General features: G+C 42.9%; 23 protein-coding genes and 4 pseudogenes across 26 annotated transcripts; 18 read left to right on the forward strand and 9 right to left on the reverse strand.

Annotated features, from left to right (window-relative positions):
* Window positions 1-7,744: 7,744 nt before the first annotated feature.
* Window positions 7,745-9,877, reverse strand: 42sp43 (P43 5S RNA-binding protein). The gene is made up of 9 exons (XM_028412153.1): window positions 9,733-9,877; window positions 9,549-9,649; window positions 9,386-9,482; window positions 9,188-9,276; window positions 8,912-8,985; window positions 8,646-8,726; window positions 8,345-8,574; window positions 8,216-8,269; window positions 7,745-8,011 (listed from the first exon to the last, which is right to left on the reverse strand). Exons 1-9 carry the CDS (start codon window positions 9,850-9,852, stop codon window positions 7,745-7,747), a joined length of 1,113 nt encoding a protein of 370 aa, XP_028267954.1. The 5' UTR covers window positions 9,853-9,877.
* Window positions 9,878-12,826: 2,949 nt separating this feature from the next.
* On the forward strand, window positions 12,827-25,826 carry LOC114439578 (disintegrin and metalloproteinase domain-containing protein 11-like). 2 transcript variants are annotated; one of them, XM_028411614.1, is made up of 26 exons: window positions 12,827-13,234; window positions 13,786-13,976; window positions 16,070-16,146; window positions 16,428-16,494; window positions 18,092-18,174; window positions 18,265-18,328; window positions 18,416-18,476; window positions 18,747-18,928; window positions 19,165-19,236; window positions 19,386-19,552; window positions 19,632-19,716; window positions 20,150-20,240; window positions 21,215-21,266; window positions 21,746-21,845; window positions 21,974-22,045; window positions 22,171-22,263; window positions 22,356-22,436; window positions 22,518-22,568; window positions 22,654-22,717; window positions 22,803-22,908; window positions 23,072-23,191; window positions 23,268-23,436; window positions 23,514-23,625; window positions 24,331-24,421; window positions 25,411-25,428; window positions 25,649-25,826. In XM_028411614.1, the coding sequence occupies exons 1-26, from the start codon at window positions 13,036-13,038 to the stop codon at window positions 25,662-25,664; spliced, it is 2,484 nt and encodes an 827-aa protein (XP_028267415.1). In that variant the 5' UTR covers window positions 12,827-13,035; the 3' UTR covers window positions 25,665-25,826. The 2 variants fall into 2 exon arrangements, with proteins under 2 accessions (XP_028267415.1, XP_028267416.1); XM_028411615.1 differs by lacking the exons at window positions 24,331-24,421; window positions 25,411-25,428; window positions 25,649-25,826 and adding an exon at window positions 23,903-24,087.
* A 1,937-nt stretch (window positions 25,827-27,763) lies between these two features.
* Window positions 27,764-31,967, reverse strand: p3h4 (prolyl 3-hydroxylase family member 4 (inactive)). Its single transcript, XM_028412807.1, has 7 exons — window positions 31,420-31,967; window positions 30,663-30,812; window positions 30,410-30,581; window positions 30,204-30,332; window positions 29,976-30,121; window positions 29,452-29,535; window positions 27,764-28,295 (listed from the first exon to the last, which is right to left on the reverse strand). The coding sequence occupies exons 1-7, from the start codon at window positions 31,867-31,869 to the stop codon at window positions 28,146-28,148; spliced, it is 1,281 nt and encodes a 426-aa protein (XP_028268608.1). The 5' UTR covers window positions 31,870-31,967; the 3' UTR covers window positions 27,764-28,145.
* Window positions 31,968-33,151: 1,184 nt separating this feature from the next.
* On the forward strand, window positions 33,152-36,803 carry LOC114440378 (peptidyl-prolyl cis-trans isomerase FKBP10-like). The gene is made up of 10 exons (XM_028412806.1): window positions 33,152-33,428; window positions 33,946-34,091; window positions 34,184-34,373; window positions 34,455-34,600; window positions 34,683-34,872; window positions 34,945-35,090; window positions 35,179-35,368; window positions 35,592-35,734; window positions 35,828-35,991; window positions 36,087-36,803. Exons 1-10 carry the CDS (start codon window positions 33,229-33,231, stop codon window positions 36,261-36,263), a joined length of 1,692 nt encoding a protein of 563 aa, XP_028268607.1. The 5' UTR covers window positions 33,152-33,228; the 3' UTR covers window positions 36,264-36,803.
* Window positions 36,804-36,885: 82 nt separating this feature from the next.
* Window positions 36,886-39,773, reverse strand: LOC114439652 (cytosolic 5'-nucleotidase 3-like). Its single transcript, XM_028411739.1, has 9 exons — window positions 39,617-39,773; window positions 39,125-39,223; window positions 38,985-39,054; window positions 38,844-38,890; window positions 38,360-38,445; window positions 38,191-38,280; window positions 37,953-38,115; window positions 37,673-37,873; window positions 36,886-37,578 (listed from the first exon to the last, which is right to left on the reverse strand). The coding sequence occupies exons 1-9, from the start codon at window positions 39,617-39,619 to the stop codon at window positions 37,468-37,470; spliced, it is 870 nt and encodes a 289-aa protein (XP_028267540.1). The 5' UTR covers window positions 39,620-39,773; the 3' UTR covers window positions 36,886-37,467.
* A 586-nt stretch (window positions 39,774-40,359) lies between these two features.
* Window positions 40,360-43,948, reverse strand: LOC114439611 (cytosolic 5'-nucleotidase 3-like). The gene is made up of 9 exons (XM_028411665.1): window positions 43,815-43,948; window positions 43,323-43,421; window positions 43,178-43,247; window positions 43,037-43,083; window positions 42,560-42,645; window positions 42,391-42,480; window positions 42,153-42,315; window positions 41,873-42,073; window positions 40,360-41,778 (listed from the first exon to the last, which is right to left on the reverse strand). The coding sequence occupies exons 1-9, from the start codon at window positions 43,815-43,817 to the stop codon at window positions 41,632-41,634; spliced, it is 906 nt and encodes a 301-aa protein (XP_028267466.1). The 5' UTR covers window positions 43,818-43,948; the 3' UTR covers window positions 40,360-41,631.
* Window positions 43,949-44,554: 606 nt separating this feature from the next.
* LOC114439638 (cytosolic 5'-nucleotidase 3-like) lies at window positions 44,555-48,169 on the reverse strand. The gene is made up of 9 exons (XM_028411713.1): window positions 48,013-48,169; window positions 47,521-47,619; window positions 47,376-47,445; window positions 47,235-47,281; window positions 46,758-46,843; window positions 46,589-46,678; window positions 46,351-46,513; window positions 46,071-46,271; window positions 44,555-45,976 (listed from the first exon to the last, which is right to left on the reverse strand). The coding sequence occupies exons 1-9, from the start codon at window positions 48,013-48,015 to the stop codon at window positions 45,830-45,832; spliced, it is 906 nt and encodes a 301-aa protein (XP_028267514.1). The 5' UTR covers window positions 48,016-48,169; the 3' UTR covers window positions 44,555-45,829.
* A 583-nt stretch (window positions 48,170-48,752) lies between these two features.
* LOC114440606 (kelch-like protein 11) lies at window positions 48,753-52,640 on the reverse strand. Its single transcript, XM_028413108.1, has 2 exons — window positions 52,077-52,640; window positions 48,753-51,945 (listed from the first exon to the last, which is right to left on the reverse strand). The coding sequence occupies exons 1-2, from the start codon at window positions 52,622-52,624 to the stop codon at window positions 50,361-50,363; spliced, it is 2,133 nt and encodes a 710-aa protein (XP_028268909.1). The 5' UTR covers window positions 52,625-52,640; the 3' UTR covers window positions 48,753-50,360.
* Window positions 52,641-53,015: 375 nt separating this feature from the next.
* Window positions 53,016-57,609, forward strand: cnp (2'',3''-cyclic nucleotide 3'' phosphodiesterase). Of its 2 annotated transcripts, XM_028412827.1 has the most exons (5): window positions 53,016-53,167; window positions 54,423-55,049; window positions 55,089-55,956; window positions 56,044-56,171; window positions 56,276-57,609. In XM_028412827.1, the coding sequence occupies exons 2-5, from the start codon at window positions 54,462-54,464 to the stop codon at window positions 56,726-56,728; spliced, it is 2,037 nt and encodes a 678-aa protein (XP_028268628.1). In that variant the 5' UTR covers window positions 53,016-53,167; window positions 54,423-54,461; the 3' UTR covers window positions 56,729-57,609. The 2 variants fall into 2 exon arrangements, with proteins under 2 accessions (XP_028268628.1, XP_028268627.1); XM_028412826.1 differs by having other exon boundaries at window positions 54,423-55,956.
* Window positions 57,610-58,691: 1,082 nt separating this feature from the next.
* On the forward strand, window positions 58,692-72,467 carry aclya (ATP citrate lyase a). 2 transcript variants are annotated; one of them, XM_028412976.1, is made up of 27 exons: window positions 58,692-58,843; window positions 60,501-60,675; window positions 61,911-62,033; window positions 63,259-63,321; window positions 63,400-63,590; window positions 64,496-64,575; window positions 64,990-65,120; window positions 66,099-66,217; window positions 66,615-66,751; window positions 66,826-66,887; window positions 66,958-67,075; window positions 67,154-67,308; window positions 67,887-67,980; window positions 68,495-68,636; window positions 68,721-68,889; window positions 68,958-69,062; window positions 69,152-69,430; window positions 69,511-69,621; window positions 69,699-69,826; window positions 69,913-70,006; window positions 70,079-70,233; window positions 70,318-70,468; window positions 70,553-70,696; window positions 70,806-70,919; window positions 71,002-71,084; window positions 71,177-71,253; window positions 71,337-71,431. In XM_028412976.1, the coding sequence occupies exons 2-27, from the start codon at window positions 60,517-60,519 to the stop codon at window positions 71,429-71,431; spliced, it is 3,279 nt and encodes a 1,092-aa protein (XP_028268777.1). In that variant the 5' UTR covers window positions 58,692-58,843; window positions 60,501-60,516. The 2 variants fall into 2 exon arrangements, with proteins under 2 accessions (XP_028268777.1, XP_028268776.1); XM_028412975.1 differs by lacking the exon at window positions 58,692-58,843 and having other exon boundaries at window positions 60,517-60,675; window positions 71,337-72,467.
* A 751-nt stretch (window positions 72,468-73,218) lies between these two features.
* On the forward strand, window positions 73,219-75,690 carry LOC114440505 (piggyBac transposable element-derived protein 4-like). Its single transcript, XM_028412977.1, has 2 exons — window positions 73,219-73,609; window positions 73,852-75,690. Exons 1-2 carry the CDS (start codon window positions 73,461-73,463, stop codon window positions 75,500-75,502), a joined length of 1,800 nt encoding a protein of 599 aa, XP_028268778.1. The 5' UTR covers window positions 73,219-73,460; the 3' UTR covers window positions 75,503-75,690.
* Window positions 75,691-79,990: 4,300 nt separating this feature from the next.
* LOC114440515 (histone H4) lies at window positions 79,991-80,385 on the forward strand. Its single transcript, XM_028412987.1, has one exon. It carries the CDS (start codon window positions 80,005-80,007, stop codon window positions 80,314-80,316), a length of 312 nt encoding a protein of 103 aa, XP_028268788.1. The 5' UTR covers window positions 79,991-80,004; the 3' UTR covers window positions 80,317-80,385.
* Window positions 80,386-81,433: 1,048 nt separating this feature from the next.
* On the forward strand, window positions 81,434-81,877 carry LOC114440513 (histone H2B 1/2). The gene has a single exon (XM_028412985.1). It carries the CDS (start codon window positions 81,442-81,444, stop codon window positions 81,814-81,816), a length of 375 nt encoding a protein of 124 aa, XP_028268786.1. The 5' UTR covers window positions 81,434-81,441; the 3' UTR covers window positions 81,817-81,877.
* Window positions 81,878-85,781: 3,904 nt separating this feature from the next.
* On the forward strand, window positions 85,782-86,094 carry LOC114440516 (histone H4-like; annotated as a pseudogene).
* A 1,196-nt stretch (window positions 86,095-87,290) lies between these two features.
* LOC114440511 (histone H2B 1/2) lies at window positions 87,291-87,882 on the forward strand. Its single transcript, XM_028412982.1, has one exon. It carries the CDS (start codon window positions 87,299-87,301, stop codon window positions 87,671-87,673), a length of 375 nt encoding a protein of 124 aa, XP_028268783.1. The 5' UTR covers window positions 87,291-87,298; the 3' UTR covers window positions 87,674-87,882.
* Window positions 87,883-90,997: 3,115 nt separating this feature from the next.
* Window positions 90,998-92,183, forward strand: LOC114440507 (histone H1-like). Its single transcript, XM_028412978.1, has one exon. The coding sequence runs from the start codon at window positions 91,027-91,029 to the stop codon at window positions 91,669-91,671; it is 645 nt and encodes a 214-aa protein (XP_028268779.1). The 5' UTR covers window positions 90,998-91,026; the 3' UTR covers window positions 91,672-92,183.
* Window positions 92,184-93,048: 865 nt separating this feature from the next.
* On the reverse strand, window positions 93,049-93,636 carry LOC114440510 (histone H2A). Its single transcript, XM_028412981.1, has one exon. It carries the CDS (start codon window positions 93,620-93,622, stop codon window positions 93,236-93,238), a length of 387 nt encoding a protein of 128 aa, XP_028268782.1. The 5' UTR covers window positions 93,623-93,636; the 3' UTR covers window positions 93,049-93,235.
* Window positions 93,637-93,981: 345 nt separating this feature from the next.
* Window positions 93,982-94,395, forward strand: LOC114440517 (histone H3). Its single transcript, XM_028412988.1, has one exon. It carries the CDS (start codon window positions 93,985-93,987, stop codon window positions 94,393-94,395), a length of 411 nt encoding a protein of 136 aa, XP_028268789.1. The 5' UTR covers window positions 93,982-93,984.
* Window positions 94,396-99,238: 4,843 nt separating this feature from the next.
* LOC114440514 (histone H4) lies at window positions 99,239-99,809 on the forward strand. Its single transcript, XM_028412986.1, has one exon. It carries the CDS (start codon window positions 99,253-99,255, stop codon window positions 99,562-99,564), a length of 312 nt encoding a protein of 103 aa, XP_028268787.1. The 5' UTR covers window positions 99,239-99,252; the 3' UTR covers window positions 99,565-99,809.
* A 952-nt stretch (window positions 99,810-100,761) lies between these two features.
* On the forward strand, window positions 100,762-101,191 carry LOC114440512 (histone H2B 1/2). Its single transcript, XM_028412983.1, has one exon. It carries the CDS (start codon window positions 100,770-100,772, stop codon window positions 101,142-101,144), a length of 375 nt encoding a protein of 124 aa, XP_028268784.1. The 5' UTR covers window positions 100,762-100,769; the 3' UTR covers window positions 101,145-101,191.
* Window positions 101,192-104,486: 3,295 nt separating this feature from the next.
* On the forward strand, window positions 104,487-105,577 carry LOC114440508 (histone H1-like). The gene has a single exon (XM_028412979.1). It carries the CDS (start codon window positions 104,516-104,518, stop codon window positions 105,158-105,160), a length of 645 nt encoding a protein of 214 aa, XP_028268780.1. The 5' UTR covers window positions 104,487-104,515; the 3' UTR covers window positions 105,161-105,577.
* A 959-nt stretch (window positions 105,578-106,536) lies between these two features.
* On the reverse strand, window positions 106,537-107,124 carry LOC114440509 (histone H2A). Its single transcript, XM_028412980.1, has one exon. It carries the CDS (start codon window positions 107,108-107,110, stop codon window positions 106,724-106,726), a length of 387 nt encoding a protein of 128 aa, XP_028268781.1. The 5' UTR covers window positions 107,111-107,124; the 3' UTR covers window positions 106,537-106,723.
* Window positions 107,125-107,472: 348 nt separating this feature from the next.
* On the forward strand, window positions 107,473-113,296 carry LOC114439943 (histone H3-like). Its single transcript, XM_028412154.1, has 3 exons — window positions 107,473-107,877; window positions 112,229-112,286; window positions 112,723-113,296. The coding sequence occupies exons 1-3, from the start codon at window positions 107,473-107,475 to the stop codon at window positions 113,049-113,051; spliced, it is 792 nt and encodes a 263-aa protein (XP_028267955.1). The 3' UTR covers window positions 113,052-113,296.
* A 960-nt stretch (window positions 113,297-114,256) lies between these two features.
* Window positions 114,257-114,840, forward strand: LOC114439817 (histone H2B 1/2). The gene has a single exon (XM_028411993.1). It carries the CDS (start codon window positions 114,257-114,259, stop codon window positions 114,629-114,631), a length of 375 nt encoding a protein of 124 aa, XP_028267794.1. The 3' UTR covers window positions 114,632-114,840.
* A 3,126-nt stretch (window positions 114,841-117,966) lies between these two features.
* Window positions 117,967-118,866, forward strand: LOC114440596 (histone H1-like; annotated as a pseudogene).
* A 745-nt stretch (window positions 118,867-119,611) lies between these two features.
* Window positions 119,612-120,011, reverse strand: LOC114440599 (histone H2A-like; annotated as a pseudogene).
* Window positions 120,012-120,354: 343 nt separating this feature from the next.
* The window catches only part of LOC114439944 (translation initiation factor IF-2-like), a 7,483-nt pseudogene continuing 4,659 nt past the window's right edge, over window positions 120,355-123,178 (forward strand).

The raw sequence follows: 123,178 nt of genomic DNA on the forward strand, positions 1-123,178 counted from the left end.
GAGACAGGAGGGTAGTGAGGGGAAAAACATAAGCTGTTCAAAAGGGTACAACCAGTGGGGTCCATCCAGAAACTGAGCTGCTGAGAGCAAATATTGACTGGAGGCAAGAGAAACAGAATCACTCTCCTGACATGAGTTTCAGTATGGGAGGTTGATGGCAACTTCTCACCTCCTAAAGCAGAGTGTGATGAAGACCATCTCCAAGATCCCACAAACAAATTTGCAAAACCAAGACCAGCCTGACAGAGTGAAAGACAGGCCCTCACGGAGAGAGTAACTTTGTTGCCATTTAGCAATGTAGAAATGTGTGCTCTATAGTCTAACAGTGAAGTGATGTTATTTGAGATGCTATTGTTCACATTGTTGGAAGGATTTCAGTATTGAGTGTTGGATGCCAGTACATTGAATTTTCTCTGAACTCTGAGGAGGTGTGCATGTTGACAGACAGACAGACAGACAGACTGGCTGACAGGTGGTTGGGTAGAGGTTACTGTGGATATGATGATTGGATGTGACTTAAGAAGGAAGAGGAGGAGGAGGAGGAAGAGAAGGGGGGTAGGCAGGCTGGAATCCATCTCTCTGTGGAAAACAATACCAGGAGAAGCTGGTCTGACTGTGATTCAGTTCTCAGTCAGTAACGATGACTAATGCTTCAAATGGGCTCCTGACTCATCAGTCTTCTTCAGTGTCTCCTGCCATTAGCCCAGTGCGCCCTTGCCCCTGATCAGTGCTGATGAAAGGTAGACCAACATGAACGCCACGCTCCTGTGAATCAGTGATTGCCCTACATTTGTTTAACACATTCTCCCTCTAATTAAAGCCAACTGTGACCCTGCCTCCCTCCACCCCAACACACACACACTGCATGATATGGTAGGTGGTTTTTACTAACTGCATGATATGCTACATTAAAGAAACATGAGCCTCGCCCGCCCCACTGTGCCCTATCTCACTGTCTTGTTGCTCTTTTTTCTCTCTCTCTCTCTCTCTCTCTCAGAGAGTTTTCAGCCAGAGGCATTGCTTGTGGTGAAGCACTGGTCTATGAGCTGGAAATGCTGCAGCACACACACACACACTCTCTCTCTCTCACACACACACACACACACACACAGACAAGGCTGTTAAAGTGAACAACTCACGTCATCCTTCTCTCTACACAGATGACCTTTACTTGAGTCAACAGATAGAAATGAAACTGTGTGAGCCTGGCAAAGAAGAAGCACTACACAATTTCAAAGAGCTTCTATCTCAGTTTCAACACTTTAAATTGCCTTTCTCAGTCTGCATAATATTTACATTGAAGCCAAAAGGACTCCCACTAACATTATATGTCAGTAAGGCAGTGTTCTTACTTTAACTATGAGGTTAGGACAGCATATCAATACACTGTGGACCATCCAGCTCTCTGGACATACTCTGACTATTGAGGACATAGCAGCTGAAATGTGACCAATCAAGGCACAGTTGTGTAGAAGCTCACAAAGCTGAATACTGTTGTGATTATGTTTTTCAGGGATGATGAATAGCCAGGTTTCTCATGTTCCATGTAAAAGCTGTGTCCTGAATACAGCTCTCTACAACAGGGGTGAGATTTTGTAGAAATGGCCCATGTGAACAGGGATATATAATATGTGAATATAATGCATTGCAACATTTTCTGGTGAGGGCAGGACTCATAGTAGCAAAAAATAGGCTCAAATTGTCTTGTTATGTTGCAGATGGGAGCGGCTTGCCTCGTGTTTAATGTCCTGAAAGAGTTTTACACCAATAGAAAATCTTGTTGGAAATAAATAATATTCAGAGTGGATTGTGTCACTGCTGGTGTGCAACCTGTTTAGAAGGTTGTTGTGAGCACAAAAAAAGACTGAAAATGGAGAAATGCACACACGCTGTCACACCTACTACCAGTCTCATCCCATACTATGAAACACACAAAATGTTGTGTTTCATGCATGCTGACACAACCTTTTATTAAAGTATTAGAATTGTGTGTCACGTCTGTAATTTAACATACTGCCACCAATACAACCTACATACGCTGTTTTTTAACACGTAACCTGAACTAGTTGTGTTATAACACATGACCCAAAACAAGAGGGTTGACAGAAAAGATGTTAGCGGGAGTAATGGGGCTCTGGATGATTCAAGCATGTGTGCAAAAATGAATGATTTGTGTCAGTCTGCACATAATTATTTTTCACATAATGGGTTGAGACTGTATTACAGTAAAACCTTTAGACATAGCTTGCTTCACCATGTTTCCAGTCCAATCTTAGACCCCTTCCTTTATTTTACTCCTGTTTTATTTACTTAGCTTGAAATATGGCACCGTCTCTGTTTAATATTCCCGTCTGAGCCTCTGTACATCTCAAAGAGGGAATTAAACATTGCCATATTTATCTCAAGCTTTCTGTGTTCGTGCTCTAGTCTGTGCTGAACTTCCATTCCATTTGATCCCTGCTGAATTACTTTTGCCACTTCGAAGACTCAATTTCCCCAGTGGGATCAATACAGTTTCGTTCATGCAGTGTAACATAATAAAACAGGGCTGATCAGACTGCTGGTTCATGTTAATCTAACCTTTTCCTTCTCGGATGCTTTTGAGCTGGTGTAAACTAATTCCTCAGAATTACATGGCTGTTAATTGAGCGCAGGCCCACCCGCTGTTCCCTGTCGCATTTTACTTCATAATGATTAAACAGCAGGTTAAAATCAATCACTCAGTCGTTGCATGTCTGACACACATCAGTGCGAACGCACATAAGCCAGTGAACAAATGATTAAAACCAGAATAGAGATCTGGAGCATGCCATGGTCGGTTTAATCTGGTTCTCACTATTTGGCAGCTTGGATAAATGATTCAAATGAAGGTTTTGTAAAACAAGGTAGCTGTCACATTCCCCCACTCAATCGCTTGCTTTTAATTACCACTTTTAATTACTGATGGGTGCTTGACTGGAGCACGGTGTACTTGTCGGAAGCCAGGCTTTGACTGATGGAGCAGCAAAACACAGTGAATATGAGGAAATAGGGACAGCTCTGGATGTTGTGATGTGGATGTCAACAAAAGGAAGTGTAATCAGGCCTAAATTGGTGTCTGTGGTAATCAGATCCCATCTCAGGCAGCACAGATCAGTGGCTAAGAAAATCACAGCTAATCTGATCAAAATGGCTCTAATAGTCTGCCAAGGTAAAATCATGTCAGTGTGTCATTTTGAGAAACTTATTATGCAAATCCATGTCACAGTGGAGGAATGATGTGAGTGTTCGAAACCATCGGCCCATTGTTGGGATGCTGAATCACACTGCTACTTCTAGCAAAAGCAATTTGTTATGCAAAAAAAAGATAAATAACCACTGTCACCGCCTCTGCATGAGTCTGAGAAATATGCTCACCTTATTATGGATTTGTGTCCGTGCACAATTTTTCATGAGGACAGGAAGCAAAACTGCGAGTGTATATTTTGCCACAAATATGACCTCAAACAGAGACAAATAGAAGCCATGAGGAAAGCTTTGATATATGATGATGCGGAAAAGATGAAAAGCAGCCCACTGCTGATGGTATAATTCTCTAAAGAGCATTTACAATAAGAGGAAGAGTAGAAAAAACAAGAGCTCTGCCATGACAGTGTGGGGCAAAATAGTGAAGTATGCAGTGATCCAGCTGAGAGAAAAGCTCATGTCGCAGCAGCACAGAGTCTGAGAACAAACACCATCAATCTGCACCTTTTTTTTTGTTTTGTTGATGGCTTTCAGCGTCCTGGTCACTGCTGTGCCTGCTCCAGTTTCCTAGAAACAGAGACTTCCTGCTTGGATGGACAAATTGTGGACGAGCAAATTTTTCCAGCAAAAAAAAAATCAAGACGTGTCCCATCTTTAGCTTTAACTTTTGTTGAAAGCAAGCAAGAAACCAGGTGGATGATAAGCTCAATCTAAGTGAGGCTAAAAACAAACTTTACATTTTCCCAAAGGTCGGTGCTGAGGGCTGTGGAGAGGACAGCATTAATCCTAAGGACAATAAGGTCATGTTGATCTCTTGGCAGGTTAGTATGGACTCATTTCATTGTTCAAATAAACCTGGACCTCAGGTGTCTCATTTATATGTGAAGAATGCTTTAGAGATTAAAATTCTATCACTGAAATCAATCTATTTTTTCTTAAGCCATGGCTCCAGGAGGTAATATTTGTGCATCTGGATGGATTGGCTATACATTTTGTGGTTTACTTTTTGGGACTTTTGGTCACCCATCACTTCACACAGACTTTCCACCTGAAATAGACTGAACAAATCATGCTGATCACTTAACTTGCCCATCTTTACCAAGAAAAATGACATTTTAATTTGTTGGGGTCTTCTTATTTTTGCCTCCCGTGGAGAGGTTTATCTTGTAATGAGACATTTGCGATAGGTCATAGAGAAGAAATCAAAGGGGACACTATCCACCAAACATTCCTTTGTAACCACGAACATCAGCCCTCACAGCATTCTGGAAGTGCAGATCATATATTTTAGGAGTTCATGAAAGCTGACTTTAGGTCAAAGGTCATTTATTTTAGTGCTGTTCTGAGCAAGGCCAGCGAATTTTAGGAAACTGTTTACTTGAGAATTTCCATTTTGAGCTACACGACATTCCCACTTCACTGCATTTCAAATGAAATGTCACTAAGTTGACAGCTTTAGTTTGCACAAATAATAACACTGCAAAGTAATGAGCTAATTCAGGGTTAAATAGTTCTTGTAAAGCAGTATTTTAACCTCCTTCCATGGCATAAGGAAAAGCAGAGGAGCTGCAGTGCTGAGCTCCCTCAGGCAGGCCGAGGAGACGAGCACCTGCAGAGGAAGCCTCCCTATCTTATGGTTATTTTATCAATCCTGTCGGTTTAGCAGGCTTGTAGTTGTGTTACAGCTAAGAAAAGCTCTCTTCAAACAGGGCCATGGGAAAGGAGAGAAAATCAGCGAGGAGAGGGAAGGTTTTGGGTCATCTATTCTGGAGGAGACAGCCTAAATCAGGGCATGACGACTGTATGGTTAACCTACTCCAATTTATCTCCTTGTTTCGTGATTTATTTTTTTTCTTTGAGTGCTCATATTTTCAGATGTATGTTCAATGAATTAAACTGGGAAAGAGAATTGTGGGTTACAACTGAAATTAAAAAAATATGATGACGTAGTGAAGAAGAGAGCTAAAACAGGAAACATCTCAAACAACCTCAAAAATAATCCTTTTATAATTGTTACCTGTTGTTATAGAATGCAGCTATTTTCACTCATGTATTGCTTCTAGACCAGTGCAACTGTCTCCTGCCAGATCATTAAAGGTATTGTAGAAACAGAGCCCCTGAATTATCCCACTATTTGTTGAGGTAGCGGTGAAAACAACAACAACAAAAAAACGGTGTTATTCACTGACATCAGCTGAATCATTCCACTGCCCGTCGAGCCACTCAGTCAGTTCCAGCTAAGGTCGAGGCAATTTCATGTAGAAGCCATCATCGTCATCGGGTGAAAATGATTCACAATAGGACAAAGGTGATTCGGATGACTTATTAATGCATTTTTGTCCTCTAAGTGGGCAAATAAATAATAAATAAATAATATGCACACCACCTGAAATTAAAGCTGCAGAGGAAGGACTTATGTAAATGAACGTTCCATGTTGTTGTTCAGGCTGAGTCACAAAGTGAGGATGAGTTCCATCTCTGCAGATTTACCCTAAAAATAGCTTTTTACCTCTAGTTTATTTTTGGAGCTGCTGGGCTTTCTGTAAAAAAATAAAATAAAATAAAATAAAAACATGTAAGAAAAAAATAAAAAAAACATGTTGATCAAAGTAACCATTAATGTTGATTGTGATTTGAAATAATACAATGATTACAAAGGAAATTGTTTCAGACTGAATTGTTTTAATGGCTAAATAAATAAATAATAGAGCCAATCAGACGAGCATGATTTAGTATTTTGAGTCTTTCAGACTTGTTGTAATTTTCCCTTCATGATGCACAAGTTGCACTGAAAAAATCAACCTCAGCAAGTTGCACCAAAGGTCACGCTCCCTCTGTGGATAATTGGCGTGGCCTTTACAGAGAGCCAGAGGTGGGGGGGGGGCAGTGAGGGTGTGGCACAGTGCATGTGTCATTCTGTTCGATCGTGTTGCTGGCATCCAGTCCAGTCACACTGGGCCAACTTCCCACACCTGCTCCTGAACACCTGCATACAAAACTTTATTGCATTGCATTGCTATAGTAACAAGACCAGCCTAACAAATTCCTGCCATCCCACTCTGAAAGCTGCACGTCCAAAGCAATATCACAGTCTTAAAAGGCACTCAGTGACTGATGATGCTTTTATCTGCTTTTGATTGCAAATGGCATTTTACAGAGAAATACCATCACTACAGGCAACATAATAACAGGCAGTGCAGGCAGATTGTGGCTCAAAACTGCAAACACTCCTTTAATCTTAACCTGGCATGCAGGTCACTGTGTAGAACTTGAAGAGGCAGAGCAGCAGATAGTTAAGGAGGAAAAGCGACCTGAGGCTGAGAGAGACTGACCTTCAGCGGAACAAGAGAAGCAGAGCGGTGAAGACACCACTCAAACTCTCTGCGACAGGCTGTTACCAAGCTTAGCTGCAGCTTTGAAATGGACTCTGTCCTGCTTCACTGGACCAAGAAAAAGAGGGACTGTTTATCACACCAAAAGGGGAACTCTTTAAAGAACAAGAAACCTCAGGCTTTCTTTTCTGATTGGTACTAAGCATTAGAATTTGATATCAGAGAGCATGCACTACTCACTCCCTAAACATGTGTGTTTAATGGCTGCCAACTTCTAGTTCATATATTAGTAAACTAAAATTTGTCATTTCTGCAGTGTGATGTCATTACCCCTGTGCAAATTCAATGCTAATCCACAAATTAGTAGTCACTGATGTGTACTAGGTTGTGAAAACATTTAATTTAAAAAGTACAGTAATGTTGGCCTAATTATTTTCACATAATTCATTTCCTGCAGATGGACAGTGGCTCAGGTTTAAAACCCTGCCTGTTTTTCTTCTTTCCTCATGAAAAGAAAATTCTAATGAGAGCATATTTAGATAAGTTAACAAATTCACATTACAGACATGAACCAGCTTTTTCTTTTAAAAGACCAGAATCTAATTGGTTACATTATCCTAAGTAGTGCAAAATCTGACAGCTGAGACTTTGTCCAGTCTCAGCCGCCTCCAAAGTGACATGGTCTGTGACTCAGCTCTTACTCATGTGCAGCGCTTTGTTCATATTTAATGAGCTCCAACATGTTCAGCAAATGTCAACCAATATGTGCAGCACAAAAGATAGATGCAGGAGGACAGCAGCTGTTTCGGTGTAACAACAATCAGATGCTCTTTCCATTGCAATTAACTCAGACTGAACAAACAAATCTTAGACCAGGAGATGATGCTTCTCCAAACAGCAGCTGCTCCTGATGGCTCGACCTCCAGCAGGGTATCTAAACCACTCAGCACTCGAGCACCACTTTCAGCAAAATTCAACTCATTTTATTGGGTCAACAATGTCATGTTACAAAACAAGCATTTCAGTGAAGACCTGTTGTCTTCACAAGGAACTCTCAAAAAACTTGACAAGTCACTTTACTTTTAAATGTTAATGTAGGTTAGCTACATTTAAATAAAATAGACCCAATTTCCCCCACATCTTTAACATAAGTTCAAACTAAAGTCATAGTCTGCATGTGTTTTCCATTAACCTTCCACTGGTGCCACCTCCTTAGGTGTTTCTGAGGACGTCTGAGGCCGTTTCAACACAAACAGGCTGCGCAGGTTGACCTCCGGGTCCACGTAGTGAGGGATCTTGCGTTCGTTGAAGAGGCCTGAGAGGTTGGCTTCTACTTTGGTACGCCTGGAGATCCTCATGCGCAGGGCGAAGAGGCGGCGCAGGCTCTCCTCCACATGGGGCAGCTTGTGTCCATTCAGACGTCTCTGCCAGGTCTTCTTGGGCCGCTGATGTTTCTGATGGGTTAAAAGATCAACGGTTTTAAGGAAAAAATAAATTGATGCTTAGACATAAAATGATTCACTTTTTTCTGGCGGATGGCTTTCAACATGTTTACAGAAAAATCAATCATCCCTGGTTAGATTGCCTGGGCTCACTGCTATGTGTGGTGGCTTTAGTCTACATTTGCACTGTGGCATACTGATGTATGTGGGACTTACATTTAGACCAGTGGCGCTTGGATCATGGCGAAGCAAGTGTCTGGCCATACTCTCCTGTAGAATAAAACACATTTTAACACTAAAAGAACTCATTACAGCCAGTCATAAAGATCCTTTTTTTATACCTACCCGCATAGCAAACTGCCGTGGGCAGTCAGGGAAGGAGCATTTGTATTTGAGGAGCTGGAGGTGCACTTTGCGAATGTGGTGCTGCAGGTTAAAGGTTGTAGAGAAGTAGGCCTGACACTTCTCCCAAGGACAGGCCAGCACAGGCTTGTGTGAAGCGTGGATTCGTTTGTGCCTCCTCAGTGCGTCTGCCTTCTTGAACACCTTCTTGCATGCTTGGCACGTAAACGTGGCTGCAAGAGAATTTGAAAAACAATGCGGATCCTGTGTCGTCTAAGACGTGGGATCTATTATTAGCATTTACCTGGATGTGTGGCCATATGCTTCTGAAGTTTCCCCCAGGTGCGTTCAAGTACCTGGCAGTTGGCATGAGGGCAGCGGTAACCTGTAGAAAGCAAGCAGCAGTGTCAGGAAATACAGATCACTTCATTTGAGTAACCAATCATTTGTCCTGAAATGGCATATATGCATTCTTTGCAGGAAAACAGTTAAGCAAATGCAGCCTGGACTTCCTCTTAATGAGGACCTGCAAGATGAAAGGACCCCTGCTATGACAGGAAATAGACCAACCTGCGTGCGTCTTCTCGTGGGCTTTGCGGGCAACGTGGGAGTCGAACGTGGCAGTGCATCCATCCTTCAAACACCTAAGTGCCCCACCAGGGACAGGCAGAGGTAAAAATACATCTATGACACAAAGTGTGGGCACGGAGCTTACACCAGACACCTGATTAATTAGAGTCTAAGACACACACATTCAAATCTGATCACGGCTGTTGTATTAAGAGTTATTTGGTGCTGAAGTGGCATCTATGCTATGCTGTAGTGCAGCTGAAGTAGAGCACCTACTTGAACTTGGCTTTCACATCATGCTTCTGCAAGTGCAACTTAAACAATCTGCGCTTTTTGAAGGTCATGGAGCACTTTGGCTGGTTGCACTATGGGGATAAAACATAAAAAAATAAAATGACAAAATGGTGAAGAACATTTGATGGTTACATTGCGTTACTTTGGCGCCATCTGGTGAGCAAAGGGATCCACACACACCTTGTAATACTTGCATTTATCTCCGTGTGCGTAGCGCACATGTCTCTTCAGTCTCCATGCGTGGTAGAAAGCCTTTGCGCAGGACAAAAACTTGCATCTGCGGGAAATCCCAAGTTAAGGAAAGAAGCCAGCAGCGACCAAGCAAATGTGAGTGGGTGCTTACTTGAACTGCTTCACCCCTTTGTGCTGGAGCATGTGGCGGCTCAGGTGGGACTTTCTCGAGAAACGACGACCGCAGCCAGCAACTGCGCACACGCAGGGTCGCTGTGGGTAATAAGTCAAATATTCACAGCTGCACATTTATGCATTATATCTGCACATACTCGTAGTTTAAATAGTAATCCTACCTCCCCGGTGTGCACTGTCTCATGCTCCTTCAGCCTCCATTGGCGGGTAAAAGTTGCGCCACACTGGGCACAGTTTAACACCGGGCGCTTAACAGCTTTCTCGCTGCGCACTCCGTTCATTCTCTCCAGAGTATCTGAACGCGTCTCTAACTATGGACACGCCGCCGCCTTTCTCAGCCTGCCTTATAGCCTCTTGGAGGCACCTAATTGTTAATTGGCTGCGTGGGGTCACTAGAGTCCAAAGTACAGCTGGATGCAGTTAACATAATTGCACCTGTGAGCCAACATGATCCAAGACTGTTCAAAGAAGACATATATAATACGCTATATGCAGTAACATGTAAATTACTACGTCATCATTCATAGACCACATGGTCATTAATAATAATGGGGACATGTGTGGTTGATGCCTTGATCAGCACATATATAAACAAACATTGCTTATCGTTAGATCTGATGCAGGTCGAAAATAACTGTGATACAGCTCTGTGCACAGCAGAGGGTAGTGTGTCTCCACCACACAAGGCCCCACCGTTCAGTTATGCACCAATCTAACCACTGACAACTAAGGTGAACACAATTGATTTTCTCTTTTAAACATGTCATCTTAGGCAACAAGTGAACAGTGATATATCTGAAGCAGGATGGAAGGATTGTGGTCTTGGGCCAGAAACAGGGTCATGGGTGGCTCAAGCTCAATGATGGAGAGCAAAGGCTTAGCCACGGGGGAGCTACTGCAGCACAGTGCTGAAAACCTCAATGTTGGCTTTGATATAATGTAGTTCAGCTTGCTTTGTACAGAGTTGTGCCCATGCTCACCCCAATCCACTGCTGAAAATGTCTGCATGGGAGTGTCAGAGCAATGAAAAATGGCCTGGTATGTTGAATCTTATTTGATTTTTTTTTTTTTACATGTTGATAGCCAGATGTTTGAGCTCGCATTACAAGGTGCATGTTGAGGCAGTGTATGCGTGTCTGAGCAGAGCAACATCATACACTGCTTAAAAACAAAAACAAAGGGAACACTTAAAGAACACAATGTAACTCTAAGTCAGTCACACTTCTGTGAAATCAGCCTGTCCAGTTGGGATCAACACTGATTGTGAATCAGTTTCAGCTGCTGTTGTGCAAATGGAACAGACAACAGGTGGAAATGAGAGGCAGTTATCAAGACAGCCCTATAAAGCAGAGGTTCTGCAGGTGCTGACCACAGACCACTTCTCTGCTCTCATCCTTTCGGCCTGATGTTTTGCTCACTTTTGCATTTTGTCGGCGCTCTCAGCCCTAGAGGTAGCATGAGGCGGTGTCTTGCATGAGGCAAGAAGGTTTGCTGTGTTTGTCAGCACAGTGTCCAGAGCATGGAGAAGACACCAGGAGACAGGCCGACACCGTGCAGGGTGATTGGCATTTGCTGGTGATTGGCATATTCACCATTGGCGCCCTGTGCTCTTCACGGATGAGAGCAGATTCACACTGAGCACATGTGACAGACGTGACAGAGTCTGTAGACATCGTGGAGAACGTTCTGCTGCCTGCAACATCCTCCAGCATGACCGGTTTGGCGGTGGGTCAGTAATGGTGTGGGGAGGCATTTCTTTGGAGGGCCGCACAGCCCTCCATGTGCTAGCCAGAGGTATCCTGACTGCCATCAGGTACCAGGATGAGATCCTCAGACCCATTGTGAGACCATATGCTGGTGCAGTGGGCCCTGGGTTCCTTATGATGCATGAGGCCTTATGTGGCTGAAGTGTGTCAGCAAATCCTGCATGATAAAGGTGATGCTATGGACTGGCCTGCCCTTTCCTTAGACCTGAATCCAATCCAGCACATCTGGGACATCATGTCTTGTTCCATCCACCAATGATTGTGTGTTTTCCACTTTTATTTTGAGTATGATTCCAAATCCAGACCTTCATGGGTTAATGATTTTGATTTACATTGATCATTTTTATGTCTTATTTTTGTTCTCAATGTCTTCCACTATAATGAATGAAGATTTTCAACTGGAATATTTCATTCATTGACTTTTAGGATGTGTTATTTTAGTGTTCCCTTTATTTTTTTGAGCAGTGTACTTTGTTAGAAATGTTATGTGGGATTCTTCACTGACCCTAAAAAGTTTCAAGTGAAGCACAACCAGCATCATCTCTGCAGCCCTGACAGCTCACACAGCACTGTCTGACTGACTGTCTGATGGCTGAATACTTAAATATCTGCATCAGCACTGATCAGTGGCCAAACCACACATAAGCACAGTGATGTCCGAATCCGGTGTGTGTGAAGTGCAGCATCTTTTGGGAGGAGGGGTGTATCTGATGCTGCACTCACCGTCCCGTCTCTTCCTATATCTCCTTCCCTGTTAGTCTCAAAGGAGGGGGCAATGAAATATTCAGAGGGGGCTGTCAGTGCACAATGTGCTTCCATTAGTGGGATGTGTGGTTGGAAGACATAACTGCATCCTTGCAGGTCAGCAGCACAAAGAGCACTGCAGGTCTACAGCTTAAATGCCACAGATTCATCTTCGCTTATGCTTTACAATTACTTACAACTACAAGTTGTTGTTTACAGACCCTGATCAGCCACAGGTTTCCTGTCAATACAGAATTGTTTTTATTTGATTTATTTTTATGGAATGCCACAAATGGCCGCAGGCTGCAGTGTTAGATATATCATGAAGTCCTTGACTTGGTTACCACAGAAACGAAACATTATGACATGAAGGTTCTGCTGTCAGCTGTGCGTTCTTCCTCTGGCTGGGCACACCTTCTTCCTCTGCAGTCTTCATGTCACCGCATTCCACCATTCATAGCCTCACTTTCAGCAAATGAATGAACTGTTCATCCCTAATCCTCTGTATGGCTTTTCTTCGGTCGTGCACTCCAGCCGCCGGCTCTGTCGCATCCTCTCCCTTGCGCGCAGCGCTGCATGGCAACGGGAGGAGGAGGCAGGCTCGAGAAGAGGGAGGGTACCACGGTCCCACGTGTCCTCCTCACCGCAGACCCAACGCATTTTTCTCTTCGCTTTCCCATCCCTGCGTTTCCGCATACCGCAGATTCGCATACACGCGCTTACAGCCTCATCCATACACCCATACGCACCCGCGCAGCCTTGCGGAGCAATGCATCCGCGGTGCGCGCTCTCCCGTTTCTCACTATTTCCTCACTGATTATTCTCTAGGCCTGTATCGATCATCTCCGCCACGGGCCTGTGATTCATTTTTTTTCATCATTCTAATATGCAAATCCAAATTCTTCGTAGCAGAGCTGGCCGTAGCTAGAGAGATGACAGGACGCACATCGTCAGATGTTTAGCAGATTTACTTTGGATCTTCGCCATCATTTGCGTTTTTTGTGCTCTTCTTCTTCTTCTTCTCCACCATCCGTCGGGTTCGTGAGATTTTGCGGCTCTCGATGCTGTAATCCGGGGGAATATGTGAAGATCATGCTGGCGGTGTGGTGCTTCATGGTCTTTGCTGCAGTGGGCGAGAGGCTTGCAGTCTCAGGTAAGCGAAAGAGAGAGAGAGAGAGAGATAGAAGCAAGAGAGGGAGAGCGGGGGTTTGGATCGAGAGCGGGAGCACCCTTTTTTCTTTCCATTGCATCCACATTTTTTCCCTTGACCAGCACTTTTCTATCGCCGGTGTGATATTTATTGTAGCTGGATGTCGGTGCCAACCAGCCTACTGGCCTGAAAACACTACCGGTAGATTTGCTGCATCAACACATTTCCACCGCAGCCCCACTGCCTATATATCCAGCGTACTCTTAACCATATTAGATGGTGCCTTATACCATAAGCACCATGTTGTTGACTCCTCAGTATCATGGCAGTTTATTTACATCCTCACTCGTGATTATTAAGGTATGACATATAGGCCCTCTATGAACATGAGGATGTTCCATCTAACCCACTAGATTAAACTCCATCAACTGGTCAGTGTGTTAAAAAACAGGTCACCAATCACAGTGTATACATACAAAGCAGTGATCTGTTTTAAATATATGCCATTTAATTTAGGAATCCTCTCTCACTTGCCAATGATGTGCCACATGCAGGTGTGGACAGGAGCCCTGTGCAGGATGGAGGAATGTGGGGTTGGTTTATCCCGACGGGCCTGCCGGATAGCGAGGACCCTGTGACCGAGGTCACTTATCCGAAGAGGCTGGTGCAGCAAAGCAAGTCAGAGGAGGAAATGGCACACGGCTACCTGGATACCAGGGTAAAGAACAGCACCAGGGACACCTTGGTAAGTTGTGACCTAAGAGTTCTGCTTATTTTCACCCTGCTTATGTTCTACATGGTTTAGGAATCCTCCCACAAAATCCTTATAATTGTATTAAAAGTATTTTAGATGGACTGGTACAGGCAGAACTGTGTGTATGGGTGTGACAGTGGCTGACAGACTGTTATTCAGTTCTCATGTTTCTCCCTGTGTCTGTAAAGCAGTGCAGCTTTCCACTGCTGCTCATGCGGCTCCTGCTACACACAGGGATGACAGTGCAGGGTGGTGTCTTGCAGCAGTGTCTCCACTCCTTGTGATTTTGACCCAGTTAGTCAGTGACAATCCCTCTGAATGTCCTCAGTGAATCAGAAACTGCTTTGCACGTTAGAACAGTTTACATGCTAAAGTTTAAAAAGAAAAAAAACAACAAGCTGTTTAAATGTTTCACATTTGTGGCGGCCATTATCTCCACGTGACAAAGCTTAAGACCCTCCTGAAATATTCAGTCATCACGTCCGATCATCCGGTTGCCTTGCTGAGCCTCCGACTTCTTCATAATTCAGTGGTGTGTTGAAGTATGTCCCCGTTAATTATGAAACAGGCCTGTGTGAGAAGTGCTGCATGGTCCAGGAGGCATGAGCACTCCCCATCCCCTCTCTTCATCTCTCTGTCTCATTCTCTCTCTGTTTCTCTTTGACGTGATGTATATTACTATTATGAGGGAGCACATTAGGTTCCACACACACACAGCACAGTTACAGTTCAGATGTTGTTGTCACTGGAAGCTGTCTTAAAGTGGAATATCATATCAATAATACATGTGACACTATTTTCATACATTGTAGGAGCGCCTGATGTGCTGTTTTGTCTTTTTAAATTTATATTTAAGATGCTTGGATTGAGAGAGCAGATAAATTTAGACGCAGCAGCAGACGAGGTGAACTTGTTCTTTCTTTTCTGTCACATCATGCTGTGGTGAAAATAGATGAAGCAGCACTTCGTTTAATCTAACAGACTTGCTCATTTATATTAACATCTTCAATTCAGACTCCTTTTAACTGAGCACTGATACTGATGTTGATGTTCTTGATCATCAATCAATAGATAATATCGGTTAAATAATGTCTGTCTGGGAAATCATAGAGACATCCTACAGATGTACTGGGATGAATAAGTAGACTTGTGACCCAGCCAGGGAGGCTCAGACCTTAGCTTGTGGATCAGACTTTCTTTCTGCAGACTCTAATGCTGCCCTTTTTGCCTCCTCAGTAGTGTAAACGTCCAGCAGGCCACCTCCAAACGCCATTCCCACAGAACTTTGAGGTCCCTATTGATCAGCTGCCCAGTGGATTCTGACACAATAAAAAAAAATACTGGGATCGACCCATGAAGAAATGTCCCACATTAATCTGTGTGTGTTTCGTTCACTATATGATTTCTGCCTGCTATGCTTACGTGATGTGTTTGTATCTAGAGACTTAAAGAGACTTAACTCCCTCGTAACTTTATATATAAAACTGTACGTCGATAAAGACAGAGATGGTCACCGTGCTTTAGCCTCTCCAAGACAGTAGTAAGAAATCTGTTGTCTGCTCTCGCTGGAGGGAATGATTTCTGGATAGTGATGCATTTTATTGTAAAAGCCCAATGATTCACTGCAGCCTTGTTCCTCCAGACTGAGATCAAAGCCACGCTGGCACAGTCAAAGCTGCTGAAGAGACACACTGTTTAGTCTGCAGTAAATGTCCTCTCTCTCTCTCTCCTGGCCCTGCTGTCTCCTCACCTCCCCAGCTCTGGCATCTGTCCATAAGGGACATTGGCACAGTGTGGTTGAATGTACAAGTAAAGTTTTCTCCTCCTCCTCCTCCTCCTCCCCTCCTTCTGTCAAGCCCCCCGTTGCTCTCTGCCTGCCTGGCAGCCAATGTTGATCAATGAAGACTTTATCAATCATCATATCCCAGCCCCTGAGATGCTTTTAGTGCGTCCGCACATATTGATTCCACTGAATTATTTATGATTATTTATGTGTGTTTTTCAAGGAGTGACACAGTTAAACGTGATTGTTTTGTTACACGTCCACACATGTATCATCTGTCAATGTGATTTGTGTTTTTCAGCCCGTCCACTTGGCCCAGAGCTGTTTTCAAGTGGAAGCTTTCGGACGCACCTTCACTCTAGATCTGGAACTAAATCAGTCAGTATCACCCTCCATCATCAGATATGTTTTTTCTCTCTCCTCACATGTTTGTATCAGTAGGTGCTCTTAATTTACTGCAGCTGTTCTCATTAGCATTCAGGCAAATGCACTTAGCGTCTCTATTATGTTACATGACAAGATGGGGAATACCACTGTGGCACACTCAGATTTCATTATCACCACATGTTAATATTTTCAGTAATTCATTGTAAAAAAATGAATGCATCCCTAATTTTTTAATTTTTTTTGTATTCATGTTATCCTTCCTCTCTTTTCAGTCACCTGCTGTCTTCAGAATATGTGGAACGGCACTTTAATCAGGACGGCAGACCCTCAGAGTCTGTGGTAAGATTGTGTCTGATATGATTTTTGAACGTGAACCACAAATTAGCATATTAATAAGGTGACCAGCGCTCAGTTCTTTGGCTGTAGAAACTGTGACATATTTTTACATTGGTGCTGTTGCCAGCGATTTCATTTAAAGTTTGCTTGTCAAATGGAGTCATCAAGTGGTGCAGAACGCATGATGTACTAACAACACAATATAGAGTCGTCTTTTTTTAGAAGCAAATGACACGTTTTGTGTCTAATTTTTCATCTGATTGTGATGTTTTATGACGTTTGATCCTCTATTGTCTTTTTAAATCTATTTATAGCAAGTACATTCAAAAATAGGCTGTAATGTAACACTTGTGTGTCTGACTGGTCTTCACATACGTAGGTTTGCCTGTCAGTGCTGTGTGTGCGTGCATGGCAAGAGAAAAAAAAAGGGACGAGAATGCCTGTGGTGGCCTAAAACCACAGAGAGAACAGGGAAACATATAAGAACTGTGACCCTGATCTGCTGTTGTTGGGACAAACCAGAGAAATGTCACTGCATCCTGATGTCACTGCACAACCCCTCCTGCCAGGAGGGGTTGTTTTTTTTTCTGTACAATTGTGCCACTCAATGCTCATCCAGCACCCACCCACCCAACCAGCTAGCACTACATGTCCCCACCCACAATCCTTTCCAAACTCTCCTATGGTACTCGGGATCCAATCGCAAGCCTGTTACCATAGCAACCAGTTAGCTCAGCAGTGTCATTAAGTTCTTGGCAGCGGAGAATGAAAGAAGACAGAGAGGGAGGGAAGAGCAGAGCTGGAGAGAGAGAGGAGGAGGAGGAGGAGGAGGAGGAGGAGGGGAAACAAGAAGTAAAATGCCAGTTAATACAAAAGCATAACCGGGGAGGTGTAGTTTTTGTTCATGAGTGCATAGTGTCCAAACTGGTGTGAGGGAGGGGAGGCCTGCGGGGCTGAGAATGGAGACCCGCAGTCGGACCAGATTGTCACTCAGCTGGATGAAGGCCTCACGCGATGATATGACTTCTGCCGGACATGGCAGGCGTGGTGCAAAGCGTCACCAGACCTTCAAAATGTGTGTGTTTTCATTTGGAGCATGAAGGCATGTCCTGACTGAGCTGTTGTTGCAAGGGCAAGACACCCCACTGAATTCAATTTAATCCAGGTGAAGCAGCGTTTCTCACTTCTCACACCTCTCCTGGTGGTTCTGCTTCATCGCTGCAACCTTGTTAAGCAGTATGTGTTTTCAAAAGGACAAAATGTGTCTTTCAGTTTCATACTGCTTTTACTATACTCACTGTTAAAGTCCCAGAATGAACTGTGTTTGCAACACGACCTTTAATTTATTAAAGAGATCCTTGAGCAGGGTGTACCTCCACCTCTATTGGCAGCGGAGCGGAGGAGGGTGAAGGACACAAGTAGGTCACAAACTGTACTATAAACACAAGAGTCTGGAAAGTGGGAGAGTGGCACATGCAGAGGTTTTCCCTCTGCGCTGACCTATTATGATATTTAATGGAGTATAAAAGCATGCCTGTGTAGAGCCTGGAGTGCGTCAGTAGTGGCTGTTTGATGAAGCTGTGGCTCATTGTGCCCACAGGGAGGGGAGCACTGCTACTACCAGGGAAGGTTAAGAGGTTTACCAGAGTCCTGGGCGGCTGTCTCTACCTGCCATGGCCTATGGTGAGGCCAGATGAAGTACTAGTTATCTGTGTGTTTCTGTATTCACCTTCTGCTCCGCATCTCACTGCTTTTGTCTTCTCTTTGTGTCAGTGGCATGTTCTCTGACGGCTTCTTTTCATATGGGATTGAGCCTGCTCATAATGGGACCAATCAGGTAAACAGTTCGTGGTGATTATTCAATCCAAACTTTAACTGAGTCTGGATGGGGATTTTATCTTCATCTGAATATTTTTTGCTTTAGGATGATGGTGCTCACTTAATACGAAGGATGCCTGATATTAGACTTTCCCCACACTGCCCAGGTACATGAGCATGCTTCTAAGCCAGTTTGTCTTCATTATATTTTAATACAAATATAGCTTGTCTTCATTTTCTATCCTATGCACTTTTGCAATCATTTAGGCCCCTGTCAAATCTTACTTTCTTATAGTGGGTCATAATAAATGTATGTGTATGTGCATAATTAAAGGGGAATAGAATTTTCCTTTTAAATTAGAAATTTTGTTTATGAACCTTGCCTAAAAAGTAATGTTTGTCTGACTGCCTGCAGCTCTGCTTCTCTCTATATCCAGACTGTACAGAGGACAGTGAGTGGGATAGCAGAGGAGGTGACGGCGATGACGACAGACCAGGCCAAATGAGGGAGCAGCAGGTGTCCGGGGGGCTGAGAAGATCCAAGAGATACGTTCGCAAGCCCTCTGTCCAGACTGAGACCAAATATATCGAGTTGATGGTGGTCAACGACAATGACATGGTGAGTTAAAAGGGGACTTTGAAGTCTGCGTCTCCCACTTTAACCTCTCTATGTGGTGGTTCTATGTTCTAATGTGGTTTATGTGTCTTTTGGACTAGAACATGGATCAACAAGCCTTTAAATCCATCTCTTATATGAGAGTCTATACAAATAAATATAAATAAACGTCTATGTGTGTGAGAGAGCAAAATGTGATCCATCTCTTAAGCCATCTGTGCATCTTTGTCTCTCTGTAGTTTGTACAGCTGCGTCGCTCTAGCAGCCAAACCAAGAACTTTGCCAAAGCTGTGGTCAACACAGCAGATACGGTACGTGCTTTGCTTGCACCAGTATATTCCTCCTACTGCAAACATTCTGCACTCACACACCGCCACCTGTCAGGAAGTGTGTTTCTGTGTGTGTGTAAACGCATCAGATCACCAAAGCAGCTCGCTGATGGACATTTTGCGGCCCACAGATCTATCAGGAACAGCTAAACACTAGGATCGTGCTGGTTGCCATGGAGACCTGGACCTCTAAAAATATGATGCCAGTAGTGGAAGATCCATTGATAACTCTTCAGAACTTCATGAAGTACAGGAAGGACAACGTCAGAGAGCAGAGCGATGTCGTCCATCTTTTCTCGTAAGAGCGCGGCCTAAAAATAAAATAATCCTAATTTATCTCATGTCTGGATTCTAGGGATATGTTTATGTCTTTCCAGAGGGCGTACATTCCACAGTAGCCGCAGTGGGACGGCATACACAGGAGGGGTGTGCTCTTTAACAAGAGGAGGAGGAATTAATGAGGTGAGGAAGATAAGAAAAGATTAGATTTGTTATTGCACCAATGAGGGCTAATCATGACGTATTTACTGCATAATTACCCATCAATTAGAGGTTAATTAAGATGAATGACTGAATATTAGTTTATATAAACAGTTCCCCTTCGTATCTTTAAAGCTGATATCAGAGCAGGTAGCATAGCAGATGTTAATCTTGGTTGTTGAAGGTCTAGATGTTTCATTTATTATTGTCATTTTCAAGCTTCAGATTTTGTATGGATTAGAAAATTGAGACGCATAATTGAATAGTGACCTTTTCAGTCTTTCGTTAAAGCTAAGCTAACTGACTCTTGGCACTACCTACCATACATATTTATCATACAGATGTAAGAATGGTCATCAGACTTATTGCCTGCAATTATCATATTGAAGTAACTTTTTTTTAACCATGTGCACAGTATGGGAGCGTTGGTGCAATGGCCATCACTTTGTGCCAGAGTCTAGGCCAGAACATTGGGATGAGGTGGAACAACGTGCGGGCCTCTGCAGGTAAGACAGCAGGACACCTTTTAAAATACAGAGATCTATAAACTAAGATCCATGCTGAATAAATTATCAAAGCAAGAGAGTAAAAAGAGTGGGGGTAGGATCAAAGATGAAGATGCTAGCAGTGGGGGAGAAGCGTGAGCATTTGGGTGCTGGTGTCCATGTCCAGCAGGTCCCTTTTGTAATTAGACTTCTCCATTAGGTGATTTGTCACCTGCGTGCAGGAAGGAGGGGGTGGTGGTTAAAGCATTGCTGCCACTGAACAATGGGCTCTATGATTAATGCCGAAGAACCATCATGTTCATTATTCAATGCCAGGACAAGAGATCAGTGCTCACTCAGTAGGGCTCCTACATCAGAAAGCCTTTCTCTGATCCATGTTATCTTCCTGCAATATGTAAAGTGTGACAGTTTGGGTTATCACTAGGGATGCATAATATTTAATTTTTGCCCGTATGCCATATGCCAATATTATTCCAATTCTTTTGAGCGATTCCTGATACTGATAAATTCACATTTATCATTTATCACATTTCTTCCACCTAATTACAAATAAGAACAAGCTTTTCATGTGGAGAAATGAACTTATCAAATTGGGTAATTAATTGACACTGTTAGTATATACTATGTACACTATTATACAAAGAAGTTCATACAAGGAAGTACATATTTGGTAGTATGCCAAATATGTATGTTATGCATCCAAGTAGTATATACTTTATAGGTAGTATAAACATTATAGAACATATTAAATGATACATACATGTGCAATATGCTTTATAGTATGCACTCTATACAGATAGATAGATATAATAGATTAGGTAGTGCATACTAAGCTGTACATACTAGGTAGTATATGGTCCTTAGTATGTGCTAGCAAGCATACTAGGAGGGATATACTAGGTAGTTCCTACTTCACAGTACATTACATACTTGACAACATAATATTTTATCCCCTTTTGTCCTCCTCTTCACAGGAGACTGCAGGTGCCCAGATGCCTGGGTGGGCTGCATCATGGAAGACACAGGGTAAGATTCCTCTAAGCTGCAATTTTGCTCTGTTCATTTCACTCAGTTAAACAATTAAGCACCTGTAACAGCGAGCTGCTTCGACTTTCACTCAGGCCTCAATTACCCGAGCCGGTGATAATCACAGCTTGCATTTGATGCTTTAAGCGAATCCATTGCAACATCAAACAACGACGTGCCGACCATCACGTAACAATTACAAGTGCTGAATTAAAAGTATTTACTACATGCCTGATTTGGATTTGGCTCTTCTTGCCAGATGGAACAATACAGAATTCAATTATCCTTTTGAGTAATATCTTACTACAGATGGTAACATTTCTGTCAGATTGCAAAGTGATGGCACAGACACCCACTGTGGATCTGGCATTCCTTATTGGCAATAAAATGTGCATTTTGCTGTTTTCATTTTAATTGTCACTTAATGTCCTGATCTTCTTGTGTGTGTGTGTGTGTGTGTGTGTGTGTGTTTATCACAGGTTTTATCTGCCCAGAAAGTTTTCTCGATGCAGTGTCGATGAGTACATCCAGTTCTTGCTCCAGGGAGGAGGCAGCTGCCTCTTCAACAAGCCCAACAAGGTGAGGGCCAAGTGGTAATGTTTGTGTTTTACTTTCCACCTATCACGTTTCTCCTAACTTGTATCCAACATTTTGATCACAATTGCATCTTTGCATCATATATGTGTCCCTATTTTTGTCCCTTTCAGCTGCTGGACCCTCCTGAGTGTGGGAATGGCTTTGTGGAGCCAGGAGAAGAGTGTGATTGTGGTTCTCAGGTGGTGAGTAACCAGCTAAGTCAAAATTTTACTAGGTAGTACCTCCACATTATATCTATATGCATCTGAATCCATGAGCCCTAAAAAGTGTAGGGTGAATATTTAAATATTTGTGTTCATATCTGCAGGAGTGCGCCCGTAGCGGAGGAGCTTGCTGTAAAAAGTGCACCCTTACCCACGATGCCATGTGCAGCAATGGACTCTGCTGTAGTGGCTGCAAGGTCAGACATTAGTATCTTTAAAGAGTGCCATTCCAAAGCACCACAAACCAGACTGTCTGTTTGACCTGTTATCTTTTGATTCCATGTCCTAGTATGAACAGAGAGGCGTTGTATGCCGAGATGCTGTGAACGACTGTGATATCCCAGAAACCTGCACCGGAGACTCCAGCCAGGTAGCCCTATCTGCGTGTAAGAAACCTCTCAGATCACACTAACCAGTGTCCAGAACATGATGTCCTTTTCTTCATTTGCAGTGTCCTCATAATGTCCACAAGCTGGATGGCTACATGTGTGAAAATAGTCAGGTGAGTTCCTGTTTTCTGCCATGTTTTCCAACCTGCAGCTTGTCACTGTGGTAAACTTGATCACTGCTGTTTCACCTCCTTTCAGGGTCGATGTTATGGCGGCCGATGCAGGACTCATGATGGACAGTGCAAGGGACTCTGGGGCTATAGTATGTATAATAGACAGCACATGATTTTTATGGATTCCAGTTTGTTTTTGTGTGATTGTAACAAAGGAATATGGTGGTGTCCCAGATTCAGCAGACAGGTTTTGTTATGAAAAGCTGAATGCAGAGGGGACAGAGAAAGGAAACTGTGGTCGTGGACCAGAAGGCCAAGGCTGGCTGCAGTGCAACAAGCCGTGAGTTACACATCTTCGATTACGTCCAAGACATAACATGACCTGATCCCTGATTACCTTTACTAGTTTCCATATATGTGTCTTCACTTAATCTCCCTTTTTGTGTAAAGTGTGGTGTCCCGTTACATTAAGACTAAGAGTAGCTTCCATCTTTTTTCTTCAGTGATGTTTTATGCGGCTTCCTGTTTTGTGCTAATGTGACAACGAAGCCGAAGTTCGGAGACCTGCAGGGTGAGGTAACCAGCTTCACCCTCTACCACCAGAACAAGTACCTGGACTGCAGGTAAGCTGGTCATACCTAACCCAATCTGATAAACTGTTTCTTATCATTTTAACTGTCTGCCTGATGCTTCCCTTAGAGGTGGCCATGCGCTGCTGGAGGACGGCTCAGACCTTGGATACGTGGAGGATGGCACTCCATGCGGCCCTAACATGATGTGTTTGGAGAGACGCTGCCTCCCTGTGGTGGCTTTCAACCTGAGCTCATGTCCAGGGTCCAATTTTGCTCGGATTTGTTCTGATCATGGGGTAAAAATAAAGGGAAAAAATAGGAGGCAGGTATCGTTCTTTATTTTCATCTTCCTCTCTTTCTTTCATTCTTACAGACCTGCAGTAATGAGGTGAAGTGTATCTGTGACAGGGACTACACAGGGAAGGACTGCAGTGTTTTTGACCCCATCCCTGAACCTACAGTCCCCACAGGCCCAGAGAAGAAAGGTCCATAGCAGCTCTCAACCTGTCTCTCTCTCTGTCTGCCTCTCATATCCCCCTCATAGTCTCAACCCATCATCACTGTAGCTTTTTATGTACTGAAGCTAAAACAAAGAGTTCACCGGAATACTGTGACAGTTATCCCTCCTGCTATGTGTGTGTGTGTGTGCTTAGACATGTTAATCCGTACATGTATATATACAGTATGTGAGTGTATATCTGTGTGCGTGCGTGCACGTGTGTCTTGCAGCCATTTTCAAGTGTCTTCCTTACTTTCTTGCAGTCTTGCCATTGACACAGAGAAATTGAGCAGCTGCACTTATAGGGCCAAAAAAGCCACCCTGTGCAAGAGGGTGTCCAGCTGAAAGAGCAGGAGAGGGGGAATGAGAACAAAGTAATAAAACACTCTCTCCTTTGTTTTTTTTATGTAACTGTTGTCCCCCCTGAACCTCCCTCGCTCACCCGCCTGTTTTCCCATCTCCACCCCACGTGCTGGTTTCCTCCTCTTTCCCTTCATCTCACTTTCTGTCGGCAGGTATCTTTTCTCTCTCTCTCTCTTTCTCTTTCTAGTTGATGTCGTTGATGTACAGTGTCGATGCTGTCTTCTGACGTGTGTTTTTTAGTGGTGTTGTTTTGTTTCTTCCTCCTCCTCCTCCTCCTCCTCCTAATCCTCCTCCGCACCCTTACTCCTCCCCTCCTTCCTCTGTGCAGGTCCCAGTGGCACCAATATCATAATAGGGTCCATCGCAGGTGCTATTCTCCTGGCAGCTATAGTCCTAGGGGGAACAGGATGGGGATTTAAGTAAGAGTTCTGGCATGCCTTTGTGTACCTGTCTGCTTCTACCTAAAGGAACCTCCTTCTCCTCCTGTTCCTCCTTCTTCTTCTCCTCCTCCTCCTCCCACTCTCATCGCCTTTTGAAAAAAATGCTACTCATTGCCAGTGAAACCCAGCAAGGGGAGGGGAAATGGGGAGTCGAGCCTGAGACATGCTTGAACTGCTTTCGAATCTGTACAAAATCCATTGTTTTGCTTTAAATCAAGTCCGAGCTCCATCTTGCACCTTTACCTCCCTCCTCTTTTTTGTAGTAATGCCAGGGCCAAGATTTTTTCTTTGGTTTCTGCCAGGAACCACTGCAACTGACTCCACTGGTGCTGCATCTGGAAGTTTTCCCTACTTTTACATCCTTTCCCTGCCCTACAGTGTAGAAATGATGACAAATTATTTTCATACTGGGTTAACTTAAGCATCCCCTTTTTTGATCTATTAACCTCTGGTGCTATTGAAAGCCTGCATTATCCTTTTAACCCCTCCTCAGAGTGCTTGTTCTGCACTGATCTACTTTTGCATGCTCGCTATTGTTCACTCCTTATGATCTGACCTAAAAGGACTGCTCCCACTTCACTCACAGATATACATCCAATTAATGATTTAATCCAAAAGCAGTGTCTATTGATGCATACAATGCAGTCCTCTTAGGGGCTCTTAGTGTCTGTGCATGTGTGCATGAGCTGTAAGCAGACAGTTTCTTCCATAGATCATTGACTTAAAGGGTAATAATAGACTTCTGGTGTACAGAGAGGGTGCCATGGCTACTGTAAACCTGCTGCATGTGATCACTAACTGACTGATCTCCCGCCCAATCAGCCTTTACAACATACAGGAAATATATAAACTTATGTGATATAGACCACTAATAATGCTTACTATTGACCTGCTTTATATTATGTTGATGAGGTTTCTCTAATTCCTTGAAATGTTCTCTTTTCTCTTTGCGTGCTCATTGGATGCAGGAACATTCGAAGAGGAAGGTATAACCTTCAGGGGCATGATCATGTGATGCTCTGTCCGCAGAGCCACGTCTCAGAATATCATCCATATCATCCCATCCCAGATTCACTCAGCATGTCCATTACCTCCTTAATCCACCATCTGAAGATCCAGTCCTCCCACCATTTCATCTCCTGACAGCCTTTTTTAGCCTCTTCTCTCTTCCTGTTAACAATCTCTCCATTTTCCTTTTCCTTTCAGATCTGGTGGAGGATAGGATCTCTGTCTGTCTTTGTGTCTCTATGTCCTGTCCACTTCTGTCTTCCTCCTCGCACTGTGTCGTTTCCACATTGAAGAAGAGGGGAACAAAAAAGAAAAAACAGTCTTCCACAACAGTCCCAGAATCGCTCCAAACCTCTTACAACTACTTTCTCTCCTCCTCCACGCTCCCGTCCGTTACTCTCGTCTGTCCTCCTGCAGGACTCCGTCCTCCTTGCAGGTGTTTGGGGGGTTGGGCCTGTGTGGAGCTCCTCTCACCATACCAGCCAAATCATACTCTCTTGGCTGCTGCCAAGCAGGTCACATGAGGATTGTGTCCAGGCCACGCCTAGAGTGAGCAGGTGGCTCTCCCTGTGGGAGACACCAGGGTCTTCCTCCAGTCCAGTGGCTCTATGAATGTGCTTCAGGTTGTCTGTGTACCTCTTCTCATGTCCTGGGACAGTGTGAAAAAAGAACATATCAACGGTGGACCAATTTAATATGAGACATGTCTTTCCAATGCCTGCCTGCCTGCACACTAAAAGCGACCACAACTGGAGCACACAGACTGAAATCCTGAAAAACAGGAGTTTTTTGTTTGTTTTTTTTTATTTTTGAAGGACCTGGGGCACAGTTCCTCCAAGGCCAGACCTTGATTGGTGCATCTCAAAAGTGGACAGTGATCTGATTTAATCTACAACTTCGAAATCCTACATTGGACTGTTGTACGCATGTTTTTCCAAAGAGAGACTAAGAGAGGACCGATGATCATGAGGGAGGCGTTCTTAACTTGAGGCATCCTATACCTGCCCTGACTACCCCTCCCTCCCCCTCCCCCCACCTAATCCCACACGTTTTCAGGTACAATAAGGGAAGCTAGGTGTTATGGTTTTGGGATCATAAAAAAAAAACAATCTATGAAGCAGCAGAGACCGTCACTTCGTGTTTTCAACATACATTCCACACTATCCTGTGTGTGCGTGCTCACCACTTTTCAGGCCCAAAGTTTGTACGCTTCAGAGGTTTTACTGTGTGTGTCTGTTACAACAATGGATGTATGGATGTAAGAGTAAATGGAAGAATGTATGTGCGTTTACATTAATGTTAAGTCCACTTTAACACTCCTCCTATCACAGGTAGATAGGCAGGTTTTTACCTCTAGACGATCATCTCTTTCTACAACCTGTTGCGGCCATGGCACCATAAAGGCAGCACGTTAATAAAGAATTCCACAGTTTTTATGTCATGTATGTACAGAAAATGAGCACTAGCCAACTGTATGCACACCTATTTGTAAATATGTGCAAGATATACTGAATGTTAAATGCAATGTATGAAGATTTATTTAAATCTATGTTAAAATAATGACTTTTATGTTATAGATATCCGTCTCCTAAAACACAACCTGCATCCACACAAAAAAAACTCTCCTGTAGACTATCCAAGCATCTTTAAATGTGGCCAAACAGCTTAAGCTAGCCATTTATCTTTTTCATTCTAGCTATCACTGCAAATCTTTTGTACATTTTGTTGATAGCCCTGTAAAGCCCAGAAACTTTCTAATGACCCGCCGCTGTAAATGAGATTAAAGAGATTTGGTTTCAGGGTCCAGGAGAAGGCTTGTACGCATCTATGAGGTCAGTTTGGTTCGTTTGAGCTTTGCACTATATGGCAGATGCACTATTGTTATTATTGCAATGTGTGCAGAGTTGGTATCAAATACAATCGAGAAAAAAAAGGGAGATGCATCCAACCCCATATTTTTAGACACTATCTTTTTGAATTGAAAAAAAAATATATATATGAAAGGAATGAACTACAGCTTGTAGATGGTTTGAAATGAAGGAAAATAAAATACTAAAACATGAAACCACAAATCATGCTCTCACATCATGTTGTTTGGTACGGGGAATTTTCTGTTTTATCAAATATTGCTTGAACTTTGTCCAGCAGAGGTGAAGCTCTGTTACCAGAAGGAAGATATAGACCATATTATTATGAACTTAAATTCTTCCATTATAAAGCATGATGAATGTTCACTTCTACACTTTCTGCATTCTGATATTATTATTGAAAGATGAAACAAACATTTATATTAAAATATTATTTTAATTATTATAACAACCGCCCTGCTGATGGTTGACAGCTCCTTTACCATAAGAAAAGCCACACATGACCTACCTTCTACCACAGCAGGGGCCTTCGGCTTTCATTAAATAACCATTGTACATAAGACCTGTAGAAAAGTCACTAACATTGATTCTACAATAGCAGTTTAAAAAGGCTGATGGCAGCCAAGACAGGATACGTCAATCTCTGATATTGATCAACAGGGTGGATAAGTTTGTCTGTTTATTTCTCAGCTTGCAAAAGAGAACCGCTGGTTTTGAGTCGTTTTTCCTTCTTAATACTGTTTGAACGTAGAGGTGACACTGTTCTTTGCCATAGAAGGAGGAGAGACGGATAAGCAAGTGTTCTCTCTAAGGATGAGGACAGATCATCAGTCTACAATCTCTCCAGTGTCCCACTTTGATTTGGGTTCCTGCCACCACTCGGCCAGGAAGGACTCCTCGTAGTCTCCCATCCCCTCAAACTCAGCATCAGGACTCTCCGAGTGTGAGGTGGCCATTTCTTCTGGACTCACCACATCCTGATATTTAAAAAGAAAACATACGCAGTCAAACTAAAGCAAGCATTTTACCACTTTTTTACACTTCTTATGCCTGTAAATCTCTCACGTGTGCACCCTGTAATTCAGCACAAACGTTCACAGTGCTCCTTCCCCCCTCTCATTGTGTGGAGCTGGGAGGGGCTGACCTGAGTTAAATGGATGTGGCACAGCCTCAGTGGCCAACACCTCCCAGCCACATACCGCACGCTGCTGGCGGAAAACACCCCCCCTCACCCCCTTCCTTCCTTAACTTTCTTTCTTCCTTTCATCCTCACACAGCTGAGTCTGCAAATCCTACAAAATAAAAGTCCATACTTCCCAAAACTATTTAGAAAGAGAATAAACTTCAGAAAACAAGAGTGCAAACTTGATCATCCACTATGTTGTGCTAAACTAGAGTTCAGCTTTTTTTTAATCTGATGAGGTTTTGGTCTCCTGGCTCTTAAAGCTCACAATGTACAAAGGAGCTTGATGGAATTTTGTTTGTGCTTTTCAAAAAAAAGATGGATATCTCTGCATAGCACAAACACTTCAGAGCAATAAATCACACTACACTCATTCACACTATACTGCCTGGCTTACAGTGAAGGTACCAATAGGTACAAGCAATGGTAAAAGTCCTGCTACTGATGACTTTGACTGATTTGACTTCAGTATACACCAACCTGTACGATTATTTGAAGGAAAAAAAGTGAAGCCAGTCACACACTTCTGTTTGTGAAACACCAGAAAACAAGAAGGAGAATAAAGTAAAACATGTAGCTCATCGTAAAGTTAAAATATTAAAAAAAGTACTTTGCAGCACTTTGTTACGTTCATCTGGTCTGCTATGACATGTAGCCTAATTTAAAGGTTTCGAAAACTTTGCCTCAACTTGTGTTAGACTTAGCATGTAAATGGTATGTGAAAGGTGCTAGCGTTCGCACTCTGTGCAGAAGAATAATTGTCATATATATATCTTTTTCGTGTAGTGCCAGTTTTATTTTAAGAAGATTAAATTCAGGTAAACAGAGGAAACAAACTTGGAGAAAAGGTGCACTTCCACACTGAACTATAGTGTATAGAGTAAAACCTACATAGAGACATGTTAAACACTGTTCCCTAAACACAATGCAATCCAACAATAGAAACTTACCTCATCATCTGTTTGTAGGTAGTTCAGTGCAAACTCCAGCATCTCCTTCTGTTTGGTTGTCTGGTTAAAATACCTCAGAGCCTCCTGCAAAATAAAAAATAAAAGAGAAAGACATCAGCTAAGAAGAAAGTGACAGCTTTATGGTGCTGTGCTGAGAACTCTGCTGTGTTTTTGTTTACTGCTTTCCCCCTCTCTTATTTTAGACATATTTACAGCAGCAGTGAATTTATGTGTAAGTGGGGCAGCCTTAGAAAGCAAAGACGTTTATGGGCCAGTGGAGCTCCGTACAAAACTGGCACACTGCAGCTGCTGCCAGGATCTACGCCATGAAAAGATGAGGGAAACAAGTCTGGCTTTACACAACTATATAAGGTTGTAATTACCACCCTTTGGTTGTGTTAATGTTCACGCCAGGACCGCTTTACGCAGGCATTTTCCTCCTTTTCAGTAGTATAGCTTTGTGAATTTGCCTCATACAGTTCATATACAGTTCAAGCTTCAGAAGGCTGGGGAGTTTTACTTACAGGCCGAGGCTCAAAGTCGATTTCCTGGAGGCCCCACTGCTCCCTGTAGAAGTGATAATATGCCACGTTCTGCTGCATCACCTGGTCTTTGGGGTCAAACAGCATGTAACTGGCTGCACACGGGGCGGCGTTCTTTACATCGTTCACTGAAAAAAAAAACACGACAAGCATGTTAGGGAATCATGACACAGTTTGATGTTTATGAAAAGTCAGGTTCACCGTTCTTACATTTATAATATGAAAACTGGAGGTAGTGATACATGGTGGCTACAAACTTCTCCACAAAGAAGCCTCCGACGTTGGGCGTCAGCTGATCCTCACACTTCACCTTACATTTCAGCACCTCCATGTAGAGATCTAAAGGGAAAGCAGGGAGGAGAAGATATTATGTGCTCTCAAATGAACATGAAACTTAGAAACTGCGCCCTCCTTACCTGCCATGGTGGGATAGAAGTCTTTAAACTCTGTAATCTCATATGAGCCCTCACAGCCTCCTAAGCAGAGACTGTATATTTCAAAGTATTGTGTGATGGCCTGCTCCATGTTTCTGGCACTGCTGCTGAAGTCCCCGCTGTTGTAGAGCGTCACGCTTTTCAGAAAAACACTCTGAAAGGCACAGAAAATTCAAGAATGTAGACTTTGAACAGGGTTGTATATCTGTATGTTGTCAGTGCTGAGTATACATACTTCATACGGCTGCTCCTCGTGGTCAATGAGGTATTCCTCTACATCAAACAGTGTCTTGTAGTAGTTCATGTTCTTGGTCAGATGTGGATCGTTCGGGTTCTTCTTCAGGAAAGTGTGAGCTGCTGCCACAGCCTTCTCCAAGTTGTTGAGCTGAGGAAGGATGAAGACTCTTTATTTCTAAATTTGCTTCAACAAATTTAACATATTCTAATGACTCTAAAACAAACAGGCATTAAGGAGAGGTCATGACAGGCAAACCAAGACAAACCAATCTGAGGTGTGTGTCAGAAAAAAAACACACACTTTGGTGCTCATAAGTACTGATAAATAAAAATATTTATGGTGTAGTGCCAAAGTCAAACGTTTGCAATAAGATTCATTTTTAGATTTTACGCACAAATCTGAGGCAGTGGAAATGTGTCTGTGGTGTCTGTGTGCGCAGACAGAGCCTCCATCACTGTGTCTGACAGAGGAGAACAGGGGGATTGTTTTTAAGTGAACACTGGAAGAGACGTGGCACATGCTCAACTACTGCTCCTTCGGCAGGGGGGCGCAACAAAGCAGCGTGCAGGGAAAATATACTCCTCATCTCTCCCACTAGAAAAGTCTCCTGAGTGAGTCAATCTGCAGGCGTCTGGTTGTTGACGCACGGTAACACTAAAATCATAAGTCCCTACGCCTTTGCTCATATTCAAACTTTATCTGACAGGCACAGGCTTTGGCGCAACACTCCACACATCAGAGCCCCTGGTCTCACCTGGTAGTATGCGTACTGAATGTACCGATACGGTATCCTTTTCTCGAATGTTTCAAGTAAATCCCTCCGTGGGTAGGTGAGTTTAAACACTGGAAAATCTCCCTTGCACTTTTTAAGACACGCAGCCCTCAGTAGGATGTGGCGCACGACGCGTAGGCTGCTGTCGTCGTGCAGGCTGTCGTTGTCTCGGCGGACGGAGCTACAGTTGAGGCTGCAGAAAGCCTCGCTGTCCCGCAGAAGCCGGTGGAGCCGCAAACTCAGCTCCAGAAACTTGAGGCTCTCTGCCCAGTTCTGCTCCGCGTACTGCTCCAACGCGTAGCTGTACGCGGAGTCCAGCGGCATGATGTCCTTCTGAGGGAAACCTTTAAAGCTGTACTTCTCATACTGAGCCTCCACCACCAGGGTGGGGATGAGAAAGGCCAGGCACACGCTGCTCAGGAGCATCATCATCACCTCAGGCCGGCTCCGGCTGGAGTCTGTCCCTGTTTTGAATGGATCAGGAAAACTTTCTTTTTCTCTTCAGCAGGGATCGCTCATGTCTTCCTGCACGTAGGCTTTGAAAGTCCGGTGGAACTGAAGGCTGGAAACAAGGACTTCTGCTCAAACCTTTCAAAATAAAAGCCCAGAGGAGGCATTGTGCACAGGGTTGCTTACTATAGCTTTATTTGAGATTTTGCACAGTATTTGAAGGCTGAAATGCAATGTTTGCAGGACACATATGCACACCTAAATAAATAAATAAATATTCAGGGGCTAACCAAATGTGTAATAAAGGTGTTTCTGCTCCCTTAAACTGAGAAATTCAAGTTTAGATCTCGAAACTACAGCCCCATTTACGGTATTAATTACGGTAATTCTGGTTTGTTGACAAAGTTACAGTGTGAGAGTGGATCTCAAGATATTCAGGGTTTGCTTTAGTGACTCCCAAAAGCAACCATGTGTAGTAGCAATAATTAAGCCAGGTGATCTCGATTCTAGAGAATTATCATACTATCTATATTGTCTGAAAAGGTTCAGCCTGGTTATGATTTTTGCAGACATTCCCAGCAGTCTGACAAGCTGAGACATGCACTAGTGAGCTCATGAGGCCATCTGCATTGCTGACACAGCACTTCTGGGCAAATCTAACATCTGAGGAGTCCTGAATACTTGAAAATATGTCGTACGACCCAGATGTGTTCACATGAAACGTTGATGTATTTTTTATTATCAGAATCCTCCGCTGTTCAAACTCCCCGTCTCACTAAACTGTGTCACCAAATGATGCCTTCAAAATAAAAGGTTATAATTTGGCGCTCATCGTGACTGAAATGATGGAGCCAGGCCTCTGGGCATTACACGTTTGCAGAATTCCATTAAAAAGTGGGTGGGGGCCTGGGGGGCACTCCTCCTCCTCCTGGTGTTCTGTGGACTACAGGACCCGAATGATGCGACAAGCAAACCAGAAAGAGGCGGAACAAGGCCGGAAGTCTGGTCGATTACGTTGTCAAAATAAAAGCACAAAGTGTAATAAATAGCTACATAGCATCATTTTGTTATATATGTTATATTAATTTGCAGAAGCTACTGTTAAACCTTACAGTATCCAGAATTTACTGGACAGCGAGTAACTGGAAGATTCTAAATGAAATGAGGTTTTTAAAAGCAGACATTATTTTGAAATCACCAACCGGATGTACCTCGTGTTGTCACAGTTGGCTTTGCAGCCGGATCATCCCAAACTTGACGCGGCGCCTCCTTCACTTCTAAAACTCTCATCACCCCGCTGGCGGACAGGAGCTTTCTGCTCCGCTGTGTTCTGCTTTCCAAATGGATTTTATCATATTTTTGGACCTTTTACTTTTGACTCCTGTTGTTATTGTAAGTAGCAGTCCCGGGCCTTTAGTGGACGTTGTCGTGGATCGGTACTACATCCCGAAAGTTTGTCGTCGAGAAGTGCAGACCGAAGACTTTATACGTTATCACTTTAACGGCACCTTCCATGTGGACGGGAAAAAGTTTGACTCCAGGTGAAGTTACAGTCGTCATTAAATGTTAATTAATTTAGCATTAAGTTAGTTATGAAGCTAACTGCGTTGTCTTTTACTGGGATGTTAGCATCAAGAACAAGCTAACAGCATACTTCATGTAATGTTAGCTCTGACAGACAGACTCCATGTTTTTATCTTTAATAGGAAATTTTATTTTTAATATACAGGATACCTTTTATCCTTGTTTTTAATTGTAAATCTGTGTGTTAGTATTTTTTTAAATGTGTCTTTCTGTGAAGCACTTCGTGTATGAATTGTTTTATACACATACGAGTAAAATTCTGCAATTTACTACAACTGCGGACGTGTCAAACACAGACTCGTATGTGTGTGATTAGCTTTTCCAGTGATTTAAGCATGCATACATGTGTTTTAGTGGAGTAAAGTGCATATAAATTTGTTGTGAATATATGTATATATATTTATGTCAGTGCCTTTTCCCCCATTTCTGCCTCCTCTTCTCTGTTGTCACTCTCATCCACTTTTCCCTCTGCAGCCATGACCGAGGCAAAGCCTTCATCAGCCAGGTGGGCCTGGGCAGACTCATCACAGGGATGGACCGGGGTCTTCAGGGCATGTGTGTGAATGAGCGCAGGAGGATCACAGTCCCCCCACACCTGGCATATGGAAGCATAGGAACAGGTGCAGAGAGGAACATGACAGTAACAGCGCTCTGGTGCTGCAGACATCGTCTCAACACTGGTTTCTCCCACTCTGTGCTGTTGGTCTGACAGGTGGTGTAATCCCTCCTGATGCTGTGCTGGTGTATGATGTCCTCCTGTTGGACATATGGAACAAAGAGGACAAGATCCAGATCCGCACGCTCAGAAAACCCGCAAACTGCAATCGGACCACCGCTCCATCAGATTTTGTCCGATACCGCTATAATGGCACCCTGCTCTCTGGTGAGGCGTTTGATTCCAGGTAAGATGACGCCACAGAAACGGTCTGTAGTACAGCATTGTCCATTACAAATTTTTTTAAGCATTTACTTGTTTAATTCAGTTACTCAAAGAATTCAACCTACGATACCTACCTGGGACAAGACGACGTCATCAAAGGAATGGAAGAGGGGCTTCTGGGAATGTGTGTCGGAGAGAGGCGGATCATTATTATCCCTCCCTTCCTGGCTTATGGAGAGAGCGGCTATGGTATTAACATTCTAGTGTGGCTTTATTACTTTGTTAGTAGACAAGGTAATGTCTGAAATGATGTAAATTCTACTGTGTTCAGGTACTCAAGTCCCTCCTCAGGCGACTCTGGTGTTTGAGGTGCTGATGGTCGATGTGTTTAACCCTAAGGATGATCTGATTGTGGAGGTGCTGGAGGTTCCTGAAGGCTGCACCCGCAGAACAGTTGCCGGGGATTACATTCGCTACCACTACAACGGCACCTTCCAAGATGGTACACCCTTTGACTCGAGGTACATCAGAGATTTTACAAGTTTAGAAAGTATCATTGAAACAGATTCTTACTTTCAATTTCTCCTTCAAAGCTACCAGCGGAACAGCACGTACAACACTTACATTGGCAAGGGATACATAATCCGTGGGATGGACAAAGCTCTGCATGGCCTGTGCATGGGAGAGAAGAGGAGGATCAAAATTCCTCCTCACATGGCATATGGTGAAGCAGGTGTTGGTAAGTTTAGGAGGATTTTTACAGACACTTGGACAGAACAACAATCCCACAAAGTCTTGTTAAATGTGTGCTTTTATTTATTCTGCAGAAGGCCTCATTCCAGGCTCTGCTGTGCTGGTCTTTGACGTTCATGTCATTGACTTCCACAACCCCAAAGATCCAGTTGGTATCAAAGTTACCCACAAGCCTAAGGAATGTAACGTGACCAGTGAGGCGGATGATTTAATTCACTATCACTATAACTGCTCCTTGATGGACGGCACCCTGCTGTATTCCTCGTGAGCGCCCTCTGCTGTTCACTCTGCTACACTGCACCCTCCGCCTTCATGCATGTAATCATTGCTGGCTACTTGTCTGACAGATTTCTGTGGGCCTGGAATTTATACCCTTTATGTATCCATGACAACAGCACGTATGCCTGCAAGGTTTTGATACTGGAAGACTTTTTATTTAACAGGATTTTTTTAATTCACTGGTGACAGGTTATTTGTGCTTTTGCAGGGACCAGTATGACTCTCCTTCCATCACTACTCTGGGAGCAAATAAGGTGATCCTAGGTCTGGAGAAAGGTTTGAGCGGCATGTGTGTGGGTGAGAGGAGAGAAGTGGTCATTCCTCCTCACTTGGGGCATGGTGAAAATGGAGGTCAGTCATCAGAAATACTCAGATATATAAAACTTTGTTGTCTTTGTACTGTTTTAAAATCATATTTTATCTCATCTGTCTTTGTGTCTCCAGCTGGAGGAGTTCCCAGAAGTGCAGTGCTCCATTTTGAGTTAGAGTTGGTGGATCTGCAGAAGGGTGTGCCTGAAGGCTACATGTTCTTGTGGCTTGGAGACAGCCCTGATCCCCTTTTTCCTGCTATGGACCTTAATGGGGACAAAGAGGTCCCTCTAGAGGAGGTAAGCAGACAAGCATGTTGTAATCAGCTAGATTTGCTAAGAAAAGTTGCATTTGGTCTAATCACTAAAAATGCTTTATTGTCTGTTTGCTGCAGTTTTCAGCCTTCATTAGGCTCCAAGTTAAAGAGGGAAAAGGTCGACTTCGGCCAGGGGTTGATGCTGACAGCATCTTTAAGGACATGTTTGATAACCTGGACCAAAATAGAGATAGGAAGATCAAAGAAGTTGAACTCACAATCAACAACCAACAAACGAGAAAAGATGAGTTGTAAAGGGGAGACGTGGTGGACGTTGTAGCAGCGGTTGTGCAACTATTCTGGTAATGTTTCAGAAGGTGAAACACTTTTCTGCCTTGAAGGTGATTTTATACCTTATGGCCCCGCTGGAGATATTCCGACCTGTCATAGAGAGGAAAGGCATGTATTTTGTCAGCAAGCATTAACAAGACCCTGAAACCAAAGCAGCTAAATGGAATACATACCAGCATTTTTTCTACTGTGACATAGACCTAATATTGCCAACTTGGACAATGGAAACGGTAAAAGTCAAATCTTCGTTGTGAGGTCAGCTTCATAGTTTGTTGTGCACAGGAGCTATTTAATATGTGAAAGAAAAATGTTCTCTAGAAGAAATGCATATTCACCATTTAAATACGCTTCAACTTCAGACTGTTCAGTTTGTAGGATTTGTAAAATGACTTGACACGGATGGAATGCATTTGTTGATAGAAAAATGATTGAAAACCACTAATTGTACTGTTTGTTTAGTAAGGATATATAATGGTTTTAAATATAAAATGATAACAAAATTAAGACAGAATCTATATTGTTTTTTCCCCCACTCTATTCATGTACATTCATTGTTAAATTTTGGTGTAATAATACACAAAAGTTGTAAATGAATGACAGCACATTTTATTTTTTAACAGTTTAGACATATGGAGCAGGTGCAAGATTAACAGAAGACAAAAAGGATTAACAGCATGAGGTGCCCTGTCCACAGAAAAAGGAAGGTGTTAACAGTATTTAAAATAAACTATACTTAGCTTTCTAAAAGGTGAGGGTTTAAAGTTTAAACTCCCTGCACAGGATCTTTATTGTAAGAAGATACATTCACACTAGTCAAATGCTGTCATTTATGTTGTGCGTTTTCATTTCCCTTTATCTTTACACCCTATACTAACAACCAAAACTGTGTAACAAAACCAATCTTCCCCCACAGATAAAAACACTCAAATGCATACAAATGGCACAGTGCAAATTTGCGGGTTGCAATATTACAGTACAGTCCACATAAAGAGGTGTTTGTGTGTTGGTGGAGGAAATCTGTGGCTTTCTACTGGACTTGTGACTTGGATTTATAGACATTAGCAAATTTAGGAAAAAAAAACAAAAACATTTTTGATTGGTGGCACTTTCCTGTGCAGTGGCCTCTTCAGCTGATGGCCATGAGAGTGTCGAATACCCAATGGACAGTTCACTTACTGCCAGTTAGGTAGAGGAGAATAGCATTAGGGACTTCCAAGGTTTCATCCTTTATCAGCACAATGTCATATGAGTCCAGGTATGGCTGCTTCCTCTCCTCCACCTGACGAACAGAGAACAATGGTGTAAATAATACTCTGCTATATTGTGGAGGTGTGTTCTTCCCTTAAAGGTAGGATGTGGCAATTTTCCCTTACCTTGTCATTGAGGAACCCAATCTTGAGGATGTTCTCCATGTCCTGAACTCCATCTGCCATGGTCAGATCTCCTATAGAGTCTCCCATCAGCAGGACATTGGGCCTCGTCCGCAGCTCCTGGAAATGCCCCGGGTTGAGCAGCGCACCTTCTCTTTTATTGTAGATGTGAATCAGCTCTCCCTTGAAGGCCTTTAACACCCCCTGCCCAAACAGAACCAAATTGATTTTTAGATCTCTTTCTATTAAGGTCAGACTAGTGTGACACAGTGTGGTGACTCACAGACTCATCAAAATCCATGTAGTTAGAGAAGACTTTGACGTTGGGGTGGAAAACGCCGGCTTGTTGAATCACCTCCTCCAGGATGTCTCCTATCCCAGCGGAGAAGATGAGTAGAGGGATGCTGTGTTTGTGCAGATGGTCGAAGAAGAGCTGGTAGCCTTCCCTGTTGAATCATCCACTTATTATAATGCCTGCATTATAAAACAGTCAAGCAAACAGACTTGTAGGCCTCTCTTACCTCAGCATGGCACCAGACTCACGCACCGCCATGGATAAAAGGTCCTTTCTGATTTTCTGCGCTACCAGGAGCTCATGAGCTTTAGTCCACCTGCCCATTAACAGGGTGCTTTAAAAATATTGCAAGCTATTGTAGTAAGCACTGGTGACTAGCTGGGTTAGATACTCACCACTCGACCATAAGAGGCAGCTTCTCTTCTACTGAACGTGAAGAGTCGATCTCAATGGGGTAGTATGTGTTGAGCAGTCCTGCTAGCTGAGGAAGACGACAGAAGATCAAGATAAACAACATTAGATTTACTTCAGGTATTCTTCAGGTACTAATGGCAGACACCATACACCATTTAACAGGTTGTATTTCAGATACATTTTTCTCTTAGATCCATAATATTTTAAAATAAGACTGAATTAGAGAAACCTCATCAAATATCTCCATTTCTCCTAAAAATAAGATGCCACATCATGATTGTTTGTTGTCTGCACATTTCTCTTATCACCCACTAGATGGCAGACAGGGTAAGCTTGAAGACTGAAAGTAAGCCCACATAAAATGCCAAATAAATCAAAGAATAACTGAGTATAATGAGGAGTTGGATGTAACTGAATAGTCCAATTAATGAAAAAAAATCCGTTTGAACTTTTTATCGTTCTTACTTTTTCTTTGCAGTCTTCAGAGATGAGTTTGCTGTTGTCGAGGATACCTGCAAATATAACAACAATGACATGTTTAGTTAAAATCCACTTTTATATACACAAGGCAAATTTTAATTTAATCTTAATTATCAGTGTACTTACTGTGACACGTAGGACACCTTTTCCCATTGTGTGCAAATCTTGTTAGGGTCATGTCAAAATCTGAGATCACCTGGATTAAAAAATGACAATAATGAGCACCGTTTGCGTTTGTGAGAGCTGTAGAGTCAGGATGAAGATACCTGCAGAGTGTTGGAGCCAGCCTTCACCATGGACTCAAGGATCTCTTGTACCCTCTGTGGGTCCCTCATTAAAACTGAGGGGTTGGACAACTCTGGGATCTATGCAGAACACGCATAATAAGACAGAGAGAAGAAACAGTGATGACACAGCCCGAGTTCTACAAAGCTTACTGACTGTGCAAGGTAACAAACAGGACTCAGCTACCCAGTCTGTCAAAGCGCATTGTTTTACTACCTAACTTATTCGTATTGCCTGCAGGACACATACTTGAATCAAATATTGGATAATGCAGGCAGAATTTTAGTAAATCAGTTTCTATTATCCACAGAGACGATATAAATTAGCTAACAAAGAGAATCGTTAGCTTGCTACACAGCATAAGTACATTGGTGTAAGCTAGGTACGTTTTAGCTAGCATCTACATAAGACGTCATAGGCATTGCATCTTTTCAGTATTTGGCATCGCTGTAAAAACGTGATAATCATATTACCATCTTGTCTGAAGCGCTTTGCAGATCTGTAAAGTTATTTTGACAAAACGAGGTATCATCAGCTGTCAGTCTCCGTTGATTCTTCAAGCTGCTATGTGAACGACAGAATCATCTGTGCTAGCATCTACGGTTTTGCTGCCTTCCGGGTACTGTCGGAACATTGTTGAAGCGTCACTTAAATCGCCAACAAAAAAACCTATATAAATAGAACTAATATATGGTGACCGACCGAATGAGATTTTTGCTTGGTACATGTAATGCATACAAGCAGCATCAACAAAGTATAATAACAAGTAAATGTAACGCAATAAAATGCAATGTAGTGGAAGTTGTAACAATTACGAGCCTATGTGGAGCAATTGAAAGCCACATTACTTGTATAACTGTGGGACGGTAATTGCTCTTCCCCCGAAACAAGGGCACTGATATATGATTCCTACCCTTCAAGACCAGTTAACCCCAGTTAACAAAACTGAATTACAGCATATATTTAAAAAACAAACACAATGTAAGGTTTTCACTAATAAAACACTGTCTTAGTAAAAATGAAAGAGCAATTTATCTAATTAAGTTTTTAACTTGGGATCAGGAACAAGGCCACGCCTCATTACGTGCTTACCTATATATACAGGTGCACCTGCTCCTCCTACTCCGCTTGACTTTGTACGCAAAACCCAATGCCTAATTTGTGAACTGTTTATTATCTAATAAAATCCAGTAATGATAGGTGACACAAGCTTCTGTCTTACAAAACAACTTTAATTGCAAGTGATGACATTAGCATTTCTTACATCCAATATAAGGGCACAATGTCAGACTATCACATGCAAAGCAAATTACATAGCTCATTTCAGTTAATATTTGCAGTGCTATTTATGTTGGTCATAAAGTGGAAATGAATATCATTTCTGCGCTCTGTAATCTTGATGCTGTAATAAGTGCTGCATGGACAGTGGGAATTTTCTGAATGTCAGTCACAAAACATTCTTATAACAATCCCTTCTGCTTGCCTGCCTAGAAGTCTTATTCTGCTTCATCTCATTTCTAAGTCTCTTTGGTGGGTAAAAGGACACCGAAGAACAGCATATGAGATCTCCATTAAACATCCAGCTGGATTTAAGTACAATAACATAGGGTATTCTGTCAAAAATGTGTTTTTTCTGAATAAGACCAAATCTTACTGGGTGGAAAGTGGTCAAAACAAAGTATTTCCAATGTACAATCACCTTGTCTGATATGAAGCAGATGAAATTAGCAATGTGCAATGGCAACTTAAATTCATATGCTTTTTTTTAAAGACTTTATAAACAAACCGATGTCAAAAAAAGTGCATTTCCAGAGAAGCTCTCGCTATTCTTTGCAGAGAAATAACCAAACATATACACAGTCCCACACTCATACATATACACACTGGCTATGTTTCTTGTGTGAATGAATGAGAACACACTGAGCAATTAGACAAATCAAAGTGCAAAAGAAAAGGAATGACAGAACCATTGCCAATGGTCATACAGCAGCGGCAGATGAGGATTTTTCAATGTACGCGTACTCCAAAGGAATTATTTAATTACATCATATCACATTTATGGGATTCTACAGCTTTCTTGTCATTTCACCTCTCCCTCTTTAACCTGGAGAAACATCAGTAGTGTTACATGAGCAAACAAAAATGATATAATTATTCTTTGTACAACTGCTGAAGAGAGAAATCTAAAAGCAAACTAGTCTACAAGGTTTTACGATATCAGCCTTCTTGGATTGATTTATATTTAGTTGTCGAGGCTGTGCAGCAACAAGCAAGTCATTCTACTAGAGCAATTATGAATAAAGTTAGAAATCTGAACCAGTGTTACACTTGAATGAGGAGATTGAGACAGTGTTACAATGGAATGAGTCTTCATTAAGAATGTAGGAATGTAGGTATTACTAATGTCACATATCCTTCCCAATACAGATATACCATATAGGAATGTAAAATATCCATATAAATGTATACATATACAGCTTAATACTATTTATGTACAAACAGATAAACAGCATCTATACCAACATAAATGAATGCCAGTTAGGTAGAGGAGAATAGCATTAGGGACTTCCAAGGTTTCATCCTTTATCAGCACAATGTCATATGAGTTCAGGTATGGCTGCTTCCTCTCCTCCACCTGACGAACAGAGAACAATGGTGTAAATAATACTCTGCTATATTGTGGAGGTGTGTTCTTCCCTTAAAGGTAGGATGTGGAAATTTTCCCTTACCTTGTCATTGAGGAACCCAATCTTGAGGATGTTCTCCATGTCCTGAACTCCATCTGCCATGGTCAGATCTCCTATAGAGTCTCCCATCAGCAGGACATTGCGCCTCGTCCGCAGCTCCTGGAAATGCCCCGGGTTGAGCAGCGCACCTTCTCTTTTATTGTAGACGTGAATCAGCTCTCCCTTGAAGGCCTTTAACACCCCCTGCCCAAACAGAACCAAATTGATTTTTGGATCTCTTTCTATTAAGGTCAGACTAGTGTGACACAGTGTGGTGACTCACAGACTCATCAAAATCCATGTAGTTAGAGAAGACTTTGACGTTGGGGTGGAAAACGCCGGCTTGATGAATCACCTCCTCCAGGATGTCTCCTATCCCAGCGGAGAAGATGAGTAGAGGGATGCTGTGTTTGTGCAGATGGTCGAAGAAGAGCTGGTAGCCTTCCCTGTTGAATCATCCACTTATTATAATGCCTGCATTATAAAACAGTTAAGCAAACAGACTTGTAGGCCTCTCTTACCTCAGCATGGCACCAGACTCACGCACCGCCACGGATAAAAGGTCCTTTCTGATTTTCTGCGCTACCAGGAGCTCATGAGCTTTAGTCCACCTGCCCATTAACAGGGTGCTTTAAAAATATTGCAAGCTATTGTAGTAAGCACTGGTGACTAGCTGGGTTAGATACTCACCACTCGACCATAAGAGGCAGCTTCTCTTCTACTGTACGTGAAGAGTCGATCTCAATGGGGTAGTATGTGTTGAGCAGTCCTGCTAGCTGAGGAAGATGACAGAAGATCAAGATAAACTACATTAGATTTACTTCAGGTATTCTTCAGGTACTAATGGCAGACACCATTTAACAGATTGTATTTCAGATACATTTTTCTCTTAGATCCATAATATTTTAAAATAAGACTGAATTAGAGAAACCTCATCAAATATCTCCATTTCTCCTAAAAATAAGATGCCACATCATGATTGTTTGTTGTCTGCACATTTCTCTTATCACCCACTAGATGGCAGACAGGGTAAGCTTGAAGACTGAAAGTAAGACCACATAAAATGCCAAATAAATCAAAGAATAACTGAGTATAATGAGGAGTTGGATGTGACTGAATAGTCCAATTAATGAAAAAAAATCCGTTTGAACTTTTTATCGTTCTTACTTTTTCTTTGCAGTCTTCAGAGATGAGTTTGCTGTTGTCGAGGATACCTGCAAATATAACAACAATGACATGTTTAGTTAAAATCCACTTTTATATACACAAGGCAAATTTTAATTTAATCTTAATTATCAGTGTACTTACTGTGACACGTAGGACACCTTTTCCCATTGTGTGCAAATCTTGTTAGGGTCATATCAAAATCTGAGATCACCTGGATTAAAAAATGACAATAATAAGCACCGTTTGCGTTTGTGAGAGCTGTAGAGTAGTGTCAGGATGAAGATACCTGCAGAGTGTTGGAGCCAGCCTTCACCATGGACTCAAGGATCTCTTGTACCCTCTGTGGGTCCCTCATTAAAACTGAGGGGTTGGACAACTCTGGGATCTATGCAGAACACGCATAATAAGACAGAGAGAAGAAACAGTGATGACACAGCCCGAGTTCTACAAAGCTTACTGACTGTGCAAGGTAACAAACAGGACTCAGCTACCCAGTCTGTCAAAGCGCATTGTTTTACTACCTAACTTATTCGTATTGCCTGCAGGACACATACTTGAATCAAATATTTGATAATGCAGGCAGAATTTTAGTAAATCAGTTTCTATTATCCACAGAGACGATATAAATTAGCTAACAAAGAGAATCGTTCGCTTGCTACACAGCATAAGTACATTGGTGTAAGCTAGGTACGTTTTAGCTAGCATCTACATAAGATGTCATAGGCATTGCATCTTTTCAGTATTTGGCATCGCTGTAAAAACGTGATAATCATATTACCATCTTGTCTGAAACGCTTTGCAGATCTGTAAAGTTATTTTGACAAAACGAGGTATCATCAGCTGTCAGTCTCCGTTGATTCTTCAAGCTGCTATGTGAACGACAGAATCATCTGTGCTAGCATCAACGGTTTTGCTGCCTTCCGGGTACTGTCGGAACATTGTTGAAGCTTCACTTAAATCGCCAACAAAAAAAACCTATATAAATAGAACTAATATATGGTGACCGACCGAATGAGATTTTTGATTGGTACATGTAATGCATAGAAGCAGCATCAACAAAGTAAACAAGTAAATGTAACGCAATAAAATGCAATGTAGTGTAAGTTGTAACAATTACGAGCCTATGTGGAGCAATTGAAAGCCACATTACTTGTATAACTGTGGGACGGTAATTGCTCTTCCCCCGAAACAAGGGCACTGATATATGATTCCTACCATTCAAGACCAGTTAACCCCAGTTAACAAAACTGAACTACAGCATATATTTAAAAAACAAACGCAACGTAAGGTTTTCACTAATAAAACACTGTCTTAGTAAAAATGAAAGAGCAATTTATCTAATTAAGTTTTTAACTTGGGTTCAGGAACAAGGCCACGCCTCATTACGTGCTTACCTATATATACAGGTGCACCTGCTCCTCCTACTCCGCTTGACTTTGTACGCAAAACCCAATGCCTAATTTGTGAACTGTTTATTATCTAATAAAATCCAGTAATGATAGGTGACACAAGCTTCTGTCTTACAAAACAACTTTAATTGCAAGTGATGACATTAGCATTTCTTACATCCAATATAAGGGCACAATGTCAGACTATCACATGCAAAGCAAATTACATAGCTCATTTCAGTTAATATTTGCAGTGCTATTTATGTTGGTCATAAAGTGGAAATGAATATCATTTCTGCGCTCTGTAATCTTGATGCTGTAATAAGTGCTGCATGGACAGTGGGGATTTTCTGAATGTCAGTCACAAAACATTCTTATAACAATCCCTTCTGCTTGCCTGCCTAGAAGTCTTATTCTGCTTCATCTCATTTCTAAGTCTCTTTGGTGGGTAAAAGGACACCGAAGAACAGCATATGAGATCTCCATTAAACATCCAGCTGGATTTAAGTACAATAACATAGGGTATTCTGTCAAAAATGTGTTTTTTCTGAATAAGACCAAATCTTACTGGGTGGAAAGTGGTCAAAACAAAGTATTTCCAATGTACAATCACCTTGTCTGATATGAAGCAGATGAAATTAGCAATGTGCAATGGCAACTTAAATTCATATGCTTTTTTTAAAGACTTTATAAACAAACCGATGTCAAAAAAAGTGCATTTCCAGAGAAGCTCTCGCTATTCTTTGCAGAGAAATAACCAAACATATACACAGTCCCACACTCATACATATACACACTGGCTATGTTTCTTGTGTGAATGAATGAGAACACACTGAGCAATTAGACAAATCAAAGTGCAAAAGAAAAGGAATGACAGAACCATTGCCAATGGTCATACAGCAGCGGCAGATGAGGATTTTTCAATGTACGCGTACTCTAAAGGAATTATTTAATTACGTCATATCACATTTATGGGATTCTACAGCTTTCTTGTCATTTCACCTCTCCCTCTTTAACCTGGAGAAACATCAGTAGTGTTACATGAGCAAACAAAAATGATATAATTATTCTTTGTACAACTGCTGAAGAGAGAAATCTAAAAGCAAATCTAAAAGTCTACAAGGTTTTACGATATCAGCCTTCTTGGATTGATTTATATTTAGTTGTCGAGGCTGTGCAGCAACAAGCAAGTCATTCTACTAGAGCAATTATGAATAAAGTTAGAAATCTGAACCAGTGTTACACTTGAATGAGGAGATTGAGACAGTGTTACAATGGAATGAGTCTTCATTAAGAATGTAGGAATGTAGGTATTACTAATGTCACATATCCTTCCCAATACAGATATACCATATAGGAATGTAAAATATCCATATAAATGTATACATATACAGCTTAATACTATTTATGTACAAACAGATAAACAGCATCTATACCAACATAAATGAATGCCAGTTAGGTAGAGGAGAATAGCATTAGGGACTTCCAAGGTTTCATCCTTTATCAGCACAATGTCATATGAGTTCAGGTATGGCTGCTTCCTCTCCTCCACCTGACGAACAGAGAACAATGGTGTAAATAATACTCTGCTATATTGTGGAGGTGTGTTCTTCCCTTAAAGGTAGGATGTGGAAATTTTCCCTTACCTTGTCATTGAGGAACCCAATCTTGAGGATGTTCTCCATGTCCTGAACTCCATCTGCCATGGTCAGATCTCCTATAGAGTCTCCCATCAGCAGGACATTGCGCCTCGTCCGCAGCTCCTGGAAATGCCCCGGGTTGAGCAGCGCACCTTCTCTTTTATTGTAGACGTGAATCAGCTCTCCCTTGAAGGCCTTTAACACCCCCTGCCCAAACAGAACCAAATTGATTTTTGGATCTCTTTCTATTAAGGTCAGACTAGTGTGACACAGTGTGGTGACTCACAGACTCATCAAAATCCATGTAGTTAGAGAAGACTTTGACGTTGGGGTGGAAAACGCCGGCTTGATGAATCACCTCCTCCAGGATGTCTCCTATCCCAGCGGAGAAGATGAGTAGAGGGATGCTGTGTTTGTGCAGATGGTCGAAGAAGAGCTGGTAGCCTTCCCTGTTGAATCATCCACTTATTATAATGCCTGCATTATAAAACAGTTAAGCAAACAGACTTGTAGGCCTCTCTTACCTCAGCATGGCACCAGACTCACGCACCGCCACGGATAAAAGGTCCTTTCTGATTTTCTGCGCTACCAGGAGCTCATGAGCTTTAGTCCACCTGCCCATTAACAGGGTGCTTTAAAAATATTGCAAGCTATTGTAGTAAGCACTGGTGACTAGCTGGGTTAGATACTCACCACTCGACCATAAGAGGCAGCTTCTCTTCTACTGTACGTGAAGAGTCGATCTCAATGGGGTAGTATGTGTTGAGCAGTCCTGCTAGCTGAGGAAGATGACAGAAGATCAAGATAAACTACATTAGATTTACTTCAGGTATTCTTCAGGTACTAATGGCAGACACCATTTAACAGATTGTATTTCAGATACATTTTTCTCTTAGATCCATAATATTTTAAAATAAGACTGAATTAGAGAAACCTCATCATATATCTCCATTTCTCCTAAAAATAAGATGCCACATCATGATTGTTTGTTGTCTGCACATTTCTCTTATCACCCACTAGATGGCAGACAGGGTAAGCTTGAAGACTGAAAGTAAGACCACATAAAATGCCAAATAAATCAAAGAATAACTGAGTATAATGAGGAGTTGGATGTGACTGAATAGTCCAATTAATGAAAAAAAATCCGTTTGAACTTTTTATCGGTCTTACTTTTTCTTTGCAGTCTTCAGAGATGAGTTTGCTGTTGTCGAGGATACCTGCAAATATAACAACAATGACATGTTTAGTTAAAATCCACTTTTATATACACAAGGCAAATTTTAATTTAATCTTAATTATCAGTGTACTTACTGTGACACGTAGGACACCTTTTCCCATTGTGTGCAAATCTTGTTAGGGTCATGTCAAAATCTGAGATCACCTGGATTAAAAAATGACAATAATAAGCACCGTTTGCGTTTGTGAGAGCTGTAGAGTAGTGTCAGGATGAAGATACCTGCAGAGTGTTGGAGCCAGCCTTCACCATGGACTCAAGGATCTCTTGTACCCTCTGTGGGTCCCTCATTAAAACTGAGGGGTTGGACAACTCTGGGATCTATGCAGAACACGCATAATAAGACAGAGAGAAGAAACAGTGATGACACAGCCCGAGTTCTACAAAGCTTACTGACTGTGCAAGGTAACAAACAGGACTCAGCTACCCAGTCTGTCAAAGCGCTTTGTTTTACTACCTAACTTATTCGTATTGCCTGCAGGACACATACTTGAATCAAATATTTGATAATGCAGGCAGAATTTTAGTAAATCAGTTTCTATTATCCACAGAGACGATATAAATTAGCTAACAAAGAGAATCGTTCGCTTGCTACACAGCATAAGTACATTGGTGTAAGCTAGGTACGTTTTAGCTAGCATCTACATAAGACGTCATAGGCATTGCATCTTTTCAGTATTTGGCATCGCTGTAAAAACGTGATAATCATATTACCATCTTGTCTGAAACGCTTTGCAGATCTGTAAAGTTATTTTGACAAAACGAGGTATCATCAGCTGTCAGTCTCCGTTGATTCTTCAAGCTGCTATGTGAACGACAGAATCATCTGTGCTAGCATCAACGGTTTTGCTGCCTTCCGGGTACTGTCGGAACATTGTTGAAGCGTCACTTAAATCGCCAACAAAAAAAACCTATATAAATAGAACTAATATATGGTGACCGACCGAATAAGATTTTTGATTGGTACATGTAATGCATAGAAGCAGCATCAACAAAGTAAACAAGTAAATGTAACGCAATAAAATGCAATGTAGTGTAAGTTGTAACAATTACGAGCCTATGTGGAGCAATTGAAAGCCACATTACTTGTATAACTGTGGGACGGTAATTGCTCTTCCCCCGAAACAAGGGCACTGATATGTGGTTCCTACCATTCAAGACCAGTTAACCCCAGTTAACAAAACTGAACTACAGCATATATTTAAAAAACAAACGCAACGTAAGGTTTTCACTAATAAAACACTGTCTTAGTAAAAATGAAAGAGCAATTTATCTAATTAAGTTTTTAACTTGGGTTCAGGAACAAGGCCACGCCTCATTACGTGCTTACCTATATATACAGGTGCACCTGCTCCTCCTACTCCGCTTGACTTTGTACGCAAAACCCAATGCCTAATTTGTGAACTGTTTATTATCTAATAAAATCCAGTAATGATAGGTGACACAAGCTTCTGTCTTACAAAACAACTTTAATTGCAAGTGATGACATTAGCATTTCTTACATCCAATATAAGGGCACAATGTCAGACTATCACATGCAAAGCAAATTACATAGCTCATTTCAGTTAATATTTGCAGTGCTATTTATGTTGGTCATAAAGTGGAAATGAATATCATTTCTGCGCTCTGTAACCTTGATGCTGTAATAAGTGCTGCATGGACAGTGGGAATTTTCTGAATGTCAGTCACAAAACATTCTTATAACAATCCCTTCTGCTTGCCTGCCTAGAAGTCTTATTCTGTTTCATCTCATTTCTAAGTTTCTTTGGTGGGTAAAAGGACACCGAAGAACAGCATATGAGATCTCCATTAAACATCCAGCTGGATTTAAGTACAATAACATAGGGTATTCTGTCAAAAATGTGTTTTTTCTGAATAAGACCAAATCTTACTGGGTGGAAAGTGGTCAAAACAAAGTATTTCCAATGTACAATCACCTTGTCTGATATGAAGCAGATGAAATTAGCAATGTGCAATGGCAACTTAAATTCATATGCTTTTTTTTAAAGACTTTATAAACAAACCGATGTCAAAAAAAGTGCATTTCCAGAGAAGCTCTTGCTATTCTTTGCAGAGAAATAACCAAACATATACACAGTCCCACACTCATACATATACACACTGGCTATCTTTCTTGTGTGAATGAATGAGAACACACTGAGCAATTAGACAAATCAAAGTGCAAAAGAAAAGGAATGACAGAACCATTGCCAATGGTCATACAGCAGCGGCAGATGAGGATTTTTCAATGTACGCATACTCTAAAGGAATTATTTAATTACATCATGTCACATTTATGGGATTCTACAGCTTTCTTGTCATTTCACCTCTCCCTCTTTAACCTGGAGAAACATCAGTAGTGTTACATGAGCAAACAAAAATGATATAATTATTCTTTGTACAACTGCTGAAGAGAGAAATCTAAAAGCAAACTAGTCTACAAGGTTTTACGATATCAGCCTTCTTGGATTGATTTATATTTAGTTGTCGAGGCTGTGCAGCAACAAGCAAGTCATTCTACTAGAGCAATTATGAATAAAGTTAGAAATCTGAACCAGTGTTACACTTGAATGAGGAGATTGTCACAGTGTTACAATGGAATGAGTCTTCATTAAGAATGTAGGAATGTAGGTATTACTAATGTCACATATCCTTCCCAATACAGATATACCATATAGGAATGTAAAATATCCATATAAATGTATACATATACAGCTTTATACTATTTATGTACAAACAGATAAACAGCATCTATACCAACATAAATGAATTTTCAGTTGTTGGCTGCTATATAACACTCTTATTCACTTGTTTACATTCGCCATACCCCTCCTCACAGACCACCAGCTGGTCCGCCTTCCCACACATTTCATGGCTTTCTAAAAAACTGGCAATTAATAACAGAGCATGAGAGCTCATGGCACACGAGATGAAATGAAATCCAGAATGAGAACAACACAAAACACGCTGCAGCATGTTACATATGAGTGATGGCTGCACCGAAAAAGTTTAGGGTAAATCTTCAGACAGTGATGTGTAGTTCTTGGATGGAGTCGACCTGTTCAACACTCTATCTGCGATTGCAGCTGTCGGCGCAGTGTGAGGGTACGCCTGTGAAGCTGCTGCATCTGCTGCATGCGATCTCGCTGGCGGGCCAGGTTCTGGGGCATGGGGTACCGCTGGCAGCCATACAGGAAACGGTATGGGATGCGGACATGGCAGGCTGTAGCTCGACATCGAGGTTGAGGCATGGGAGGCAAGAGCATCCAACGCTTCCTCTCGGCGCAATATCGGTATGCCTCCTTGCGGTACTGCTTGTCTACGTCATCGCTGTTCTTCCAGCCTCCAATGATGAAGACATCCTCATCAAAGTGGCAGATAGCAGCGCCCTCAATGCTGGTTACCTCTGGCGGCAGGCTCTCCAGGATCTCATCGGAGATGCGCACACTAATCTTCTGCCTGGCTACCTCATCCCGCACCGTGTAGCTCTTGGGGCAGCAGGAAGCTGTGTGGTAGAAATTGGTGGACGCCACAGCCATTTGGAAGATGCAGTAGTTGTCAATAAGGGGCAGGGAGTCAACATCCTGCCACTGACGGCTTTCTGTGTCATAGCGAGTGGTCACAGTCTTCAGTCCATCCTCATTATCTGTATCCACAGGTGTGCGTGCCGTGACATACACATATCGGTCCTCCACACTCACCGCCTTCACATCACGCAGGATCTTGGGAGCAGATTCCAGATTGTGCCACTTGTCCTGCTCAGGCTCATACACGCTAACATCTTTGAAACCTGGGCTGAAGTTGCCATGGCCACCAATGCTGTACAAGATATCCTTAATGCAGGTTAGGCCAAATGAGTGCTTGCGTGTGGTCAAGTTGCTCACCTGCTCCCACGTGTTACGATTAGGGTTGTAGCGTTCCACAGTCTTAGCAAAGCCTGGTTCCATGGAGCCGGCTACGTACACGTGGGTCTCTGTGGCAGCAATGGCGTGGCCATCCAGGTGGTTGTGAATGTGCGGGAGGTTGACCCACCGGTCTTCATAAATAAAGTAGCCGACACACTCGCTCAGGTAGTCCCCTCCCTCTGACACTCCACCTACTACCATGATAACGTCCATGTTCTGACCAAAGCGTGGCTGAAAAGAGGCCATGTGGGAAGACCAGAACTCCATGTCAGCTGACTTGAGGTTTTCAAAGCGAATAGCATGACCTTCTACTGCTTCTGACACCAGCCGGAGGCAGGCCTCGTTGGTGGCCACCAGATGTTCATTTTTTACCACCCGGGTCAGGTAGGTTGGCTTGATCTGTGGCAGCCTCAGGAGGCGAAACAACTCCTCAAAGTAGCGGCTTCGCTCCTCCTGGTTCTTCTGCACCCACTTCACAACAGCTTCAAACAGAACCTCCTCAGAATCCACTGTGATCTCTGCATCTGACAGCCAGTCACGGACCAGGTGAAAGGGGAGCGTGTAGAACTCCTCATCCTGGATAACCTTGTGGAAGTTACGGCGGATCATGTCTGCGGCCCTTAGAGCAAGTTGGTCCAAGGTGTACATGTGGGCTAGACTGTGCACCGCCACACAGTTGGTCAGGCTCAGCTTCTTCTTAAGGAACTCGCCACAGAAATCTTTCAGCTGCAGTAGGAGGAACCTGAAGTAAACAGAGAGGTCAGAGAGAGTGAATTAACTGGATAATAGGTCAAGCCAGATTATGTTTCCTACAAGCAGTGCACAAAAACAACACGGTGGGGACTGAGAGTCGTGGTTGTAAACAGATCATACCTATCAGCCAGCTCCAGCACTTCATGAACGTTGCAGGTGCTAACACGTATCTCTCCGGTGTACATGTACTGGATGACACTCTCCACCGTCTCCGGGTCCGGCCCTAGCTCTGAGCTCCATTCCTTCATGTCCACTCGTCCGGACAAGGACTCAGAAAACTGTCCTCCAAGGAGTGGGGTGAAGTAGTCAGTGGCCGCAGCCAGGACAGACCTGTGGGCTGAAAACTCGCAGCTCTGGACGCTCCCGGTAGCCGCCCCGCTGCTGAAGGCCAGCGTCACGTCGCAAAACAAACCCTGCTTCCTCTGCTCGTTCTGCCGCCGAGACAGCTCCGAGCAGTGGGAGGAGGAGGTGAAGTCCTCGGCCTCTTCCGCGTCCCCATCTCCTGCAAGCGCGCTGGGCGTGCCGCTGCCGCCGCTGCCGCTGCTCCTGGCGGAGTCCTCCGGGTTGGGGGCAGCCGCTGCCATTCTGCTGCCAGCGCTGGAGGTGAGCAGTGGTGGGAAATGAAGTAAACTACTGTAGGAGAGGAGGCGACATACGCAGCCACACATACATGGAGTCCGAGCGGAGGACGTCAGTGAAGCGCGTTTTGTATTGGTCGCGTCACATCCGCGTCTTAAAGGGCACCACCTCAAATTACACATTATTCTGTATTAAATGCAGTTTCACATGCAAATTGCATGAACATAAATGGTTAATATTTATGTAAACGTTAAAGCTGTAATATCGGATCAATAAACAATAATCATATAGCTCATTATTACTTATACCTATAATAATTTAATAATATGCATAGTATCATAACATTATTTTACATTATATCAGAGTGCACAGTTAAGCCTTAAACGCATGTTTTAACGCAGTTAATGCTGTGTAAATGTTTCCAGCTGCAGGCATACAGTCTGTGGCTGCAGCTGGACAGTTTCTATCCGCGGCCCCGCCCAGTTGCGCGTTCCCGGGAATTTCCGCTCTTTTTTTTCCTCTTGTCTTGAAGAGAGCAGTGGGCGCGTGTCTGAGCCCAGCTCTGCCTTGTCATTGTACCCGGACAGAAACGCGTGGTCAGCGGCATCAGCAGCCTCACTGCAGCGGAACTGGTAAGCGTTTCGGGCATTTTAACAAACAATAGACAGTGTGCAGGTGCTACGCTTTAACTCGCGAACACAAACTAAAGCTAAAATGAGTAGTCGCTGTTCTTCACAGCGGCTTGTTTACACCTTGGTTGGTAAACTTGTTTAGACGTGGCGCTGCTGATGTTACTGACTGGCAGGATTAACTGTTTTTGTCTGGCGTGCTAACAGTAGGTGCACGCCACTCCCCGCCTGACCAAAATGTGCACTCCTCAAGCTTTTTCGATATATCTAGTTTAAAACAACACCTAATTTCACTTATAAACGGTTTTAACACTTTATTCAAAGAATGCATATTGGTAGATAATGTAATGTATATTTTGTTTAAACAATAAAACAAGTCAATCGCCTTTTACTGCTACTGCGATTCGCTTGCTAAACATGACCGAGAAAGAAATACACGCATATGAAAATGTTGCCCAGATCTTCAGGTTTCGTTTACTGTGCAGTCGGGGTAAATTCGGGGATTAACATATGGCAGTCTTTGTTGCATTGCACTGTCTTGTGAAGGGCTTCCCCTTCTGCCTCATGACACGATGTCGTTTCTAACACCAGTGAAATAAATCCAGTGTTTAAAGATACGTTTTAAAACAGGCAGATTTGGAGACAAAATTACCCAAAGCCCACTGTGGAGGACGCCGTACGATGAAGTAATCATGCCCCAATTTTTATCTGGCCTTTGTCTCTGTTGGCGCAGTTAATGCTAGTTTCAGAAGGTTTGAATACGCTCATAAACGTTTTTCTGCATGCACTTGCACAATTGAATATTTTTTACACATGAATAGAAATTAGATTTATGGTGTAAGGATGACATTGCCAACATTTTGCTTCTTCAATGTGTGGACAAAGCAATACCCCTGCACTACAGCTAGCAAGGCCATCATATTAAGTTATGATTTATCTTAGCTGCTTCCTGCACTTCAAAAATATTTCTAAAAGTGGCACAATATATGAGGAACACTGTCTCTTGAAATATTGAGTAACTTCCTGTTTGAAAATGATATGACCACTAAGCTTACAGAGCTGTTTGATTTTTGGCTGTAGACAAGCATATGAAATGTGAAGAAGTTTCCAACACTTTTCATGTGCACATCTCTATATTCTTAATTTCATTGTTTCTCAGTCAAACCTAAGACCTAATTTAGGGAAATGTAATATACTCTAACATTGGTTAAATAATAATAATAATTTAACCATTTCTGGTCTGATTTGTGTTTTCAAGGTACATGGTGGTGTATAAAGTTTGGCTTTAAACCCAGACATGGATACTGAAAAGAGTGGTGAGGTTTTGGATGCGTCAGAGCCTCTGCAGCCAGAGGAGACTGTAATGGAAAAAGAGGCTGTGTCAAAATTGGAGACACCAGAGGAGGAATCCACAGAGCCTGAGAAGCCACCATCTGCTGAGGAAGAGACTGTTCAGCTGGCAGTGAATGGTCATGACACAGAAGTCACAAACTTGAAAGAAACAGAAGAGCTGATTGTGACGCTGACTAATGAAATGACAGAAATGAAGGTTGACGATGGCTTACCCAACATGGAAGAATCAAAGGCAGACATGGCACCACCAGAACCAGTTGAGTCATCAGAAATGATTTCTGACCCGGTTGCAGCTTTAGACACAGAACCAGAAAACACTGAACAGAAGCCTGCGCCAGAGAATAAGCCAGAACCTTTGGCAGAGAGTGTCCCTGAACCAGAGCCAGAGAAATTGGCAGAATCTGTTCCAGAAGCTGAACTAAAAGAGCAAACATCTCCTGAACCAGTTATGATTCAGCAGTCAGTAGATATACAGCCACCCAAGCAAGAGGAGAACGTGTCAGAACAAGTGGAGACTGCAATGGATACAGAGGCAGGAGACGTTTCCAGAGGGGGAGTGGGAGAGGCACAGAGTAAAGTATTTAAGCCTAAGGAGGAGGAAAAATCCAAAACAACCGAGTCGGTGTTGGTGGCAGGCATTTCATCAGAGCCGGCAGAAGCTGTAATGTCCAAGGAGGAGTCATCAGCTGAAAGTGGGAATATGAAACCTGCAGAGGAGGAAGTCAAACCTGATAAATCAGTTGATCCCTCAAAGGGAGCTGAGGCAGCAGCTGAAGGTGAAGGCATCAGAGCAGAGCAGAATGATGCTGAAAAGGAAGAGGACCCAGTCCCTGCATCTGGCTCCCTGTCTTTTGCCCTTCTGGAACAAGATCAGACCAAAGATGCCCTACGTAACTCTCGCACCCTTGTTGTCCTCAGAGGCCTTCCAGGAAGTGGCAAAAGCTTCTTGGCACGTTCCATAGCTGATGCCTACAAAGACCACTGCTCATGCACCATTGTCTCTGCTGATGACCACGATGTAAAACCAGAAAATACAGAATCCTCTGCAGATGGGTACAAGGCTCTGGATGAGGCAGTGGTGGCTCGCTGTAGTGATGGAACAACCTCCTCTGTGCTGGTAGTGGTGGATGACACCAACCACACCCAGGATCGCCTGGCCTGCCTGGGAGAGATCGCCACACAGCACCGTCTTGTTGTGGTCTTCTTGGAGCCACAGACCGAATGGAGCAGAGATCCTGCACAGCTGGCCAAGAAGACCCGGCGTGGACTAGAGGAGGCCCAACTGGAAGCCATGAAAGGCCTTCTGGAGCAAATGACCCTTCCTCTTTATTTTGGCTGGTTTCTGCTCTCCTCCATACAGGACAAGATTGAGTGCACAGCAATGGACTTCCTGAAAACTTTGGACACCTTGGAGGCCTTCAAGAAGCACTCCTCTGACTGTGAGTGCATTTAAAATCTGTTTTCTTTATTACATTGATTGTTGCAAGAATGAAAAATATGTGGCTGCTCTTGCTTTGTATTTACAGTCACAGGAAAACCTGAGAAGGAGGTGGACCTGGAGCAGTACTTTGAAGCCAAAGGAGTTCTCCATTGCACTACAAAATTTTGTGACTATGGAAATGCGGAGGGTGCCAAAGATTATGCACAAAAAACAGTAAGAAACCATTTAATTTGTTTTTACCTGTAAGTACTGGTAGTCATAAATCCGATTCATTTTCCTTTATAACTGATATTTCCTAATTATTCTCTGTTCTTCAGGCTGTCAAAGAGTTCTATGGCTCTGTGTTTGAGCTGTCTCTGAGCGCCCTTTTTGTCACTCCTCGCACCGTTGGTGCCAGAGTCTCCCTTACTGAGGAGCAGCTTGTGCTGTGGCCAGCTGATGCCGAATCTGTTGTCCCTGCAGCTGCCTCCCTGCCTCTGGGAAGCCGCGCCCATGTCACGCTGGGTTGCGCCAATGGTGTGGAGCCAGTTCAAACAGGTCTGGATCTGCTCGAAATTCTGCTCCTGCAGCAGGAAGGCCAGCAGGGGGAGCTGGTGGAGGAGATGGAGCTCGGTTCGCTGACATATTACGGTGAAGGAAGGTGGCTGCTCAACCTCCGAGAGCCAATCTGCGTCCCGGCCTGCTTCTCCAGCTTCTTCGGGTGCAAGGAGCAAGAGCCGACCAAAAAAGAACCCGAGAAGAAAAAGAAGCCAAAGTGCACCATTCTGTAAATGGCAACCACCGAGGGATGTGTGATGCAGGATGACTGGTGGATCAAAATTTAGGCTTACTTTGTGCAAGGTTTGTGTGTTTGTGTAGCGTTTAGGGTTTCAGTTATAGCCACCCTAAATCCACAAGCTGTGTGCCTTTTACTGTTAATTTGCACCACAACCCAAGATGCCTTTAATACAGTTAGGCTTGTTGTCAGCGTGGTTCAGTATTTTGTTTCACATATCGGTGCCAGAGTTACAGTACCTGGTCATTGTTCTTGTAAGCTGCAGTTAGTGTATCCTCCTCTCACAGCTTCACAGTTATCTAGATTTCCTCTTCTAGACATCAGTGTTTCTCAGTATTCAGACATAAAGTAGGTACTTTCATTGCATGCATCTACAGTTAATGGTATAGACATATTAACACTTTGCTCACACATAATTTGTCTCCTGTTTCCTTTGTAGATTAGCTGGAACTTCTGTGTGTTTGCGCAGCCTAGGAAATAATAGTGACAACAGCATATGGGCCAAAGTTATCTATTTGATTAAGTGTATTAGAGTGAATGTCATGTGTAGAAATCCTTCCTTGTAAAATCTTTGCACTGTGCATAGTTTCAAAGGGAGAATGCTGATGAATTTGGCATTTATTTCAGCGGCTTGCACTTATGAAATGCTGTGAATCCAAGTCCATGTTTTGCAATCTTTTCTACTGCGCAAGACAGCACCATCGATCCCTTTTTTAAATCCTCTTTTGAAAAGCACTTCATGTATTGCATTTCAATACGTATCTTCTGTGACTGTAATTTTTGAAGGGCAGGTTCTACTTTGTGTAGCTCTTATGAATCACTATTTTTGCACTTGTTTTGTACACTTAATAAAAAAGAACGTGCTTTGCTCCAGGATTTTGCTGTGTGTTCAGGGCTGTTATTACTCATGATAACTAGGACAGTTTTTTGCACATGGCAGGTTTCTCAGAGCCTGCAGATGTAGTTGATGGAAGAGGCCCACAGATGGCGCCCATCACTTGCACTGTGCTGATGGGAGGGGGGGCAAAAAACTAATAAGGTTTGTTTGTGGTAAGGGGTTTACTAACCTCAGTTAAGCACCAATTTGCATACAGTGTAATTTAGGTTTTTGGGCAGTCACAAGGGCGTTTACTCTCTATGTCCATGTCACTTTACAGACTAAAACTAATTCACTATTTTAGGCCAAGGCCAGGCAAAAAGGACTATGACCCTGTGTTCTACTTCATTCAACTCAAAGTGCATAATGGCCAGTGCCAGACTCAATGAGTTGGTTGTGCTGCGTGCAGGATCAAGCGATGTTCTCATTGGCTGTTTGAAAGATAAAGAACAATGGCAACCAATCAGCATCAGCTGCGGATAATTGTCTGGTTTTCTCTAAGAGCTGACACCGTGGACTAATGCTCAATTCATACAGTCGTACAGTTAGGAACAAGTTCAGTGATGAAAGATGTATTCATATAAATGGTTTAGGTGAAAGTAGCAAAACTACACATTTTTTTTCTGCACACCAGTGCAACACATTCATACAATGTTAGTTTGTAAAGCTGCCAATTAAATGTAGCTAACTTTTAGTTGACTAAACAGTGTAGATTTCTCCGGTCTCAAGTTTTTCTATATATACAAAACATAAATACATTTATTATTATCATTATGTGATAGCATAAACTACATTTATATTAACGTTTGTTTTTTTAAATCAAACAGCACATAACGGTTGTGCAAATCCGTGAGTCGACTTCACGACCAAAGTAAACATTATTTTAAATTTATTCTATGTAATAAATTACATTCTTATCTAATTATATGCCTACAGACGTTGTTATCGGATTCCACTGGCTTGACCCTTCGTGTGGCGTCATTCCGATATTTTCCAAAGTTCATGAACGCAGCAATAGAGCATGGTATGGAATGAGCCAATCAGAGGCCGGGAAATATCAGGCAAGCCTATCGGCAGATGAGCGATGGAGACAAAACTGACAGGAAGCCCCGTTCTCCGGCACGACTGGTCCCCACGCAGCAGGCGGCGAGAGTGAAGCAGCACAGGCGAGGAACATTCAGCAACTCCACATATTCTTACGGCTTCTGAAGAAACGAAGAGAGAACAAACAAGGTACGTAACGTTGCGTTATTACTTAAGTCGACTTTAAACACTTACTTTTCACTCTTTGTCTATTTTCCTTTGTTTGTCTCGACTAAAAGCTACAAGTTCTGTTCAGTTCACCATGACCCACGTACTATTGCTACACACTGGTAGTTATTAGGACAAGCCTTTACTCAGTAGTGAGGTGGGTATGTGCAAAAAGAAAAAATGGCATCCCTGTCCGACCGGTTTGTGAATGAATGAAACCAGGATATGTGTTTTTTACACGGTCAGGTCAGCATTTGTTGTCATGTAGTCGTTTTTTTTGTCTGTTTGGTTTAATGCCTTCTTAATTTTGCCCCCTCCTCACAGCCATCAATCATCCCCTTGTTTTTAAACGTTACTGTGAGTCATCAGCAGTGTTTTGCTGCTGTGGAGCAGTGATATTTAATTCCTCTGACAGGTCAGTTGCACAGAGAAAATGGGATGATGTATGAAACCTTTGGATGAATCAACATTGGCCTTGCTTGCACTCTGCGCTGTACTGACTCAGGAACAACAGTGATCAATAATGAGAAAGGCCAATGACAGTCCCATTACTCCATTTAAGAAATGGCTGCCTGGGCTCCAGTGTAGAGCAACAGAGGACTGTTTGAGCCATGCTGTCAGTTTAATGAAGCACACTGAACAACGACAGATACTCTGTCCCTGGAAGGTTAAACGTGGCTGAGTGGTGGTTGTAATTAGTGAAGACCTTTTATAATAAAGCCCTAATGAGACACATTTCTCTAAACTGATCTGATTAGAGGGAGAATATTAGTTGCCTCTAAGGACTTATTGCAGGAGGAGTAGTAGAAGTCTGGTCTAGCAGTCCCACCAGTCGGACTGATGTCCCCCATCAATAATCATGCAGGGATAACACGGTAGGGCTACAATTCATTTGAATGTAATTAGCGTTTGATCATTTTTTTTCCTCCTCTGTAGTGGAAGTAAGTACAAATTATAGTGCAATTTATCTGCCTGCGTTTCTAGTTTTTGGCCTAGTTGAATACAGGAAACTATAATCCTGTGTCTCTCACAGGGATATAATGTAACTTTTTTTTCTGTCACAATTGGATTGCTGAATTGATCTTTATTTTGTTAGCAAGACAGAATCAAATGCCACAGTATAAAGGTCACAGTAAGCATTATTTAATAATTGCCTGTGAGTCTATAGTTGCCCAGATCTAGGCCGGTTATTGTTTAAATTCTGGTGGAGATGTGGCCATCGTTCCACGCCGTAAGTGGGCCAGATAAGAGCGCTGATGTGAGTCAGATTTGGGCCACACCAATTTTGCTATCTGGGATGTGTCTTTTTTTACTGCTAATAATCATCAGCCTGACATGAAGGTCTTTGGCTTGAACAGAGCAGGTGATTTCTACACTCTCTCTCTACAAAGTTGAGGAGGAAAACACATTTATTACCCATGCGAAATACAAACTACTGAGCTGTCGCAGTGTTACCAGACCACTTCTTGACATCTCTGACAGCAGTGGAAAATCCTGTCAAAGTCAGAGTCTGGAAATCCAGAGAGCAGTAAAACTTTGCTGCCCTTTAGGCTCTCATGCTCATTCCATGTCCATGGAATCAGCATCTCTGTATTTATTCATCCTCATCTGTGTATCTCCCCATTTATCACTCTCTCAGTCTAGCCTAACCAGTCATGTCGGCCAAAGCCATCTCCGAGCAGACGGGAAAGGACTTCCTCTACAAGTACATCTGCACATCAGCAGCAGTCCAGAACCGCTTCCGCTATGCCAATGTGACTGCTGAGACCGATTTTGACCGACTGGCACGGGAACACCCATGGCTGCTCACAGAGGTGAAGTAACATTTTTTTTTCAAGCTGGCTCAACAGTCAGTTTGTTGTATCAATAATTCATAGACCATGAATCTCTGAACAGCCTTGCTTGAGCCTGTGGAAAATGATCTCCTCCTTATTGAGACAATTACTTAGGCTGGCAAAAAGTGGTCTCTTGGTGCTTGTTGGCTGACATCACAGACAGAGGAGTGATCCATCAAACCCAGTGAACATTTACGTTGCCCTCCTCTCACTGCACTGCAGCAGAGCGGTCTCAGTCTTAGTAGAAGTTAATTGAATTACTCTGTTGCTCATCTCACAGGATAAAATATCATTCTCCCCATCGTCCCCCTCAGCTGAAGGTTTTTATCTGCAAGGTACTGGGCGGATGCTGTAGGGCAGATCTACAAAGATGTGTGCTGCTGTGGAATTGATTAGGAAATTGCATTAACTTTCACCCTCAACCCTCTCTTCCTTTGCCGACTGGCGAGCACCCAGATCGTAATGGCTCCACTGTCATAAGTCATTCTCTTTGTCTGACGTGCAAGTGAGAGGACGTGAGCTACGTAGGTGGAGGTGGGACAGTGTAATTTTGCTTCTGCGTCATATGGGGGGAATTTGGGTTTGTGTATCACTAGTTTATTTGATATTCAATTGTGACTGTAAAATTAAAAACGAAGAAATTAGTTATTTTTTCATAACTTGTTTTTTTGGACCTTTAATTTGATAATTACTTCAGATTTGTGTTTTTTTTTTTTTTTTAAAGGCGCTTAATTTAAAGTTGATTTTGAGAAAGAGATAGACAGATGGACGTTATTGATTTCAGAAATTGAGATTAGTAAATGACACCTATCGGACATAGAAGTGAAGATGATGATCAATAAATGTGCATCCACTTCGGTGACTGTGCCTCCTCACTTGCAGAAAATGTAATTATTTTTCTCCTTCATCATCATCACCACCATCATCAGTGGGCTGCTGAGGTGTGATAAATGGACACCTTTTAGGAGTTCTAATAAGACGCAACTGCAGTTTAGGTTTAGACTCTTTGGGCAGAAGCAGCAGAATAGTTAGCCAGCTGCTAAATAGATTGCTGGCACACATTTTGGATGTGTAGATATGTACATGAACAAATTCATTTTTTTTAATCTAATATACACCCTTAAATGCAGTTGCAGGCAAGTATAAAATGTGTGGTTTGCCTGTCAGTCCAGGCTCAGTGATGATGCCCTAATTTTGTCATCTCCCTCCTGCAGAGACTGGTGGTGAAGCCCGACCAGCTGATCAAAAGGCGAGGGAAGCTCGGCCTAGTCGGCGTCAACCTGGACCTGAATGGCGTCAGAGAGTGGCTCCGGCCCCGCCTTATGAAAGAGACGACGGTACGTCATCCACCCTCTCCCTCCCTCTCTCTCCCTCTGAGGCAATTACCTCCACCCACCCCTCTGTTTCATGCACTTTGCTGAATTCTCCTCCAATCAATATTATCCATGTGCTTTTATTAAGACCCTCCCCTTGCCCTTTCCTTCACCCTATTCCCTTCTGTCTTGTGTTGTGTGTGTGTGTATCCTCAACACCTGCCCAAACTGTTGACACTTTCAGTGTTAGTCTGCTGGCTGTAAATCAGTCCAGTCAGCTGAGGTGAGCGCTGCCAGTGACGAACCATTCAGTCCATCTATCCAGAAAAGATCCATCACTGAGATGCTGCTTTGCCTCATAAACCAAGACGGGCGTTAGGCACAGACTGGAATGGTTCATAAAGCACTGAAGAAGAAGAGTGTCTGTTTGTGCGCAGCAGATTTCATAGATATATCTTCTCGCAGATTGGATATCAGACAGTGGTGGCAATAAATAAAAATAAATGCAGCCTGTGGTCACTCACTCACTGTTTGCTTGTTTCATCTTTATAGGCCTCTAAAAGAGAAATGTAACTTAGCAGTTGCTTCACTTAGTGGGCATCTTCAGCAGTTTTGTTTTAGATAATAATAGATGTGTCATTATAGCCTGTGCCCTTATCTTCAACAAATCTTCACAACTACACTTGTTTACAGGAAGTACCAGAATGACTTCCTCTACATATCATCCACACATTATTGAATGTGTATTTTATATTTTCTTCAGTAGTGTTATGGCAAGTGGTTAAATTGAAGCGTTCACATTCAAATGGCATTTACTGCAAGTGCCACTTTAATTATCTAAATAGACCTCAGCCCCTTGTGGGGTTTTCAATCAGATAGGCCTTTTTGGCCTTTTCCCCCATCACAGTCATCTACCTTCTCCTTTGTTTGCAAAGTGGCAGCTCCCCTCTGTCTCCTGTCTTTATTTTCTTCTCTTCTCTCCATCTGGCCGCTCTCAGCCAGTCCCTGGTTTCTTTGTGCCTGTTGGCCTTTAACACTGGAACAGTGACAGCTTATACTAAATGAGCTGGGGCTGTGTTACTGCAGCTTTGCCTAAGGTGCTACATGACAGCATTTCCCTTTTTTTCTTTTGAAATGTCAGAATGGGGTCATTTATCATTTTGCAATTTGAAATACATTTTAATTCTATGCGGTGTACAATAAGACATTCTTGCTGTTGTATTTTCATCTACTGTTTTTCTTGATGCAGGTGGGAAAAGCCAAAGGCGTTCTCAAGAACTTCCTCATCGAGCCATTTGTCGCACATAAGCAGGTAAACCATCTGTTATGAAATGTATAAATGACTTTTAATGAGTAATGAACAACACCTTTATCACTCTTTGTTGTTCAGGAGGAGGAGTTCTACGTGTGCATCTACGCCACTCGGGAAGGGGACTATGTGCTTTTTCACCATGAGGGTGGTGTGGATGTGGGAGATGTAGATGCCAAGGCACAGAAGCTGCTGATTGGAGTGGAAGAAAAAATCAGCGAAGACCAGGTGAAGAAGGAGCTGCTGACAAAGGTCTCCAACGACAAGAAAGCGTAAGTTGGGCTGGAGCAGAACAGCAATAGACCTCAAATGTATACCCATTTAGAGGCTTTTGAGAGCTGCCAAGCCTTTATTTTATCAGCTCAAGCATGCTGAGGTAGGAGGAGGATACAAATAAAGTAGCGGAGAGCACTTTCATATTGGCAGTAAAATTGGTTGAAGAGATTCCATTAGACAAATGATACACTCCCTCCTTGGCTTCGCCTCTCTTTGATAAGCCTTTTTTTTTTAAACACTACATCCACATTCAGAGCATGTGCGTTTATTTTGATGGGAAGGATACAGTGGCTCACCCTCCACCAACCCCCTCCACATCCATCTCCCCGGCAGCCCTCTTGTGACAGCAGATCCTGGCTGGACTTGCTGTCTTGGCTGACATTGAAGAAGCCACCCCAGAAATCACACTGCCAACCCCAGCTCACATCTTTGCACAAGAAAACAAGTCTGCCCTCCCTTTATAGACAGACAGGGAAAGCTGAGTCACTCAGGAATTTAGTCACAGTTTTTCCTCCCTATGGGCTGCTCCTTGTCCTGACAATGGGCTGATGTGGTTACAAAGAGTCTGAGCTGTCTCCACAACTGACAGGCAGGTGCAACGGGGAGCAGAATACTGCTTCCCTAGAGCAGCTCCTCACTGCTATGTTTTGACATATGATGGAAGAAGTAAATTAGATTTTCCCTCCTCCTATTGCCAATCTGTGCAGGTGGAATGTTTCCTGTCCAGCACAGCCTTAACAATCCAGCTCCTACAGTATGTGGAAATAATTACAGGAATATTTTATATATATACTTGACATCTTAATGTAAAGAGAGATATTTAGCTGTTATGCTAGAAGAAATCTGACAAGCTGTATTTGAAAATAATATTAAATTTATATATATATGAATGCCTCTGCAGGGTCCTGGCCAGCTTTATTGTTGGACTCTTCAACTTGTATGAGGACCTTTTCTTCACGTATCTGGAAATCAACCCTCTGGGTAGGTTCTAATTTTTGCAAATGCCAATTTCCGCTTTATTCTTGTGAGTTAATATGTAATCAGACTATGAAACTAGAAAGCCGACATCAAAAGGAAATAAGAAGGAAAAACACAGAAGCATCATCAGCAAAGTTGCCAATTTTTTAACACGGAGGAAAAAAAACATTAAATAATTCATGCACTGGCTGTTTGATGATGGCAGTGTGTATTTGTAATGAAGTAATTGGGCACCGGTACATACCCTCTGGCAGCTGTTCCTGTGGATGTGTCTGTGCTGCTGCTTTGATGCCCGACTACTTCCTCTGTGTCTTCTGTCCCCGTTCACATCCTGCTGTCATCTGTGCCTGAGCGTGGATCCATGATGTGGTCACTGCTCAGGCCTCTAGCTAACATGCTTCTCCCTATTATTCTCAGTGGTTACAAAAGATGGAGTTTACGTGCTGGACATGGCAGCAAAGATCGATGCCACGGCTGACTACATCTGCAAGGCCAAGTGGGGTGATGTGGAGTTCCCTCCACCCTTTGGCAGGGAGGCCTATCCAGAGGTAAGACTGTTGCTGTTTGAGTCTGTGGAGTAGATTTAACATGGGATTGTTATTAGAGTTTTTACAAATGTACAATAATGTCCTTTTTGATTGGCTAAGGTAAAGATGGGTGTCTACCACTGAATAAAGTTTGAGGTTGAAGATTCAAGAGTGAGTTTAGATGCACCCTATGGATGTGGCTGGATCACTACTGGACACAGGGCAGCAACAAGATGCTGGAGGGGTATTAGTGTGGCCCTCAACAACAAGGATGAGCTTCATGATGGCCACACTCTTTATGCTCAGTCACATGGGTGCAATAGGCTGAATATATATATATTTATATATATCCTTGTTGTTGGAGGCCCACACTAATAACCCTCCTCCACATCTAATATAGACTTAATGCATAGCAGTATGGCCTTAAGAAAAATCATTTTAGTAGCTTTAATGAGGTTTTCTTTCAAATAAAATAGGCGAAAGCAGTACAGTATGTAAAGGGCCCCTGTACATTAAAATGTTTTTTTTCACCTCTTTGCAATAAGATTTGTTAATTAATTCATAGAAATTGATACGAGACACAGTTGTGAGGTAAATATTCATATATAGAGAGTAAGATTTTTATAATTGTATTGATTAAATCCAGTTCACTTTGGCTAAAAATAAAGGTATTTGTGTTTTTTGCTGATGCATGTGGGAGCTCATTCGAGACCGGCTGTCTGTGCAGCAGACTGTTTCGTCTAATTGGGCTGCTGTGAGGATGAGGGACAGCGGGTGCCTTTGATTGGGAGCTTTTTTTACTCTCAGCCACCAGCTGTGGCCCTGCCTGTCACAAACAACCACTGATGTGTATCACCTCCAACATCACTCTTAATATCTATACAGTGCTTTCAGTTAATAGCTCATTAAAGACAGTGGCATGGAGTGGTGCTTGTATAGGTCCTCCTCTGATTAAGGCTGTAATCACAACTCCTTCACTGATCGTCTTCTCGTTCGCAGGAGGCCTACATCGCTGACCTTGATGCCAAGAGTGGTGCAAGTCTCAAACTAACTCTGCTCAACCCTCGGGGGAGAATCTGGACCATGGTGGCAGGAGGAGGTGCTTCAGTGGTGTACAGGTAAATAGACACCAAACATCTGAAATAATTCAGAAGGAAGCTTTAGTCTCATTATTTTATCCCTAGAAGTTTCCTCATTTTAGCCGCTCTCCTACACATAAGTAGGTTTAGCATGAGGAGAGCTGATACAGCAGCTCAGACTCTGCCTGCTTGCTAAATTGATTCCTAGTTGTTTCTGTTTTAGAGAGTCTGGAGGAATGAACTGTGTCTGGTTTGCTCCACTGGGAGTGTAAACTGTGACACATCAGCCATGACTAATTATTCCCCCTGTGCACTGTTAAGTTTCATCTGTTTACATTGCAGTATTAATTATTTATAAGAGTTACAGCTAAGAAAAACCTGTTAGATGCACAGCCGTTTTTATCATTTTTAATTATTATTATTGTTAAATTCTAAGTGACACCATTTGCGATTTGGGTGGGGTTGACGAACTGGCCAATTATGGAGAGTATTCAGGAGCACCGAGCGAACAGCAGACCTACGACTACGCCAAGACCATCCTGTCCCTGATGACCAGAGAGAAGCACCCTGATGGTAGGAAAATGTCAAACTGTCCCTCTGCAGTGAGTGTCTCTATATTTTAACTTTGTTTTTATGATGTGTTCCAGGAAAAGTTTTGATCATTGGAGGGAGCATTGCAAACTTCACAAATGTGGCAGCAACATTTAAGGTGCACTATCACACAGAAGCTTTAATTTTACTTATTCAGTACCGTGTTATTCATCGAGTGTGTTCTTTAGGGGATTGTTCGAGCTATCAAAGACTATCAGGTACCACTAAAGGAGCATGAAGTCACCATTTTCGTGCGACGTGGAGGCCCCAACTACCAGGAAGGTCTCCGAGTGATGGGAGAAGTCGGTATGTTGTAAATTCATGTCATGCAAGCACCTGCTTGTCATTATACTTAATCTGATTCTGTAAAACCTTCTGACTCAGGAAAGACCACCGGGATCCCGATCCACGTCTTTGGCACAGAGACACACATGACTGCCATTGTTGGCATGGCACTGGGTCACAGGCCAATCCCCAACCAGCCTCCTGTTGCTGCCCACACTGCCAACTTCCTCCTCAACACCAGCGGCAGCACATCGGTATGACACATACTGGCTCCATGGAGACCAATAGGTTCATGTGTGCAGTGCGTTTACATCATCAGCTCCACCAATGGTGCAGTATGTTTCAGTACAACATGCCAACAGCCTGATTGCCTGATTACTGACGTGTCCTTTTAGTGAACCAGATTATCAGAAGGCTGATAGCTCCTTTGTGTGAGTGCATTGCCAGGCAGCTCTCACTCAGTCTACAGTCAGTTGTGCAATGCAGCTGTCCCCTCAGGCGTCCATTAAGAGTGTGCAGTGCAGAGGATTTTAGAAAATGCCTTTTTCTGTTTGCTTCAGTAGAAGTAGAGAACATGTATCAAGACATAAGGGAATATTTGCTATATATTGTAGAATCCAGGAAAAAAAAACATATTTCATTTCAGAATAAAAGATTTAGAAGTGAATGAAAGCTAAATGCACTATAACCTAGGTAAGCATCCTTCAAAACTTGTAGCATGGACAATTAGAAACATGCTCTACTGTGTGCTGTACTGTTTTTTTGTCAACAGAGCTCCTCTTATTACCACACAGCTAAAACCATTTTTTTTTTATAATTTTGTAATTGCCAGACCCCAGCATCCAGCAGAACAGCCTCTTTCTCTGAAAACAGAGCCAGAATTGAGGGCTCACCAGCCAAGAAGGCTAAACCTGGAGCTCCTGTTGGTAAGGAAACACACACATCTTCACACTGTGAATACTAAAGATTGATTTCAGAGTTTGCAGTGGTAACTTAATTAGTAGTTTGCTTGGTAAAGAAATAAAATAATTCAAATCCTAAAATGACACTTGTTCAGCCAGGGCCTTATTTGCACATCTGGGTGTGTGCCTGCAGTGTAGTTACAGTTTCAATATGATGAGATGTTGCTGTTTTAATAGGCTTTGGCTGGATATCAATAAAGACTAAGTAACGCAGGCGTAAGGAGCTGGAAAACCTTCAAAGTGGTTCATGAACTATGCTGATTTTGTGCATAGGTCTGCTGCTGTGTGCCATGTAGCAGCCTTGTGCTCATGCATTTTTAGGTATGATAGCTCCCTCTTTGGGCAGCAAGAGGGCCCTGCAGCCCCAGTGAATGTGTTTTGATATTCTATTCAACACATCCAGACTTAAAAATGCATTTCATTTATAACTTAACACTTGTCTTCAGTTTCTACTTCTAACAGCTTTCTCTCCCTGTAGCCAAGGCAACTACTCTCTTCAACAAACACACAAAGTCCCTGGTGTGGGGCATGCAAACACGAGCTGTGCAGGGCATGTTAGACTTTGACTATGTCTGCTCCAGAGAGGAGCCATCTGTAGCTGCCATGATCTACCCATTCACGTAAGTGTGCTCAGTCCTTTTTTTTTTAGTTTGTTTACTCTAGTCTGCAAAGTAAATTTTATTCTTTAAAATAATGCCTTCCAGCGGAGACCACAAACAGAAGTTCTACTGGGGGCATAAAGAGATCCTCATCCCTGTCTATAAGAACATGAGTGACGCTATGAAGAAGCATCCAGATGTGGATGTGCTCATCAGCTTTGCCTCTTTGCGCTCGGCGTTTGATAGCACCATGGAGACCATGCAGTACCCACAGGTAAACACTCTCCTCTGTGAAATATAATATTTATGAAAGGATTCTATACTGCACCTTTTTCTTCTCAGATTCACACCATTGCCATTATTGCTGAGGGAATCCCAGAAGCCCATACGAGGAGGATTATTAAGGCAGCAGATGAGAAGGGAGTGACGATCATCGGACCAGCCACTGTTAGTCTCGCTTCACCCCTCATTACATTTCTCCGGGTCTCCCTTGCACCCTTTTTTTTATGTGAGAAAACCTGTTTGTTTGCACCCAGGTTGGAGGAATCAAGCCAGGCTGTTTTAAGATCGGCAACACAGGAGGCATGCTGGATAACATCCTTGCCTCCAAGCTCTACCGTCCAGGCAGCGTGGCCTACGTGTCCCGCTCGGGCGGCATGTCCAATGAACTCAACAATATAATCTCCCGCACTACTGATGGAGTTTATGAAGGTGTGGCCATTGGTGGGGACAGGTACCCAGGCTCTGTGTTTACTGACCACGTGCTGCGTTACCAGGACACTCCTGGAGTAAAGATGATTGTCGTGCTCGGAGAGGTGAGGAAGTAATAAACCTTCATATTCATGATTGATGCCTCCAGCTATAACAGTTATTGATTCCTACATCCATCTCACAGATTGGTGGCACAGAGGAATACAAGATCTGCCAGGGTATTAAACAGGGCAGAATCACAAAGCCAGTGGTGTGCTGGTGTATTGGCACTTGTGCCACCATGTTCTCCTCAGAGGTAGAGTCTCATGCAGCAGAACAATAATAAAATCAAATAATCCATGTGATTACATTTTTGCACTTTTTTCTCCTCAGGTTCAGTTTGGCCATGCAGGAGCTTGTGCCAACCAGGCCTCTGAGACAGCCGTAGCTAAGAACAAGGCTCTGAAGGAGGCCGGTGCATTTGTCCCAAATAGCTTTGATGAGCTGGGAGAGATCATCACGTCAGTGCAGTCCTAATTATTCTGTTATTCCACAGCACATCTATTGATCTTATTTTAAACCTTTAGTTTTATTTCCCTTTATGCAGATCTGTGTATGATGACCTTGTTGCCAAGGGAGTTATTCAGCCAGCTGAAGAGATGCCTCCTCCCACCGTACCAATGGATTACTCCTGGGCACGAGTGAGTTTTGGCTCATCATTGGAGCACAAAATGAATCATCTCATTTTAAACCAATAACTTTTTTTGCCGCAGGAGCTCGGTCTGATCCGTAAACCCGCCTCCTTCATGACCAGCATCTGTGACGAGAGAGGTCAGGAGCTCATCTATGCTGGCATGCCCATCACCGAGGTCTTCAAGTCAGAAATGGGCCTTGGAGGAACTCTGGGTTTGCTCTGGTTCCAGAGGAGGTCAGTCTCTAAATCCAGTACTGGTTTTAGAACCACTCTCAGGAAACCCTTGAACTACATAACTTTTTTATAATTGATGTGCAGGTTGCCAAGGTATGCCTGCCAGTTCATTGAGATGTGCCTGATGGTGACTGCAGATCATGGCCCTGCTGTTTCTGGTGCACACAACACTATCGTCTGCGCCCGAGCTGGCAAAGACCTGATCTCCAGCCTGACCTCCGGCCTCCTTACCATCGTAAGACAATTACACCTGTGATTCAGTCACAGACCTGCAGTAGTCCACTATAGGCAAAACACTTTTTGCTATTTTTCTTTTCAGGGTGATCGCTTCGGAGGTGCTCTGGATGCTGCAGCAAAGCAGTTCAGCAAGGCGTTTGACAGCGGCATGCTGCCCATGGAGTTTGTCAACAAGATGAAGAAGGATGGAAAGCTGATCATGGGTATTGGACACAGAGTCAAATCAGTGAGTCGCATGTCTTCAGCAGCAGAATGTTCAACATAACTATTACAAACATAAGGACTACAGCTGGGTTAATGAGGCCAGAATATGACTTTAATATTACTTTCTACAGATTAACAATCCTGACATGAGAGTCCAGATCTTGAAGGACTTTGTGAAGCAGCACTTTCCATCCTCCCAGCTGCTAGACTACGCTCTGGATGTAGAAAAGATCACCACTTCTAAAGTAAGATTTAAACTTGATAAATAGTAAATAACACCTTTTTATGAATGCTATAACAGGACTGGCTGTTGTGATGTTTGCCTAGAAACCCAACTTGATCCTGAATGTGGATGGCTTCATTGGTGTGGCCTTTGTGGACTTGCTGAGGACTTGTGGTGGATTTACACGGTGAGTGACACTAGAAACTGGCACCTTGAAGAAACATTCATCCACAATTTAAAAGAAAAGAGATTCTAAATCTGTGTATTATGCCACCACAGGGATGAAGCTGATGAGTTTGTGGAAATCGGTGCTCTGAATGGCATTTTTGTGTTGGGGCGCAGTATGGGATTCATTGGTGAGTTGTTTTCTGTGTATAAGAGACATTGCTTCTGCCTTAAATGTGGCAATCAATGCTTCTTTATGTTTGCGTCTCCTCAGGACACTACCTGGACCAGAAGAGACTGAAGCAGGGCCTGTATCGCCACCCCTGGGACGACATCTCCTACGTGCTTCCAGAGCACATGTCTATGTAATAGTGCCAGCTTTCCTTCTCTCCTCTTGCCCGCCCATACTGTGCTCTGTCATCTCAAAGCAGTATATAAGATGAAGGGTAGATGTTCTAATTAATGTAGCTGTTTTAATTTTGAAAACCAGTCAGTGCTGCAGTTCTGTGCATTATAGTAAACCTGCTAAACTGTGAAGCTTCAGAGTCTTATAGTGTGTTAGATTTAAATCAGGTGCAGGGAGTGGACCAGAACCACTCAGATATCCCATCACTGTTAAACCTAGCATGTGTGTCTGTATCGCACACCGTCGAGCTTGCAACAAGAGCAGCAATAATGGCAATCATATGAGGACATTCTGTAGAGCAGGGCTTGATTTCTTTATAGCATGGTTTTGACACGATACTAAAAACTTAGTGAGCTTATTGTGGCAAATGGGACCATATCTTATTAAATCATTCCTGGTGGATACTGCTGCATTTTCTGTTGTCTCTAAGCTAGTGCAACATGTGGGAGTATTTTCTGTCATAAGAATATAAAGATAAATCTCGTTATTTTTTATTTTCATACACCAGTTATTTAACTGCTGTAGCTACTAAGGGGCAGTACTTTGATTTGATAACAGTAAGTCATGTTATTAATACAATATTTTTGTGCAAGCACTGTGAAACAGAAATTATTTTTGCATGACTAATAAGGTAGTGTTTTTTATATATATTTATTAATTGAATTATTAGACCACTATTTTAAATTTCATCCCCGTTCGTCACATGGCGTCGTCTCCATCCAATGGAGGCAAAGTTCATGTGGTCATAATTAGACTCTTGAGTGCAGGACAGATTGTGTATATGTGTGTGACAGGTCATCAGCAGTGTCACCTTTTTATGTGAATGTTACAAAAATGTGCAGCATAAGGAAAACCATACACCTCATCATCAGTGTTGCCAGTGTCTCCATGTGTCTTTTTTTTTAATAGTTTGAGTGTGAACTGAATGTGCCTCTGTACTGAGTTGTTTCTATGTTGACTTACTGTATAATTAAGTAAAATAAAATGTAATTGGTGAAACGCAGTGTTATTTCTTCCTGGTCCTGCAGATGTTTCTGGAGGAGTTATCATTCATAGAAAATTTGACATGATGCTGCCAAACATCTGAAACATTTTTTAGGTGACTTATTGATGGGTCAGTTGATAATTTCTGTCCAAAGACAAAAAAAATGGATTTCTTAAAGAGACAGTATCTTTGTATATGTGCCATTACAGTTTTCACTAGCAAAACAGTGACCCCTACTTCCTATGCCTTTAAGATCCAATAACAATATCTTTAGGCCTGAGCACTGAGGACCCTTGGGGTTATTTTTTTTCCTTTTCCCCCCAAATTATCATATTTTTTGGAGGCCTGAACATGCTCACCAAACTTGGTGGGCATAATTGTTTGCCCAAAAAAATGTTGTAATTTGCTGACTTTTGAAACGCACATAGAAAAAGACTCCATAGCGCCCCCTCACGCGTAGCCCGTCTGACCAGTTTGGATCACAAAAATTGGTACACGTGTGTCACCCCAAGATGGACAAAAAAGTCTCTTAGTAAGATCTTACAGGACTGCTGTGCATCCGAATCTAAACAGATTTATGTTATGCTAATGTGACACAGCGCCACCTGCTGGCAGCAGTAAATGTCTCTTCTATGCATGTTTTTTTTGTGTAAGTCTGTGGAAATGAGAGAGCATAGGAGAGAAGACTGCTGTGGCCCCCATTGACCGCAAGTGGCGCTATTGCACTTCTTGCGTGGAACATCCGCCATGAAGAAGAAGAATCACGCCCCCTAGACGACAAGCCTTTTCCTTACATTTTTATATGTTTTGTTAAACAATATTTATGTACTTGTTTTCGGTATTGAAGAGTAGTTTTGGCATGTTAATTCACAAATAAATGCTAACCTTCTTAAACAAATCGCTTAACCGGAAGTTAACCGCGGGAGTTAGGAGCAGGAGTCGCGTGACGAAAGAAACGTGTTTGGAAGAAAAGAAGAAACAAGAACAACAAGTGTTTCGAGGAGAAAATGATGCATTCACTGAACGTCCATCACACCCTGGAGTTGTTATATCGAGATGAAGATGCAGAGGGTGGGTTTGCTCCAATTTCAACATCCGAGGCGGAGAGTGAGGACGATGAAGTGACTGACCTGTCTTTTGTCATCAGCGATGAGAGGTAAGGCAAAGTTATCATGAATATTTATAGCTTTTGTTTTGTACACTGCTCTATGGTAAATGATCAAGAATAAACACAGATATTTTGTCCAAACTGATGTCCTTGCAGTCCACTGTCCCTCTCTTTTTTTCCTCTATCTGCTGTCCATAGTGTCTTTACTATCCATCATGTGCATAAAAATAAATAAAAATAACCTGAACAATCCTTATTTTTATTCACATTATTGTCATGCATGTATACAGTGAGGAGGAAAATGAACTCCCTACAGAGAGCCCTACAAAGAGCCCTGTCCAGAGCAGGCATGGGGAGAGGAGTCGGAAGAGGTCCAGACCTTCACAAGCTCAGCCACACCATGGTTTGGAGCCCTGGAGAACAGGAAACGACCCTGACACCGCCCCACAAATCAGCCGCTTCATGCCACGGAGAACACCAGGAGCCCAGGTGAACCCCCATGCAACTTATTCACCTCTGGACCTGTTCCAGCTGTACTTCTCCCCAAGCACCGTGCTAACCCTCTGCAAAAACACCAACATGTATGCAGCAAAAAAGAAAGAAATGGGGAAGAAGTACCAATGGGTTGATGTTGAATTTGAGGAGTTCTACAAGTTCCTTGGGCTACTTATATACACATCACTCGTGTCACTGCCGAGTATCAGAGATTACTGGAAACGCAACAGAATCACATCTGTGCCGTTTCCAGCTACCGTGATGCCTAGGAACAGATTCTTGTTTCTGCTTTGGAACATCCACCCCAGTGATCCAGATGAGGACAAAAAAAATGATGAGAAGAAGGGAACACCACTGTATGACAAACTGTTCAGGGTCAAGCCCCTCATGGACAACATCCTCAGTGCCTGCCAGGCTCATTATCACCCAAAGAAGGAATTGTCTATTGATGAGAGAATGGTGGCCACCAAGGCAAAAACTGGCATGACCCAGTACATGAAGAACAAACCCACGAGGTGGGGGATCAAGATGTTTGTGTTGGCTGACTCGGGAAACGGCTACACAGTAAGCTTCAACATTTATGCGGGCAAAACATACACGCAGAAAGTACATGGGCTGCCGTATGATACTGTGATGCAGCTGATTCAGCCGTCGTACCTCGGCACTGGCTACCATGTTTACATGGACAATTTTTACACAAGCCCCCAGTTGTTCCTCGACTTGGCCAAAATGAAGTTTGGAGCCTGTGGAACATACAGGGACAATGTAAAAGGGTGTCCAACTGGGAGAGAAAATGCCCTCACCAGAAAATCAGAGAGGGGCACAGTGAGATGGATCAGGGAGGACCCCCTGCTTTTTGTGAAATGGATGGACTCCCAGGAGGTGTCCATATGTTCCACTATACATCCAGCAGTTTCTGGGGAGGTGATCAAGAGGAAGGTGAAGGAGAAAGATGGATGCTGGGCAGTAAAGGACATCCTCTGTCCCACTCCAATCATCGCCTACAACAAGAACATGGGTGGGGTTGACCTGTCTGACCAGCTGATCCAGTACTACTCTACCCACCGCCAAACCACACGCTGGTACCGCACCCTCTTTTTTCACTTTGTGGACATTGCCACCACAAATGCCTATATTCTGTATTGTGACATCTGCGCCACAAATCAGGTGAAGCCCATGACCCACAAAGAGTTCCAAATTGAACTGGCATCCCAGCTGTGTGGGGTGGACAAGACATGTGTACCCACCAAGAGGAAGGCTGAGCACATTCCTGTTCCCATTACCGTGGTAACAGATCCCAGCCTGAAAGCCACACAAGGGCGCAGGGTCTGTCAACACTGTAACCAGGACAAAAAAAGAAATCTCACTCCGTGGAAGTGCCAGTCCTGTGATGTGGCTCTGTGTCTCATTGTGGACAGAAACTGCTTTGCAGATTGGCATAAATAAAAAAACTGTGCTCCATTGTATATAGGTTGAAATATTTGTATATACTTTGATTACATCTCAGTTTTACCTCTTATGTTATATTTGGCTCATTTGGGACATTAGGAATACAACATACTGGTGTAGCCCTCTGTATGATTTGAAACATAGTTTGTTTTAATGAGTTGCAGTTGACCAAAAACTACCAATAAATACCCATGTACTTTTACTATATTTCCATTTTACCTTTATATGTTTGTGTTTTTTTATTGTAATAAAATGTTTTTTTCAGATTCAGACTTGGTGATTTTTGTATATATTTGGGCTAGTGTAAAGTAGGTTAAAGTCAAAAGAAGTAATTATATTTTCATATAGATGAGGTTATGGACAAAACAGGCTCAGACCCCTGAGGTACTAATTTAATTACTTATTTTCCATTTTTTTGGACATATTGCTCATCCTAGCAGCTTCATCAGTTCTGTTTGGTGGGGAAACATGGTTTATATGTGATATCACACCACAGTGTGAGAATCATGGATCTGCACACTGTATGAATCTGGAAGTGGTAATTACAAGCTTGAGCGAGTATTTGCCATTAGGAATGTAGACTCATGCAGGAACTCTATTTGTGGCAATGGTTCCAACCCAGAACGGGGAAGTGATGTCAGCCCAGTTGAAAGCATGTACCGTAATATATACCGCCAGAGGTAGTCTGCCATGATTTTGTGCTTTTCTTCCATGGCTGCCATGTGTCTCAGACAACCTGCTGTCTGTAACATTGTGCTGTGTCTCATGTTACATTCTTGCAGAACATCTACTGAAGCAGAACTCTCAATCTGAAAGACACAAAAAGAGGCATAACCACCCCAGTATGTAACTGTAGGTACAGTACTGAATATCCTCGCATATGTGCGTACATGTGGAAAAAAAATTACACGTTGATTTCTTGTCATTTTAATACGAGCCTGGCACGCCCCCTGGTGGCTGGCTGCAGCATTGCGTTTCTTAATATAACAGGATGCATTCACTTCTTTGGGGTTTATATGTCATCAATACAATCATCAGGAAGATCCCTGCATACTGTTATTGAGACAAAGTGTGCTGCTGAATGTGAGGTCCGTCACTAACAAAACCTTTCTCCTGAGCGGCTTCTTTACCTCACGTAAACTGGACTTTATGTTCCTGACGGAAACGTATACGTGAAGGAGAACTGGCACCTCTCTCGGAGCTGCTCCCCGCTGGATGTAATTATTTTAACTCTCCATGTACCACTGGCAAAGGATCGCTATGGAGCTGTTTGCTACATGTCCACATCAAAATAATTAGTCTCTCTAAGCCTCAGTTATTATTCCATCAGACAATTCACCTGCGATTCAAAGCAATTATCCAGCTCCTGTTCAGCTTAATTCAGCTGTTTTATGACTGATTCAGCTTGTTTAATAATTTCAGCTTTTGTTCAGAGTAATTCAGCTCTTGTTCTGCCATTCAGCTTCTATTCATATGCATTCTGATGTGTTTTTTCATATTTTTAAAGTTCAAAGCAATGCTTCACTGCTGCAATCAAACTTGGTTTTCTTCAGGAAATGCTTTTTCTAGTTATTATTGTTATTATTATTATTATCATCACTATTATTACTTGATTGTTGTTTTAATTTACATGCTGATAATGTCATTGTTAATTATTTAAGTTTATCATCATTGCTTACTACAAACTCTTTCTCTCTCTCTCTCTCTCTCTCTCTCACACACACACACACACACACACACACACACAGTCATTAAACATTATCTTCCACCACACCACTTTTTTATTTAAAACGTACAATTCTCACTAAAATGTCTCAATTTAAAAAAAACACACATTGACACTTGATCATTTAAATTACTTAGCATTTAAACATAATATATTTAAGTAAAGCGCTTTATTTAAATAATCAAAATACAACCTGTCGCCATAGTGATGGAACGATGGGTCCCTATAAGTAGCAGGCCGCACTTTTTACACTTTCTTCCACACCTGAGCTACAGACCAGAGTCCAGAGCAAGTGCTGTTCACCTGAGAGCTGAAGACAGAGATTTCCAGAGGTCATCATCTTCATCATCGTCTGCAGTGAGGGATGGCTTCTGGCCGGGAGAAGTTCCTCATCACCTCTGGGTTCATCCGCGATGGTGAGACAGACAGATTCTCTTTGTAACATTGACAGTAATGAGCCAAGATGGCGACCATGCTAAAGTTCAGTACTCTGCCTGTCTGCATGGAGACTCAGTGTGGTTAACCTGGTTTTAACACAATAGCTTAGTTTGTTGTTTGTGCTGGATTACAGCATAAAAATGATGGATTTTGAAAAGCTAACTCTTTAGCTTTTTTTTCATGTCCTCAGAGTAACAGCTAGGTTTAGCTAAGAGCTAAGTTTAGTCAGCATAGATCATTTTGACACACAGAGCCTCACACAGAGACCTGAAGAATATTAAAAATAATATATGAATATAATGTTCATCATGTCATGTAGTCAGTGCAGTAATTATACATTCATACCATTTAAAACACTGCAGCTCACTTTATGTAGCACCTATAGGAAAAATATGTATTGCAGAGGCTACAGCTTCTGACAGTTCTTTTAGGTTGGTGCTGTGTATTTTGGTTATTTCACCACTAGGGGGCAGATCAATTGTATCACACCAATGATGCTGCCGCCTGCGGTAGCTGCTGTCAGGCCTATTCTGACACCACCTCTCCCTGACAGGGTTGATGTGAGACTGCTTTACCCTGATCAATAAATCTTATGTTTCTACATTTTTGATTATGTTATTAACTGTTTTGCTCCTTTGTCATCCTTTAGGGAGAAGAGCGGGAGAAGAGAGGCAGAAGCACACACCACCAACACAGATAAGTACATTTTATTATTATGAGAAATGTTAGTGTGTCATGTATCAATGGCAATACATGCCTATTCTATTTTATTCAATTCTATTCTTTATTCTCCTCAAGGCTGCAGCAGCATCACTGTTTACTGACTTAAAGATGTTACAAAAGTGAAATGACATTTCATCTGTCATTGTCTAGTGGTTTTGTTGTAACCACATTTGTCATGTTGTCACATGACATGGATATTGACATTTTTCACAGCCTTGTTTAATCTGCCTTTATTTAATACATTTGTTTTCAATAGAAGTTAGAAAGTGTGTTTGCTCAGTTATGTGATCATGGTAGACATAGTAGAATAGCATTTTACCATCTAATTATCATTTTTAATGTCTGATTAGCTATTTAACAGCACGCAGTTCTACCCTACAATACTTTTAATATGTGTCATGATTAGTGTGACAGGCCTGAGTCCTTCAAATGGCTTGGTTGGGATTTGAACTCCAGACCTGAAGAAACATAATACATTTTTTGTGTTCTTGTAAATTATGTTTTTAGCTCTGAGAGTGTGTTGTGGGGCCCAATGTACAGGCTAAATGGAAAGGGCTTCTTCAGATTTTTACAGATGGAGGACCCAGAAGGCTGGAGCTGCTTTGCATTTTACACCTCAGAATATGATACTCATCTGAATGTCTGAGGGGGTTTCAGGACATTGTGGTTTGGCATGGGATTTTCTAAAAATTGGAAAATCTGCCCCCCCTGCCTCTACGTCTAACGCCACTCAACTGAGAAACACAGACACTGCACCTTCTGTCCAGAGCCCAACCCCCACACAGCCCATCCCAAGGTACCAGGTGAAGAGACACATATATATATATATATATATATATATATATATATATATATATATGAATAAATGAGGACAAAGGTCAGGCCTTTAAGCAGTACATGAAGAGCTGAAGGACACTCTGGGAGGTCTGGAGAAGCTGGACTACTTCCTCACTGCACGTGTTCACAGAAAACCAGGTGTTACACCTGCCCGAGGAGATCAGCTTTTAAAACGTTCAGGTGGTCATCAGTGCTACACGACTGATGCCTTCTGCTCCGGGAGTTCAAACGAAATGCAAACGTCTTCTTCGTTCCCAAACTTCAGAATGTAGAAGTGATGGCTTATCAGCTAGACAGATACAAACAGACCGCCAAGACCATCTGTGAGAGGCTGCTCCTTCTTAGGCCTCCCCATCCTCTGAAAACACAACTGCATAATTTTTCCAATTTTATTTATATCGTTTAGAACATTCTGTGAAATTGACATTTTATCACACAGGGAAGCAAGAACATAGAAGAGCAGGAATTCACCTTCATTACGATTATTGATCAGTGTGTCCAAGTGCGTAAAATGTGCACCCTTTCTGCATCAAGTGGTTTGTGATGTTTGTTGGAATGTTCTGCGTGCATTAATCTAAAAAAACAGTGTGATGGTTCTGTGTAGAACTTCAGGCAATATGTGTTTCCAGCTGTTGTCCAGAAGGGGGCGCTGGTCAAAAAAAACACACAGAGAAAGGTTAGGCCCGCCTCTGTCTTCTACCACGTCCTCAGGCAAGAAATAAATACTTGTGAACCTTGAGCTCTTCACATTCAGTGAGTATTTCACCCAGCAAACATGAGTGGACGAGGCAAAGGAGGAAAAGGACTCGGTAAAGGAGGCGCCAAGCGTCACCGTAAAGTTCTCCGTGATAACATCCAGGGAATCACCAAGCCCGCTATCCGCCGTCTGGCTCGCCGTGGTGGAGTGAAGCGTATCTCTGGTCTGATCTACGAGGAGACCCGCGGTGTGTTGAAGGTCTTCCTGGAGAATGTGATCCGTGATGCCGTCACCTACACCGAGCACGCCAAGAGAAAGACTGTGACCGCCATGGATGTGGTGTATGCTCTGAAGAGGCAGGGACGCACTCTGTACGGCTTCGGCGGTTAAACTGTGACAGATCCAACAACACAAAACAAAGGTCCTTTTAAGGACCACACACACTATCAATGAAGAGCTGAGTTCTACAATTAGTTAATGGTACGTTTAGTGTAGACTCACAATAAATGCATGATCAGCTTTGTATGTACACAACAACATGAATTATGATAAAACATAAAGGAGATGGCTCTGGTCGTTTAACATCAGCAGCAGACTGAAAGCAGTGGACACAAACAGACTCGATAAACTGATCAGAAGGGCCGGTGTTGTTGTGCGGGTGGAGCTGGATTCCCTGACAACACAGTATTCAGGTTAATAGTTATTTACAGTATTATATATGAGATATGAGACCAGAGATTACTTGAATGTTCATTATCGTTTTTTCGATCGATTTTATTAGGTATTATTTTACTCTACTCTTACTATTTACCTTATTTTATGTCTAACCTGTTTTGAGTATGGAGCACCTGGAATACAAGCAGATCAATAAAGTATTTCTGATTTCTTATTACAGGATTAGTGAAAATGAGTGCAGTAATGTAGTTCAACTTTTGTTGTTTGTCATTAGCTCTTAAATGGCCATATAACAATTTAATTCAACGTTAGGGAGGGATTTACTTACTTGAGTTTGAGTTAAGTTGTAATAAAGCTGGGCCAGAAACCAGACTGGACACGATCATCATGAAAATGAGAAGCAACATTGTTCATAGAAATGAACCAAATGTTTCTGAAGTCACTGAGGTTTCTTATATATGTGGTTATAACGGCTGTTTTAAAGAGCATGGAAAGACAGCAGCGGTGAGAGGGGGAAGAAGAAGAATCTGCTGCTCTCCTGTCAGTAACAGCATGTTTATAGAAAACACAACGCACCACATTCTACAAGATATAACAACTAGTGCAGCAGTGATACAGTGTTGCAGGCACAGCCCGCCTTTTCTTTCCATATACAGTGTGCGCACCAATTTTAACCGCTTCCATGCCAAACCATGCGGAACCTTCCACCCGTAATCAGCTGAGAAGCTCAGCCAATCACAGACAAGGAACTGCACAATGGTGTTTGCATGCAGCCTGTATAAGAGGAGTCGCTGTGAGCCATGAGAGTGATTCGTTGCTGAGAAGTGTCGAAGACTCAATATGCCTGAACCCGCAAAGTCTGCGCCCAAGAAGGGCTCCAAGAAAGCCGTGACCAAGACCGCCGGCAAAGGAGGCAAGAAGAAGAGAAAGACCAGGAAGGAGAGCTACGCTATCTACGTGTACAAAGTGTTGAAGCAGGTGCACCCTGATACCGGCATCTCCTCCAAGGCCATGAGCATCATGAACTCCTTTGTGAACGACATCTTTGAGCGCATCGCCTCCGAGGCCTCTCGTCTGGCTCACTACAACAAGCGCTCTACCATCACTTCCAGGGAGATCCAGACCGCCGTCAGGCTGCTGCTGCCCGGTGAGCTGGCTAAGCACGCCGTGTCTGAGGGCACCAAGGCCGTCACTAAGTACACCAGCTCCAAGTAAACAGCTGCTGCTCGCACAAAAACCCAACGGCTCTTCTAAGAGCCACCCACTTCTTCTAAAGAGCGAGTCTTTGTAGAAGGTTTAGGCGTTGTGCTGAATTTCTAAAGCATTCCAGTAAAAAGCAAATCACTTTTTCAATGTATACAACAGGACACATAGGGGTGGGCGATATTGAAAATTTCAGTATCGATCCCATACCAAGTAAATACCGGGCCGGTATCACTGATACTTTTACTTTAGAAATTTCATGATCATACAATGATTTTTTTTTTGTCTTTAATTAGTTGATTATGATTAGCAGAATAATACACAAATATTTGTTAAGTAAATCAAGCTGCAAACAGAACAGAAGCAGAACTGTATGGAGGAGAACTTGTATGAAATTATAACAATCTTGTCAGCGATGCCCCTTGTGACAGCCATGATAACATAATGGAGATCATTTGATAAAAGTCTAACTAGGGTGATCCGATACCAAGTAAATACAGGGCCAGTATCACCGATACCGATACTTTTACATTGAAATTTCATGATCATAAATAATTTTTTTTGCCTTTAAATAGATTATCGTGATTGGCAGAATAATAAAACACAAGAAACATTTGTTAATAAATCAAGCTGCAAACAAAAGTGCAGAACTGTATAAGTTTGAAATTTTAACTTCACAATCATGTCAGCAATGCTCCTTGTGATAACGATCCATGTCTTATCACAGCACTCAGAAAGACAGCATTAATTCATGCTGCAGATTACTCAATTACTCAACCTTCACTTTTTAAATCATCTACCTGTGTTTTGCAGTAAAGCCTTTGTCAGTGACCACTGTCTCTGGTTCGTGTTTGGGGATCTGCCTCTTCCTCCTCCCTCTGTTTACTCTGCAGCTCGAGGTCTTTGGGCTCTGCTGCATTATGTTTGTGTAAATGAGTTGTGTTTCCACAGTGGCAGGTCACTTTCCTGCACACCTCACAGTAGCAGTTTCTTCTTCTCGTCTGTCGCTGTGAAATAACTCCAAACAGCGCTCCTCTTCCTCTCTGCCATCTCCATGATGCTAGCTGTACTTTACAGCCAATCAGGAGCTCTGTCTGCTCCGGCAGAGTGGAGAAGGGGGGGGAGGGGCGGAGTGTGCCTGCGCACTTAGCAGAGTGAGAGAGGAGCGCTGTCTGCACTGCGAGTAAATACGAGTAAAGTTGCTGAAGGTATTAAGAGAAACTTCCACAGAAATATCGATCTCATCACGCTAGTATCGAGTAATTACTGATCCTAACGTTGGTATCGATACTATCGCTATTTAGATCGATTCGCCCACCCCTAAGTCTAACACCTATAATAATATATTTAAGTAAAGCGCTTTATTTAAATAATCAAAATACAACCTGTCGCCATAGTGATGGAACGATGGGTCCCTATAAGTAGCAGGCCGCACTTTTTACACTTTCTTCCACACCTGAGCTACAGACCAGAGTCCAGAGCAAGTGCTGTTCACCTGAGAGCTGAAGACAGAGATTTCCAGAGGTCATCATCTTCATCATCGTCTGCAGTGAGGGATGGCTTCTGGCCGGGAGAAGTTCCTCATCACCTCTGGGTTCATCCGCGATGGTGAGACAGACAGATTCTCTTTGTAACATTGACAGTAATGAGCCAAGATGGCGACCATGCTAAAGTTCAGTACTCTGCCTGTCTGCATGGAGACTCAGTGTGGTTAACCTGGTTTTAACACAATAGCTTAGTTTGTTGTTTGTGCTGGATTACAGCATAAAAATGATGGATTTTGAAAAGCTAACTCTTTAGCTTTTTTTTCATGTCCTCAGAGTAACAGCTAGGTTTAGCTAAGAGCTAAGTTTAGTCAGCATAGATCATTTTGACACACAGAGCCTCACACAGAGACCTGAAGAATATTAAAAATAATATATGAATATAATGTTCATCATGTCATGTAGTCAGTGCAGTAATTATACATTCATACCATTTAAAACACTGCAGCTCACTTTATGTAGCACCTATAGGAAAAATATGTATTGCAGAGGCTACAGCTTCTGACAGTTCTTTTAGGTTGGGTGCTGTGTATTTTGGTTATTTCACCCCTAGGGGGCAGATCAATTGTATCACACCAATGATGCTGCCGCCTGCGGTAGCTGCTGTCAGGCCTATTCTGACACCACCTCTCCCTGACAGGGTTGATGTGAGGACTGCTTTACCCTGATCAATAAATCTTATGTTTCTACATTTTTGATTATGTTATTAACTGTTTGCCTCCTTTGTCATCCTTTAGGGAGAAGAGCGGGGAAGAGAGGCAGAAAGCACACACCACCAACACAGATAAGTACATTTTATTATTATGAGAAATGTTAGTGTGTCATGTATCAATGGCAATACATGCCTATTCTATTTATTCAATTCTATTCTTTATTCTCCTCAAGGCTGCAGCAGCATCACTGTTTACTGACTTAAAGATGTTTACAAAAGTGAAATGACATTTCATCTGTCATTGTCTAGTGGTTTTGGTGTTAACCACATTTGTCACTGTTGTCACATGACATGGATATTGACAATTTTTCACAGCCTTGTTTAATCTGCCTTTATTTAATACATTGTTTTCAATAGAAGTTAGAAAGTGTGTTTTGCTCAGTATGTGATCATGGTAGACATAGTAGAATAGCATTTTACCATCTAATTATCATTTTTAATGTCTGATTAGCTATTTAACAGCACGCAGTTCTACCCTACAATACTTTTAATATGTGTCATGATTAGTGTGAAGGCCTGAGTCCTTCAAATGGCTGGTTGGGATTTGAACTCCAGACCTGAAGAACATAATACATTTTTTGTGTTCTTGTAAATTATGTTTTTAGCTCTGAGAGTGTGTTGTGGGGCCCAATGTACAGGCTAAATGGAAAGGGCTTCTTCAGATTTTTTACAGATGGAGGACCCAGAAGGCTGGAGCTGCTTTGCATTTTACCCCTCAGAATATGATACTCATCTGAATGTCTGAGGGGGTTTCAGGGACATTGTGGTTTGGCATGGGATTTCTCTAAAAATTGGAAAATCTGCCCCCCCTGCCTCTACGTCTAACCGCCACTCAACTGAGAACACAGACACTGCACCTTCTGTCCAGAGCCCAACCCCCCACACAGCCCATCCCAGGTACCAGGTGAAGAGACACATATATATATATATATATATATATATATATATATATATATAATATATATATGAATAAATGAGGACAAGGTCAGGCCTTTAAGCAGGTACATGAAGAGCTGAAGGACACTCTTGGAGGTCTGGAGAAGCTGGACTACTTCCTCACTGCACGTGTTCACAGAAAACCAGGTGTTACACCATGCCCGAGGAGATCAGCTTTTAAAACGTTCAGGTGGTCATCAGTGCTACACGACTGATGCCTTCTGCTCCGGGAGTTCAAACGAAATGCAAACGTCTTCTTCGTTCCCAAACTTCAGAATGTAGAAGTGATGGCTTATCAGCTAGACAGATACAAACAGACCGCAAGACCATCTGTGAGAGGCTGCCCTTCTTAGGCCTCCCCATCCTCTGAAAACACAACTGCATAATTTTTTCCAATTTTATTTATATCGTTTAGAACATTCTGTGAAATTGACATTTTTATCACACAGGGAAGCAAGAACATAGAAGAGCAGGAATTCACCTTCATTACGATTATTGATCAGTGTGTCCAAGTGCGTAAAATGTGCACCCTTTCTGCATCAAGTGGTTTGTGATGTTTGTTGGAATGTTCTGCGTGCATTAATCTAAAAAAACAGTGTGATGGTTCTGTGTAGAACTTCAGGCAATATGTGTTTCCAGCTGTTGTCCAGAAGGGGGCGCTGGTCAAAAAAAACACACAGAGAAAGGTTAGGCCCGCCTCTGTCTTCTACCACGTCCTCAGGCAAGAAATAAATACTTGTGAACCTTGAGCTCTTCACATTCAGTGAGTATTTCACCCAGCAAACATGAGTGGACGAGGCAAAGGAGGGAAAAGGACTCGGTAAAGGAGGCGCCAAGCGTCACCGTAAAGTTCTCCGTGATAACATCCAGGGAATCACCAAGCCCGCTATCCGCCGTCTGGCTCGCCGTGGTGGAGTGAAGCGTATCTCTGGTCTGATCTACGAGGGAGACCCGCGGTGTGTTGAAGGTCTTCCTGGAGAATGTGATCCGTGATGCCGTCACCTACACCGAGCACGCCAAGAGAAGACTGTGACCGCCATGGATGTGGTGTATGCTCTGAAGAGGCAGGGACGCACTCTGTACGGCTTCGGCGGTTAAAACTGTGACAGATCCAACAACACAAAACAAAGGTCCTTTTAAGGACCACACACACTATCAATGAAGAGCTGAGTTTCTACAATTAGTTTGGTACGTTTAGTGTAGACTCACAATAAATGCATGATCAGCTTTGTATGTACACAACAACATGAATTATGATAAAACATTAAAGGAGATGGCTCTGGTCGTTTAACATCAGCAGCAGACTGAAAGCAGTGGACACAAACAGACTCGATAAACTGATCAGAAGGGCGGTGTTGTTGTGGGGGTGGAGCTGGATTCCCTGACAACAGTGTCAGACAGAAGATCAGACTGTCTTGTTAATTATATCCATATTGGATTTATTGTAGTCACTGTCCGCTTTTACTGCACACAGATTCAGGTTAATAGTTATTTACAGATTATATATGAGATATGAGACCAGAGATTACTTGAATGTTCATTATCGTTTTTTCGATCGATTTTATTAGGTATTATTTTACTCTACTCTTACTATTTACCTTATTTTATGTCTAACCTGTTTTGAGTATGGAGCACCTGGAATACAAGCAGATCAATAAAGTATTTCTGATTTCTTATTACAGGATTAGTGAAAATGAGTGCAGTAATGTAGTTCAACTTTTGTTGTTGTCATTAGCTCTTAAATGGCCATATAACAATTTAATTCAACGTTAGGGAGGGATTTACTTACTTGAGTTTGAGTTAAGTTGTAATAAAGCTGGGCCAGAAACCAGACTGGACACGATCATCATGAAAATGAGAAGCAACATTGTTCATAGAAATGAACCAAATGTTTCTGAAGTCACTGAGGTTTCTTATATATGTGGTTTATAACGGCTGTTTTAAAGAGCATGGAAAGACAGCAGAGGTGAGAGGGGAAGAAGAAGAATCTGCTGCTCTCCTGTCCAGTAACAGCATGTTTATAGAAAACACAACGCACCACATTCTACAAGATATAACAACTAGTGCAGCAGTGATACAGTGTTGCAGGCACAGCCCGCCTTTTCTTTCCATATACAGTGTGCGCACCAATTTTAACCGCTTCCATGCCAAACCATGCGGAACCTTCCACCCGTAATCAGCTGAGAAGCTCAGCCAATCACAGACAAGGAACTGCACAATGGTGTTTGCATGCAGCCTGTATAAGAGGAGTCGCTGTGAGCCATGAGAGTGATTCGTTGCTGAGAAGTGTCGAAGACTCAATATGCCTGAACCCGCAAAGTCTGCGCCCAAGAAGGGCTCCAAGAAAGCCGTGACCAAGACCGCCGGCAAAGGAGGCAAGAAGAAGAGAAAGACCAGGAAGGAGAGCTACGCTATCTACGTGTACAAAGTGTTGAAGCAGGTGCACCCTGATACCGGCATCTCCTCCAAGGCCATGAGCATCATGAACTCCTTTGTGAACGACATCTTTGAGCGCATCGCCTCCGAGGCCTCTCGTCTGGCTCACTACAACAAGCGCTCTACCATCACTTCCAGGGAGATCCAGACCGCCGTCAGGCTGCTGCTGCCCGGTGAGCTGGCTAAGCACGCCGTGTCTGAGGGCACCAAGGCCGTCACTAAGTACACCAGCTCCAAGTAAACAGCTGCTGCTCGCACAAAAACCCAACGGCTCTTCTAAGAGCCACCCACTTCTTCTAAAGAGCGAGTCTTTGTAGAAGGTTTAGGCGTTGTGCTGAATTTCTAAAGCATTCCAGTAAAAAGCAAATCACTTTTTTCAATGTATACAACAGGACACATAGGGGTGGGCGATATTGAAAATTTCAGTATCGATCCCATACCAAGTAAATACCGGGCCGGTATCACTGATACTTTTACTTTAGAAATTTCATGATCATACAATGATTTTTTTTTTTGTCTTTAATTAGTTGATCATGATTAGCGAATAATACACAAATATTTGTTAAGTAAATCAAGCTGCAAACAGAACAGAAGCAGAACTGTATGGAGGAGAACTTGTATGAAATTATAACAATCTTGTCAGCGATGCCCCTTGTGACAGCCATGATAACATAATGGAGATAATTTGATTAACTAGGGTGATCCGATACCAAGTAAATACAGGGCCAGTATCACCGATACCGATACCGATACTTTTACATTGAAATTTCATGATCATAAATATTTTTTTTTGCCTTTAAATAGATTATCGTGATTGGCAGAATAATAAAACACAAGAAACATTTGTTTAATAAATCAAGCTGCAAACAAAAGTGCAGAACTGTATAAGTTTGAAATTTTAACTTCACAATCATGTCAGCAATGCTCCTTGTGATAACGATCCATGTCTTATCACAGCACTCAGAAAGACAGCATTAATTCATGCTGCAGATTACTCAATTACTCAACCTTCACTTTTTTAAATCATCTACCTGTGTTTTGCAGTAAAGCCTTTGTCAGTGACCACTGTCTCTGGTTCGTGTTTGGGGATCTGCCTCTTCCTCCTCCCTCTGTTTACTCTGCAGCTCGAGGTCTTGGGCTCTGCTGCATTATGTTTGTGTAAATGAGTTGTGTTTCCACAGTGGCAGGTCACTTTCCTGCACACCTCACAGTAGCAGTTTCTTCTTCTCGTCTGTCGCTGTGAAATAACTCCAAACAGCGCTCCTCTTCCTCTCTGCCATCTCCATGATGCTAGCTGTACTTTACAGCCAATCAGGAGCTCTGTCTGCTCCGGCAGAGTGGAGAAGGAGGGGGAGGGGCGGAGTGTGCCTGCGCACTTAGCAGAGTGAGAGAGGAGCGCTGTCTGCACTGCGAGTAAATACGAGTAAAGTTGCTGAAGGTATTAAGAGAAACTTCCACAGAAATATCGATCTCATCACGCTAGTATTGAGTAATTACTGATCCTAACGTTGGTATCGATACTATCGCTATTTAGATCGATTCGCCCACCCCTAAGTCTAACACCTATATGCATGTAGCCTAAATATGAAGAATAAAGGTCCTTCTACACTTAATAATTATACTAACCATACTGAAATACATTATTGAAACACATTATTATATTATAAGATATAAGAAAAACTAGATTTATTTCAGCTGGTGATTTATGATGACATCGTTCTGCTAAAATCACATCTTATCACTGCACTCAGACATTAATTCATGCTGCAGATTACTCTGTCTAAACCTTCACTTCTTTAATAAATGAGTTGTGTTTCCACAGTGGCAGGTCGCTTTCCTGCACACCTCACAAATAGCAGTTTCTGTCGCTGTGAAATAACTCCAAACAGCGCTCCTCTTCCTCTCTGCTGTCTCCAGGACGCTAGCTGTACTTCACAGCCAATCAGGGGCTCCGTCTGCTCCGGCAGAGTGGAGAAGGAAGGGGAGGGGCGGAGTGCGCCTGCGCACTGAGCAGAGTGAGAGAGGAGCGCTATTTGCACCGCGAGTAAATAGAGTAAAGTTGCTGAACATATAGAAGAGAAACTTCCACAGAAATATCGATCTCATCGAGTAATTACTGATCCTAACGTTGATATCGATACTATCGATATTTATCGATATTTAATTTTATTACACACAGTACAAATATTGTTTATGATGGAACAGAAAACGTTTCATTGCTTAAGAGCATACAAAATATTCATGAAACATAAAAGAGCATTCTGAATATACACACAAAGATGAAAGGGGGGGGGGGGGTGGCTCAAAATAAAGCACCACATTCTCTACATGTTATCTCTACGATCAGGGTTAGGCCACATGTTTTCGTCAACATCACATCTGATGTCATCCAAGGCGATACACCTGTGATAAACCGCTTGGCTGCAATATCCCTGCAGGCAGCGTCCATGGCATCAAGGAGTGACGTCTGGCCATGTGGCTGATGGTCAAAAACTTTCCACCTTCACGCAGAAAAACACTCTATGGCGTTGAGAAAAGGTGAATAGGGTGGATGGAAGAGACGGACCTGTCTCGGGTGGACTTCAAACCATGCTGTGATGGCTTGAGAGTGATGGAAAGCCACATTGTCCAAGGTGATGACAAAGATCCTCATGTTGTCTCCCTCCTGATCCTGCTCTGGAACCAGGTGCTGGTGAAGGTCATTCAAAAAGTCAAGAAGGCGCTCGGTACTGTAGGGTCCAATCTGACATCTATGATGGATCAATAATAATTGACAGTTTGTAAATTATTGAACTGACTTATTGTTAATTATCAGCTTATTTGAGCTGATATTGTTGCAGAAGTAGAGGTTTTATACTGTAACTAAGGTTTCACTATCCTGAATTTGTTTACCACTCATACTGAGCTACTTGATGATAAATGTTTGTGAGAGTTTCAGATTTCACAGTTCTTATATGTTTCAACATACTTAAATGTTTCCCCCCTGTTTAAATTATAATTAACTGTGCTACTAAAAGAACAGTGATGGACTTTATTTAGACTGGTCAGCCAGAAAAGCAGCGAACAGCTCCGATAGAAGTCTGTGCAGCGTCATCACAGTGTGTTTGATGCTGCACAACAACGTGATTTTGTGGCAAAGTGACGGTCAGCAGATGTTTGTTTTTCCTCGGAGTCTCTGAACAAACGTGTGTTTCAGCTGGAAAACAACTTTTGATGGAGCTCTGATGCATCTGAGACCATTTATGAGAGGAAGAAGAGGGAAAAGGCGCTGCGTAGCGCGCTGACTCTCTGAGCTTTGGAAGCTCCAGCAACAAAGTGCAGCGATCCTCGGAGCTGAACATGAGCTGAACATGAAGAGACACTGTCCGCTATCAGCTCCTCCACTGTCATCCTGCAGCGCTGCTCACACACTCATTTTTACTATTTTATCCACGCACAGAAAACACAAGTGGAAACATTCAGCCTGCACGGAGGAGCGCAGGCTTGGGTTGAGTCTCCACGGTTCTCATGCTGTGTTCAAGTACCGCCTCCTGCGCTCAGTTCATCGTTACTACACTCAGGCGCCTTGTTATCGTAACTACGGACTGATTGAACATGGCAGAAGAAGTTCCAGCTGCCGCTCCAGCCGCCGCTCCGGCCAAAGCTCCCAAGAAGAAGGCCTCCAAGCCGAAGAAGTCCGGCCCCAGCGTCGGCGAGCTCATCGTGAAAGCTGTGGCCGCTTCCAAGGAGCGGAGCGGCGTGTCTGCAGCCGCCCTCAAGAAGGCTCTGGCTGCCGGAGGATACGATGTGGAGAAGAACAAGTCCCGCGTCAAGATCGCCATTAAGAGCCTGGTGGCTAAAGGGACTCTGGTCCAGACCAAGGGGACCGGGGCCTCCGGCTCCTTCAAAATGAACAAGAAGGCTGAGGCTGTGGCCAAGAAGCCCGCAAAGAAAGCCGCACCTAAAGCCAAGAAGCCCGCAGCCGCTAAGAAGCCCGCAGCGGCCAAGAAGGCGGCAGCCAAGAAACCAGCAGCTGCTAAGAAGTCCCCCAAGAAGGCAAAGAAGCCCGCAGCAGCCAAGAAAGTAGCCAAGAGCCCCAAGAAGGCCGCCAAGAGCCCCAAAAAACCCGCCAAGAGCCCCAAGAAGGCCGCCAAGAGTCCCAAGAAGGTGGCTCCTAAAAAGGCCCCTGCAGCCAAGAAGGCCCCCGCAAAGAAGGTAGCCAAGCCCAAAGCCAAGAAGGCAGCACCCAAGAAGAAGTGAGCTGTGATCACAGCAAACACACAAAGGCTCTTTTAAGAGCCACCACAACATCCACAAAGAGCTCATCCTTTCTTTAAATGTGTGTAAACACTATTTCATTAGTAACTTGTTTTGCACTTTAAACAAAGACCGTTATTGTTCACTAGGGGTGGGCAATACTGAAGTATCGATATCAATACCGTTACTGATACTTTTACATTGAAATTTCATGATCATAATTTTTTTTTTGCCTTTAAATAGATTATCGTGATTGGCAGAATAATAATACACAAGAAACATTTGTTAATAAATCAAGCTGCAAACAAAAGTGCAGAACTGTATGTTTGAAATTTTAACTTCACAATCATGTCAGCAATGCTCCGTGTGATAACGATCCATGTCAAGACAGCATTAATTCATGCTGCAGATTACTCAATCTAAACCTTCACTTTTTAAAATCATCTACCTGTGTTTTGCAGTAAAGCCTTTGTCAGTGACCACTGTCTCTGGTTCGTGTTTGGGGATCTGCCTCTTCCTCCTCCCTCTGTTTACTCTGCAGCTCGAGGTCTTTGGGCTCTGCTGCATTATGTTTGTGTAAATTAGTTGTGTTTCCACAGTGGCAGGTCACTTTCCTGCACACCTCACAAGTAGCAGTTTCTTCTTCTCGTCTGTTGCTGTGAAATAACTCCAAACAGCGCTCCTCTTCCTCTCTGCCATCTCCATGATGCTAGCTGTACAGCCAATCAGGAGCTCCGTCTGCTCCGGCAGAGTGGAGAAGGAGGGGGAGGGCAATTACTGATCCTAACTTTGGTATCGATACTATCGATATTTAGATCGATTCGCCCACCCCTATTGTTCACCACAACATCCACAAAGAACATTATCATACATTACACACCTTATCAATATAATATAAGTATAAATACCCAGCAGAAAGTGTACTGTATTTCTGTGTAGTTTGTAGTCAAAGATTATTTATTGTTACATATTCCAGTAATTGATATTTAGATCCCTTATTGTAATTCACCACTTTTCCCATAATGTAAAGGGTAGAGGGTTATATTTGTAAGCCTATTCAGGATATCCTCATTTCTATCAAGTGAAAAGTACAGTGCACACACATTTGCCGACAGTCACATTTTGTGTCAGGGTAAAGTTACTGCGTCATTACTCACAGCTCTCTGTTACTGTAGAGACGTTATATTTCTAAGCCTATTCAGGATACATAATGACACCGATTTGAAACAGAAAAATGATTTAATATTTTCAGGTTTATAGAATGCATAGTTACCTACTGCCTACTGCATGTTAACCGAGTATTCAACACCTGCCTGTTATGTACTACTAGTAGATTTGACTATATGTCAATATAATACATAACTTTACAATAACCTGTCATGTTTGTCTTGATGAATAAATAATATAAAGTATACTAAAAACTATAGTAGTTTAAATGCTGTGATTGTGTTTTATATGGGTTTGATAAAAAATAGGTACAACTGAAAAGTAAAAATCCAGGACATCAGCTCTTTATGTGAGTGTGTGGCTCTTAAAAGAGCCTTTGGGGGTTTGTGGGTCTCCAGCTTTACTTGGCTTTGACGGGCTTCTCGGTCTTCTTGGGCAGCAGCACGGCCTGGATGTTGGGCAGCACGCCGCCCTGAGCGATGGTCACTCCGCCCAGCAGCTTGTTGAGCTCCTCGTCGTTGCGAACAGCCAGCTGCAGGTGACGGGGGATGATACGGGTCTTCTTGTTGTCGCGGGCAGCGTTTCCAGCCAGCTCCAGGATCTCAGCGGTCAGGTACTCCAGCACAGCCGCCAGGTAGACGGGGGCGCCGGCACCCACACGCTCTCCATAGTTACCTTTACGCAGCAGCCTGTGGACACGACCCACGGGAAACTGCAGCCCTGCACGGGAGGAGCGGGTCTTGGCCTTAGCTCTGGCTTTGCCACCGGTCTTTCCACGTCCACTCATTTTCAGATAGTGTTTTCTGGTGTTAACTCAGAGAAACTGTGTCTGAGGAAGCTGAGTCTCCCCTTTATATGTCTCAGAGCGCGCAGACGCTTCCTCACAGGCCAACCAGAGGACTGGTTTCAGCGGAGAGGCAGCAGGGGGCCGCTCTCCATTTCAGCGGGCGTTTTGAACCAGACTTTTCCCCAATAAGCAGCGCAGCTTCAGGCGGGAGGCCGCTCCTCTAGGCGGGCTGATCGACACGAGGAGCCGCTGACCAATCAGGATCCGGGGGCCTGAAGCAGCGTCACAGTCGGTCCCACACTTTAAGAGGCGCGCGTCTTCGCTCTCATTTTAGATTTTTCTGTTGCTCAGAGAAAGAAGAAATGGCAAGAACCAAGCAGACCGCCCGTAAATCCACCGGAGGCAAAGCCCCCAGAAAGCAGCTGGCCACCAAGGCTGCTCGTAAGAGCGCCCCGGCCACCGGCGGCGTCAAGAAGCCTCACCGTTACAGGCCCGGCACCGTGGCTCTGAGAGAGATCCGTCGCTACCAGAAATCCACTGAGCTGCTGATCCGCAAGCTGCCCTTCCAGCGCCTGGTCAGAGAGATCGCTCAGGACTTCAAGACCGATCTGCGCTTCCAGAGCTCCGCTGTCATGGCTTTGCAGGAGGCCAGCGAGGCTTACTTGGTCGGCCTGTTCGAGGACACAAACCTGTGCGCCATCCACGCCAAGAGGGTCACCATCATGCCCAAAGACATCCAGCTGGCCCGCCGCATCCGCGGAGAGAGAGCATAAAGTGTCTGCGGCTCCATAAACAACGGCTCTTTTAAGAGCCACCTCACTTAACTATAGAGTCAATGTCCTGTTGATGAAGATATCGGATTTAAACTATGCTAGATTAATTCACAGCATCTACTACCACAACACAAAATGGTAAAAGGTAACATACATAAGAATAAAAATAGTGGCACTAAAGAACAAAAAAGAAAGTTAAATCACTAAAACCCACCTCAGCCCTGTTCCTCCGAGTACTCACTGAACGCTCCTCTGTCCCATCTCCATTTTGCGCAGTGTGTGGCTGCTGTTGTCCCCTTTTCCAAAGCTTTCCACTCCACCACCGGCACTACAGAGTCCTGCTCTAACCCTAACACAGTGTCCTGTTTGTTGTAAAAATAAGCAATATCAGATTTAGAAATGTCACTCCGTGGAAGTGCCAGTCTTGTGATGTGGCTCTGTGTCTCATTGTGGACAAAAACTGCTTTGCAGATTGGCATAAATAAAAAAACCGTGCTCCATTGTATATAGGTTGAAATATTTGTATATACTTTGATTACATCTCAGTTTTACATCTTATGTTATATTTGGCTTATTTGGGACATTAGGAATACAACATACTGGTGTAGCCCTCTGTATGATTTGAAACATAGTTTGTTTTAATGAGTTGCAGTTGTAGTTGTCAAAAGAAGTAATTATATTTTCATATAGATGAGGTTATGGACAAAACAGGCTCAGACCCCTGAGGTACTGATTTAATTACTTATTTTCCATTTTTTTGGACATATTGCTCATCCAAGCAGCTTCATCAGTTCTGTTTGGTGGGGAAACATGGTTTATATGTGAGGGTTTCTACTACATACCATCACACTGTGGTGTGAGAATCATAGATCTGCACACTGTATGAATCTGGAAGTGGTAATTACAAGCTTGAGCGAGTATTTGCCATTAGGAATGTAGACTCATGCAGGAACTCTATTTGTGGCAATGGTTCCAACCCAGAACGGGGAAGTGATGTCAGCCCAGTTGAAAGCATGTACCGTAATATATACCGCCAGAGGTAGTCTGCCATGATTTTGTGCTTTTCTTCCATGGCTGCCATGTGTCTCAGACAACCTGCTGTCTGTAACATTGTGCTGTGTCTCATGTTACATTCTTGCAGAACATCTACTGAAGCAGCACTCTCAATCTGAAACACAAAAAGAGGCATAACCACCCCAGTATGTAACTGTAGGTACAGTACTGAATATCCTCGCATATGTGCGTACATGTGGAAAAAAATTACACGTTGATTTCTTGTCATTTTAATACGAGCCTGGCACGCCCCCTGGTGGCTGGCTGCAGCATTGCGTTTCTTAATATAACAGGATGCATTCACTTCTTTGGGGTTTATATGTCATCAATACAATCATCAGGAAGATCCCTGCATACTGTTATTGAGACAAAGTGTGCTGCTGAATGTGAGGTCCGTCACTAACAAAACCTTTCTCCTGAGCGGCTTCTTTACCTCACGTAAACTGGACTTTATGTTCCTGACGGAAACGTATACGTGAAGGAGAACTGGCACCTCTCTCGGAGCTGCTCCCCGCTGGATGTAATTATTTTAACTCTCCATGTACCACTGGCAAAGGATCGCTATGGAGCTGTTTGCTACATGTCCACATCAAAATAATTAGTCTCTCTAAGCCTCAGTTATTATTCCATCAGACAATTCACCTGCGATTCAAAGCAATTATCCAGCTCCTGTTCAGCTTAATTCAGCTGTTTTATGACTGATTCAGCTTGTTTAATAATTTCAGCTTTTGTTCAGAGTAATTCAGCTCTTGTTCTGCCATTCAGCTTCTATTCATATGCATTCTGATGTGTTTTTTCATATTTTTAAAGTTCAAAGCAATGCTTCACTGCTGCAATCAAACTTGGTTTTCTTCAGGAAATGCTTTTTTCTAGTTATTATTGTTATTATTATTATTATCATCACTATTATTACTTGATTGTTGTTTTAATTTACATGCTGATAATGTCATTGTTAATTATTTAAGTTTATCATCATGCTGCTTACTACAAACTCTTTCTCTCTCTCTCTCTCTCTCTCTCTCTCTCACACACACACACACACACACACACACACACACACACACAGTCATTAAACATTATCTTCCACCATACCACTTTTTTATTTAAAACGTACAATTCTCACTAAAATGTCTCAATTTAAAAAAAACACACATTGACACTTGATCATTTAAATTACTTAGCATTTAAACATAATATATTTAAGTAAAGCGCTTTATTTAAATAATCAAAATACAACCTGTCGCCATAGTGATGGAACGATGGGTCCCTATAAGTAGCAGGCCGCACTTTTTACACTTTCTTCCACACCTGAGCTACAGACCAGAGTCCAGAGCAAGTGCTGTTCACCTGAGAGCTGAAGACAGAGATTTCCAGAGGTCATCATCTTCATCATCGTCTGCAGTGAGGGATGGCTTCTGGCCGGGAGAAGTTCCTCATCACCTCTGGGTTCATCCGCGATGGTGAGACAGACAGATTCTCTTTGTAACATTGACAGTAATGAGCCAAGATGGCGACCATGCTAAAGTTCAGTACTCTGCCTGTCTGCATGGAGACTCAGTGTGGTTAACCTGGTTTTAACACAATAGCTTAGTTTGTTGTTTGTGCTGGATTACAGCATAAAAATGATGGATTTTGAAAAGCTAACTCTTTAGCTTTTTTTTCATGTCCTCAGAGTAACAGCTAGGTTTAGCTAAGAGCTAAGTTTAGTCAGCATAGATCATTTTGACACACAGAGCCTCACACAGAGACCTGAAGAATATTAAAAATAATATATGAATATAATGTTCATCATGTCATGTAGTCAGTGCAGTAATTATACATTCATACCATTTAAAACACTGCAGCTCACTTTATGTAGCACCTATAGGAAAAATATGTATTGCAGAGGCTACAGCTTCTGACAGTTCTTTTAGGTTGGTGCTGTGTATTTTGGTTATTTCACCACTAGGGGGCAGATCAATTGTATCACACCAATGATGCTGCCGCCTGCGGTAGCTGCTGTCAGGCCTATTCTGACACCACCTCTCCCTGACAGGGTTGATGTGAGACTGCTTTACCCTGATCAATAAATCTTATGTTTCTACATTGTTGATTATGTTATTAACTGTTTTGCTCCTTTGTCATCCTTTAGGGAGAAGAGCGGGAGAAGAGAGGCAGAAGCACACACCACCAACACAGATAAGTACATTTTATTATTATGAGAAATGTTAGTGTGTCATGTATCAATGGCAATACATGCCTATTCTATTTTATTCAATTCTATTCTTTATTCTCCTCAAGGCTGCAGCAGCATCACTGTTTACTGACTTAAAGATGTTACAAAAGTGAAATGACATTTCATCTGTCATTGTCTAGTGGTTTTGTTGTAACCACATTTGTCATGTTGTCACATGACATGGATATTGACATTTTTCACAGCCTTGTTTAATCTGCCTTTATTTAATACATTTGTTTTCAATAGAAGTTAGAAAGTGTGTTTGCTCAGTTATGTGATCATGGTAGACATAGTAGAATAGCATTTTACCATCTAATTATCATTTTTAATGTCTGATTAGCTATTTAACAGCACGCAGTTCTACCCTACAATACTTTTAATATGTGTCATGATTAGTGTGACAGGCCTGAGTCCTTCAAATGGCTTGGTTGGGATTTGAACTCCAGACCTGAAGAAACATAATACATTTTTTGTGTTCTTGTAAATTATGTTTTTAGCTCTGAGAGTGTGTTGTGGGGCCCAATGTACAGGCTAAATGGAAAGGGCTTCTTCAGATTTTTACAGATGGAGGACCCAGAAGGCTGGAGCTGCTTTGCATTTTACACCTCAGAATATGATACTCATCTGAATGTCTGAGGGGGTTTCAGGACATTGTGGTTTGGCATGGGATTTTCTAAAAATTGGAAAATCTGCCCCCCCTGCCTCTACGTCTAACGCCACTCAACTGAGAAACACAGACACTGCACCTTCTGTCCAGAGCCCAACCCCCACACAGCCCATCCCAAGGTACCAGGTGAAGAGACACACACATATATATATATATATATATATATATGAATAAATGAGGACAAAGGTCAGGCCTTTAAGCAGTACATGAAGAGCTGAAGGACACTCTGGGAGGTCTGGAGAAGCTGGACTACTTCCTCACTGCACGTGTTCACAGAAAACCAGGTGTTACACCTGCCCGAGGAGATCAGCTTTTAAAACGTTCAGGTGGTCATCAGTGCTACACGACTGATGCCTTCTGCTCCGGGAGTTCAAACGAAATGCAAACGTCTTCTTCGTTCCCAAACTTCAGAATGTAGAAGTGATGGCTTATCAGCTAGACAGATACAAACAGACCGCCAAGACCATCTGTGAGAGGCTGCTCCTTCTTAGGCCTCCCCATCCTCTGAAAACACAACTGCATAATTTTTCCAATTTTATTTATATCGTTTAGAACATTCTGTGAAATTGACATTTTTATCACACAGGGAAGCAAGAACATAGAAGAGCAGGAATTCACCTTCATTACGATTATTGATCAGTGTGTCCAAGTGCGTAAAATGTGCACCCTTTCTGCATCAAGTGGTTTGTGATGTTTGTTGGAATGTTCTGCGTGCATTAATCTAAAAAAACAGTGTGATGGTTCTGTGTAGAACTTCAGGCAATATGTGTTTCCAGCTGTTGTCCAGAAGGGGGCGCTGGTCAAAAAAAACACACAGAGAAAGGTTAGGCCCGCCTCTGTCTTCTACCACGTCCTCAGGCAAGAAATAAATACTTGTGAACCTTGAGCTCTTCACATTCAGTGAGTATTTCACCCAGCAAACATGAGTGGACGAGGCAAAGGAGGAAAAGGACTCGGTAAAGGAGGCGCCAAGCGTCACCGTAAAGTTCTCCGTGATAACATCCAGGGAATCACCAAGCCCGCTATCCGCCGTCTGGCTCGCCGTGGTGGAGTGAAGCGTATCTCTGGTCTGATCTACGAGGAGACCCGCGGTGTGTTGAAGGTCTTCCTGGAGAATGTGATCCGTGATGCCGTCACCTACACCGAGCACGCCAAGAGAAAGACTGTGACCGCCATGGATGTGGTGTATGCTCTGAAGAGGCAGGGACGCACTCTGTACGGCTTCGGCGGTTAAACTGTGACAGATCCAACAACACAAAACAAAGGTCCTTTTAAGGACCACACACACTATCAATGAAGAGCTGAGTTCTACAATTAGTTTGGTACGTTTAGTGTAGACTCACAATAAATGCATGATCAGCTTTGTATGTACACAACAACATGAATTATGATAAAACATAAAGGAGATGGCTCTGGTCGTTTAACATCAGCAGCAGACTGAAAGCAGTGGACACAAACAGACTCGATAAACTGATCAGAAGGGCCGGTGTTGTTGTGGGGGTGGAGCTGGATTCCCTGACAACAGTGTCAGACAGAAGATCAGACTGTCTTGTTAATTATATCCATATTGGATTTATTGTAGTCACTGTCCGCTTTTACTGCACACAGTATTCAGGTTAATAGTTATTTACAGTATTATATATGAGATATGAGACCAGAGATTACTTGAATGTTCATTATCGTTTTTTCGATCGATTTTATTAGGTATTATTTTACTCTACTCTTACTATTTTACCTTATTTTATGTCTAACCTGTTTTGAGTATGGAGCACCTGGAATACAAGCAGATCAATAAAGTATTTCTGATTTCTTATTACAGGATTAGTGAAAATGAGTGCAGTAATGTAGTTCAACTTTTGTTGTTTGTCATTAGCTCTTAAATGGCCATATAACAATTTAATTCAACGTTAGGGAGGGATTTACTTACTTGAGTTTGAGTTAAGTTGTAATAAAGCTGGGCCAGAAACCAGACTGGACACGATCATCATGAAAATGAGAAGCAACATTGTTCATAGAAATGAACCAAATGTTTCTGAAGTCACTGAGGTTTCTTATATATGTGGTTATAACGGCTGTTTTAAAGAGCATGGAAAGACAGCAGAGGTGAGAGGGGGAAGAAGAAGAATCTGCTGCTCTCCTGTCAGTAACAGCATGTTTATAGAAAACACAACGCACCACATTCTACAAGATATAACAACTAGTGCAGCAGTGATACAGTGTTGCAGGCACAGCCCGCCTTTTCTTTCCATATACAGTGTGCGCACCAATTTTAACCGCTTCCATGCCAAACCATGCGGAACCTTCCACCCGTAATCAGCTGAGAAGCTCAGCCAATCACAGACAAGGAACTGCACAATGGTGTTTGCATGCAGCCTGTATAAGAGGAGTCGCTGTGAGCCATGAGAGTGATTCGTTGCTGAGAAGTGTCGAAGACTCAATATGCCTGAACCCGCAAAGTCTGCGCCCAAGAAGGGCTCCAAGAAAGCCGTGACCAAGACCGCCGGCAAAGGAGGCAAGAAGAAGAGAAAGACCAGGAAGGAGAGCTACGCTATCTACGTGTACAAAGTGTTGAAGCAGGTGCACCCTGATACCGGCATCTCCTCCAAGGCCATGAGCATCATGAACTCCTTTGTGAACGACATCTTTGAGCGCATCGCCTCCGAGGCCTCTCGTCTGGCTCACTACAACAAGCGCTCTACCATCACTTCCAGGGAGATCCAGACCGCCGTCAGGCTGCTGCTGCCCGGTGAGCTGGCTAAGCACGCCGTGTCTGAGGGCACCAAGGCCGTCACTAAGTACACCAGCTCCAAGTAAACAGCTGCTGCTCGCACAAAAACCCAACGGCTCTTCTAAGAGCCACCCACTTCTTCTAAAGAGCGAGTCTTTGTAGAAGGTTTAGGCGTTGTGCTGAATTTCTAAAGCATTCCAGTAAAAGCAAATCACTTTTTTCAATGTATACAACAGGACACATAGGGGTGGGCGATATTGAAAATTTCAGTATCGATCCCATACCAAGTAAATACCGGGCCGGTATCACTGATACTTTTACTTTAGAAATTTCATGATCATACAATGATTTTTTTTTTTGTCTTTAATTAGTTGATCATGATTAGCAGAATAATACACAAATATTTGTTAAGTAAATCAAGCTGCAAACAGAACAGAAGCAGAACTGTATGGAGGAGAACTTGTATGAAATTATAACAATCTTGTCAGCGATGCCCCTTGTGACAGCCATGATAACATAATGGAGATCATTTGATAAAGTCTAACTAGGGTGATCCGATACCAAGTAAATACAGGGCCAGTATCACCGATACCGATACCGATACTTTTACATTGAAATTTCATGATCATAAATAATTTTTTTTGCCTTTAAATAGATTATCGTGATTGGCAGAATAATAAAACACAAGAAACATTTGTTAATAAATCAAGCTGCAAACAAAAGTGCAGAACTGTATAAGTTTGAAATTTTAACTTCACAATCATGTCAGCAATGCTCCTTGTGATAACGATCCATGTCTTATCACAGCACTCAGAAAGACAGCATTAATTCATGCTGCAGATTACTCAATTACTCAACCTTCACTTTTTTAAATCATCTACCTGTGTTTTGCAGTAAAGCCTTTGTCAGTGACCACTGTCTCTGGTTCGTGTTTGGGGATCTGCCTCTTCCTCCTCCCTCTGTTTACTCTGCAGCTCGAGGTCTTTGGGCTCTGCTGCATTATGTTTGTGTAAATGAGTTGTGTTTCCACAGTGGCAGGTCACTTTCCTGCACACCTCACAGTAGCAGTTTCTTCTTCTCGTCTGTCGCTGTGAAATAACTCCAAACAGCGCTCCTCTTCCTCTCTGCCATCTCCATGATGCTAGCTGTACTTTACAGCCAATCAGGAGCTCTGTCTGCTCCGGCAGAGTGGAGAAGGAGGGGGAGGGGCGGAGTGTGCCTGCGCACTTAGCAGAGTGAGAGAGGAGCGCTGTCTGCACTGCGAGTAAATACGAGTAAAGTTGCTGAAGGTATTAAGAGAAACTTCCACAGAAATATCGATCTCATCACGCTAGTATTGAGTAATTACTGATCCTAACGTTGGTATCGATACTATCGCTATTTAGATCGATTCGCCCACCCCTAAGTCTAACACCTATATGCATGTAGCCTAAATATGAAGAATAAAGGTCCTTCTACACTTAATAATTATACTAACCATACTGAAATACATTATTGAAACACATTATTATATTATAAGATATAAGAAAAACTAGATTTATTTCAGCTGGTGATTTATGATGACAGTTCAGTCGTTCTGCTAAAATCACATCTTATCACTGCACTCAGACATTAATTCATGCTGCAGATTACTCTGTCTAAACCTTCACTTTTTTAATAAATAAGTTGTGTTTCCACAGTGGCAGGTCGCTTTCCTGCACACCTCACAAATAGCAGTTTCTGTCGCTGTGAAATAACTCCAAACAGCGCTCCTCTTCCTCTCTGCTGTCTCCAGGACGCTAGCTGTACTTCACAGCCAATCAGGAGCTCCGTCTGCTCCTGCAGAGTGGAGAAGGAAGGGGAGGGGCGGAGTGCGCCTGCGCACTGAGCAGAGTGAGAGAGGAGCGCTATTTGCACCGCGAGTAAATACGAGTAAAGTTGCTGAACATATAGAAGAGAAACTTCCACAGAAATATCGATCTCATCACGCTAGTATCGAGTAATTACTGATCCTAACGTTGATATCGATACTATCGATATTTATCGATATTTAATTTTATTACACACAGTACAAATATTGTTTATGATGGAACAGAAAAAGTTTCATTGCTTAAGAGCATACAAAATATTATACATAAAAGAGCATTCTGAATATACACACAAAGATGAAAGGGGGGGGGGGTGGCTCAAAATAAAGCACCACATTCTCTACATGTTATCTCTACGATCAGGGTTAGGCCACATGTTTTCGTCAACATCACATCTGATGTCATCCAAGTCGATACACCTGGGATAAACCGCTTGGCTGCAATATCCCTGCAGGCAGCGTCCATGGCATCAAGGAGTGACGTCTGGCCATGTGGCTGATGGTCAAAAACTTTCCACCTTCATGCAGAAAAACACTCTATGGCGTTGAGAAAAGGTCAATAGGGTGGATGGAAGAGACGGACCTGTCTCGGGTGGACTTCAAACCATGCTGTGATGGCTTCAGAGTGATGGAAAGCCACATTGTCCAAGGTGATGACAAAGATCCTCATGTTGTCTCCCTCCTGATCCTGCTCTGGAACCAGGTGCTGGTGAAGGTCATTCAAAAAGGCAAGAAGGCGCTCGGTACTGTAGGGTCCAATCTGACATCTATGATGGATCAATAATAATTGACAGTTTGTAAATTATTGAACTGACTTATTGTTAATTATCAGCTTATTTGAGCTGATATTGTTGCAGAAGTAGAGGTTTTATACTGTAACTAAGGTTTCACTATCCTGAATTTGTTTACCACTCATACTGAGCTACTTGATGATAAATGTTTGTGAGAGTTTCAGATTTCACAGTTCTTATATGTTTCAACATACTTAAATGTTTCCCCCCTGTTTAAATGATAATTAACTGTGCTACTAAAAGAACAGTGATGGACTTTATTCAGACTGGTCAGCGAGAGAAGCAGCGAACAGCTCCGATAGAAGTCTGTGCAGCGTCATCACAGTGTGTTTGATGCTGCACAACAACGTGATTTTGTGGCAAAGTGACGGTCAGCAGATGTTTGTTTTTCCTCTGAGTCTCTGAACAAACGTGTGTTTCAGCTGGAAAACAACTTTTGATGGAGCTCTGATGCATCTGAGACCATTTATGAGAGGAAGAAGAGGGAAAAGGCGCTGCGTAGCGCGCTGACTCTCTGAGCTTTGGAAGCTCCAGCAACAAAGTGCAGCGATCCTCGGAGCTGAACATGAGCTGAACATGAAGAGACACTGTCCGCTATCAGCTCCTCCACTGTCATCCTGCAGCGCTGCTCACACACTCATTTTTACTATTTTATCCACGCACAGAAAACACAAGTGGAAACATTCAGCCTGCACGGAGGAGCGCAGGCTTGGGTTGAGTCTCCACGGTTCTCATGCTGTGTTCAAGTACCGCCTCCTGCGCTCAGTTCATCGTTACTACACTCAGGCGCCTTGTTATCGTAACTACGGACTGATTGAACATGGCAGAAGAAGTTCCAGCTGCCGCTCCAGCCGCCGCTCCGGCCAAAGCTCCCAAGAAGAAGGCCTCCAAGCCGAAGAAGTCCGGCCCCAGCGTCGGCGAGCTCATCGTGAAAGCTGTGGCCGCTTCCAAGGAGCGGAGCGGCGTGTCTGCAGCCGCCCTCAAGAAGGCTCTGGCTGCCGGAGGATACGATGTGGAGAAGAACAAGTCCCGCGTCAAGATCGCCATTAAGAGCCTGGTGGCTAAAGGGACTCTGGTCCAGACCAAGGGGACCGGGGCCTCCGGCTCCTTCAAAATGAACAAGAAGGCTGAGGCTGTGGCCAAGAAGCCCGCAAAGAAAGCCGCACCTAAAGCCAAGAAGCCCGCAGCCGCTAAGAAGCCCGCAGCGGCCAAGAAGGCGGCAGCCAAGAAACCAGCAGCTGCTAAGAAGTCCCCCAAGAAGGCAAAGAAGCCCGCAGCAGCCAAGAAAGTAGCCAAGAGCCCCAAGAAGGCCGCCAAGAGCCCCAAAAAACCCGCCAAGAGCCCCAAGAAGGCCGCCAAGAGTCCCAAGAAGGTGGCTCCTAAAAAGGCCCCTGCAGCCAAGAAGGCCCCCGCAAAGAAGGTAGCCAAGCCCAAAGCCAAGAAGGCAGCACCCAAGAAGAAGTGAGCTGTGATCACAGCAAACACACAAAGGCTCTTTTAAGAGCCACCACAACATCCACAAAGAGCTCATCCTTTCTTTAAATGTGTGTAAACACTATTTCATTAGTAACTTGTTTTGCACTTTAAACAAAGACCGTTATTGTTCACTAGGGGTGGGCAATACTGAAGTATCGATATCAATACCGTTACTGATACTTTTACATTGAAATTTCATGATCATAATTTTTTTTTTGCCTTTAAATAGATTATCGTGATTGGCAGAATAATAATACACAAGAAACATTTGTTAATAAATCAAGCTGCAAACAAAAGTGCAGAACTGTATGTTTGAAATTTTAACTTCACAATCATGTCAGCAATGCTCCGTGTGATAACGATCCATGTCAAGACAGCATTAATTCATGCTGCAGATTACTCAATCTAAACCTTCACTTTTTAAATCATCTACCTGTGTTTTGCAGTAAAGCCTTTGTCAGTGACCACTGTCTCTGGTTCGTGTTTGGGGATCTGCCTCTTCCTCCTCCCTCTGTTTACTCTGCAGCTCGAGGTCTTTGGGCTCTGCTGCATTATGTTTGTGTAAATTAGTTGTGTTTCCACAGTGGCAGGTCACTTTCCTGCACACCTCACAAGTAGCAGTTTCTTCTTCTCGTCTGTTGCTGTGAAATAACTCCAAACAGCGCTCCTCTTCCTCTCTGCCATCTCCATGATGCTAGCTGTACAGCCAATCAGGAGCTCCGTCTGCTCCGGCAGAGTGGAGAAGGAGGGGGAGGGCAATTACTGATCCTAACTTTGGTATCGATACTATCGATATTTAGATCGATTCGCCCACCCCTATTGTTCACCACAACATCCACAAAGAACATTATCATACATTACACACCTTATCAATATAATATAAGTATAAATACCCAGCAGAAAGTGTACTGTATTTCTGTGTAGTTTGTAGTCAAAGATTATTTATTGTTACATATTCCAGTAATTGATATTTAGATCCCTTATTGTAATTCACCACTTTTCCCATAATGTAAAGGGTAGAGGGTTATATTTGTAAGCCTATTCAGGATATCCTCATTTCTATCAAGTGAAAAGTACAGTGCACACACATTTGCCGACAGTCACATTTTGTGTCAGGGTAAAGTTACTGCGTCATTACTCACAGCTCTCTGTTACTGTAGAGACGTTATATTTCTAAGCCTATTCAGGATACATAATGACACCGATTTGAAACAGAAAAATGATTTAATATTTTCAGGTTTATAGAATGCATAGTTACCTACTGCCTACTGCATGTTAACCGAGTATTCAACACCTGCCTGTTATGTACTACTAGTAGATTTGACTATATGTCAATATAATACATAACTTTACAATAACCTGTCATGTTTGTCTTGATGAATAAATAATATAAAGTATACTAAAAACTATAGTAGTTTAAATGCTGTGATTGTGTTTTATATGGGTTTGATAAAAAATAGGTACAACTGAAAAGTAAAAATCCAGGACATCAGCTCTTTATGTGAGTGTGTGGCTCTTAAAAGAGCCTTTGGGGGTTTGTGGGTCTCCAGCTTTACTTGGCTTTGACGGGCTTCTCGGTCTTCTTGGGCAGCAGCACGGCCTGGATGTTGGGCAGCACGCCGCCCTGAGCGATGGTCACTCCGCCCAGCAGCTTGTTGAGCTCCTCGTCGTTGCGAACAGCCAGCTGCAGGTGACGGGGGATGATACGGGTCTTCTTGTTGTCGCGGGCAGCGTTTCCAGCCAGCTCCAGGATCTCAGCGGTCAGGTACTCCAGCACAGCCGCCAGGTAGACGGGGGCGCCGGCACCCACACGCTCTCCATAGTTACCTTTACGCAGCAGCCTGTGGACACGACCCACGGGAAACTGCAGCCCTGCACGGGAGGAGCGGGTCTTGGCCTTAGCTCTGGCTTTGCCACCGGTCTTTCCACGTCCACTCATTTTCAGATAGTGTTTTCTGGTGTTAACTCAGAGAAACTGTGTCTGAGGAAGCTGAGTCTCCCCTTTATATGTCTCAGAGCGCGCAGACGCTTCCTCACAGGCCAACCAGAGGACTGGTTTCAGCGGAGAGGCAGCAGGGGGCCGCTCTCCATTTCAGCGGGCGTTTTGAACCAGACTTTTCCCCAATAAGCAGCGCAGCTTCAGGCGGGAGGCCGCTCCTCTAGGCGGGCTGATCGACACGAGGAGCCGCTGACCAATCAGGATCCGGGGGCCTGAAGCAGCGTCACAGTCGGTCCCACACTTTAAGAGGCGCGCGTCTTCGCTCTCATTTTAGATTTTTCTGTTGCTCAGAGAAAGAAGAAATGGCAAGAACCAAGCAGACCGCCCGTAAATCCACCGGAGGCAAAGCCCCCAGAAAGCAGCTGGCCACCAAGGCTGCTCGTAAGAGCGCCCCGGCCACCGGCGGCGTCAAGAAGCCTCACCGTTACAGGCCCGGCACCGTGGCTCTGAGAGAGATCCGTCGCTACCAGAAATCCACTGAGCTGCTGATCCGCAAGCTGCCCTTCCAGCGCCTGGTCAGAGAGATCGCTCAGGACTTCAAGACCGATCTGCGCTTCCAGAGCTCCGCTGTCATGGCTTTGCAGGAGGCCAGCGAGGCTTACTTGGTCGGCCTGTTCGAGGACACAAACCTGTGCGCCATCCACGCCAAGAGGGTCACCATCATGCCCAAAGACATCCAGCTGGCCCGCCGCATCCGCGGAGAGAGAGCATAAAGTGTCTGCGGCTCCATAAACAACGGCTCTTTTAAGAGCCACCTCACTTAACTATAGAGTCAATGTCCTGTTGATGAAGATATCGGATTTAAACTATGCTAGATTAATTCACAGCATCTACTACCACAACACAAAATGGTAAAAGGTAACATACATAAGAATAAAAATAGTGGCACTAAAGAACAAAAAAGAAAGTTAAATCACTAAAACCCACCTCAGCCCTGTTCCTCCGAGTACTCACTGAACGCTCCTCTGTCCCATCTCCATTTTGCGCAGTGTGTGGCTGCTGTTGTCCCCTTTTCCAAAGCTTTCCACTCCACCACCGGCACTACAGAGTCCTGCTCTAACCCTAACACAGTGTCCTGTTTGTTGTAAAAATAAGCAATATCAGATTTAGAAATGTCACTCCGTGGAAGTGCCAGTCTTGTGATGTGGCTCTGTGTCTCATTGTGGACAAAACTGCTTTGCAGATTGGCATAAATAAAAAAACCGTGCTCCATTGTATATAGGTTGAAATATTTGTATATACTTTGATTACATCTCAGTTTTACATCTTATGTTATATTTGGCTTATTTGGGACATTAGGAATACAACATACTGGTGTAGCCCTCTGTATGATTTGAAACATAGTTTGTTTTAATGAGTTGCAGTTGTAGTTGTCAAAAGAAGTAATTATATTTTCATATAGATGAGGTTATGGACAAAACAGGCTCAGACCCCTGAGGTACTGATTTAATTACTTATTTTCCATTTTTTTGGACATATTGCTCATCCAAGCAGCTTCATCAGTTCTGTTTGGTGGGGAAACATGGTTTATATGTGAGGGTTTCTACTACATACCATCACACTGTGGTGTGAGAATCATAGATCTGCACACTGTATGAATCTGGAAGTGGTAATTACAAGCTTGAGCGAGTATTTGCCATTAGGAATGTAGACTCATGCAGGAACTCTATTTGTGGCAATGGTTCCAACCCAGAACGGGGAAGTGATGTCAGCCCAGTTGAAAGCATGTACCGTAATATATACCGCCAGAGGTAGTCTGCCATGATTTTGTGCTTTTCTTCCATGGCTGCCATGTGTCTCAGACAACCTGCTGTCTGTAACATTGTGCTGTGTCTCATGTTACATTCTTGCAGAACATCTACTGAAGCAGCACTCTCAATCTGAAACACAAAAAGAGGCATAACCACCCCAGTATGTAACTGTAGGTACAGTACTGAATATCCTCGCATATGTGCGTACATGTGGAAAAAAATTACACGTTGATTTCTTGTCATTTTAATACGAGCCTGGCACGCCCCCTGGTGGCTGGCTGCAGCATTGCGTTTCTTAATATAACAGGATGCATTCACTTCTTTGGGGTTTATATGTCATCAATACAATCATCAGGAAGATCCCTGCATACTGTTATTGAGACAAAGTGTGCTGCTGAATGTGAGGTCCGTCACTAACAAAACCTTTCTCCTGAGCGGCTTCTTTACCTCACGTAAACTGGACTTTATGTTCCTGACGGAAACGTATACGTGAAGGAGAACTGGCACCTCTCTCGGAGCTGCTCCCCGCTGGATGTAATTATTTTAACTCTCCATGTACCACTGGCAAAGGATCGCTATGGAGCTGTTTGCTACATGTCCACATCAAAATAATTAGTCTCTCTAAGCCTCAGTTATTATTCCATCAGACAATTCACCTGCGATTCAAAGCAATTATCCAGCTCCTGTTCAGCTTAATTCAGCTGTTTTATGACTGATTCAGCTTGTTTAATAATTTCAGCTTTTGTTCAGAGTAATTCAGCTCTTGTTCTGCCATTCAGCTTCTATTCATATGCATTCTGATGTGTTTTTTCATATTTTTAAAGTTCAAAGCAATGCTTCACTGCTGCAATCAAACTTGGTTTTCTTCAGGAAATGCTTTTTTCTAGTTATTATTGTTATTATTATTATTATCATCACTATTATTACTTGATTGTTGTTTTAATTTACATGCTGATAATGTCATTGTTAATTATTTAAGTTTATCATCATGCTGCTTACTACAAACTCTTTCTCTCTCTCTCTCTCTCTCTCTCTCTCACACACACACACACACACACACACACACACACACACACACAGTCATTAAACATTATCTTCCACCATACCACTTTTTTATTTAAAACGTACAATTCTCACTAAAATGTCTCAATTTAAAAAAAACACACATTGACACTTGATCATTTAAATTACTTAGCATTTAAACATAATATATTTAAGTAAAGCGCTTTATTTAAATAATCAAAATACAACCTGTCGCCATAGTGATGGAACGATGGGTCCCTATAAGTAGCAGGCCGCACTTTTTACACTTTCTTCCACACCTGAGCTACAGACCAGAGTCCAGAGCAAGTGCTGTTCACCTGAGAGCTGAAGACAGAGATTTCCAGAGGTCATCATCTTCATCATCGTCTGCAGTGAGGGATGGCTTCTGGCCGGGAGAAGTTCCTCATCACCTCTGGGTTCATCCGCGATGGTGAGACAGACAGATTCTCTTTGTAACATTGACAGTAATGAGCCAAGATGGCGACCATGCTAAAGTTCAGTACTCTGCCTGTCTGCATGGAGACTCAGTGTGGTTAACCTGGTTTTAACACAATAGCTTAGTTTGTTGTTTGTGCTGGATTACAGCATAAAAATGATGGATTTTGAAAAGCTAACTCTTTAGCTTTTTTTTCATGTCCTCAGAGTAACAGCTAGGTTTAGCTAAGAGCTAAGTTTAGTCAGCATAGATCATTTTGACACACAGAGCCTCACACAGAGACCTGAAGAATATTAAAAATAATATATGAATATAATGTTCATCATGTCATGTAGTCAGTGCAGTAATTATACATTCATACCATTTAAAACACTGCAGCTCACTTTATGTAGCACCTATAGGAAAAATATGTATTGCAGAGGCTACAGCTTCTGACAGTTCTTTTAGGTTGGTGCTGTGTATTTTGGTTATTTCACCACTAGGGGGCAGATCAATTGTATCACACCAATGATGCTGCCGCCTGCGGTAGCTGCTGTCAGGCCTATTCTGACACCACCTCTCCCTGACAGGGTTGATGTGAGACTGCTTTACCCTGATCAATAAATCTTATGTTTCTACATTGTTGATTATGTTATTAACTGTTTTGCTCCTTTGTCATCCTTTAGGGAGAAGAGCGGGAGAAGAGAGGCAGAAGCACACACCACCAACACAGATAAGTACATTTTATTATTATGAGAAATGTTAGTGTGTCATGTATCAATGGCAATACATGCCTATTCTATTTTATTCAATTCTATTCTTTATTCTCCTCAAGGCTGCAGCAGCATCACTGTTTACTGACTTAAAGATGTTACAAAAGTGAAATGACATTTCATCTGTCATTGTCTAGTGGTTTTGTTGTAACCACATTTGTCATGTTGTCACATGACATGGATATTGACATTTTTCACAGCCTTGTTTAATCTGCCTTTATTTAATACATTTGTTTTCAATAGAAGTTAGAAAGTGTGTTTGCTCAGTTATGTGATCATGGTAGACATAGTAGAATAGCATTTTACCATCTAATTATCATTTTTAATGTCTGATTAGCTATTTAACAGCACGCAGTTCTACCCTACAATACTTTTAATATGTGTCATGATTAGTGTGACAGGCCTGAGTCCTTCAAATGGCTTGGTTGGGATTTGAACTCCAGACCTGAAGAAACATAATACATTTTTTGTGTTCTTGTAAATTATGTTTTTAGCTCTGAGAGTGTGTTGTGGGGCCCAATGTACAGGCTAAATGGAAAGGGCTTCTTCAGATTTTTACAGATGGAGGACCCAGAAGGCTGGAGCTGCTTTGCATTTTACACCTCAGAATATGATACTCATCTGAATGTCTGAGGGGGTTTCAGGACATTGTGGTTTGGCATGGGATTTTCTAAAAATTGGAAAATCTGCCCCCCCTGCCTCTACGTCTAACGCCACTCAACTGAGAAACACAGACACTGCACCTTCTGTCCAGAGCCCAACCCCCACACAGCCCATCCCAAGGTACCAGGTGAAGAGACACACACATATATATATATATATATATATATATGAATAAATGAGGACAAAGGTCAGGCCTTTAAGCAGTACATGAAGAGCTGAAGGACACTCTGGGAGGTCTGGAGAAGCTGGACTACTTCCTCACTGCACGTGTTCACAGAAAACCAGGTGTTACACCTGCCCGAGGAGATCAGCTTTTAAAACGTTCAGGTGGTCATCAGTGCTACACGACTGATGCCTTCTGCTCCGGGAGTTCAAACGAAATGCAAACGTCTTCTTCGTTCCCAAACTTCAGAATGTAGAAGTGATGGCTTATCAGCTAGACAGATACAAACAGACCGCCAAGACCATCTGTGAGAGGCTGCTCCTTCTTAGGCCTCCCCATCCTCTGAAAACACAACTGCATAATTTTTCCAATTTTATTTATATCGTTTAGAACATTCTGTGAAATTGACATTTTTATCACACAGGGAAGCAAGAACATAGAAGAGCAGGAATTCACCTTCATTACGATTATTGATCAGTGTGTCCAAGTGCGTAAAATGTGCACCCTTTCTGCATCAAGTGGTTTGTGATGTTTGTTGGAATGTTCTGCGTGCATTAATCTAAAAAAACAGTGTGATGGTTCTGTGTAGAACTTCAGGCAATATGTGTTTCCAGCTGTTGTCCAGAAGGGGGCGCTGGTCAAAAAAAACACACAGAGAAAGGTTAGGCCCGCCTCTGTCTTCTACCACGTCCTCAGGCAAGAAATAAATACTTGTGAACCTTGAGCTCTTCACATTCAGTGAGTATTTCACCCAGCAAACATGAGTGGACGAGGCAAAGGAGGAAAAGGACTCGGTAAAGGAGGCGCCAAGCGTCACCGTAAAGTTCTCCGTGATAACATCCAGGGAATCACCAAGCCCGCTATCCGCCGTCTGGCTCGCCGTGGTGGAGTGAAGCGTATCTCTGGTCTGATCTACGAGGAGACCCGCGGTGTGTTGAAGGTCTTCCTGGAGAATGTGATCCGTGATGCCGTCACCTACACCGAGCACGCCAAGAGAAAGACTGTGACCGCCATGGATGTGGTGTATGCTCTGAAGAGGCAGGGACGCACTCTGTACGGCTTCGGCGGTTAAACTGTGACAGATCCAACAACACAAAACAAAGGTCCTTTTAAGGACCACACACACTATCAATGAAGAGCTGAGTTCTACAATTAGTTTGGTACGTTTAGTGTAGACTCACAATAAATGCATGATCAGCTTTGTATGTACACAACAACATGAATTATGATAAAACATAAAGGAGATGGCTCTGGTCGTTTAACATCAGCAGCAGACTGAAAGCAGTGGACACAAACAGACTCGATAAACTGATCAGAAGGGCCGGTGTTGTTGTGGGGGTGGAGCTGGATTCCCTGACAACAGTGTCAGACAGAAGATCAGACTGTCTTGTTAATTATATCCATATTGGATTTATTGTAGTCACTGTCCGCTTTTACTGCACACAGTATTCAGGTTAATAGTTATTTACAGTATTATATATGAGATATGAGACCAGAGATTACTTGAATGTTCATTATCGTTTTTTCGATCGATTTTATTAGGTATTATTTTACTCTACTCTTACTATTTTACCTTATTTTATGTCTAACCTGTTTTGAGTATGGAGCACCTGGAATACAAGCAGATCAATAAAGTATTTCTGATTTCTTATTACAGGATTAGTGAAAATGAGTGCAGTAATGTAGTTCAACTTTTGTTGTTTGTCATTAGCTCTTAAATGGCCATATAACAATTTAATTCAACGTTAGGGAGGGATTTACTTACTTGAGTTTGAGTTAAGTTGTAATAAAGCTGGGCCAGAAACCAGACTGGACACGATCATCATGAAAATGAGAAGCAACATTGTTCATAGAAATGAACCAAATGTTTCTGAAGTCACTGAGGTTTCTTATATATGTGGTTATAACGGCTGTTTTAAAGAGCATGGAAAGACAGCAGAGGTGAGAGGGGGAAGAAGAAGAATCTGCTGCTCTCCTGTCAGTAACAGCATGTTTATAGAAAACACAACGCACCACATTCTACAAGATATAACAACTAGTGCAGCAGTGATACAGTGTTGCAGGCACAGCCCGCCTTTTCTTTCCATATACAGTGTGCGCACCAATTTTAACCGCTTCCATGCCAAACCATGCGGAACCTTCCACCCGTAATCAGCTGAGAAGCTCAGCCAATCACAGACAAGGAACTGCACAATGGTGTTTGCATGCAGCCTGTATAAGAGGAGTCGCTGTGAGCCATGAGAGTGATTCGTTGCTGAGAAGTGTCGAAGACTCAATATGCCTGAACCTGCAAAGTCTGCGCCCAAGAAGGGCTCCAAGAAAGCCGTGACCAAGACCGCCGGCAAAGGAGGCAAGAAGAAGAGAAAGACCAGGAAGGAGAGCTACGCTATCTACGTGTACAAAGTGTTGAAGCAGGTGCACCCTGATACCGGCATCTCCTCCAAGGCCATGAGCATCATGAACTCCTTTGTGAACGACATCTTTGAGCGCATCGCCTCCGAGGCCTCTCGTCTGGCTCACTACAACAAGCGCTCTACCATCACTTCCAGGGAGATCCAGACCGCCGTCAGGCTGCTGCTGCCCGGTGAGCTGGCTAAGCACGCCGTGTCTGAGGGCACCAAGGCCGTCACTAAGTACACCAGCTCCAAGTAAACAGCTGCTGCTCGCACAAAAACCCAACGGCTCTTCTAAGAGCCACCCACTTCTTCTAAAGAGCGAGTCTTTGTAGAAGGTTTAGGCGTTGTGCTGAATTTCTAAAGCATTCCAGTAAAAAGCAAATCACTTTTTTCAATGTATACAACAGGACACATAGGGGTGGGCGATATTGAAAATTTCAGTATCGATCCCATACCAAGTAAATACCGGGCCGGTATCACTGATACTTTTACTTTAGAAATTTCATGATCATACAATGATTTTTTTTTTTTGTCTTTAATTAGTTGATCATGATTAGCAGAATAATACACAAATATTTGTTAAGTAAATCAAGCTGCAAACAGAACAGAAGCAGAACTGTATGGAGGAGAACTTGTATGAAATTATAACAATCTTGTCAGCGATGCCCCTTGTGACAGCCATGATAACATAATGGAGATAATTTGATTAACTAGGGTGATCCGATACCAAGTAAATACAGGGCCAGTATCACCGATACCGATACCGATACTTTTACATTGAAATTTCATGATCATAAATAATTTTTTTTGCCTTTAAATAGATTATCGTGATTGGCAGAATAATAAAACACAAGAAACATTTGTTAATAAATCAAGCTGCAAACAAAAGTGCAGAACTGTATAAGTTTGAAATTTTAACTTCACAATCATGTCAGCAATGCTCCTTGTGATAACGATCCATGTCTTATCACAGCACTCAGAAAGACAGCATTAATTCATGCTGCAGATTACTCAATTACTCAACCTTCACTTTTTTAAATCATCTACCTGTGTTTTGCAGTAAAGCCTTTGTCAGTGACCACTGTCTCTGGTTCGTGTTTGGGGATCTGCCTCTTCCTCCTCCCTCTGTTTACTCTGCAGCTCGAGGTCTTTGGGCTCTGCTGCATTATGTTTGTGTAAATGAGTTGTGTTTCCACAGTGGCAGGTCACTTTCCTGCACACCTCACAGTAGCAGTTTCTTCTTCTCGTCTGTCGCTGTGAAATAACTCCAAACAGCGCTCCTCTTCCTCTCTGCCATCTCCATGATGCTAGCTGTACTTTACAGCCAATCAGGAGCTCTGTCTGCTCCGGCAGAGTGGAGAAGGAGGGGGAGGGGCGGAGTGTGCCTGCGCACTTAGCAGAGTGAGAGAGGAGCGCTGTCTGCACTGCGAGTAAATACGAGTAAAGTTGCTGAAGGTATTAAGAGAAACTTCCACAGAAATATCGATCTCATCACGCTAGTATTGAGTAATTACTGATCCTAACGTTGGTATCGATACTATCGCTATTTAGATCGATTCGCCCACCCCTAAGTCTAACACCTATATGCATGTAGCCTAAATATGAAGAATAAAGGTCCTTCTACACTTAATAATTATACTAACCATACTGAAATACATTATTGAAACACATTATTATATTATAAGATATAAGAAAAACTAGATTTATTTCAGCTGGTGATTTATGATGACAGTTAAGTCGTTCTGCTAAAATCACATCTTATCACTGCACTCAGACATTAATTCATGCTGCAGATTACTCTGTCTAAACCTTCACTTTTTAATAAATGAGTTGTGTTTCCACAGTGGCAGGTCGCTTTCCTGCACACCTCACAAATAGCAGTTTCTGTCGCTGTGAAATAACTCCAAACAGCGCTCCTCTTCCTCTCTGCTGTCTCCAGGACGCTAGCTGTACTTCACAGCCAATCAGGAGCTCCGTCTGCTCCTGCAGAGTGGAGAAGGAAGGGGAGGGGCGGAGTGCGCCTGCGCACTGAGCAGAGTGAGAGAGGAGCGCTATTTGCACCGCGAGTAAATACGAGTAAAGTTGCTGAACATATAGAAGAGAAACTTCCACAGAAATATCGATCTCATCACGCTAGTATCGAGTAATTACTGATCCTAACGTTGATATCGATACTATCGATATTTATCGATATTTAATTTTATTACACACAGTACAAATATTGTTTATGATGGAACAGAAAAAGTTTCATTGCTTAAGAGCATACAAAATATTCATGAAACATAAAAGAGCATTCTGAATATACACACAAAGATGAAAGGGGGTGGCTCAAAATAAAGCACCACATTCTCTACATGTTATCTCTACGATCAGGGTTAGGCCACATGTTTTCGTCAACATCACATCTGATGTCATCCAAGGCGATACACCTGGGATAAACCGCTTGGCTGCAATATCCCTGCAGGCAGCGTCCATGGCATCAAGGAGTGACGTCTGGCCATGTGGCTGATGGTCAAAAACTTTCCACCTTCACGCAGAAAAACACTCTATGGCGTTGAGAAAAGGTGAATAGGGTGGATGGAAGAGACGGACCTGTCTCGGGTGGACTTCAAACCATGCTGTGATGGCTTGAGAGTGATGGAAAGCCACATTGTCCAAGGTGATGACAAAGATCCTCATGTTGTCTCCCTCCTGATCCTGCTCTGGAACCAGGTGCTGGTGAAGGTCATTCAAAAAGGCAAGAAGGCGCTCGGTACTGTAGGGTCCAATCTGACATCTATGATGGATCAATAATAATTGACAGTTTGTAAATTATTGAACTGACTTATTGTTAATTATCAGCTTATTTGAGCTGATATTGTTGCAGAAGTAGAGGTTTTATACTGTAACTAAGGTTTCACTATCCTGAATTTGTTTACCACTCATACTGAGCTACTTGATGATAAATGTTTGTGAGAGTTTCAGATTTCACAGTTCTTATATGTTTCAACATACTTAAATGTTTCCCCCCTGTTTAAATTATAATTAACTGTGCTACTAAAAGAACAGTGATGGACTTTATTTAGACTGGTCAGCGAGAGAAGCAGCGAACAGCTCCGATAGAAGTCTGTGCAGCGTCATCACAGTGTGTTTGATGCTGCACAACAACGTGATTTTGTGGCAAAGTGACGGTCAGCAGATGTTTGTTTTTCCTCTGAGTCTCTGAACAAACGTGTGTTTCAGCTGGAAAACAACTTTTGATGGAGCTCTGATGCATCTGAGACCATTTATGAGAGGAAGAAGAGGGAAAAGGCGCTGCGTAGCGCGCTGACTCTCTGAGCTTTGGAAGCTCCAGCAACAAAGTGCAGCGATCCTCAGAGCTGAACATGAGCTGAACATGAAGAGACACTGTCCGCTATCAGCTCCTCCACTGTCATCCTGCAGCGCTGCTCACACACTCATTTTTACTCTTTTATCCACGCACAGAAAACACAAGTGGAAACATTCAGCCTGCACGGAGGAGCGCAGGCTTGGGTTGAGTCTCCACGGTTCTCATGCTGTGTTCAAGTACCGCCTCCTGCGCTCAGTTCATCGTTACTACACTCAGGCGCCTTGTTATCGTAACTACGGACTGATTGAACATGGCAGAAGAAGTTCCAGCTGCCGCTCCAGCCGCCGCTCCGGCCAAAGCTCCCAAGAAGAAGGCCTCCAAGCCGAAGAAGTCCGGCCCCAGCGTCGGCGAGCTCATCGTGAAAGCTGTGGCCGCTTCCAAGGAGCGGAGCGGCGTGTCTGCAGCCGCCCTCAAGAAGGCTCTGGCTGCCGGAGGATACGATGTGGAGAAGAACAAGTCCCGCGTCAAGATCGCCATTAAGAGCCTGGTGGCTAAAGGGGACTCTGGTCCAGACCAAGGGGACCGGGGCCTCCGGCTCCTTCAAAATGAACAAGAAGGCTGAGGCTGTGGCCAAGAAGCCCGCAAAGAAAGCCGCACCTAAAGCCAAGAAGCCCGCAGCCGCTAAGAAGCCCGCAGCGGCCAAGAGGCGGCAGCCAAGAACCAGCAGCTGCTAAGAAGTCCCCCAAGAAGGCAAAGAAGCCCGCAGCAGCCAAGAAAGTAGCCAAGAGCCCCAAGAAGGCCGCCAAGAGCCCCAAAAAACCCGCCAAGAGCCCCAAGAAGGCCGCCAAGAGTCCCAAGAAGGTGGCTCCTAAAAAGGCCCCTGCAGCCAAGAAGGCCCCCGCAAAGAAGGTAGCCAAGCCCAAAGCCAAGAAGGCAGCACCCAAGAAGAAGTGAGCTGTGATCACAGCAAACACACAAAGGCTCTTTTAAGAGCCACCACAACATCCACAAAGAGCTCATCCTTTCTTTAAATGTGTGTAAGCACTGTTTTATTAGTACTTGTTTTGCACTTTCCTCAAAGACCGTTATTGTTCACCACAACATCCACAAAGAACATTATCATACACATGCCTTATCAATATCAATCACAATGTGCAATATTTGAATATCAAGTATAAATACCCAGCAGAAAGTGTACATAAATAATTTCTAGTCAAAGATTCTACATATTTATTACATATTCCAGCAATTGATATTTAGATCTGTTATTGTAATTCACCACTGTTCCCATATGTATAATGTAAAGGGTAGAGGGTTATATTTGTAAGCCTATTTAGGATATCCTCATTTCTATCAAGTGTACACAGTGCACACACATTTGCCGACAGTCACTTTTTGAATCAGGGTAAAGTTACTGCGTCATTACTCACAGCTCTGTTACTGTAGAGACTTTATTGATAGATATCAAGTAAATACTCCAGCAGAAAGTGTCTATTTCTGTGTACATAATAATTTGTATTTTTTATACATATTTAGATTTCTTAAGCCTATTCAGGATACAATAATGACATCGAGTTGAAATAGAAAAATGATTTAATATTTTTCAGGTTTATAGAAAGCAGGTAACTTCTGCATGTTAACGAGGATGGTGCAAATAATCATTCAACACCTGCCTGTATGTATTGCTAGTAGATTTAACTACATGTCAATATAATACTAACTTTACAATAACCATCATGTTTGTCTTGATGAATAAATAATAAACTACACTAAAACTATAGTAGTTTTAAATGCTGTGATTGTGTTTTATATGGGGTTTGATAAAAAAATAGGTACAACTGAAAAGTAAACATCCAGGACATCAGCTCTTTATGTGAGTGTGTGGCTCTTAAAAGAGCCTTTGGGGGTTTGGTGGGTCTCAGGCCTTTACCTTGGCTTGACGGGCTTCTCGGTCTTCTTGGGCAGCAGCACGGCCTGGATGTTGGGCAGCACGCCGCCCTGAGCGATGGTCCACTCCGCCCAGCAGCTTGTTGAGCTCCTCGTCGTTGCGAACAGCCAGCTGCAGGTGACGGGGATGATACGGTCTTCTTGTTGTCGCGGGCAGCGTTTCCAGCCAGCTCCAGGATCTCAGCGGTCAGGTACTCCAGCACAGCCGCCAGGTAGACGGGGGCGCCGGCACCCACACGCTCTCCATAGTTACCTTTACGCAGCAGCCTGTGGACACGACCCACGGGAAACTGCAGCCCTGCACGGGAGGAGCGGGTCTTGGCCTTAGCTCTGGCTTTGCCACCGGTCTTTCCACGTCCACTCATTTTCAGATAGTGTTTTCTGGTGTTAACTCAGAGAAACTGTGTCTGAGGAAGCTGAGTCTCCCCTTTATATGTCTCAGAGCGCGCAGACGCTTCCTCACAGGCCAACCAGAGGACTGGTTTCAGCGGAGAGGCAGCAGGGGGCCGCTCTCCATTTCAGCGGGCGTTTTGAACCAGACTTTTCCCCAATAAGCAGCGCAGCTTCAGGCGGGAGGCCGCTCCTCTAGGCGGGCTGATCGACACGAGGAGCCGCTGACCAATCAGGATCCGGAGGTGCTGAAGCAGCGTCACAGTCGGTCCCACACTTTAAGAGGCGCGCGTCTTCGCTCTCATTTTACATTTTCTGTTGCTCAGAGAAAGAAGAAATGGCAAGAACCAAGCAGACCGCCCGTAAATCCACCGGAGGCAAAGCCCCCAGAAAGCAGCTGGCCACCAAGGCTGCTCGTAAGAGCGCCCCGGCCACCGGCGGTGTCAAGAAGCCTCACCGTTACAGGCCCGGCACCGTGGCTCTGAGAGAGATCCGTCGCTACCAGAAATCCACTGAGCTGCTGATCCGCAAGCTGCCCTTCCAGCGCCTGGTCAGAGAGATCGCTCAGGATTTCAAGACCGATCTGCGCTTCCAGAGCTCCGCTGTCATGGCTTTGCAGGAGGCCAGCGAGGCTTACCTTGGTCGGCCTGTTCGAGGACACAAACCTGTGCGCCATCCACGCCAAGAGGGTCACCATCATGCCCAAAGACATCCAGCTGGCCCGCCGCATCCGCGGAGAGAGAGCATAAAGTGTCTGCGGCTCCATAAACAACGGCTCTTTTAAGAGCCACCTCACTTAACTATAGAGTCAGTGTCCTGTTGATGAAGATATCGGATTTAAACTATGCTAGATTAATTCACAGCATGTACTACCACAACACAAAACGGTAAAAGGTAACATACATAAGAATAAAAATAGTGGCACTAAAGAACAAAAAAGAAAGTTAAATCACTAAAACCCACCTCAGCCCTGTTCCTCCGAGTACTCACTGAACTCTCCTCTGTCCCATCACCAATTTGCGCAGTGTGTGGCTGCTGTTGTCCCCTTTTCCAAAGCTTTCCACTCCACCACCGGCACTACAGAGTCCTGCTCTAACCCTAACACAGTGTCCTGTTTGTTGTAAAAATAAGCAATGATATCAGATTTAGAAATGTCACTCCGTGGAAGTGCCAGTCCTGTGATGTGGCTCTGTGTCTCATTGTGGACAGAAACTGCTTTGCAGATTGGCATAAATAAAAAAACTGTGCTCCATTGTATATAGGTTGAAATATTTGTATATACTTTGATTACATCTCAGTTTTACCTCTTATGTTATATTTGGCTCATTTGGGACATTAGGAATACAACATACTGGTGTAGCCCTCTGTATGATTTGAAACATAGTTTGTTTTAATGAGTTGCAGTTGACCAAAAACTACCAATAAATACCCATGTACTTTTACTATATTTCCATTTTACCTTTATATTTTGTGTTTTTTTATTGTAATAAAATGTTTTTTCAGATTCAGACTTGGTGATTTTTGTATATATTTGGGCTAGTGTAAAGTAGGTTAAAGTCAAAAGAAGTAATTATATTTTCATATAGATGAGGTTATGGACAAAACAGGCTCAGACCCCTGAGGTACTGATTTAATTACTTATTTTCCATTTTTTTGGACATATTGCTCATCCAAGCAGCTTCATCAGTTCTGTTTGGTGGGGAAACATGGTTTATATGTGAGGGTTTCTACTACATACCATCACACTGTGGTGTGAGAATCATAGATCTGCACACTGTATGAATCTGGAAGTGGTAATTACAAGCTTGAGCGAGTATTTGCCATTAGGAATGTAGACTCATGCAGGAACTCTATTTGTGGCAATGGTTCCAACCCAGAACGGGGAAGTGATGTCAGCCCAGTTGAAAGCATGTACCGTAATATATACCGCCAGAGGTAGTCTGCCATGATTTTGTGCTTTTCTTCCATGGCTGCCATGTGTCTCAGACAACCTGCTGTCTGTAACATTGTGCTGTGTCTCATGTTACATTCTTGCAGAACATCTACTGAAGCAGCACTCTCAATCTGAAAGACACAAAAAGAGGCATAACCACCCCAGTATGTAACTGTAGGTACAGTACTGAATATCCTCGCATATGTGCGTACATGTGGAAAAAAAATTACACGTTGATTTCTTGTCATTTTAATACGAGCCTGGCACGCCCCCTGGTGGCTGGCTGCAGCATTGCGTTTCTTAATATAACAGGATGCATTCACTTCTTTGGGGTTTATATGTCATCAATACAATCATCAGGAAGATCCCTGCATACTGTTATTGAGACAAAGTGTGCTGCTGAATGTGAGGTCCGTCACTAACAAAACCTTTCTCCTGAGCGGCTTCTTTACCTCACGTAAACTGGACTTTATGTTCCTGACGGAAACGTATACGTGAAGGAGAACTGGCACCTCTCTCGGAGCTGCTCCCGCTGGATGTAATTATTTTAACTCTCCATGTACCACTGGCAAAGGATCGCTATGGAGCTGTTTGCTACATGTCCACATCAAAATAATTAGTCTCTCTAAGCCTCAGTTATTATTCCATCAGACAATTCACCTGCGATTCAAAGCAATTATCCAGCTCCTGTTCAGCTTAATTCAGCTGTTTTATGACTGATTCAGCTTGTTTAATAATTTCAGCTTTTGTTCAGAGTAATTCAGCTCTTGTTCTGCCATTCAGCTTCTATTCATATGCATTCTGATGTGTTTTTTCATATTTTTAAAGTTCAAAGCAATGCTTCACTGCTGCAATCAAACTTGGTTTTCTTCAGGAAATGCTTTTTCTAGTTATTATTGTTATTATTATTATTATCATCACTATTATTACTTGATTGTTGTTTTAATTTACATGCTGATAATGTCATTGTTAATTATTTAAGTTTATCATCATGCTGCTTACTACAAACTCTTTCTCTCTCTCTCTCTCTCTCTCTCTCACACACACACACACACACACACACACACACACACACACAGTCATTAAACATTATCTTCCACCACACCACTTTTTTATTTAAAACGTACAATTCTCACTAAAATGTCTCAATTTAAAAAAAACACACATTGACACTTGATCATTAAATTACTTAGCATTTAAACATAAATATATTTAAGTAAAGC

Source organism: Parambassis ranga, chromosome 8, assembly GCF_900634625.1.
Source record: "Parambassis ranga chromosome 8, fParRan2.1, whole genome shotgun sequence".
Classification (NCBI taxonomy): Eukaryota; Metazoa; Chordata; class Actinopteri; family Ambassidae; genus Parambassis; species Parambassis ranga.

Coding starts and splice junctions, on each gene's coding strand:
- 42sp43 (XM_028412153.1), bottom strand. CDS start 9,852: ATGAACGGAGTGCGCAGCGAGAAAGCTGTTAAGCGCCCGGTGTTAAAC. Junction 9,650..9,732: donor AGACAGTGCACACCGGGGAG/GTAGGATTACTA, acceptor TATTACCCACAG/CGACCCTGCGTGTGCGCAGT. Junction 8,270..8,344: donor CACGGCAGTTTGCTATGCGG/GTAGGTATAAAA, acceptor TTTATTCTACAG/GAGAGTATGGCCAGACACTT.
- LOC114440606 (XM_028413108.1), bottom strand. CDS start 52,624: ATGTGTGGCTGCGTATGTCGCCTCCTCTCCTACAGTAGTTTACTTCAT. Junction 51,946..52,076: donor GTGCTGGAGCTGGCTGATAG/GTATGATCTGTT, acceptor TGTTTACTTCAG/GTTCCTCCTACTGCAGCTGA.
- aclya (XM_028412976.1), top strand. CDS start 60,517: ATGTCGGCCAAAGCCATCTCCGAGCAGACGGGAAAGGACTTCCTCTAC. Junction 66,218..66,614: donor GGTGCTTCAGTGGTGTACAG/GTAAATAGACAC, acceptor TTAAATTCTAAG/TGACACCATTTGCGATTTGG. Junction 71,085..71,176: donor ACTTGTGGTGGATTTACACG/GTGAGTGACACT, acceptor ATGCCACCACAG/GGATGAAGCTGATGAGTTTG.
- LOC114440509 (XM_028412980.1), bottom strand. CDS start 107,110: ATGAGTGGACGTGGAAAGACCGGTGGCAAAGCCAGAGCTAAGGCCAAG.
- LOC114440515 (XM_028412987.1), top strand. CDS start 80,005: ATGAGTGGACGAGGCAAAGGAGGAAAAGGACTCGGTAAAGGAGGCGCC.
- LOC114440513 (XM_028412985.1), top strand. CDS start 81,442: ATGCCTGAACCCGCAAAGTCTGCGCCCAAGAAGGGCTCCAAGAAAGCC.
- LOC114440510 (XM_028412981.1), bottom strand. CDS start 93,622: ATGAGTGGACGTGGAAAGACCGGTGGCAAAGCCAGAGCTAAGGCCAAG.
- LOC114440508 (XM_028412979.1), top strand. CDS start 104,516: ATGGCAGAAGAAGTTCCAGCTGCCGCTCCAGCCGCCGCTCCGGCCAAA.
- LOC114439578 (XM_028411614.1), top strand. CDS start 13,036: ATGTTTAGCAGATTTACTTTGGATCTTCGCCATCATTTGCGTTTTTTG. Junction 18,175..18,264: donor TCTACCTGCCATGGCCTATG/GTGAGGCCAGAT, acceptor TCTTTGTGTCAG/TGGCATGTTCTCTGACGGCT. Junction 22,718..22,802: donor CAAGGGACTCTGGGGCTATA/GTATGTATAATA, acceptor GTGGTGTCCCAG/ATTCAGCAGACAGGTTTTGT.
- LOC114440378 (XM_028412806.1), top strand. CDS start 33,229: ATGGATTTTATCATATTTTTGGACCTTTTACTTTTGACTCCTGTTGTT. Junction 33,429..33,945: donor GGGAAAAAGTTTGACTCCAG/GTGAAGTTACAG, acceptor TTCCCTCTGCAG/CCATGACCGAGGCAAAGCCT. Junction 34,092..34,183: donor ATATGGAAGCATAGGAACAG/GTGCAGAGAGGA, acceptor TTGGTCTGACAG/GTGGTGTAATCCCTCCTGAT.
- LOC114439611 (XM_028411665.1), bottom strand. Junction 43,248..43,322: donor CTGGCTCCAACACTCTGCAG/GTATCTTCATCC, acceptor TTTTTAATCCAG/GTGATCTCAGATTTTGATAT. Junction 42,316..42,390: donor GAGTCTGGTGCCATGCTGAG/GTAAGAGAGGCC, acceptor ATGATTCAACAG/GGAAGGCTACCAGCTCTTCT.
- LOC114440511 (XM_028412982.1), top strand. CDS start 87,299: ATGCCTGAACCCGCAAAGTCTGCGCCCAAGAAGGGCTCCAAGAAAGCC.
- LOC114440505 (XM_028412977.1), top strand. CDS start 73,461: ATGATGCATTCACTGAACGTCCATCACACCCTGGAGTTGTTATATCGA. Junction 73,610..73,851: donor TTTGTCATCAGCGATGAGAG/GTAAGGCAAAGT, acceptor GCATGTATACAG/TGAGGAGGAAAATGAACTCC.
- LOC114439638 (XM_028411713.1), bottom strand. Junction 46,844..47,234: donor CTGAAGACTGCAAAGAAAAA/GTAAGACCGATA, acceptor CATCTTCCTCAG/CTAGCAGGACTGCTCAACAC. Junction 46,679..46,757: donor CTGCCTCTTATGGTCGAGTG/GTGAGTATCTAA, acceptor GTTAATGGGCAG/GTGGACTAAAGCTCATGAGC.
- cnp (XM_028412826.1), top strand. CDS start 54,462: ATGGATACTGAAAAGAGTGGTGAGGTTTTGGATGCGTCAGAGCCTCTG. Junction 55,957..56,043: donor CAAGAAGCACTCCTCTGACT/GTGAGTGCATTT, acceptor TTGTATTTACAG/TCACAGGAAAACCTGAGAAG. Junction 56,172..56,275: donor AAGATTATGCACAAAAAACA/GTAAGAAACCAT, acceptor TCTGTTCTTCAG/GCTGTCAAAGAGTTCTATGG.
- LOC114439817 (XM_028411993.1), top strand. CDS start 114,257: ATGCCTGAACCTGCAAAGTCTGCGCCCAAGAAGGGCTCCAAGAAAGCC.
- LOC114440512 (XM_028412983.1), top strand. CDS start 100,770: ATGCCTGAACCCGCAAAGTCTGCGCCCAAGAAGGGCTCCAAGAAAGCC.
- LOC114440517 (XM_028412988.1), top strand. CDS start 93,985: ATGGCAAGAACCAAGCAGACCGCCCGTAAATCCACCGGAGGCAAAGCC.
- LOC114439652 (XM_028411739.1), bottom strand. Junction 38,446..38,843: donor CTGAAGACTGCAAAGAAAAA/GTAAGAACGATA, acceptor CGTCTTCCTCAG/CTAGCAGGACTGCTCAACAC. Junction 37,874..37,952: donor ACATGGATTTTGATGAGTCT/GTGAGTCACCAC, acceptor CTGTTTGGGCAG/GGGGTGTTAAAGGCCTTCAA.
- p3h4 (XM_028412807.1), bottom strand. CDS start 31,869: ATGATGATGCTCCTGAGCAGCGTGTGCCTGGCCTTTCTCATCCCCACC. Junction 30,582..30,662: donor ACGAGGAGCAGCCGTATGAA/GTATGTATACTC, acceptor TGTGCCTTTCAG/AGTGTTTTTCTGAAAAGCGT. Junction 28,296..29,451: donor ACCTACAAACAGATGATGAG/GTAAGTTTCTAT, acceptor TTTAAATATCAG/GATGTGGTGAGTCCAGAAGA.
- LOC114440514 (XM_028412986.1), top strand. CDS start 99,253: ATGAGTGGACGAGGCAAAGGAGGAAAAGGACTCGGTAAAGGAGGCGCC.
- LOC114439943 (XM_028412154.1), top strand. CDS start 107,473: ATGGCAAGAACCAAGCAGACCGCCCGTAAATCCACCGGAGGCAAAGCC. Junction 107,878..112,228: donor GCCGCATCCGCGGAGAGAGA/GCATAAAGTGTC, acceptor CCCAAACTTCAG/AATGTAGAAGTGATGGCTTA. Junction 112,287..112,722: donor ACAGACCGCCAAGACCATCT/GTGAGAGGCTGC, acceptor ACATTCAGTGAG/TATTTCACCCAGCAAACATG.
- LOC114440507 (XM_028412978.1), top strand. CDS start 91,027: ATGGCAGAAGAAGTTCCAGCTGCCGCTCCAGCCGCCGCTCCGGCCAAA.